A 144,179-nucleotide genomic window follows, 5' to 3' on the forward strand; every position below is an offset into this window, starting at 1 on the left:
CAATCATATTTATTTATTTATTTATTTATTTATTTATTTATTTATTTATTTATTTATTTATTTATTGTTTATTTTTTATTTTATTTTATTTTTTAAATGCAACATATAAGCCACATCCATGCAAAAGACTCCACACAGTTTCTTCCCTGAGGCAGTCTGATAACTCAACATCCCGCTGCCTCCCAACACTCACCTGGATTATTCAAACACCTAACTCAGTATGACTTGGCACATCTGCATTTTACAAATCTGCATCGGAGACGTTTTTATTTATGGAACATGTTTTGCTGCAAGTATTGCTTCCCTTTTGCTATTCTTTTATACTTATACTACTATTGCAGCTACAATGCTAAACGGTTTACAGTTTACAGGTAATGTTCTGTGTGTGTGGGTTTATTGTCCTGTATATTATTGTGTTGCACTATTGTCCTTGACAAATGCCGTCGTGTTTCATTGTGTATAAGTTATATAGAGGAATGTCAGTACAGACCCACTTGACTAGACATGACTTGATGTCATCCTGCAACAGAAGATTGAAGTTTGGTTTACATAAATTTCCATGTGCAGCTGAATGGAGGCAGCAGTTCCAAGTTAGTTCACTTTCAAGTGTTTATACTTGGTTTCACACTGTCACTTAACTTCCTGCTTTTGACTAGCAATTAGTCATCTATTTTGAATTTGGAGTGGATAATAAACACATATGTCCAGTTTTCTTTAAACGTTCTGTTTTCATTGCAGTTCCATTAATCAGACCACAGAAGGCAAACGTCAAACAAACAAAAATACATTCTGATTAACTGCCTTGAGTACTTTCCTGTGATATATTTTACTGGGTCTGAATCTGGACTGGACTCTAGTCTGCCATATGAAGACACCTGTCAGACATCACAGTCACCTTTCCAGAAACGCCCAGTAATTCATCATTCCCAATCACCATTGTTTTTTACATTTATTATTATTATTATTATTATTATTATTATTATCACTGTTTAATATCACCCAAGTTTCAGTTTGTATTTTGCAAAGTAACTGTTTAGTACTTTTGTGTGTGTGACGTTACCTGGCCATCTGGTTTGATTTAGACTTTCTGTATTTTTTATTTTAGTTTATTTTTATTTTCAGCCTTTATGCCTAGCTCATGCTGACCTGTTAGCTGATTACCTGACCTGTGCCAGTTTTGACCCAGTTTTAGCTTGGTATAAGTTTGGATATTACTCTTGCTAATATTCTCAACTGTTCCTAATACATTGACCTGCATTTGAATCAGTTTTCCAGAGTCTGTTTTCCTGAAAACACTTGTCCTAACAATAAGAATTTCCTAACGTGATGTCTGCAAAGATGAAAATTTCCTTTGTATATTGTAGCCATCGCTGAGGGGAACCCTGGCCAGTCACAGCCAAGCAGTTAGTAAGTTAAGTTGTCTTTGTTTGTCACATATACATTAATGCAAATTGAAATTCTTTCTTCACATATCCCATCACTTGGGGTCAGAGCACAGGGTCGGCCATGATGCAGCACCCCTGGAGCAGGTGGGGTTAAGGGCCTTGCTCAAGGACCCAGTGGTGGCAGCTTGGCAATGTTGGGGGCTTGAACCCCAATCTTCTGGAGCCTTTACCACTTAAGCTACCACCACTTGTAGGGGGACGGGAAGATCCTGAACCATCCCCATGATGACAGGCTCCGAATTTGAACCTGTGCAGGTGGAACAGAGTGGATCTCACCATATATGCACAAAACCGGGATCGTTCCTGCTGATTTTGCTGTCTGGGGGAGGATCGTTGGTCGAATCAGGGTAATGGTGCTTCCTGAATCCAGCAGAGAGTGGCCATTAACCTCCACCATGAGCCAGGGCGTTTTGGGCAGATTGGTGGCATGGAGGGAGCATCCGGCGAGCCACAATCTGGGAGCCCGAGATCCTGGTGCTGATTCTCTGCTGCTCTGTGACAGCACCACTGTGACCAAAATGATGCTGTAAAGAGTAAACCTGACAATTTGAAGTCTCAAAATTGGGCTAATTTTAAAACACTGGTGGAATCAAAATTGATAAATTTCAGCGCAATTAATTCTTCAGGCACACAGCCACTGAATCGTTGACATGGGGTTTTATTTTTTCTTTCGTGTAATACGCATCACAGGATACTGCCAACAGTGTGTTTGATGCCACACACAATATGCTTCATACCTTAGATATATCTGCTTGTGAGGGAGAAAAATGATAAGTGCTGAGAGAAAAATGACACCCAGGAAAAACCTGTTAGTCCGTGATGTTCCTCAGCAATACATTGCTCACACTTCCTTATCATTTGTCACATTGATCATGGAAAATGTAACAGACAGATCGCACATAAAAAAGACATCCTCTAATATTTATTAGGTGACATCAGTGAAAGCATCTCTGAGATGAATAGTACAGGTGAAGAAGACTGACGAATGAATGAAGTCACTAAAAAAGAGAGTGAGAGAGAGGTAGAGACAGAGAGAGAATGAAACGTAGCTGCTGCATTGCTATAATCCCCATCCTGAGCTGTAATTGACTACATTATCATCTCATATAGCAAAAGGCCACTAATTAGGATTTGAGTCATTAGCAGCATTTAAATGAAAGATTAGCTAGCTTATCCAATTTGACTTCATTCTCACTGTATATATCCCTCATGTTTTGTGGAACTCAACCTCAGCCCGTTGGGCATCTTCATATACTATTAACTAATCTAATTAAATTCCACACTGAGAGAGGATATTTCTCTTCAAGCCTGTTGTCAACCAGTTTAATTAGCCACTTATTACATCGAATTCCGAGGCTAGTTTGTCCCTGTCAACAAAACATAACAAAGAGAATTCATTCACACTCATATCAGATCTCTTGGGGCAAAAGTAATTTAACTCTTACTGCCGCCCAGCTTGTCTGGGACACAGTAATTACGTTATTTCTTGAACCAAGGGTGATTTGTAAACAGATATATATATATATATACACAGTTGAAATTGGAATGTCTGCTTGCTCCATGACTGCAAATGGGCTTTTTTGTGTTTATTGTGTGCAATGGAAAAGGAAGGGGGAAAAATATTTGGGGACATATTCTATAAAACCGTTATTCCGAAACAATTATAAATCGACTTGTGATACTTTGTAAAGTTCCCTATAAGCATTTTAATAGATATCGTAAAGTATCAGAAAGTTCTAATAAGTGAAGGAATAAGGATGCATACTGCATGCTCTTAATAATAAATGATTTGTGTGATTCCACATTCAGTAACAATATACAATATGCAATCTGTTGTTTACTATGCTTCACTTTAATGGAGTAAATACTGATTTCTATAAATTAGATGTTTCTATAGAAACACTAAAATATTAGAACAAGCACATAATATTAACCTGTATAAACAACTGTAAATATTTATTACATAAAATAATTAGAAACAACATTCAAAACATGTTCGTCGTGAAAAGTGAATGAAAAGTGAATGATGAGGAAAGACACTACTAACTATTATTTACACTTATTTCCAGATTAACTACAAATCTACAGGTTCACTATTAAAACTGAAACTGTAAGGTCAATTAAAAAAAAAAATCCTATAAGAAAAATGTCTTCTATCCTTAAACATCCATAAATGGAAGAGCATGCATATATAGCAGCTGAGCTTCCTGTCCCTCTGAGGTTAATTAGGAAATTCCTGTATGTGTAATGATGACATTTAAAGTGTTTGGAAAGTTTTATAACCATTATTAATTATAGATGCTTCATAATTACAAACAAGTTAGAATGCGTTATAAAGGTTGTGCAGTATGTCATAATGAATTATACTGTATAATTGTACATTGCACATCTGATGCTCTTCTTTAAAGTATTTAAATATTTCTATTCCATACATATTCTATATTCATGTTATAGCTGCTTTAATGGATTAGCACTCCAGTCCTCGCCTTGTGCTCCAATTCCCCTGAGATTCAGATCATCTGTAACCCTGTATAGGATAAACGGTACAGAAAATGGATGGAGGGATTTTCAGCTAAAGGTGCAAAATTAGATTCATTATACTCATATAATGATAATAAAGCTATTCTATTCTATTCTATTCTATTCTATTCTATTCTATTCTATTCTATTCTATTCTATTCTATTCTATTCTAGATTAGCTTGGTGCTAATAATGCCAAGATTGTGTGTTCAATCCCTGTACAGGGCTTTTTTGGGGGAGCAGTGGTGGCTCAAGTGGTTAAGGCTCTGGGTTGTTAATTGGAAGATCGCGGTTCAAGCCCCAGCACCACCAAGCTGTCACTGTTGGGCCCTTGAGCAAGGGCTCCATGGGCTCCATGGGTTCCATGGGAAGAATGGTCAAAAATTCCCATAAACACACTCCTAAACCTTGTGGACAGCCTTCCCAGAAGAGTTGAAGCTGTTATAGCTGCAAAGGGTGGACCGATGTCATATTGAACCCTATGGATTAGGAATGGGGTGTTACTTAAGTTCATATGCAAGTCAAGGCAGGTGAGCGAATACTTTTGGCAATATAGTGTATATGTGACAAATAAAGGCTACTTAACTTAAAGGTACTAGTTAAAGGAATTCTTTATGTAGGAATAACACACTTTGGGTTGTGATGTTACTATTGGTGTTATTTTATGTAGTGTATTTAGTTCTGTTGTAGGTCTATGTTGTGTACTTACTGCTGTTGTAGGTCTATGTACTGTAGTGCTTTTACTTTAATTCTGTGTTTAATGTAGCTCCATGGTCCTGGAAGAACATTGTTTCATTTTACTGTGTACTGTACCAGCTGTATATGTTTGACATGAAAAACATTTTTGACTTGACTTGAAAGTGTACAAGTTTCAAGTAACAGAAAAGTGTAAGTTGTGTTATTCCTATTATACCACATATTTAAACACCTAACCCAGTATGAAGACGGCAATTTACAAAGCTGTTTCTATTTATGGAACTTGTTTTGCTGCAAGTATTCCTTTCTTTAGCTATTCTTTTACACTTACACTACTATTCCTGCTATAATGCTAAACAGTTTACAGTGTACAGGCAATGTTCTGTATGTTTTTTTGTCCTGTGTGTCTGTCGTCCTGTATATTACTGTGTGGCACCATTGTCCTTGACAAACACCATCGTGTTACATTGTGTACAAGCTCTGTAGAGGAATTTCAGTAAATACCCACTTGACTAGTCGTGACTTAAAATTTGTACATTTAAATAATAATCACAGTTTATCACACAGTTCAATGTAGCCTATAAACATGGCTGCATTAGACTCACCTTTCCAGAAACCACCTGCACTTCCTCGTCCCCAATCTCCATCCTAATTGTTTTCATGTGTTTAATTATTTGTCTTGTGTTATTCCAATTATTCCACATTAATTCTGCCAACATTTGTAATTTATTAATGAATCAATGTTGTGGAACATCCACAAGGCAAGTTAATATTAACTTTATCGCTTATAGCAACAATAAGTAGCTAATAATATATAATATTCAATATTCTCTCACCAGCATCTCCTGTTCTCTCTCTTGAGGTTACTGAGACAAAATAATGCGTCATGACATTTTACTGAAAAACTGAAAGTGTAATTTAATGTCTGTAATACTTTTCTGTGCTGGGAAACATTACAAATCCCTGAGACTAGAGACTCCTTCCCTAAATGTTAAATAGTGGTCTTTTAGCCACAAAACTTCACCACATCAAATATTATATGTTTTTCTTTATTTTTTTATCTGTTTATTATTATGTTTAGATACGTCCAAAATGCAAATCCCTATGTAAGAACTGTTGCTCTAGAAACAAAAATGTATTAAAACTTGCTCATACACTTATCATTCTTGTTACAGATATAGCTAATACCCAAGATGTTATCTTAATTGAATACATATCATCTAATAGATCAAATTTTTAGCACATTGCTAGAGATTCATTATAAGACTTGCTACCAGTGTATCCTTATCAACTTATTAGCACTATTCTATGGATATGGGCTTCATTTAAAGTATTTGTTGACTTAAAGAAATTATATCATTCATACTTTTAATGTATAATGTTCATGCTACAAATTTTCAATGTAGGTTGAGCCATTTTATGCAGAGCTGACCGAATCAGAAACCTTATGTTAGCCAGATTTTAAAAGGATGCTTTTTCATTTTCAGTAAAATATGTCTGCCTTAATTGAATATAATGTTATACTGTATCTTCCATTTCGCTTTCTTCCACCACTGCCTCTGAAGAATAACAGTAAAAAGAGTACCACTCACCTAAAAGAATTCTTGCTTACATTTATTTATTGACTTCACTTCCACAAAAGTTAATGTCTTTTGCAGTCATATTCACTCGGGCAGCCTGCCATAAGCTAGCTTCTTTTCATCTATCAAGAAGCTCGCTACAGAGTGCATCTAAATCTCTTTATTGCCGGGTTAAACAGAATACCATTCTGAGAGCATGTTAGATGAGATTCATAATATGGGAAACATGTTACCTCATGTTTTATTTATGCACAGCATATTTTATTCAAAGGTACATTGTATGAAGACGTATTATATATAACACTATTGAAGTTGACATGCTTGCATTTGGTTCTGTTCTGGTGCCTTTACTGTTATGTTCATTGTTTTGTGCTGCATACTGAAGTACTCATGTTGTCATCACAATATATATATATATATATATATATATATACACAAAAAGAAAGAAACCGAGCCTGTGTGTTTCATGTTGCATGTACATGTTTACAATTGTAAGGCTTTGGATCTACTATAACCCTGAGCAAGATAAAACAGTTACTGTAAATGGAAGAATGATATAAAATGGACCAATTTCAATCATTAAACATCTTCTACAAGCTGGTAAATCTTCCACAGTACTCCTTTATACTCCTTTTTGTTTAATAAAAAAAATAAATGAATGAATGTCTTTTTAAATCACTTCCACAAACCTAGTGGAGTAGAAGGCACTGTCACTGAAATGCTGGTTAACTTTAATTATGTATGAACATATAATATATATAAATACTTACATTTTCTTTCATATACAGCTGGTACAGTACACAGTACATAACTGCCAGTACACAATACATACATGGTGTTACATACAACACAGAACAGAGACCTACAACAGAACTAAGTACACTACATAGACCTACAACAGAACTAAGTACACTACATAGACCTACAACAGAACTAAGTACACTATATAGACCTACACAGAACTAAGTACACTACATAGACCTACAACAGAACTAAGTACACTACATAGACCTGCAACAGAACTAAATACACTACATAGACCTACATAAGAACAAAGTACACTACATAGACCTACACAAGACTAATACAGTACATAGACCTACACAAGACTAATACAGTACATAAACCTACAACAGAACTAAATACTCTACATAGACCTACAACAGAACAAAGTACACTACATAGACCTACACAAGACTAATACAGTACATAAACCTACAACAGAACTAAATACTCTACATAGACCTACAACAGAACAAAGTACACTACATAGACCTACACAAGACTAATACAGTACATAAACCTACAACAGAACTAAATACTCTACATAGACCTACAACAGAACAAAGTACACTACATAGACCTACACAAGACTAAGTACACTACATAGACCTACACAAGACTAAGTACACTACATAGACCTACACAAGACTAAGTACACTACATAGACTTACACAGGCTTGATGCAATTATTACAAGCAAGGGATATGCAACTAAATATTAAGAGTTATAATTTTTAGGGTGGTCTGATTCAAAATGTTTTATATTTTATTCTGTTTAACTCATCAAGATGTAAATATCAGGAAATAAATGCTAAAATCCTAGTCTTCTCTCATATCCATCTTTTGTTCTTAAACCCAAATAAACTGACCTTGCCATTCCAATACATTCTGAAGGGACTGCATCTACTAATGTAAATACATAAACCCTATACGCAATATCAATTTATCATTTATCATACACAAATTGAAAATCTGAAGTTTATGACTGTTTGAAACATCTTCTCTAACTGTCATTCATTAGTTAACCTGATTTGCATCAGCACAGATGGCACATAGCCATTAAATACCTCTGGTGAAAGTGTCATAATTTGCTCATTATGCAGTGAGAGGGGGTTTGGGGTAATTCATTTTCATTTTCCCAAGACCCTTGATTAACATTTTTTTTAATATGAAAACTGAACTGAAAAGTCTATAATGGACATCAATGTCTACTAGGAATGCTAGTCTTGCAGACTTAAAATTCTAGCAGAACTACTAATACAAAGAAGAAGAAGAAAAAAAAGATGAAGAAAAAGACAACAACAACAACCTGATAAAGGAAGAAAGACTCTACATTTGCATTGAGATAAACAGTGTTCAGTACTTTTTTTTTCATATATGAGAGAAAGTTTTCCTTGAATAGCATGGAATTGGTGTATCTCACCCCTTGTAACCTTTGTTAAATTATTAACATTTAAAGGCAAAACAATATTCAGTTAAAATTCATGTTGTATTTAAAAAGTGATAACGAGGCTCTGTGTCTGTCTTTATTTCAGTGTAATGGTTCAAATAGTACAGTGATGACTTTCATTAATATTAAACAATCTCACATGAAGGTAATTGGGAAAACCTTAAAAAACACTTCATTTGTAATGGAAAGCACCATATAGAATCGCAATGGGACTTAATTTCGGGATCATATTGCCCAAAAGTATTATAACCATATACAGTATAAGTGAGTGTATTCAATTGTAAAATAAATGTTCCGTAATATTCTATGATGAATATTCCACGTCACAGCCCGGTGCCTTGAGAGACTAGTAATTCTCTCTTGCTTAAGGGTTGAACAAATGTAGATTAGAAATTCAAATACAGGTGTGAGAACAGCAGACGAATAGTCATGGGTTAAATAGGTTGCCACGCTGCCTGTATACAACAACCACTGCCTGACTTTTTAGACAGGGGAATCCATCACTATTGGCAGATGGTGTTGATCATTCAAGAAAGCATGGCAGTTTTATAAGTGCAGTATAAGTGGGCTGTCGGGCCTTTTTTAAAGCCACATCATTCAGAGAGTGTAGGAGAGTAAGGGTTGATACTGGTACTTGGCAGAAACTTTGGGTGCTTTTGTGTCTGAATTTTTCAGAGAGGTGCCAGAAGGGGAAAAAATATTATATATCCCTGTGTATAAAGATATTTGATATTATATTTTACAAATTTAAGACCTTACTAAGTCTGAAATTGTCTTAAAGTCATGGAATTGAAATTGTGTGGTCACAAAAACACAAATAATAATGATAATAAAGAACCTGACATTTCATCCCACACATCCCACACAGTATTATTCCACTTTGGTCGCTTAAGCTTGTCAGTTTTCTAATCATTTGTAGATGTTTCCAAGCCATATTTCAAGTTTCTAAGCCATATTCTGATGCCACTGTCAGTGATTTATCGTCATTTATTAGAGCCTAAATCAAATTTCATAAACAAAACAACTGGATGTTATGTGCTACTGGATCCAAACTGGTTTAGGGTCACATGAGCCATCCACATGCTTAGTACCTATTTAAGCACTTCAGAGTTTCTGTAGACCAAGTTTGTACTGTAGGTTATAGGCTTATTGGGTTTTCTTTCAGATCAGTAAATGTACAAATCATCAATTCTTATGAAAAAAAGAATTGTTTAAGTTGGTATGTGGCTGGCAGGGCCCTTTCTCCCTGTATGGAGGTTCCAGGATCTTCTTCAACAGAAAGAACAAACAATTGTTCTAAATATACAATATTGTGAATAATTAAGCAATATTGCAAAAGTCAGACTGCTCTTACACTAAATATCAGCATGGCTGTGATTCAGCAGTGGGTACAAGGAGACAGGTAATTGCAAATAATTCCAGCAAATAAATAAATAAATAAATAAATAAATAAATAAATAAATAAATAAATAAATAAATAAATAAATAAATAAATAAATAATATAGCCACAACATGGACAAATATTTCCCAAGCCACATCTGGAAAAAACTGTGTTTGTTATCATCAGAACTCAGTAACACAGTAATGCAGCTTGTCCGATTAAAGTAGTGGGCCAGAGCTGCTGTATATCGGAATATGATGATTTCTAGCATTCTTTGTTTTTAAAATATTAATGAGAAACATTTTCCTTACTATTACCATGTGATTATCTTTGAAGAGTCTGGTTATACATATTTAATTGGATACCATCATTGCATATTTGATCTTAAATTACATTTGAAATCGCATTTGAAAAATGTCATAAAAAAAATATTACAGAAAGCCCTAAGCCTCTACATTTTACCATATCATACTAATTCATTTATTTATAGTTATACATAATTTTAATTTATTTATTTATTTATTTAATAATTTTGACTAGGATGTCTGAAGGCAGAGGTTGCATTATGGAGGAGCCAGTTTAACAATATGGTGATAGAAATATTCAGTCTGTATAAAGCTGATGCTTAAATTCCTAGCTTGCTACCTAAGCTTGCTTTAATTTTCGAATAAAGAAAACTTTTTATCTTTTTGCTATTGCACAGGGTGAGTCTGTTCAAGCATCCGTGTCACTAGCATTCATAGAAAATAGCGGGTGCAGAAATAACTTGTAGTGGAAGAAAACCTTCATATTATCAAAATCGCTGGCAGTCTAAAGTCCTGGCAAGTGATTTTAAGAGACTGAAATATAAAATGCTAGAGAATTTTATTCAGAATAGTGGTAATAACCAGCCATGCCAAAGTAATCCAAAGTCCGAGTAGAAAATGAGGGAAAATGTACAAATGCATTCGACAGTTATGTGACCCAATGTGAACATTGGGTCACATTTAGAGCTGGTGGTGAAAACAGGGGGCTTGAGTCAAAGGTTTTGTCAATATTTAAGGGGGAAAAGTTTCTTGTATGGAAAAGTTACTCAGCTAGCGTGAAGGAAGCTAGCAGGAGGTAGATTAGCTCTAGATTCTAACCTCAAACATCTGGGGCTTGGGGATTAATTCCCACCTCTTCCCTGTGTATGAGGAGTTTGCATGTTCTACCCATGCATTGGGGGTTTCCTCTGGGTGCTCTAGTTTCTCCTTGTGTCTGATGTCATGCACTGTAGGGTAATTGGCCTCTCTAGATTTGGAGTGTGTGTCTGGTAGTGCCCTGCAATGGGTTGGCATGAACACCTTCATTCAGAGCACACAACAAAGAGGTTTTCTTTCAGACACAGTGGAGCTGTCATAACACACTGTGACGGAGTTGGTCAGGATGCTTTCACTGGTGCAGCGATCAAAACTTGTTAGGATCTGAGGAGACAGATGAAGTTTCTTCAGTCTCCTCAGGAAGCAAAGATGCTGTGTAATATATGTGAACGAAAAGATGGCAAGCAGTGAAATAAACATCTGATACGAGTTTAGTATATTGAAAATACACTCACTGAGCACTTTATTAAGAACACTGTAGTAATACTTGGTAGGCCCTCCTTCTGCTCATAAACCAGCCCCAGTTGTGCATGGTATGGATTCCACAAGATGATGGAAACATTCCTTTGAGATTCTAATCCATGTTTACATGCATCATTGCATCACGTAATTACTGCAGGTATTTCAGGTGCACTGTCATGCTGGGAATCTTCCATTCTACCACATCTCAAAGGTGCTCTACTGGATTTAGAGACTAGGAATCCTGAACTCATTAAAATGTTCACAGTTTGAGAAGACTTTTGCTTTGTGACATGACATGTTATTATGCTGGAAGTAGCCATTACAAGATGAGTAAAATGTTGCCATGAAGGGATGCACAAGTTCAGCAAAAATATTCAAATAGGCTGCGGCATTACACCACCCCCATCAGCCTGGACTGTTTATACGAGACAGGTTGTGTCCATGACCTCTCTCATCAACAAGGAATTTATGTATACAGAACTGCCACTCACTGGATGTTTTTTTTTTCACCATTCTGAATAAACTATAAAAAGTGTTTTGCATGGAAATCCCTGGAGATCAGCAGTTATATACTCAAACCAGACTGTCTGACACCACCAATCATGCAACAGTCAAAATCGCTGAGATCAAATGTTTCCCCATTCTGATGGCCAATATGAATATTACTTGAAGCTACTTGTCTGCATGATTTTATGAACTGCACTGCTGCTACATGATTGGCTGACTGGCTGTTAACTGCATCAGTGAGTAGGTGTGTAGGTGTGAGTAATAAAGCGTTCACTGAATGCATATTGCTGCATGAATAGGTTTTAATTAATTACTATAATCACTGCAAATTTGGTTTAACCATATTGCTTCCACCTTCATTATGCTGAAGATTATAAAATAGCACTTGATCCAACACACCCTTTATTTATTTATTTATTTATTTATTTATTTATTTATTTATTTATTTATTTATTTATTTATTTATTTATTTATTCATTCATTCATTCATTCATTTATTTATTTATTTATTTATTTATTTATTTATTTATTTATTCATTCATTCATTCATTCATTCATTCATTCATTCATTCATTCATTCATTTATTTATTTATTTATTTATTTATTTATTTATTTATTTATTCATTCATTCATTCATTCATTCATTCATTCATTTATTTATTTATTTATTTATTTATTTATTTATTTATGTGTGCTTGTATGTGTAATTGTTCAGGTAATTGTTCACCTAACCTAAATTTATCTGGGTATTAAACTTTTAACATATTTTTAACCAAAAATAAAATCTATCTTCTGTGTGGGAAACAAAAAAAAACAAAATAAAATAAAAAATACAAGTTGAATCCAGCAATGCTTACCAGCTAGTTTGCTTTTAAGAATTAAATTAATACAGGCTGCATCCAGTATTCTCATTTGTCATTATGACTATGTGGCAATATGTTTTGGATTAAGCATTGTCCCAGCAGTCATTCACAATCTTACTTATTGCATTCTCAATAACAGGTTTAATCACTGTGTATAATATTAGCAACATTCTGGAGTTCTTTAATCGTATCTGTGAGCCTGGTCTTCATGTTCATGTATTAAAAATATCTTTCTCAAAAATGTAGCCATGATACACTCAGTTGAAATCATGACATTGTAATGTACACATAATGAATGCTGTATCCTGCCAGGCATTCTAAGCACCTCAGTTCTCCTTGGAAAAAAAGAGCTTGCTCTAGACTTTCTTGTGTATCCTATATGTGGTATCTCAACTTCCTCCCTCAGAATGGAGTCTTGTTAGAAATCTACCATCAGCATCTTTCTGACTGGCTCTTATATTCTGACTTAACTTATTTTTAAATGAGTTATGATAATTCATGTCCAAGGACCAGTGCTGTCTGAGGACAAGCCTCTCAAAGATCTTTTGAGAAGAGCACTTATTTTAGAAGTGAGTTCAGTGGATCTGTGGAGCACCCTGATTGACTGATTCAATCAGGCCCTATAGCTCTGGCAGGCACACTTTCCCTGCCACCTTGTTAAATGAGACAGACTGTACTGTGAAGAAAAGAGGTGGCAACGGTGGCTGTGGTGCTCTCAGTAGTAGAATAACAGGGCAGAATTGGGGAAAGTTGTTGAAAGGTTGTTTGAAACCTCACCAAATGGCACAACAGAGCTAGAGGAAGAGGTGTGAGGGCAACGAGATACTTGAAACTGGGAGTTCACTGACCCTTATCTGTACCAGTTGTTTCGTTTTTATGTCTATAACTGCTTTAGGTTGTGTTCTAGCCTGGCCTTTATGGAGTTTCTTCATTAGTCCCTTCTGAAGCCATTTTTTCTTTCCTTATCTCTCAAATTAAGGCCTCTGTCTTCATGTTCAGAAGGTTTTTCAGGTACTTTATTATCCATGTTTTGTTACTGTAAAAGCAGCTTGCGTTTTACTATCCACTAAAGTTGATATAATCTCTAATATAGCAAATCCTATACACTTTGTTCTTACAAGTCCCTGAAGAGCTTAGTGCTTGTAGACAAATCATTTATGCACACATCATAGCCAGAATTCAAAACAGGACAATCTATGAGTGACAAGATAGCTTTATATGGAAGTCCTTGTCCTTTGTGATAGTTGTACTTTTCTGTGTACATAGTCAAATCCCCAGTGTACCCTTGCTCGAGTCATCCAGTACAAATAATCCAAAGAAAGGCTTCTCTGTGGATGATAGCAAGATATGCTGGCATGCTGAATTGTGCTGGAGAGGTTTCACTTGGGACACTCTGTCATACTATCATGTTCCTCAGCCTATGGTTTGCTTTGTGCTCATGTGGATTGCTTATGCTTCTATTATAATACAGTGCATATTACAATATGAGGTGTTAATATGCTGGTAAATATGCTGTTATCATCAGTACATAGAAGAGAGAGGAAATTATATTTGGTTTCCTTCCTGATTCATATCCAGCTCTATTAACAATTCACAATGAGAAAGGCAAGAAAATTACAGCATACAAATATCATGGTGTACAGTAGATATACAGTCGATGCAACATTATTATTTTATATGCAATAAAATAGAGCAACATATTTATATATTTTGCATCGTAGCCTTTGGAGATGATAATAGGATTCAAGATTGGTTCTACACCTCAGTAGTTTAGAGTTTGACGCAATGCTGTGCTACAACCTGGTATAACCTTTTAGTTAATAATAGCCAGTAATTAATAACCAGACTATTTAGATTACTATAACTTTGTTGCAAGCTATTTTAACTAGTTCTACTGTTGTTATCTGACATGGATTTTATTGTTTGTTAAATCACAATAAATATGGAACAGTATCTGATGTGTTACAGAGTGTAGAGGGAGGTAGATCCAAGTGATGAATTTTATTTAAACGTTAAACACAAAGTACATAAACCTATAATAAAAAATAGTATAGCAAGGTAACATCTTGGAAATAACATGTGTAGCAGAGTGCGACACAACATTTTTTCTTCTTTTGCCTGTTAGGGGTCGCCACAGTAGATCATTGATCGGCATATTTGATTCAGTACAGGTTTTATGCCGGATGCTCTTCCTGAAGTAACCCTCCTATTTTTATCCAAGCTAGGAATCACACTGAGAGCACACTGACTTGTACAGCCTGATAGGCAACAGATAAAAAACTATTCCTTAGCAGTGTGGTTCCTGACTTTACACTCCTGTAAAATCTACCTGATGGAAACAGTGTAATGAGGCTGCGTCGGTGGTGGGTTCTGTCCATGATGATATTGTGGGCTCTCCTGGTGATCCCATTGTTGTAAATGTCTTCCAGTGATTGGTAGGCTTCTACCGAGATATTTTGGGTGGTTTTAACAACTCACTGAGAAATTTTGTTTCTTGAGCAGAGCAAAATCCAAACCAGACTGTGATACTGCTGGTGAGAATGATCCCAATGGTACTCCTGTAGATGTTTCTTATAATTTTGGTTGGCATGCCAGGTACGGATGCTGCTGGGGCTTCCTTATTAGAAGCATTGGGATTCAGGACCAAGCAACATCTTTGCTGTTCACCATATCTATGTCAGTATAACTTATGTGCAGTGATGTATGCACTTCCCTCCTCTTTCATGGGGCCAAAAATCATATAGGTTTTAATGAGAAGATTTAGGAAGAGATTATTGTCCTAGGACCATGCTACCAGATCAGATACTCCCTGTCTATACACTGTCTTGTCATGCTCAGTGTCCAGGCCAAGTGCTGTAGTATCACGCGTATGTGATATATATGTAGTGCATAAGACTTAATACTTTCTTTTTTTTTTTGGTGGGGGGGGGGGGGGGGGTCTGCTTGGGTCTGCTTCATATAAGGCAAGGACCCAGTTACATAGAGTGGGCATAAGTCCAAGGTTAAGGAGGTTTTTTTGTTTGTTTGTTTGTTTGTTTGATTTGCTTGGAATTACTATATTGAACCATGTAGAAATCAATAAATATCATTATCACATAGTTGTCCTTTTCTCCATCTTACTCTCTAGATGTCAGAGAGCTGTGTGGTTTGCAGTGTGGGCATCATCATCTGTGGAACGGTTATAGCAATAAGCTAATCAGAGAGGTCTTTCATATGTTCCAATGAATATTGGACAGGGCTAGCCTTTCAAACCACTTCATCACAATTGGAGTCAACCAATGCAACCAGCTGATAATCAGTAAGGCAGGTCATTAAGGCAGGTCACTGTGTTCTTTCATTTAGAGGGGCACAATTGTGATTGTCCAGAGGCAGGTGGGTACTAAAGCTTTTGCTAGGGAAGGCATCAGTCAGCTCTGATGAGCAGGATCTAAGAATGTGCCCAAGGCTATTGTCTGGGCCAGCCACTTTGATTGGGTTTATTCTTCTGAGAAACTTGCCCACATCCATTAGTGAGATTGTGGATAGGTTCTGTGTTTTCCCAGTTTCCATAACCCTCTTCTGTCGCTGTGTTGAGATCCTAAAATTGGGCATAGAATTCATTGAGCTCAACTGGCAGTGGAGTAGTTGTGTGTTTCCCCTCTGCTTTTGTTCTGATAATCTCTGATGTGTTGCAGGCCTTGTCACAGATGTTTGTGGCACTCCAGTTTCAGTCTGTACTCTCATTTGGCCTCTTTGATGGATCTATGTAGGTCAAACCTGGCCTTTTTGTAGCCATCTGTGTTGCCTGAGATGTAGCAGGAATAGAGCAAGGACCGAATCTCACAGTTTAGCCATGACTTTTGGTTAGGGCATATCCTGATACATTTAGTGAGAATGATGATTTCAACACAGGTACAGATGTAGCTGGTTACTGCAATTTCTTTTAATAACAGCACAGCCTTGTCATGTAGCAGCACAATTCCCAGTTAGTACGCTTAAAGCAGTCCTGAAGCACATGTCCAGTTTCTTAAGTTCACACTTTAACACATTTACATGCTGGGGAGCTTGCTTAAGAATTTTTCTTTATGCTGGATATAGAAAGAGGGACATGTGGTCTGATTGCCCAAAGTAATGTGGACCAGTGCCTTTTAAGTGCCCTTACTTTGCAGTTTGCTGTAAACATGGTTGAAGCTGATCTTGTCTCTTGTTGGAAAATGTGTATTTTGATGGTTATATAGAAATTCCATTTTTTAAAATCACCACCAACAATGAACACAGAACACAGGTTTGTCAGTCTCTTGTACATTGAAAGCGTTAAGCAGTAGCCCAAGCACTGTCCTGGAGTCTGTCCTGTGTGGTGGAATGTACAGCAGTTCTGCATCAAGTGTATAGTATTTGCACACATTCTTTACATTCAAACACCACCTGTTGTTGAAAAAGATACAAATAACTGTACCTGTGTACCCCAAGACACAGTGAGTTCCCTGCAGTGGATGGAGTGTGTTTATAGCTGGATAGCTGACTCTGATGTACTGTCAGGTTTCCATGAAAAAGGGGGCACAGCAGTCTCTGAGTTGGCACAGTAATGTGATCCTGGCCCAAAGCTCATCCAGCTTGAGGGAGTGAACATCTTGTTTCAACAGGGGTACATAGAATGTTATATATACACTATATGGCTATTATATAAGTTAGTGAAGAGAAGAGTTTCTTTTCAAAACTGGTGTCACAGCATTTTGTATATATATATATATATATATATATATATATATATATATATATATATATTTATATATATATATTTATATTATAATATCCTTGAATGCTTTTGCATTACACCTTACTTTCATTTTACTTTCATTGGAACTAAGAGGCCTGAACATGTTCCAGCATGAGAATGCCCCTGTGCACAAACAAGGTTTATAAAGACATGGTTTGCCAAGGTTGGTGTGAAAGAACTTGGAGACCTGACCTCAAGCCCACCGAATACCTTTGGCATGAATTGGAATGTTGACTGCATGCCAGGTATTTTCACCCAACCTCAGTTAATTAATGTGTTAATGCACTTGTGACTGAATGGGCAAATCCCCAGAGCTACATTTCAATCTAATGGAAATCCTTCCCAGAAAATTCCAGAGAGAAATGCATTTGGAATCCTATTTAACAAGCACAGTAATTGGTCAGGTGTCACAATATTTTTGGTTTTACAGTTTATATTTTATAAAATTGAAAACCTAATATATGAATATATGTTAATGGGGTGCATGAGCAAGGACATTAATGCCTAAACTCAGCATGATATTTATTAAGGGCAGTCCAGCTCATTATCCATCAATCAGGTCAATCTGGTTCAGGTTTCTTAATCAGATGATGAATTGCATCAGGTGAATGTGGAAGATGATGGTACTTCTGGACCAGAACTGAGAAACACAGGTTTTAAGCATGGATGTTGGTGCAGTGACAGCCAGAATGCAAAGCTGTCATCATGTCTCGTGATGAGTTCTCATCCACATATGTTATCACTGTAGATTCGTGATGCATGGTGCATTTGTTTTAACAATTTCGGGAGTATATACATAAAGGGAAGAACTTCATGTGATTTATTTGTTAACATTAAAAACACAACGTTCTGGGCTATGGTTGTTGTATTATTTCCTTTACTTATGTATACATCAATAATAATAATAATAATAATAATAATAATAATAATAATAATAATAATAATAATAATAAATAATAATTAGTAGTTTGATAATTTAATATTTTGCTCTAGGTATTGTTTAACATTGAAACAATTTAAATATAATAACTTATACATGAATTTGCGTCTGTTTTTGAGTGTTTCCTGGAACTCATAATTCTCCAGTCAGTGCGTCTGTCATTGCCCACATGAAATGTGTGCAAGTTTGAGAACACATAGTGTTTTCAATTATAAAAAATGACAAGTTGGTAATTTCTCAACCATGAAAGAGCATGACAAAATACTGAAAAAAAAAATTGTGGACACAGGTTTTAATACAATTAGAAGCTATATAATAGGAAATTTTCTTTTTGCATGTCCTTGGGCATGGCTTTGTATGCATACTTAATTCTATAGAAAAAGGCCATGTTGTCTGATTGCTTCTCTGTCAAATTAACCTTAGGGATTACTGATTGCTGTCATTATATTTACAACCATAAAGGCTTTAATGTTTTCCTATTTAGAAAAACGCACAGGGTGACGCCAGGAAATCTATTTACAGATCTTGCATCCACCGTGCCTCTAAGCACCATGGTAAGTTATCCGTGACTGATTAAATATTGCAGCACATATGCACAGCCTGATTACAGGTTTGTCGGCCGGAAAGGTTAGAATAATTGCTTTGCACTTTTCAGTCTTTAGTGGACTGTAGCTGACACACAGTCTGAAGAAGAATATACATTCCATGTAGGTTTAATTAAACGAAGAACCTATGTCCAAAATGTGTTTCTTAAGAATCACAACAAAATGTACTACATGGGTTTCGACTAAGGTCCTGTTGTATAGAATAACTGATAAGCAACTAACCAAATGGTGATGGCAGCAACTTTTTAAATTGTTCATTTATGGCTGTGTATTATTTTGTAGTGGTGCTTCATGCGAGTACTTTTGTCTAGTGTAAGGTCTCTAAAGAGACAGACAAGACATCTGTTTTGAATTTGATGAGGAGAGAATAAATGCATACTTCACTGTTGAACACATTTTGTAACATTCTGTAAAAGAAAAAATAAATAAAAAAGCCAGTTTGCTTATCAGACCAGAGAAGGTAAACCAAAGAAGAATCTGTGAAAATTTTTCCCTATCTGAATAAATGTGTCTCGCCCTGTAGCTAGTCTCTGGAATGATGAGATACCTTAAGCTATATAATTTCCATAAATGTGTGGGATTTGATAAGCTGCAACTGAGTAGCTGCTCCAGAAACCAAGCTGGTTCCTGTTTATGAATCTGGAGCTGCTGAACAATGGCTTTTTATTCTTCTTACTTTAACTTGTTATGCTGCAGAATTTGCTTAAAATGTTTAGGTTGAACAAGAATAATAAGAAGAAGAAGCAGTAAAATAGTAAAAAAATAAATACATTATGTGTCCAAAAGTTTGTAGACAATAGATCATTACACCCATACACACCTTTGTATAGAATATCTTTATATGCTTTAATATTTTAATTTCCCTTCACTGAAACCAATCGTTCCAGCATTTCAATGCCTTTGTGCACAAACCTAGTCCACAATGACATGGTGTGCCATGTCCACATCATTGAGATGAACGTCAATGCTGAATGCATGCCATGCTCCTCAGCCAACATTAGTTCCTGATCTTAATAATACTTTTGTAATAGACAATTTATAGTATAAAGCCTTCCCGGAAGAGTGGAGATTCAATGAAGGATCATTTCATCTGGATACTGTATATATGTACCTGTGAATTGTTGTTATAATCATAAAGATTATTCACATGAACATTGTTTCAACACAGCACTGTCTGACTTTACAACACAGTTGCAGGGTGGTTTCACATATAGTTCTTTGTAAATTAAACATACTCAGTCCTGTTTAGATGGAGCCAAAAGGAACTACTGTAGCTGCAAATGACCTCAGTGATTCTGGCAGTGCAAGTGGACTAAAAAGAGGACTCAGTTCTCTCTCTGGAACATTTAGCATTGAGATCTCAGAATACTTGTTCTTACCATGTCTCTTTTACCAAAGTGTAATAGCTATTTAACACTGAAGTGTCTTCAGTGTCATGCCAGAAGTATTTCATGACATAAAGCTACTGACTGCTTAGCTCTTGTGATTGGTTGCCGTAGATAAAATACATGCATACAATACATACAGTATATTTATATACATACTGTATACCAATTGTATACATACTGTATACCAATACCAATGTATACCATACTGTATACCAATAAGGTTATTTGTTACATCCACAATCATACACAGTATGACATGCTGTTTTAAAAATAAATAATCATAAAATGATCAAAGTAATCAAATAAATAAATAAACAAATAAAAATTGAATTAAAATAATAATATGTATATATTTATATATATTTATATATATATATATCTTTATATATATATATATATATATATATATATATATATATATATATATATAATTTAGGAATTACAGAAATTTTTTTACATGTTCCTTCCATTATTACAAGCTGAAAAGTAATTAAAAAAGCAAACATAATTATAACTATCAGGATTACTTTTAATACTTGGATGCAAATTGTCAATGAGTGCCTAAAGTCAGGAACCCATGTACATCACCAAATGTTTCCTCCCTTGAGATTCTTTGCTAGTTACCACAGTCGCGTTCAGTTGCTGCTTGTTTGTCTGTTTTTCTGCAATCAGTTTAGTCTTCAGTAAGTAAAAATCACGCTCAGTCGGGTTGAGGTCAGGTGACTGATATGTCCATTTAAAAACATTCCATTTCTTTGCCAGCAGAAGCTCTTGGCTTGCTTCTGCGGTGTGTTTTGGGTCATTATCCATCTGTACTGTGCGGCAGTTTGACTGAATCTGAGCAGAAGGTATAGCTCTATACACTTGAGAATTCATTCTGCTACTTCTATCAGCAGTCGCTTCATCAGTAAACACCACTGACCCAGTTCCATTGGCGGCCATACATGCCCGTGCCATAAAACTGCCCCCACCATGATTGACAGACGATGTGGTGTTTTTGAATCATGAGCCCTTCCTTAATTCTCCATATTCTTCTCTTCCCATCATCCTGGTACATATTCATCTCGGTTCCCTCTGTTCACAGAATATTGTTCTGGAATTGGACAGGTTTTTAGATGTTTGCTAGCAATGTCTAATCTTTCTCTTTCTTTCGTGGTTTGCATTTTAAGGTAAACCCTCTGTATTTACATTCATGAAGGCGCCTCTTGATTGTAGACTTTGACATTGTTACTCCTACCCCCTCAAGAGTGTTATTGACTTGGCTATAAGTTGTGAAGGGTTTTATTTCTTCCCCAAGGAAAAAAATTCTGTAATCATCCACTTTTGTTGTCTTCACTGGTCCAAGCCTTTTGGTGATGCTGAGCTCACCAGGGCTTTCGTTACATAGCCGTTTGAATCAACATGATGGCTAAATTCGGTCCTGTCCTGTGGGAAATTAGTTTTTCTTAAGTATTGAGACCCATCAGCGAGTGTCGTTTTCTGATGTCCTTTTCTGACACCAGACTGAACCCAGTTATTAGCTGAGTTTCAAATACCAAACAACCAAACTTTGTCTAAATGACGTATAAAAGTACGTGTCAGTTTTTTAAGTACTTAATATTGTGTGAGCAGCTAAAGCTTCATATTACGCATTGTGCTTTTTTTGTTGTTGTTGTGATGAAACCATATACATCATAAATACACTCCTATCTCTTATATTCCTACTGAAATCACTTATTCTGTGTAAATTGGAAATAATCATTACAGACATTGTCCCACAACAGTACTTAACAGACCTGAAAAATTCTAAAAATTAAACATTTCTATGAAAAAAAGAACTATAAAGAGCAGCAAATGTTAACAAATTCAATATTTGCTCTGATAAATCTTGCTTAAGACTTTTGCACAGTACTACTTTATATCTAGAAATTATATCCAATCCAAATAGTACTTAAGAGGGATGATTCCCTCTTAAGTAATTTACCCATTTAGGGTAATTAACCATGCTAAGTGTCTCCCTCAGTCTCGGTTTCTTTGCCCAGTGTTAAGGAAAGCCAATAAATTAATTTTTTGATCAATTAAACACATGTAAGCTTAGGGGGTATGATCTATCTGTGGAAATTTGTGTATGATATAAGACATATGTTAGGACACCTGGTAATATACAGCATTAGTCACAGTTTATAAAGGTAATAAAAATGTTTTTTTCTCCTTTTGTCACTCTAATGCACATATCACAACATAACAAAGTTTGGTTACACCAACAAGCCAGGAGCTACCACTCTGATCCAGTCAGGATGCTGACCTGATGTTCATGACCTGTTTACTGATTTCACCTGCTTCCATGGTGTATTCAGCAGTTTTGTTCATTTTTCTCATTTTATTGTGAGGATTTGCTTGTTTGTTATCTGAATTTTTTTTTTCTTCTTTTTTTATGCAATGCTGGTTTTGAGGTCATTGTGTTTATTGTATACTAGCTCTGCTTACTGATATAGAATTGAATTTTTAAGAAAATAAAAAATAAAAAACAAGCCCATGTGTATTTCCAAAAGCAATTATGTGATTTATTTCCCACTAATGTGTTAAAAAAAAACAATTTGTAGAACAATTACAAATATCTAATCAATGTTGATTCATTTGAATCACTGAATCATTAGTTCATTCAACTAATTCATTTTCGGTGACATTTCAATCTTGGCCAGGGTCAAGGCAGACCAGGAGGAATTACACACACACACACACACACACACACATTTACACCAAGGGGACAAAGCCAAGCTACACTGCCATAGCTGTAAGGCAGTGAGAGAACCTGATGCACTACTATGTGGCTTAATACCATATCACATATACAATATAAATATTATTTATTTTTTTTTCTTTATTTATTGTTTAACTACCTTGCTTATTTTCTATCTATTTTTTATTGTTTTATTATTTAATCCAAATAAATTCAATTCAATTTTATTTGTACAACGCTTTCAACAATGGACATTGCCATAAAGCAGCTTTATAGAAATATATAAATGCAGGACAAAATATAAAGTTTAAATTAAAATGCATCCCTAATGATCAAGCCAGAGGTGATGGTGGCAATGAAAAACTACCTGAGGCAATATGAGGAAGAAACCATGAAAGGAAGCAGACTCTAAAGAGAATCATCTGGGTTTCAGTGAGATTATAAATCATTTCTTTTCAGTAACTGTGTACTATATGATCAAAATAAAAACATTTAGGATCGACTATATCACTGCCACAACATAGAAAGTAATCAGAAATGTGTATTTAATGTTATGTTATGTTTTATGTGTATATATTTAAAAAAAAAAAATATATATATATATATATATATATATATATATATATATATATATATATATATATGAACCATGACCACTGCAATTTGTTTCAAATAAAAGTCATCTAAAATAGTTAAAGAAGCTATATTTCAAAATAATCATTGAAGCTCCGACTATCAGAATGACCCAAATATGTGTGGATGCTACCTGTCTTCATGGGCAAAAAAACAAAATCAATCTCTCATGGAATAGGAAATGATAGGCGATAAGATAAAGGAGCATAGGTAACTAAGCTGACCCCAAGTTCCAATCCCAAGTGTATGGATGAGCTGCTTCTCTGTTGGCATGTCCCCTAGCATGAGAAGAAGATAAATAATAAGAGAAGATAAATATATGATCAATCTGAGTCAGTGACAAAAAGTAAAACAGAAAGCATCCTCCTCTTCCTAACCTTGCCCTGCTACCGACAGATAATATTGCTTTGTGCAGCTTAACACTGGTTGCTTGTAGGCATTTCTATTTTTAATTTATTATAGACTTAGGGTGAAAGATATACGGTCTATATATCTATACCACGGTATGAACACATACAGTGCTGATACCACAGATTGCCATGATATGAGCAGTCATTTACGGCATAATAGGTCATGCACAACAAGCCAGCCAATCAGAAACAACTCCTTAATTGAGTAAGGATGAAGTGTGCGTGAATGCTTTGAGGAAAATGAGTGTGGGAAATCAGCAGTAGAAATGAGTGTGTTTAGACAGCGGTGCGGATTAGATCCAGAAAAAGACTGCATCCTCTGTTAATTGGAGATATTTTGGGTTTAGGAAGGAGGATGTAGTAGGGAGAAGTGCTGTGCATGGCTTGTCTTGTCAAAACCAGAATAAAGAAACGCAGCACATCAAAACTTTTCCATCACCTTAACCCTTTATACCAGTACACTGGTATTCCATTCCACTGGCAGAATGAAAATCCACTTATCTGACATGCTCAATCAGTATAAACAAATGAATTATTTTAAATCTGCAAGTCTGATGTAAAAGTAGTCAAGACACTGCTGGCTTTCAGTGTGAGAGGATTGTTTTTACCTCTGTTCGGAAAGTAACACCTTCATAATTGTAGCTCCTTGTGAACAAGCACTTGGGACATATCACAGAGCAGAAATTGGTTTGATATAAAGAAACATTGTGTGGAGAAAAAAAAGAATGTTTTTAGAACTTTTCTATGAATATATTGCCCCAAATAGGCTAAATAAAAACAGAAATCCTTGAAAAGTCTTAAATCAATGAGTGCCTACTTTCATATGAACCATTAAGCACCACTGTGGAGTGTGACTTGATAAAGAAATTCAATGTTAAACATGGGCAAAACAAAACAGAGAGAAATTCCATTTTTGGCCTTTGATAAAGAGTTAAGCCACACCAAAACTACAAAGAATGAAGAGAGCCTTGTGATAATGCCAGACCACACATCCTGACATACTACTACTACTACTACTAATAAATAATAATAATAATATCCAAACCAAAGCAAATTATTATTTTTTTATTATAAATAAATTTAATTATATTTAAATTATTTATTTTTTTCAAATTATAAATGCATTCAGTAGCAAAATGCTGTATGACTCTAAAGGCATTTCTAAAAGGCATAAAGAAATTACAGATACTGTACCTTTCCACATCGCAAGAAAATGTTTCTTGTAGACACTAAAAGTCACAAAAGACAGCTTTCAGAAAATTCTAGATAAACCATATACAAAAAACATAATAAACGTATTTGACTCAGGTGGCCATACCGAAACTTTACAACACCGAGCTCCAACAAGAGGAATATTTTGCCACAACCACAGACACAGCTGGATGACTGAACCCTCCATGAGTTTAACAGAACATTTTATCAATAATGACTTCAAGCTGAAACCTCAATGCTTACAGACTTCTTTTTCCCTGGCAAGCACATAGGGGACAACACAGCACACAGCATGAAAGAATCATTAGCATCATCGGGCTGACCCAAGGAGCAACAAGTCTGTGTTACAACAGATAAGGCATCCAGCATGTTGAAGGCACTCACTGTGAATTAATGGACCTACCTTCAATTTTTCAGACACAGGCTACACCTGGCAATTGGTAGGTTATGTTTTGCTTTTTTGAAAAAGCTAAAGCATAAATTATGCATATAGTATAGATTTAAATTAGACTATTTTTATTTATGCAAACTAGGGTGTACTTTATGGCATATAATTACACTCTTTTTGTCTTTGTATAGGCCTAAGTAATTACCCCTACAACCCTGAAGCTGTTTTACCATTTGTACGATATACCAAAGACTGTGCTAACATTTGTGCTAAAATGAAAAATTTAGTGTAAATTATATATGATTATTTGTAGGTATAGTTATGACTTTTGTTTTCAATATTTTGTATATGTTTATTGTAGAATTTGCCAAATTCCACAAATGTAAATGTTAAATTGTAAAACGGTGATATTAGCATCATTAATGCCATATGTCTTTGAAAGAAACTGGTGGGCTAAAACAAAAATCAACCTAAAGGTACATGCACTTATATCAAAATGCCAAACAAGATGGTGAGCCACAGAAAAGATGATTGACAGGATACTAGAGCAGGTTCTCTCTGAAGACAGAAAAGCAAGGTATTTGATTCCAGCATGGCAAGACCCAGATGATCTAGGTTGGAATCTATTAACAAGGCACTAAAACCACTGCTGGAGTTCACTCATGCCCTCTGAGGATGCTGACAGAGCACTATGTCAGTCTGTAGTCCCTGAACCCAGTTCTCCTGATGAGCACAGCCCTATAATTGATAAATGAGTCCAGCTGTACAAAGTCCTTGAAAAATGAGACTACATGAACAAAAAGTATTAAGATGCAGACACTCAAGAGCTATTGGATGTGGCATCATTTATAGATCCAAGGTTTAAAATATGTCTCGATCAGTGAAGACATGCCCACTATCAAAGTCATGTCAAAGATGGAGATAATGGCTAAAAAACAGGTAGAAATAAACCAGTAAATATTCAGGATCCCGTTTAATTGCAGGATTATGACTTCCATATGTTATACAATGAAGTGAAATGCCCCTACTAAGAGCAATAGTGATGAACAGGATACATATCCAACCCCAAGAACATAAATCTGCAATGGTCAGCTTATTTAAAAGTGCCACTGTCACTACAAGATGATCTGATCCCAGTGTTCAACCAAAAGCTGCTATAGAAGCTGAACTTAACACAGATTTCCTTTCAGCTAGAACAGACAATATAGAAGATCCACATCTTTGGTCTAAAGTGCAGTATGTAAGTTTTAAAAAGCTCAGCAAAATGTCATATAAACATCTGTGCACACCAGTCACCAGCATCCCTTCAGAGAGCAGCATAAGGGGCAACATTGCAACATGTCAGCGTGTATGACTAAAAACATCTACTGGTCAAAAACCTGTAGAAACTTTGCATTAACAACAGCATGAGAGAAGTTGTCATTAGTTGCCTAACAAACTGCATACTTATTCACTGTCGTATGGCATTTTTCACACAGAAAATTCTAACAAGAAGAAGTGCACTTCTTCCTGGATACCTGGATGATGAACTTATTCAACTGAAAATACAAACCGTGAAATGTTAGACGCTTCATGCAGTCCACGCTCGCAGCTTTGCTTACGTAGTGGAAGAGGGGCGGAGCTACCAGGCACTGAGGCGGGATGAGTAAAACAGTGTTGTTGACGACATGACAGTGGACATCTTACAAATGAAATTTGCTTATGTTGTGTGATATATTTTTAACATTTTCAAAGTTTAATATATTCTGATGTGCATTTGACACCATTTCCATCAACTGAGAAATAGATAATACTTCTGTCACTGTCATTTGGGACGTTTGTCCATTCTCATTGTTGTCATTTTGTTTTAGATGTGCTAAAGGCTTTTTTCATTCCAAATTTGAACAGAAATTATAATATATTAAAAAATATAAAATATTAATATTTTTTATTTATTTTAATTTAGACTATTTATAGTCTTAATAAAATAAAACCTTAATAAAATAACTTTAGGGAAGTCCTAAGAGGCTATGCATTATTATTATTATTATTATTATTATTATTATTATTATTATTATTATTATTATTTTATTTCTTGTTTTCTTATCATGACTTAATTTTGAACCAAAAACAGTTCTCTTACAACATAATTGTATCGTGGGAAATCTTGCGCTTTGTGAATGTTGTATATCATGAGGAATGTTCCTGTCGGACACTTATGTGGAAATTGTCAATCACTGACAGATGTAGAGCTATTTCAGTTTGAGTAAATCACTGATCAGAATCTATAGAGCATGTTCTTATGGAAGCCATGGATTGTTAAAATTTTTCTTTCTTCTTTTCACATGATCTCGACATTTACTTAATTTTTATGTGTATTTGTACAGGCAGCAAAAGCACAGTAATGCAGCATCACTGATGATCACATTCACTTTTATTTTGATCAGTGATTCACTTAAACTGAAATAGCACTATGTCTGTCAGTGATTGATGACTTCCAAATAATTTGTCAATTTTCAATATAATTTTCAATTCTATTTATTAGTATAGCGCTTTTAACAATGGTCATTGTCTCAAAGCAGCTTTACAGAAGTATAGAAGCTTTTAAAAAATGTAAGTTTAAAGTTAAGTTACTATTTATCCCTAACATAAGAGTCTAACACTTAAGAAGGAGGCACATACACCAAGATCAAGATCAAGAGAAAATTAAGACATGATCATGAGAAAACAAAAATGAAAAACATATAATAATGCATGGCCCCTTAGGACTTCTTTTTTTCAAACTGTTTTGTTCTGTAATAACAGAAAATAATTCTGCTGTGTTTATCCATCACTTCATACATCAAGTATGAATCCAAAGTCATATATATTGTATTCAGGGTATTTGGTATAAATATTTAAATACACATTTTTATCTCTATTGCACCATGTAATAGATTGCACCAGTCTAGTAAGATATCCACACACACACAGACTTAACATGCAGACTTAAATGCCGATAGTCAGCTGCATTTTAATGACTGATAATAGTTTTTTAAATATTTTAAGTGCATAACATTCTACCAGGTTCATGTTTTCTTTCATCTGAATACCTAAAATGAAAAACAGAAAATCTGAATCTCTTTTACAATTTTGATGTCAAGTGGCAAGGACAAATTTCTTGAGATGACACAAGGAAGAAACCTTGAGAGCAAGCGGACTCAAACAGGAGCTTCTGCTTGTGGATGAAACTGAATATTGAGATTATAAATCATTGTATTATGTAGGTATAGAAGAGTTAAGTCAAACAGTGAGTGTGTTAAAAGGATGTAGTTTAAGAGCAGATTATGAATAAGAGTACTGGGATGAGCACAGTCTTTATGATTACAGCAGCAGTTCTTAGGTACAAGTCTTCATTATCCATGTGAGATTGTCTGCTGAAGTGAAGGGTGAGAACTAGGGTTATACTGTTTATATAGTTTTTTTTTTTTGGACATACCATAACCTGTTCCATCTCTCTCTCTCTCTCTCTGATGGTTATTATCATTCTTCTATCCATCCATGTTCTCTTGTACATACCGGTTTGCACAGGACTCTTTAATAAACTCAGATTTGCACAGGACTCATTGTAAACACACATACCTGGTTTTTGCACATTACCTTATTATCTCTTATACCTTTACATTTCTTGTATTTAGTATTTTTTGTCATATTTTATTTGTTATATTTTTTGTTGCCTTGATGCCCGATGACGCCTGAGATAGGCACAGGGTCCCCGTGACCCGAGGATAGATCAATACTAGTATTTAGTATTTTTGTTTGTTTGTTTGTTTGTTTATTTATTTATTTATTTATTTATTTATTTATTTATTTATTTATTTATTTATTTATATTACTCTTTTTTTTTTTTCATTATTACCTATGCTTGAGGATCCTGCTGGAAGTTGTAAATTTCACATTGGGATGAATCTATCTATCTATCTATCTATCTATCTATCTATCTATCTATCTATCTATCTATCTATCTATCTATCTATCTATCTATCTATCCATCCATCCATCCATCCATCCATCCATCCATCCATCCATCTATCCACCCCAGGGTCAAAGGAAGCCTGGAATCTCAGGAGACCCAGTGCACAAGGTGAGGGACACAATCAAATACACACACACTCACACTCCCATTTACACACTACAGACAATTTAAACATGTCAAACAGCCTATAATGCATGTCGTAAGAAACCCCTGTAGAAGATGCAAACTACACTAACACACAGGATAGAGGTGGGAATCAACCCCCAACCAAGGAGATTTGAGGCAAATACTCATGCGATCCAATAACCACCATTAATGAAGTATTATGTTGTGGCTATGAGATGCTTAGTTTCCGGTCTAAGAAATATTGTGGACACAATATATTAAATTTATGGCTACATCTTATTAAAAAAATCCCACCATGTCACCTCAGTGGCACTGTAGTTATATTTTTCAAAATGACTTCCACCCACCTGCAGGATATGCTTTAGGTGAACTTGTCTACTGCCATTTTTTTGCCATGGGTACTTTTGTGATAAAACAGTATTGTATGAAAACAAGTTCCACTGTATTGCTTTTTACTTTCTTTTTTTTTTCTGAAAACAGTGAACTAGACATCAATCACAGTCTACATTTTTAGGTGTTTGTTTGTTTTGTTTTTTTCCTCTTTCCATTTCCTCTTTTCTTGTCTTGCAAATGAAATGACAATACCCCTGAAAGCAGCTCAGCCAGGATCTGTGGAAACAATAATAATCAATGCATAGCTGAATACAGTCTTTTATTTATTTTATTTATTTATTTTGGTGGATGATGATATATTTATTAAGATGTTTGTTTTCACTGTCATCCATCTTGTTCTTATATACAAGCATTTTATTATTTCTTTACATTTGAGTGCATTTGTGTAATTCCCATTACTGCTGCTTCACAAATCTGGGACTATAAGATGGATGTGCATAATAAATTAATGTTGCAGTAAATGTGCAGTGCACTAGGTGTTTTGACCTTCTGAAAATAAAATGTTCCATGTGATCTGAAATCCGTCCATGAGACAAGCTATTCTAAAAATAACAAGAATATCCATCCATCCGTCCGTCCATCCGTCCATCCATTTCCTGTACCAATTTTCCTTCAAAGGGTCACAGGCACAAGGTGGAGGACACCCTGGACAGGTTGTCAACCCAATGCAAGGCCCAATCACACACTTACACACCCATTCACACACTACGGACAATTTATAGATGCCAATCAGCCTACAAAGCATGTCTTTGGACTGAGGGAGAAAACCTGAGTACACGGAGAAAACCCCTGGAACACTGATCATGTCAAGAAGTCATCATTAACACTTGGAAGAAGAATGCAAATGCTGAGGATTTGCTTGATGATGTGCTTATAAACAGCGCTAAATCAATGACATAATTAAACAAAGATGAACACAATTAGAATGATGGTGGCTGTGAGCATGGAGTGCAGGTGATTGCAGTGAGTGAGAGTCCATGGCGGCCATGTTTGTAAGCCATGCTGAAGCAGAGTTCATGGTATGATATTTACGTTAAGAAAATATATTTTATTTAATGTAAGTTAATTAATTAACTGTTTTTTTTTTCATTACATACATCGATATGAGCACATAGAGTAACACCTTGTGATATATACAGTATGTTTGCTCTGTAATATGCTCTACAGTATATATAGTAAAAAAAAAGTGAATATAAAAATCCAACCAATTAAGGGAAAAAGTGAAAGAATGGGAGAGGGTAAACAAACAAAAAATAATGTGACTGTTAGAGGAAAATGGATTCAGAAGTGATTTTTTTTTTTCTGGCTAAATATGTAAGGTGGTACTTGAATCTCTAATTTAATGGGAAACTGGTACATTTCAGTACATTTCATTGTGGCATTTGTATCATTGTCTATTACTGAAGTTCTTTAGCTAGGGATTTCATGATAAACAGCTACTTTAAAGTGTGTTTTTTTTTTTGTTTGTTTGTTTCTCAGCAGAGAGTGAATCAACTTGTGTATGTTTATTGCTTTGTTTTAGGTAGGATCTAGCTAAACTTATCCCCTTTATGTGTAACATTTTTGACAGATTGGTGAACAAATGACACAAATTACATATTAAAAGTAACAATGCAAAAAATAAAATAAAATAAACATATGTGGTAAAAATATGTTGTAAAAATATTACATATAGTTTACATTAAATATTAAGCTTTTTAACAAAACACGATTTCTTTGCATATAAGAAACTTAATTTAAGATTAAATGATGTAAAGTGAGTGTGATCAATTCAGGTAATAAGTAGTAGTGTCTGGGTCTGCTTTCAGCATTATTGCTAAGTCTATAATGAACTCAGAAACTACACTGACCTATTATTTCCTCAAACGTTCTTGGTTGCTTTTGTAGAAAGTACATTCTCAACATTTACATTATTTATTGTCCAATGTCGCCCAAATGAGGATGGGTTCCTTTCTAAGCCTGGTTCCTCTCAAGGTTTCTTCCTCCTATCATCTCTGGGAGTTGTTTCTTGCCAACGTCTCCTCAGGTTTGCTCATTAGGAATAAATGTTAGGGATAAATAGTATCTTAACTTTAAACTGTATAATTTATTTTCTATGTTCTGATACCTCTGTAAAGGTGCTTTGAGACAATGTCCATTGTTAAAAGCGCTATACAAACAAATTGTATTGAATAGTAATTGAAATGAACATACATCAGTTACATCATGAAATCTCACAAGGATACTTTATCTGATGTGAACTATAAATACAGTTACATTTAAGTGATTAAACCACATATTGTAGAATAGTGCAGTGGTAATGTATCTGTTACAAAACAAAAGTTGTGGGTTTGATTCTCATCTCAGGTGTGAGCTTGGTATTTTTTATTCAAGACTTTGAAAATATGTGATGTTGGATGCATGAAAGCTAAGTTTGTTATTGTTATTGTATTCAATCACATGGAACCAATGTAGGGATTCGAATTAAGCAAATCCAGTAAGGTTTTCTTTATATACTGTGTTTTAGGTGGCTAGCTAAAGTTAGTGGGTTAGTTTTTGTAGTAAAGGAGTCAGTATCAATATCAGAAATCCAAGCACTTGAGGTATACACAAACTCAGGGAAGAGGAGCTAGACATTTCTAACATATCCAAATATCAGAATGTCATTTTTGTGCAACAGAAAAGTTCGATCAATATCTGACAAAGTTGCATTCACAGATTGAGATGTGAATTTGGAGAGTTGTGTGATTTACTTATAGTTACGGCAACTCGTTGTCTTTCAGGTGAGCACAAAGCAACATGCATCTTCAAAACATGACTTCCTTTGTAAATCCGAGCTGCAATGTTCCAAAAAAGCAAGCTTGGTCATGAACCAGAAGATATATGAGCCTATAGACATCACTACACAACATTTCACTCCACACAGATGGAATGAATAGATGGCAACCAAATATAGCCACATTGCAAACCAATACTGATATGCTTGAACCCCAGAGAGCCAAACAGAGCCATCAAACATGAACACTTTTAGTTGTTTAGTTGTCTGAGTGTTTAGAAGAATGATAATTCAGAATGCTGGATACAATTTCTGTTTACTGGCAGGTGGAGCTACAGAAAACATCTTCTCTGCACATTCAGTGTACCAGAAGGACAATGCATGATTTCTTCATCTGCTACTGGGCATTCTTTCAAAACCAGAGATATATTACAACACTAGAAGGATGCTGTTTAAACAGCATTTGGGGTGTATGATGAATGACGTGCAAAATAACACAAACACGGCTCTAGACTCAGACAAGTGTTGGAAGTGTGCAAAAAAATTGTCAGCGTGAAACTAAATAAGGAGACGTTTAATGTCAAGGTAACTGACAGTTGTTTCGGAATCTATGATTAAGCTAAAGAATAAGGATGATTGTGATGGTCCATACCTTGGAAAGTTAAAGAACTGTCTGCAAAAATAGCTTTACTTTGATGTCTCCTTGAACAACTACAAAAATAAAATAGTGCACATGGTCCAAAAAAAAAAAAAAACACTCATCAATGACACGGTACTGAGGTCTTATGACCTGACCAAGAGTGCTAGGGTTTCATTAGATGCTTCCTAAAGTGGCCAGAGAGAAGGAATGAAGAGGCTATTGTAACATTGACAGCAGACATACTCTCACAGAAGGCATATGTTCACTGGAGCTTCACTTCTAGTGCAGATAGAGAGCCATTTTTGGAGCAAATTCTCTTCCGGCAAGTGACCGAGTATGATGATGAATGACATGTTTTTCTTTCAGGTTCTAAAGAAATACTGAATTGCATTTTAAGTTGTATTATTCTCACAGCTTTCTTTTATAATAGCACAATATCTTTTACAATAATACTCCCTTAGATTTGTATTGTCCTAACAGCAATTTTAAGAGTGAAACCCACAATTTGTCCTAATTTGTGCTATTATTATACACAAAGTTAATAAATTGTGTGTTTTATTAAAGTGCTACACCAGCCCATCAGTTTGCAAGTAGAATTTAGTTTCTTTAATTCCCAGTAATTCATAAAGCTCACAAAGTGTACATGGGTTATATTATGTACCATGAATAATCTCTATCAAGACCTCAAACTGGGACATAACACAAAACCTGAAGAGATTGTTGGTTGAAAAGGTCTCCTGCTATGGACACGTACTCTAGCCCTAGGTAAGACTTGGGTTCACGGCACCGAAGACTTGTTTTGTAAATCAGGCAAATGATTGAAATTGCTCCAGCACCAGTCACCAATTTGTCTGTATTCTCAGGGTCGGGTCTCAGCCACTGCCTGCAGGTGTTGGGGAGCTTTTGCTTAAAAAGCTGATCATCTTCCTCCAATGTCAGCTCCTGTAAATGCCAGCAATGTCCTTCAGGGGTCAAGCCAACTCATTCCAGCATGGCTCTGTTCAATGCCAGGTAGTCTAATTGGACCACGGTAGCAACAGGGCCTCTAAGTTTGGCAGAGCTTGGATTGTACACTCTTGGGTGATTTACATAGTGATGCAATACCCTCAAACATCTCTAGGTGTGTATAGATATTAACCTGGAATGTTGTCCTTTGTCCTCTCTTATGTGAAAGTAGTTAGCAATTAAAACCTCTTTTTATGCCAGACTATGTTCACCACCATTGTAATTAAACCGACTCCTTATTTGCACTACATAATGTGACAGTTGCAAAGAAATGTTAAAAAAAAATCCATATAATTTTGGTAGAATGTATGATGTAGACAGAAAACATACAAACATTTTCATTTTTGTCCGTTTGCCAGAATTTAGTGACTGTGACCTCCAGCATGTTTTCCTAGAGGACAAGCAAAAACTGTGTAGGAATACATGATGACTATCAAGACAAGTGAAATCAAAATCCTGACCAATGAACATCAGAACATTCCTGAACATCCAATCATTCCTAAGTACATAAACCTTAGCCAGCAATTCACCAGCTTCTTAGCATGACAGATAAATCTGTGCACCATGATATCAAGAGGTTCTTAAAAGCAAGGTGAATTGGAAGAATAATTAAAGCTTTAATCATGTATGCCACCAGGGTCACCAGATAACCAGTGAAAGCAATAAGTTGTCTAAGCTGTTGATATCCGACAATATTTCAAAGGTTTAATTTAGACTGGAATGTCATGGTTGGATAATGGTAAAAAAAAAAAAGAAAATGAGAATTTTTCCCATCACATTTGAACTGTACAGCCGACTGCAATAATAAAATAGTTTGCCATGGTTTGGCATACTTCTTCTGTAAAGTCAGCAGCACAAATGTTATTGACTTTGCATGATTTATCAAGCTGTTGAAGCTTGTGTTTGATGGAAAAGAACCCGGTATTTGTATTGTTTTCCTTGTAGAAAGTCATTCTTACATCCAGACTCAGGTTCTTGTAGTGTAGATCTAGAGGAACTGAAGAGTAATGCAAAATTGAATCGGGCAAGTGATGCATAAACCAAGTTACAGGCTAAAGCAATCTGGTTGGCAGTTGGGCCAGAGAATGATTTGAGTAGTCTGGTGGAAGATTCCAAGATCAGACCAGCCAACTGACAGTAACGCTAAAATAAACAGCCATGGATTTTGCCATACTTCTGCTGTAAAGCCAATAATGCAAAAGTTATTGGCTGCAAATCAAACATGCATGATGTGGCTAGCTGTGTTGCTTTTGTGAGCATTATAGAAAGATGAAGATAGATGAAGTTCTTTTAGTATTAGTATTGTTCACAGTAGACAGAAATCCAAACGCAAACTCTTGCAGTGTAGACCTAGAGCTATTTGGTAAGTGATACATAACCCAGGTTATAAGCCATAAGATCTAGTTTGGAGTTGGCAGGAATGACCTGACTGGCCTGGTTCAACTGATTATAAATTTTCAAAGAGGCAAGGTTTATCAGATCTGTGGGTGGTACTATCAGGCTTTGAGTTATGGTGCATTAAGAATTGCTTTGGCCTGTAAAATTGTTTGGCTTGGCATAATAGGTGCAGAATATCTTATTGTACTGAACAGTGTTGTGAAGTGTGCTGCAGACCTGGAAAGGAGAAGATCCCTCAGACATTTCTGTGGGAGGCAAAATGACAGGGGTGGCATAAATGCACTAAGGGTCACCTACGATATATAACAAATCATAAAAGAAGCCACTTTCAATAGTGTGGATCACAAAATGGTTGGAATGTGCTATCATAAGGTCTGGCTAGAGACTGCTATACAGGTAACAAGGCTAGAGTCAGCTGGAGGGTGAAGTGTGGGAGGGGTGGGGGGGAGAAAAATAATAGTCCAGCATGAAAATGGGAGTTCTTGGTCTTCTTAGTGTCATTCAAATTTGTCTTAGTAATGCACAGAAAAGCAGGATGCCATTCAATCACACAACTCATTCAGTCCATGTCAGAAATTGCTCCTCTCAGCACACACTCTAGTTCACAATTATTTACAGTGATAGTTCACCAAGTGCTTCACTTCATGCTTTACCATGTGTTTTTATTTTATTTTATTATTTGTGTGTGTGTGTGTGTGTGTGTGTGATCCTATCTCTGCCCCTGTGATATCATTTGTCTGTTACTCCTGTTTTACATTGTTCTCTAATAGGTTTTTCATTTTTTATACATGTTAATTTTGTCTATGTAGTTTTGTGTGTGTATGTGTGTATAGTCTTTTTGATGTGGAATACTTAATTTTTATCAGTCCCTCAAGGAGATTTTTTTTCAGCCAATAATTCTTGATTTTGCTGTACCTTTTATTCAAAAGTTTTCTATGCAATACGCAAGCATATTTCTTGTGTTCATAATCTTTGATGATGTCACATGGCACGTATTGTTCCAAATCTGTGAGAAATCAGCTGGGAAAAAAAAAGAAAGAAAGAAAATGCTCAAGAGCTTTGAAGAAACATAAATATTTCTATTTTTTTTTAACACCATGTTTGTCTTTGTCATTCCAGTAAGCTAGTACTTGAGTGATCACATTTGTTTTAAATAATTACTTTGCCATGATGAGTATATGCACTCAGCATGCGAATCAGATTCGCTCTTGTTGTGTTGCCATCCTTAGTATCGCTTCATATTCATTTTAACTGCATATTTAAATTGGGTCTAGTCCAAGTAAACAAAAATCAAGGCTTATTTGTAAGTAATATGTGCCATTTACTTTCCCTTGATTACTTTATTTAAAATAAATAGAAATGAGACAACATGCTGGTAGGCTTCTAGTGTAAGAAAATCCCCCAAAGTCACAGATGATCCGTGAAGCTGCCAATTTCAAAAGAGTACACTGGGAATCATACTGAATCAGACTGTGTGCTAATTTTGCTTTACTAGCATGCCAAAGAAAGTAAAAGCATGAACTTTGTAATGGATTCTGACAAGAATCTGATCACCTGCCTCGGAGAAATAGACGGAAGAGGATCGCTGCATTAAAAATACTCACTTGAACAGATTTATTTTCGCCTACTTTGACTTTGATTTCCTCTCTCATTGATTCAAGTTTCACCTTTAATTTCTGTTCCACTGCCAACAGATTCTTCCATCAATAATAATTGGACTGCCCCTGGTGTCTTCAGATGCCAAGATGCCTGATTTAATCACATAGTTCAAGAGAGACAATCGGCTAAAACTAAATGAGCGAAGCAGCTGAAGAGAGCTAACATGCCTGTTCCACTGACACCAAGGCATTCACGTCAAAATAAACATATCTATTCCCTCTTTGGTGGTAAAAGTATTCAGAAGACAGAGCATCTGGGTTTGTGTTAATTAATTTGGCATTATCCACGTTTGGTTTTGTTTAGCACTGGCTCATGGGCCTGTTTTAGAACTGTTAATTTATGCCTGAGGAACATGGGAATGCCGGTCCTTGATTCGAGCAGAATTAATGCCAGTCTTTCCCTTGTGACACAGCCTCTCTCCTGAAATTTCACAGTAATTTAACTGTGCTGCCAGTCAGAGTTTCCTTCTTATTCCCATATGCTGTTGCAGGAACATGAACTGAGAGAGAGAGAGTGAGAGAGAGAGAGAGAGAGAAAAGAGAGAAGAGGGAGCAAATAATGGTCACTGAATATATTTGCCAAAGATTTCTCAAATGCAAACAACAAATTAAATCAAGAATTGTGAACGCTGGAAAGAAGCCATGTAGTATTCACTTATTATTTTCTAAAATTTGAAGAAAGAACCATCTCTGTTTTCCTGTTAAACGTCTGCAGTATATATGCAATTACATTGCCTGGAAGTCGCCCCAAACCTAGGACACACTGAGAGACTGGAAAATAAGCCAACTTTTACCACATTTGTTTCCTTTGTTTTTGCTCTAAGACTTCCATCCAATTATAAAATGTATATAGCTATAAGTTATCTAGCTGTTTTAGGTGATTTTGATTAATTGAGTATAGGAAGTAGTGGAATTATCAATTATTATTATTTTGTAAATAAATAAATAATTAAATAAATCAATAAATCAATAAATAAATGTTAGATAAATAATAATAATAATAATAATAATAATAATAATAATAATAATAATAATAATAATTTTAAGAAGCTAACACCCAAAAAAGCTAGCAAAGTAAAACATTTACAGAATACGGATGTAAAATTGTTAATATATAGAATATGAATATATAAAAGGGTGGACTTTTTTTTCTTTTTATGCCAGTTGGCTTGAAATTCATAAAAGAAAAATATATTTTTATTTATAGAGCTGTCACTTCATATCCGTGTTTAACGAATATACATGATATTATTAGGTGGCTATTTTTGTGCACTATACATTAACAATTTCCTGATTTTAGACAAAAATCTCTATTTAAAAGATTTCTGTTTATGTGCTTCTCTCAGACATCTCTAACCCTTGCCACAAGGACTCTGGTTAAGACCAATTATAAACTTGAGTGTTGCTAGTGAATAAAAACTTACTTTCTATTTTCATTCCAGCAGCCCTGATTTATTTTTTCTTGTATTTCCATAGTGGTAGAGTTTTTATTTAATTAGAGGGAAAAAACAACCCAAAAAATCCCTTCTGATATAATCCTTGTCCAATGGTCTGATGTTTCGTACCAAACAGACACAGCTACAGATTACGGCATTGCGTTTCACCCTTATTACAGAGATAACCATCCATGTTTCCTGTTTTATTGTTGTACCATTATGCACACATTTTTTTCTTTTTTTAAGATTGCACTTTTCAGATGCTTGAGGGCTCAAGCTTATTAGCTATTAGTTTTTTATGTTCTAGCATTTGGGATATGACCTGAAATTCCTAATAATCCAGCAATAACACTTCCTGACAACACTCCCAGGATTTGACATATACCCAGAGTCAATGTGATAATCTTCTTGATCAGGCTTTTATAAGGTCATCTTTTAAAATTCAGTTCTGACGGCCAATGCTGCTGTATAGTTTCAACAGCCAAAGGGCAGTACAGAGGCAGTGATAAGGTTAATAATGACTATAGTGCTCTGAAATGACTGTCCAGCACATCTCCAGAAGGGAGGATAGCAGCCCTCATATTGCCTCGAATCGGAGGTGTGTCTGAAACTGGCTGGAGATTGAATTTTAATGGAACGATATAATATGCTGACTCATGAGCTTTTTTTTTTTCCCACCAGCTCTTCCAGCACTGACACCAAGCCGTCAGACTTATGACCCTGAATTATCCATGTAATCCTGCAGCTCATGGATTTATCAGATCAGACACAGACGTTGCATTTTTTTTCTCTCACATTCAGATAGGCAAATAAATATTCATGTTGTAAGAGATTTGTCCAGTAATAAAGGGGGCACATGCAGTGTTTTGTGTTTCTTATTGCAGAAAGATCAGAGCTACATCTTAGAACTGGAGAGCTTCTGTATTCAGTCCCTCCAGGATTTTGTAATTGCAGAAATTAACACCGAATCAAGCAAACTCTTTGATATCCGGAGGAGCTTGTAATTATTCAAAATTCCCACAGATTTTCTGCAGATTTGGGTCAAGACACATTATGTGACGTCATCACAGCTTTCACAGAGCCAAAGCCCTTTACAATTGCATGTGTTTCAAACATATGAGTACAGCTATAGTAGAAAGTATATACATGCAGTATGTGTCTTCAGTGGTAAGAGTTTAAAATCTACTATTTGGCTTAATAAATACTATATATATATATAGATATATATATATATATATATATATATATATATATATATATATATATATATATATATATATATATATATACACTATATTGCCAAAAGTATTCGCTCACCTGCCTTGACTCGCATATGAACTTAAGTGACATCCCATTCCTAATCCATAGGGTTCAATATGACGTCGGTCCACCCTTTGCAGCTATAACAGCTTCAACTCTTCTGGGAAGGCTGTCCACAAGGTTTAGGAGTGTGTTTATGGGAATTTTTGACCATTCTTCCAGAAGCGCATTTGTGAGGTCACACACTGATGTTGGACGAGAAGGCCTGGCTCTCAGTCTCCGCTCTAATTCATCCCAAAGGTATTCTATCGGGTTGAGGTCAGGACTCTGTGCAGGCCAGTCAAGTTCATCCACACCAGACTCTGTCATCCATGTCTTTATGGACCTTGCTTTGTGCACTGGTGCACAGTCATGTTGGAAGAGGAAGGGGCCAGCTCCAAACTGTTCCCACAAAGTTGGGAGCATGGAATTGTCCAAAATGTCTTGGTATGCTTAAGCATTCAGAGTTCCTTTCACTGGAACTAAGGGGCCAAGCCCAGCTCCTGAAAAACAACCCCACACCATAACCCCCCCTCCACCAAACTTTACACTTGGCACAATGCAGTCAGACAAGTACCGTTCTCCTGGCAACCGCCAAACCCAGACTCGTCCATCAGATTGCCAGATGGAGAAGCGCGATTTGTCACTCCAGAGAACGCGTCTCCACTGCTCTAGAGTCCAGTGCATTTACACCATGCATCCGACGCTTTACATTGCACTTGGTGATGTATGGCTTGGATGCAGCTGCTCGGCCATGGAAACCCATTCCATGAAGCTCTCTGCGCACTGTTCTTGAGCTAATCTGAAGGCCACATGAAGTTTGGAGGTCTGTAGCGATTGACTCTGCAGAAAGTTGGCGACCTCTTCGCACTATGCGCCTCAGCATCCGCTGACCCCGCTCCGTCAGTTTACGTGGCCTACCACTTCGTGGCTGAGTTGCTGTCGTTCCCAAACACTTCCACGTTCTTATAATACAGCTGACAGTTGACTGTGGAATATTTAGGAGCGAGGAAATTTCACGACTGGATTTGTTGCACAGGTGGCATCCTATCACAGTTCCACGCTGGAATTCACTGAGCTCCTGAGAGCGACCCATTCTTTCACAAATGTTTGTAAAAACAGTCTGCATGCCTAGGTGCTTGATTTTATACACCTGTGGCCATGGAAGTGATTGGAACACCTGATTCTGATTACTTGGATGGGTGAGCGAATACTTTTGGCAATATAGTGTATATATATATATATAATATATAATATAATATTATAATAAATACTATTCTATAAATAAATAAATAAATAAATAAATAAATAAATAAATAAATAAATAAATAAATAAGTAAGTAAGTTAATAAATAAGTCCTGCACAAAATGCATAGCAAATTTAAAAAAAAAAACACTTTTGGTCACAACAACCACAAAAAAAATAAAATAAAAATAAAAAGCAACTATGAAAATCCTGGAGGGACTATATGCAATACTTTTTTTGGAGCAAAAAGAAAATCTTCATTGCTAGTTGAAATTCTCATCAGTTTGTACATACATGATCATGCTTCCCAAGCAACTGGAGGCAGATATTTTGTTGCAAGTTTATCTGACTTGGAATATGAAAATTAACTTTGGGCAATGCATTATTAATATAGCAACCTTCACCAAACATGCACATTATCACAAAAAAAGAAAAAAAAAAAGCAACAAGCAAAACACCTTCAGCATGTAATGCTGGTGGCAAACATCATTTGAATATTTATTTATTTATTTATTTATTTATTTATTTATTTATTTATTTATTTATTTATTTAAAATTACTCGCAAAACAATTAAACAACTAAATTATTCCTCCAATAAATCATATAGTTCCCAACTTAAAACTAATTCTCAGTTATGAGACACTAAGAACATAAAAAAAAAAGAAATAAAAAGTGCTGGTATCTTGGATAAATGTACATATCTAGTACTATTAACTATAGACAGTGCGGAATGCTAGACTACTACAAATTGCTTCTCACTTGCTGATGTGAACATAAGGTCTTGATTTCTTTGTTTTCATTTTGTTTTTGTTGAAACGATCATTTATATTCACACACAAAGCCACGTCGATTAAATTCTTATTAAATTTCTCTTCTAAAAGGTTTATTATTCAGTATATTATGTATTTTACTACAGTGGTGAAGCTAACACTACAGCTGCTGTATAAGTACTGTCTAATATCTAATCACTAAATATAATCTTTGCAAATGAGACAGAATGGAAGAATCACAATGCTAATACACAGCACTGACTTTTTAAAATTATATATGAGTGAATCGCTAATGAAAAGTGCTTTTAAAACGATGAGAACAGAAGAAGGCTTTTATTTAGGTGAACAGCAAAACTGCCAAGAGGACTATTATAAAAGCTGTTAAATATTTTTAATGAGTCATTAGCTTACTTCAGTCTAGTAAAAAAAAAAAAAGAAACACCCTCTTGTGGGGTCTGTTTCTTTTTCTCATTACAGGGTAAAACACTTGTGAAGCTTCATAGTGTCCTATTTATAAAAATACAATTACTTTAGACAAAATGGACAAGCTTCATTTTTTTTTACTCCCATTGAGAAATATGAAGTAAAACGATTATGCAAAATTCAATAGGTTTGATTCAGCCAGTAAGCCCTTGGCCCTTTGGATGTAAGGCGCTTCTTATTAGCAAAAATGTGTTTTATCATACTTACAGGGTAAAAGTCATCTTCCAAATAGGAAGAAACGATTTGATGGTTTTCATTTCTGAGAATCCAGTGAAATTAGCTCCAAGGAGTTGAGTACACCATCTGCCTGTGTCCAAAAGCATATTTTAATGTTTAATTAAACATTGGCATTGTCAGGCAAGCATATGAAAAAGAATTCAACAGTACCAATCACTGGGATTATGCCTGAGATGAGGAAATTAGATGTGGAGATATGGATGTTTAAAGAAAAGAAATCTTCACAAAAGTACTTTGGGTAATCTGTATCCTAAATTTGATGTTTGTTAAGCTAAGCGGAGTTAATACATTAGATGAATCCACTTATGGAAACACTTTAGACCAGGTTCAACGCTTCTAAACTGCCAGGAACTGTCATAATTCTCAATATTTCAAATGATGATAGCTCAACGGTGACAATACTTGACTGACTAGAGATCGAAAGTTATAAACAGGACTTTCTGAATAAAGTTAACAAGGGCTAAGGGCAAAAGTTTATAAGCATTTAACGACCGTCCTGTTAAATGATTCATTCTGCCAGGTTTTTCTATAACTGCAGCCTTGACAATAGACTTCTCTCTTTTTTTGTTTTGTTTCTTTTTAATGATTTCAATTTATGTGTCATTCTTGAGATGGTGAGTTTTCAGCAAGGAGACATTTATTTTGTATTAACTTGAAGTTTTCTGACATGGGAAAGTCTTTAGGCTTTGCAGATTCTCTCCATTTTCAAGAAAGTGATAAAAAGGTGAAGTGAAGGAGCAACTGTTTACAGGTATTCTTATTTTAACTAGATGTTTTTTTAATTGTGTGTCATTAAAAGGGACTATAAACAGATAGATACACAATATGACATTAATTAATGACAAGATAAGAGGAACAGCACACTTTGGAAGATGCTGTTACCTTAGGTTAGTAACAGTAACTCTGCCTCAAATAGTCATTGATAATTTTGGATAATATATAATTATATATATATATATATATATATATATATATATATATATATATATATATATATATATATATATATATATATATATAATTAATTATAATTACCTATAATAGCACAACCGTTCTGTAATTTATTTCTCAAACAAATGAACTTCTAAACTGGGCTATACAAAAAGAAATGAAAGACAAAAGTCTATTTGTATTGTTTATCTACTAAACAATGACAAAATGTTGTTATGTGTAAAAGCAGTTAATAGTCTGGTACTTGACAGGATGTTGCCAGCCAATAGATGGTTTGTTAAGTGTGTGTAGAGTGTGTTCCAAATATTGTTAGTGTTAACCTTTAACAGTAGTTCATTTGGATAATATATATATATATATATATATATATATATATATATATATATATATATATATATATATATATATATATATCCAATAAGGGCTATAGAATGATGCAGAAGATAGAGCTTCTGCCACACAGTGCCAGAGTCCCTGGTTCAATCAATCTTGAGCTCGGGTTATTGTCTCTGTGGAGTTCCTGTGCATGTTCTTCCTGTATTTATGTGGGGTTCCTATGCTCTCTGATGTCCCATCCAGTGTGTATTCTTACCTTGCAACCAGTGTTCCTGACCTGGACTCCAGGTCTGCTGCAACCTTAACCTGGATAAACAATAAAACCACTGGACATGAATAATACTGTGGTTACACTGGTACACCGGCACTTGTTAATGGATGGAATATATTAGGGAGCAGATTTTCTGTATTTTTGGTATGCAGTGGTCAGTAACTATCATGTGGATGGTCATGTGTGTGTGTGTGTGTGTGTGTGTGTGTTGTTAACCTGGGGAAGAAATGCCACCAGGTTGCCCAATGAGAAGAAGATAAGCCATATAATGATTTGGCTATGCTTTGCTGGGATGCCTTTGGTGCTGGAATTCATGTGGCTGTTAATTTGACATGTTCCACCTATTTATACCTTGTACCAAGTACACCTTTCATGGCAAAAGTACTGGCTAATGGCAATAGCCTCTTTCAGCAAGATAATCCACCCTGCCACACTGCAAAAATTGTTCAAGAATTGTTTGAGGAGCATGACAAAGGGGTTGACTGGGCTTCCAGATTCCACAGATCTGAAGCCAATTGAGCTTTTGAGAGATGTGCTGGACAAACAAATCTGATCTTTGCAACTAACAGGACTTAAAGGATCTGCTGCTAACAGCTTAGTGCCGGATACCACAGAACACCTTCAGAGGTCTTGGGGGTCTATGCCTTAACTGATCAGAACAGTTTTGGCAGCAAAAGTAGGACCTACACAATATTAAAGAGATTATTAGACAAGCGTGATGTATATTCAATAACACATGACCTTATTACATAAATAGAAGAATTTAATGCAAAGAGGATATTCTTATTGGCTGTAGAAGGATGACCTAATGCCTTAGATTTTTCTTTATGAAATAGATACTAACGTCCTTGATGGTGATTTTCTGCAATGTGATAAACCTAGAAATTTAGAGTCAGGGAACTTATTTCAATGGATCTAAATTCATTTTATCTGCTAATAGAACGGGGGTTATCTGAATCAGTCATCTTTTATATTCACTAGGGGATTTTGAGGAAAGGCAAGCTCTGAAAGAGATAACCTCAAGTACCTTGTGTGCTCAGAAGTACAGAGTTTTCCAGACATCAATAGGAAATAATTAAATTATATGTAAAATAGTAAGTCGATGGGGCACTGTGGCTTAGTGGTTATCAAGATTGCCTTGCACCTCCAGGGTTGGGGGTTCATTTCCTTCATCAGCCCTGTGTGTGTTAAGTTTGCATGTTCTCCTTATGTTTCAGGGGTTTCCTCAAGGTACTCCGGTTTCCTCCCCAGATCAAAGGCATGCGTTGGAAGCTGATTGGCATCCTAAGTTGTCTGTAGTCTGTGAATGGGTGTGTGAGTGTGTGTAATTGTGCCTTGAGATGTGTTGGCGTTTTGTATTCACTTAGTCATCATGCTCAACGAGATGTTCACACTGCATAGGTATTGTGCAAAGTAAAGTCAAGACCCTTACATCATCACCGTACATCATCATCTTGAATGCCTTGAATTTTTATCTTGGGATAAAAATCAATAGTGAGAACAAAATCTCATAAATCTGCTAATTCAATCTGGAATATGAAAACATGACAAAAAACATGACAGATAGTTAAACCGAAATGAGTCATGTATAGTAATATAATCAGGATGGGTGTGTGTTATTGATTTCATCACGATGGACAGCTCAGACACAGAGATGTGTCACTGTGGCATTTGCACAGCACAGATCAGTGTTACAGCAAATCAAGAAAAGACAAAGAGCCAGATACAGAGGCGTGCATGTGTGCCCATGGTTGAAGTATGACTGCAGTGTTCATTCAGTACAATGCCAAGTGGTACTTATATAGTCAGAAAAGGGCTTACACTGTCTAAAATTGCATCAGGTACATGTAGGATGATAGCAGCAGTGAATGATGCACATTTCCTGTATTGTTCTTAAACATGATTCTTCTTTATAAAAAAATGGACCTGTGCATCAGTAAGATTTGTACGACCTGCCTCTGCAGTCTGACTCACTCTTGAAGCACAGATGGGGGCTAGGGTCTAGAGGGAGAAGTGTCATACCCACACACACCAAGGGACAGTTCTGAATGCCAGCTGTGATATGAGGCAAATATAGATCTGCAGGTTATGTTTATCTCAAGCAAATACTGCATGGGTTCATTGATATAATGGCAAAAATTCTGCAGAAATTGGCAAATAAAATCTCGCTGTCTTAATTAGTCTTTTTATACTAAGATGTTGACGAGTCAGTCGATATATGCACGTATTTTGAAGGGCATTGCACGTGTCGTATTTCGTCATTATTATTATCTTTTTTCTTTTTTTTTACATTTTCAAATGAGATTTTGTGACATGAATAATTCATTTTCATCTGCTCACACATTCCCTCATTCATTCGTATTCGGTAAACACTTTATCCTAGGCAGTATAGCAGTGGATCCAGAGCCTATTGTGTTAACACAGGGTGTGAGGTGGGAATCCAAGGGATCCGTCTATCGTAGGACACCAAACATACAGACATTCACACACTCATCACACCTAGGGGAAATATAACACCACCAATTGATCTGGCGTGTTTTTGGAAAGGGGGAAGGAAACTGGAGAACCCTGGGAAAACCCAGCCAGAGGCCATACAGAACTCTCAAGAGGGGAACCTGAAGCTGTAAGGTGGAAATGTTTGAAATATTCGGATGAAATATATCACTTTTATATTTTGTTATATAAATAAATAAATTAAGTAATTAATTGATAAATCAATCAATCAATCAATCAATAAATAAATAAATAAAGTTATCCGCATATGTAGCAGTATATACGACTATGTGGGATTTTGTGGCCATTTGAAGCCCAGCATTGCCGGTTCTCAAATAAAAAGGAGCTTTAGCTCTCAAAGTCTTTATCATTCCTTCCTCGTCAACGGTCTTGCCGGTCTTCATTCGCCAGAAATCCGTTACAGAGAACTACTTGTGCTTTAAACATGTGACCAAGCGTGAGAGGGGGCGACGAAAGACCTCGCACCCGCGTCTACCGGCGACTATCCGCTCAGATGCACCTCTCTCTCTCTCTCTCTCTCTCTCTCTCTCTCTCACACACACACACACACACATACACACACACACCCGCGCGCGCGCGATGCCGGAGTAGTAGGGTCAGGGGAAAGAAGCGCTTTTGCTGACTTTCTAACGGAATATCTAATACACAAGCGTTTACGCACAAACCTCCATCGCTTTCTTTAGCGCGAACCGTGTCTCTTTTTGACCGTTTTTAAAGGATACCCCTTTTTTCGTTTAATGAAAGGTTGTTGGCTACCAGGCACATCCAAGTCGCGATCACTACGCGCAGCATCATGGATGCGGTTCCTTACCGAAGTTGGCCAGCGTGCGAGAGCGCGAGCGCGGACTGAAAAGCGCAATCGGGTTTGGCTCTGTTGCGAACTCATTACTGTGCGTGTCATTATTCCTAAATCCAAATACACGCATGAAGGATCTCGTTAAACTGGAAATGGCTGATGAGCAAATTTGGAGCACGAATGGGACGCGCTCAGATGAACTTTGAATGGGGCTCTTTGTCGGGGTGAGTTCAGGCAATTTCTTTTCTATCCTGTTAGCCTGGATATAAATGTATTAGCAAAATGGACTTTAATACTTTATGCTGCGTAATGCTGCATTTTCATAAAAATGTATAAGATGCTCATATGAAAAGGTATCCTAAAAAATCACCAGAAACCACATGGTGATTTTTTTTAATTAGGTTATGCTCGAAATTCAAGCTGGTCTGGTATAACATCTGGGAAGCCGGTCCAGCTGTTAACTAATCATGATCCCAACTGATATTACTGTGAAACTGGTCTACCACGAATCAGTTAAAACATCCAGATACCATTAGCAATGATCCCGTGCATGCCTTTATTTAATTCCAGTGGAGCCTATAGCGCATGAATAACAGGAGAGACAGGATAATATTACTATTACACATCGAACTGAGCTCCTGAGCAGTAACTCTAATCACTTGAAGAATGTTCATGTCCATGTGATATGTGATCTGTGCTGTATATTCTCTTCTATTCTCACTCTTTAACCCTTTCTCCCAGTCTTGCTTTCACAATTCACTTGAGTGCACTGTGGTTTTATTGGCATGACTGTATAGATTATAATACTGTCAAATTATTAGGAAATAATGAGAGCATTAACAATAAAACTAGCAATATTTTTAGGAATAACTACAAACAAGAGTGCCAACAAAACTGCTAATGATAATACTATAATAATAATATTAATATTAACAACAACAACAGGTATATTAGCATTAACAGTGGGGTAGAAGCTGAGAACAGGAGGTCAGTGTTACCTACTGTGTTTCTCTCTCTCTCTCTCTCTCTCTCTCTCTCTCTCTCTCTCTCTGTTTTTCTCCTCTATTACTTATTATGCGTTCCATTTTCTCTTTCCCTGACTCTTGCTCTCTCTCTCTCTCTCTCTCTCTCTCTCTCTCTCTCTCTTTCTCTCTCACACACACACACGCACTCTCTCTCTCTCTCTCTCTCTCTCTCTCTCACACACACACACACACACACACACACACGCAAACACAGACTTTGTTGATATTCCTCCAGACGTCCAAATACCCAACAGGGAAGAGCTGACTTGTGTCAAGTGTTAGTGATGCATGAAGTACAAGCTTCAAACTTTCCAAACAGCATATGTCCAGTGACTGATTTATTTAAATATACTCTTTTAAGTCTCACTGAATAGGGGGACAGATAAACAGACATTTTGATAACCTAGGAAACTCGTATGAATAAATGCTCAAGTCAGCCTAGAATAAAATAAAGCTTTATAGGCACTGCACAGAGACAACCATATGAAACACAATAATAGTGTGTAATATATAAATGATCTAGATGCTTGAATGCAAATACGTAAATTGGATAAGAATTCCTGCTGACAGTAAAAGATAACAATATATTATTTTCATCAAGAAGGAATGAGCAGTTGAATCATAAATCACATGCTGTGTATTTATTGGCAGCTCTGTAGAAGGGTGTGTAATGTAGGGATTTGGCAAGATATTGTGCAGTACATCAACTTGGGTTGTCACAGATGGAGCAAATGCATTGCAGCAAACTGTGTGTGATTTTTCTATAGCCATTGGAAAGAGCGTAGCAGCCAATGCCCGGTGAGGATTTTAGCTGAGTGCTGTTATGTGCCTGTTTATTACACACAGTAGGCTCACTCTTCAACTTTCTAAAGATTCAGTCTAAAAGCCTGCACAATTCACGGCTTAGGTTGTACTGGGAATGCTCACCTTTTATTTTCTTTCCGGAGATTTTGTTAAAAGCAATAAAAGATGCCATTAAACAACTGGTTTTGGCCTGTGTTGAATATTAGGTGAATGCAATGCATCAATAACATTAGCAAGAAAATCAATCAGAGCGCACTTGGACAGAACAGTTTTATTAGATCTTGGCAGAGACTTGACCAAGAGACTCAGGGGCGAGCCGGCACAATTGTAAGCTTTTATTTTTTATTTTATTTTAAGCACGCAACAATTATTTAGCCTATATACTTCCTATCTATTATCATGCATTCACAGTTGTTCCTTTTATTAAGTGCAAGCTTATCCATATCAGACTGCTGTACGTTTTTTAAGAAACCAGGTGTTCCTGTACTCCTGACAAATCAACACAGTTGTAACATCACATGCCTAAGATCAGGTGTAACACTCAGAAATCACCGAAATGCCGAAGACATGCAATTACATAAAAATCTGAAGTTAAAGCACAATATAGTACATTAATTACTTGACACGGTATACATTTAAAAATATTGGAAGTCTATAATTCATATATGTAGAAGTTCACACAGAACAATTGCCTGTTAGATGCTGTGATAAACAACTGAAAGGCAATACATAACAGATACTGTAGTGTGCTAAATGTGGCAGCGCTGAGATAGAAAAGACATGCACCCTCTAATTACCGGCCTCATAAATATGTATTCGATTCAATTGACAATGTAGAGATAATAAAGGCGTTATAATATTTTTGTTTGTTTCATTATTTTGTTTTATTTCATTTTTTATGTTACCAGTCATGGAAAAATCAGACTACCAAATTGCAACCCAACTGTTACACCCATGCTTTCTCACCATCCTGCAAACTGAAGTAGCCTGTAAGGGAAGATATCACAAATGTCTCCAAAGTGCACCCAAATTCCCGCTGAACACAATACAGTAATGAAGTCACAGGTGCATGCATGCATTTACAGAAAACATGTGTGGGAACGGTAATTGTGCAATTGTGCCGGCTCTCCCCTATTGTATTTTGCATGTTCTGTCTGCGAGATATATATTTCATTGTTCATAGTTCTCTATGCAGAAAAGCCACCAGCACAACTGCAGTAAGAGTCTGGATAATTCATATTCTTTACTGTGGGCACATATAACTGTGTCTGTGCTCAGCAGAGATAATAGTCTCAACAGGATCACTGCTATCCCTTTTTTTTAGGTTTTAAGAGGTAGAAAAGACTTTTGCAGCATACAGGATAAACACAAATGGTAGCTAACATGGCCCACTTTTCCTCAAGGGCTCATTTAGCCCATTCAAATGGTTGCAGGAAGAGATCAGAAGCCATGAGAGCTGGACAAATGCCCTTCTTAGCCAAGTGAATGTGTCACACCGAGCCTTGCTGAAGCCCTTTTCTTCAAATGGTTATCTACAGGTAAAGTGTCTCTCTAACAAGCCCTCAGATTAATGAATGACTCGTGCGTGAAGGCTCCACTGCGGCTATTGTAAGAGATCACAAATCCCAGGGTGAGCGAGTGATTGGCTGAACATGAAGCAGGCAGTCAGGCCTGAGCAGAAGAGAGGCTTTGTGCTGAGCAGCCATAGCCCATTATTTTATGATAATGAGCAAAACTGGCAGATCACTGAATTTGTCCTGACTTTGGGCTTTATGCGAGACATATGAGACCAAAGAAGGGCTTAGGAAGATTGGCTTGCTGATTAGAGCCTTAAAACAATGACTTCCTGGAACTGTAATGAAGAATGCCCTTAGACTGCAGGCTTTTATGAGTTTACGGTAGAAATAATGAGCATGAAAGTATGAAAAAATGGAATTAATAGTTAACACTTTTTATGCATTATATACATATCGGCCATAACAATTAAACCATTGACAGGTGAAATAAATAACGTTGGTTATGATACTTTTCATAAATTTGGATGTATTAGGCAGCATGTGAACAGTCAGTTCTCAAAGTTGATGTGTTGGAAGCAGGAAAAATGACAGTCAGCAAGTCAGCAGATGTAGTTAGATTCTCTAGGAAATTTTGGGTCCATCCTGACTTGGCCCCCAGATCTCAATCTGATCAAGTATATGTGGGATGTGCTGGACAAACAAGTCAGATCCATGCAGACCCCACCTAGCATCTTAGAGGACTTCAAGGATGGGTTTTAAATGTCTTGGTACCAGCACACCTTCAGAGGTTTGGTCGAGACCTAATGGTTTAGAGGTGTTTTGGCAGTGTTATGGTTTTAATGTTATGGTTGATCAGTGCTTATTTTAAATCCAGATTTGAATATGTCAGCTAGTAGAACTCATTGCCAGTGGTGTCATTTGGAATACCTCTTCCACCAATAAGTCTAATCCTTCTTGTTACTAATTTGTATGCATGAAATCCATAGAAAATATAATTTTAACTGCTACTGGAAAAAACTTGTTTGGTTCAATTCCAGTATTTAATCAGTTCACGGCTGGTCACAATGACCAAGCTTACAAACATTTGACCACTAGATTTTAGATAAATTGTGTTAAGAAGGTACCTGGGGCAGATGTGCAGATAAATGGGACAACCAGAAAACAGAAATCCTCCAGGGCTAGGAGGACATCTAAAAAGATATATCATATCTTAATAGATATATTATATCATAAATTTATAGTGAATTCTGTAAATAATGTGATCTAACTCAGTTATATAATGGTTTGTTTGACAAAGCTAATAATGTTTGCTACAGTTAATTTTATTATTTTAATGTAAAAACCATAGAGAGAAATGCCCAACATGTATTCTTCCTGGTACTGTCAGCCCTATTAGGCTGAAAGGAGCAGCAAGACTTAATAAAGTAATAAAATTCAGGATAAAAGTAACCCTGGAGTGATCTGGAGGTGATCTATCTAATATTTTTTATAATATCAATCTTAAATTAAAGAACAGCCTTCATGAGTAAAAAAGACTAAAAGCAACTGGCTGATTTGGGGAAAAAAAATCCTTCTTAAGGAGTAAAAGGATTTTTTTTTGTGACAAATTCACAATGCATTGTAGCTCTAAAAGCAGTTGTTAAACCTGTAAAAAGCTTCGGGGTGATTCAGAGGACTTCCATGTCACTGAAAAATAATCAAAAACAACCCTAAATGGCTGGCTAGGATTTAATGGCACAATTGAGTTAATGTGTTTGAAATATTTCATGCCAACAAGCTTTTAAATGCTATTGTCTCAATTGCTGGAGGAATGCAGTTATTGTGGAGTTAGAGAGACAAGCAGTCACCTTGTTTATATGAGAAGTAATTGAGTACCAGAAGAGAGCAAGGCTTTGACGTCTCTCTTCTACTTGCCCAAGGCTTAAATAATACTTCTATAAACAATAAAATTTTTAGTGACCCCAAAAAGAAAAAAAAAATCTGATCTTTTTCCCAAAAAGTAAGACAACATTCAGAAAGCAGATGTGGGATAAAGAAATACAACATATCATTCAATAAAACTGACCATTTTTGGCAAGAATAACATGAAGTAAATGATTTCTGTAGGTTTTTAGCAGTCTTTTACATTGTTTTGGATTAAGTCTGGCCTGCTCTTCTTTACAACATTGCTTCAGGTCATTGATGTTTCAGGACGTTTGTTTATGCACAGCTCTTTTAAGATCTCCCTCCAGAGCATCTCATCTGGGTTGAGATCTAGACCTTGACTTTAGCATACCATGCATACCATTCTTGATTTGTTGCTTTTTTAGCCATTCAGACATTGATTAGCTGGTGGATCATTGTCCTGAATATACTGGGACATACTCTGCTGGGAAGATTGGCAACCTTTTGAGTGTAGAATGATGAAGTTTATATTGTTTGGAGGTGACCTTATAACCTTTCCCAGATTGATGAGTAACTGTTGCTTCTCTGTGGTCTTATCTGATGTCCTTTCTTTCTTTCTTTCTTTCTTTCTTTCTTTCTTTCTTTCTTTCTCATTTTATATAAAGGTAGTCACATTCCTTGATAATTAACTAACCGTTAATTTCTTTATTTTTTAGAAAGATGATGGTTCTGAATGTTGGTTTGCTCACATTTGTTCAAATGAGCATGTAGATTTTTGTTTTCCTTTAGAAAATCACTTTCAATTTATTATTTTTATGCAATGTTATTGTAGCATGATGTACATTATGAACTCCATCCATAAGTATAGTGCTCAGGGCTGTTTCTCAAAGAATTCTTATCTAGGACAGAGCATGTCCAACGTAATGCCTCTTCTGTTATTTACTAATGAGCTTCATGCAAGTATGATGTTTTTGGGGATACCCAACCCAAAAGATCAGCCTCATCAGCCGTTTTTGAAATACTTAATAACAAATCCCACACTTCCTCTAAGCTTAAGAATTGACTGTTGACTGTTTCAAAGACAGGCTTTAAAAAATCAGAGTAAGAAGATAGCATTACTGGGCTGGAGTATGTATGACCAAAGTTTGTGTGACTACTTTATTTATAGTACTTGAGTAGTAATTTTCAAAAGTAATCAACTGATCATGTTTTGCGTAATTAAAGCAAAAAGGATTCAGGGCATAATAGGTAAATGCTGATGAACAGCAAATAACACGTCAAACTGCTCTTCTATTAACAGCTATAGACTTCCACTGGTGTGGATGATGTACGTGGATCAGCTGAATTTATTGATTTATGGAAGTATGGAAGAACGTGTCCTTCCACAGGTTACTCCAAACTAATAATGACCCAGGGCTTGAAAAGCCATGTTCAACTCCAGCCTTGGTAACACCATAAGCACTCTAATCTATCTGAGTGGGATTACATAGCAATGTCCATGCAGTGCTGGTCTTGACGGAATTGGCTACACCAGAGTGTAAGAATTTTATTTGCAATTTATGTAGCTTTATAGGACAACAACAATAACTGCAGGAGCAGGCAGGATTAGTTAGAATTCCTTCAGGGAGAGGTGAGATAAACAGAACAGCCCTGCTCACACATCCATGTGATATGAAATAAATTGATTATGAAATTATAATTAGATATATACAAAGTTATTTAAGATGCTTTTTTAATGTTTGATTGCATTTCCTGTATACTGTATGATAATCGACATCCTTACAGCAGCAGGTAATGAAGGTATTACTCAACTAGCCTATGCAGTCTCTAGTATATATATATATTTGTAAAGAGTACTCCATCCTGTTGCCGTACTTCTGGTTGGAGTTCTCAGAGGAGAACTCAGAGGCCACTTGATGCTGATAAGGATGGCTTCACATGGGTAGCTTGCAGATACATAGGATTGCTCTAGATACACTTACAGTAGAAACCATGGAGAATGCTTTGGGCTGGTATTGCCACAAAACATTTTAGCTCTCACTTTCAATGCACCTTTACAGAATGTTTAGAAACATAGAAAAACATTATAAAGTTTAAGGTTAAGTTACTATTTATCGCAAACATTTTTCCCTAATGAGCAAGCCTGAGGTGATGGTGGTGAGGAAAAACTCACTGAGTTGATATGAGGAAGAAATCTTGAGAAGAACCAAGCTCAGAAGGGAACCCATCCTCATTTAGGTGACACTGGACAGTAAATAATGTCCTTTCTTTAACAGTCTCAAGTCTCCATCAATGAACAGCTGATAACTTTAACAAGATAGATTATTTCTTATCACATATCCCTTTTGAGTCTGGTTCTTCTTAAAATGTCTTCCTAATGTGATCTCAGGGAGTTTTGTTCTTGCTAACATCACCTCTGGCTTTCTCATTAGGAATAAATTTAACATTTATTTTTTATGTAAAGCTGCTTTGTGACAATATCCATTTTAAAACCGCCATACAAATGAAATTGAACTGAACTGAATTTCTAACACAATTTGGGGCATAATGTTTAAGTTCTGAAATCTTAGCTTCACATTCGCACTCCAGGCTTTAAAACCTGTATGGTTTAAGTGCCACAAATGAACCATAATAATCATTGCACTCAAGGGCACTGTAGGCGTCTTGCACCATTTGCACCAGGTCTTCTTGGTCATGTATTTTTAAGAGATACCTATATGCACTTTCGCCAAGTTTTATAGGTGCTTTTCTCTTGTGCTGCTGCAAGACACACAATGATATGCAGCTAAATAAAAATGCAAAATGAAGAACTTTACGAGCAAAAGTGCAATAATTAAAACCATCTCTTTTTCATTATCACCACAACCACCAGCTAAACGGTTTGTTTTATTGGAGGAACAATCAGGACTTTGTCATGTTACAAACATTTTTTATTTCAGTGAACTCTTACATTTAATAAGAATGGGTAATTGATTAAATTCATGTGAATATACATCATTTTTATACCAGAAGCCATAAAGAGAAATTTATAACACACCTCAGATGATGCAATTCATTGCCCAGATGATCCTATAAGGCACTGTCTTGCAAAAGAGAGAGAGAGAGAGAGAGAGAGTACTGAATATCACTTCAAAATCCAGTTAAGTGTTTATTTTCATTTTTAATTTAAAATTATGAATAAATCCTGTAAAGTATAAGGCCCACTAGACACTCAAGGGATATTTTCCCCCCAAATTCATTATTAATGATTGTTAAGAACGCTTGCATTTATTGTACACTTCGGCAAGCTTTTCATCTGGGGTCTCATGTGTATTTATTTATTTTATTTTTTTATTTATTTATCTCACAAGCTATCTGTTCCCCCTTTCTCAAAGCGGCAGCCAGATTAGACAGCATATCTGATGCAATATTTATTGACCAATACGATGGCCATGTAATATCTATGTTTCATTTACTTTGTTTTATTGCCTTTCGTTTGATCCACTTTGATCCAATTCATCCGTGTTTAAGCACATCTTTAGGTGTGTGTTTATCCCCTTTTTGTCTCAATTAAGACTTTTTAGTCCTGAACTGAATTTTATTGTGCAAAGTTCACCACATACCCCTCTACCCAGACAATAATGATGAAGAAAAAGGTTGGGTTACTGTACTTGTATAACTGAGTCCATCAACTCGGTGGCAAAGCATCTTCTTTTTTTTTATTATCAACTCGGTGGCAAAGCATCTTCTTTTTTTATTATATATATATATGTATGTATAAAATATATAAATATTTTTTTTTTTATATGAGATACTGGAACAGACGGTCAGAGTCAAAAGCAGCCCACACACTTGTGTTCTTGTTTTATCCTCTAAATATCATTCAATTAAACACCTTCGAGAACTCTCAAGCTTCTTTAAGGCCATTTAGAAAGAACGAAAGGGAAAATAAAAGTTCAGTGTCGTTTATTTGGCACTGGCATGAATCTCCTGTGCAGAGTCGAGCTAACCTGTGTGGGTAGCTGCTGATGGCTGGTGTCGATGGGCCAGAAGTGATTTCTGAGTCAAAGAAAGAAGAGCTCAAGAGAACACCATCTTTTTTCTGTTATGTATATATACAGTATACAGTCTTAAAATGTTGCATAAAAATTGTTTATGGTAAGGGGCATCTGGTATAAATGTGCAAACAGGGATAAGTTTCCATATGCAGAAAAACATCAATGTAAGTTTTCATTTTTGGCATCTACATCAGATTTTTTTGCTGGTAAAAATGTCTTAAGGCAGATTACTTTCCACTTTTACGGAGAAGTGCAACGGCTCAACCAATAGTATGGTATGTACAGTATAAGCGAACCTGGGGCTGATTACTTTCTAACCCAGACTGTAGATTCATGCAGCCTCATGTCAGGCAATTAAACAGAGACATGAAACACACCCTAGTTTTTGTGTGTATTAGTGTTAAATTATTTAATCCCACATCCATAACACTTTCAGCTGTGATTGAGAAGGCATGTGTGATTGGGAATAGAGTCATGAGTGTAATAAATGCAAATGAGCTGAATTATTTACTCATACACTCACTGTCCACTTTAATAGGAACAATTGCTTGTTTCTGATAGGAAATCAGAAAATTACACAGATACAGAACATCAGAATGAAATAGCATTTTGAAATGGTTGTTGGTTTGGGAGAGACTGCTGATCTCCTGGGAATTTCACGCACAAGTTTTTAGATTTTGCAAAGAATGGTGCACAAAACAAAAACATTTGGTGTGTGGAGAATGTGCAGAATGAAACATCTGGAGTGAAGACTTGTCTGAACTGACAGGAAGTCTACAGTAACTATATTAGCACTCTTTACAGGTTTGGTGAGCAGAAAAGTGCCTCAGAATGCACAAACACATCAAAACTTTTTCACAGACTTCAACTGTCCAGTTTTGTTGAGTGTGTGCCCATGATAGCCTCAGATTCCTGTTCTTGGCTGACCGGAGTGAAACCTGATGCATTCTTTTGCTCTTGTAGTCTCTCCACCTCACGGAGAGTGCTTGTTGAGATGCTTTTCTGCTCACCATGTTTGCAGAGAATGCTTAAATAAGTTATTAGGCCTTATCTATGATGACAGTTACTCTGACATCTCCTATCATCAGGGACAGACACTCATTTAATTTCACACCATTTTGTGTAAATGCTAAAAACTAGAGACTTACAGTATGTGTGAAAATCCCAGGAGATCAACCGTTTTCTTAAACACTCAAACCAGCACATGGCACCAACAAACATGCCAAGTCGCAAAGACCATATTTTTATCATTCAGATGAACAGTAACTCAAACTCTTGACATGTTTTTGCATGATTGTATGCATTGTGCTGCTGAAACATGATTACCTGGTTGGATAACCAGATAATCAGAAATAAGCAAGTGTACAGGTGTTCCTAATAAACTGAAGTGGACAGTGTGTACTTCAGTTTATTAGGTGTGCTTATTTCCTTAACGTGTCTTTGGGGGTTGGAAGTAGATAGAATAAGCACACATTGTCCAAACAAAGTACAAGAAAGGACCAGAAGTAAAAACTTCACAGAGGGCCAGATGACCAGATTTTATTTGAGCAAAAAATCGACAGCTTTTCTGTTTACCGTGTTTAATATTTAAAGGGAACCAACAGCACAGACCCAGTAGAGCATTAAAAACTTGAAACACAAAACGAACAGCAAAACTAGAAATTCTGAATTCAGCTGCATTGTCTTCTGTCTTTACGTGTGTGTAAGACTTTCTGTGCAGCATTCTGATTTTGCCATGGTTAACACTTATAATGCATAAGATAATTTCACATAAGATTTAAATTGTCCTTTTTTAATATGACAGACAGCTTCAAGTCAAAGTCAGAGAAGCTTTATTGTCACTTCAACCATATACAGTATAGCTTATGCAGTACACAGTGAAATGAAACAACGTTCCTCCTGGACCAGAGGTGCTACACAGAACAAAAACAAAGTACAGGTGACGTGGACAAACATAGAGCTAAACTATTACTACAAGGTGCATAACTTAAAAACTAAACATACAGCATAAGTGCACAGGATGACAAGACAAGACAGTGCAGACAAACAAGACACATAACGCAGACTATGTTCAAAAGGACAGTGTTATACAGTGAGTGCAAAGAAGGATAGAAACAGGTTTAGGGACAGTGAATATAGCAGCAGAATATTTTTGTTATAACAGATAGAGATATTTAAAGTGACGTGTGCATGTAAACAAGATCAATTTAGTGTGTGTCCGTCTGTGTCCAGCTCAGTTCAGTTCTCTGTTGGGAATAGTTCACTGTTGTGTGTGTGTGTGTATGATAGAGGGTTGTGCTGGAGGGTTGTGCTGATGGCATCGTCCGTGGAGTGATTTGGACGATACGCAAACTGCATAGGGTCTAGTGAAGGTGGCAGCAGGTTCTTGATGTGCCTCATGACGAGCCTCTCGAAGCACTTCATGATGATGGGTGTGAGTGCAACAGGACAGTAGTCATTGAGACAGGAAACTGGAGACTTCTTCGGCACAGGGATGATGGTGGTGGACTTTAGGCATGTTGGGACGACGAAGCTGCTCAGGGAGATGTTGAAGATGTTGCTGAAGACATCCGCTAGCTGTTCTGCACACTCCCTGAGCACTCTGCCAGGAATGTTGTCTGGTCCAGCAGCTTTCCATTTCTTTAGCTTGAGTTAAAAAGGAAAGCCATGGCATGAGTTAAAGTATCAAAACTATCCACTGTATTCACTATTCAGAATAACATAAAGCCAGTTTTTTTGTAATTACTATGGATTGCTCTGAAAATAGAATGAAACTAATAGAAAAGCAGTGCAATTATAAGAGCAAATGTATCGAGTTTAAGCGGATAATATAATACATAAAAAATATTCCATTTTACCACAGAGGCTTGTAAAATTTACAATTATTTTTATATTCACCCAGATAGAGTTCCTTAATTATTTATAACGCAACAGGCTTATTCTTTGTGGACAGAATGAAGCATATTTTGTAAAGAGAAATAGGAACAGTCCCATAAGGCTCTGACCCATTTCAATACTTATACAATAGGGATAGGCCTAAATTCATAATATATTATTATTATTATGATTGTTATTATACATGTGCCATTTTGAAGGTGTTATTTATGCATGCTTAACTTGCTATTACCAGCACGTCATAATCATTTGTCATCGTTTTTAATATTAGGTGTCTTATTAAGAGCTGTTAACTTCATTTTGTTGTTTTGTAGCACTGTGAACACACAATGACAATAAAGAAGTTCATTTCAGTTCAGGTCAGTTCAATAGAATTCCTTCAAACTCTGCTGAAGATTTGGCATTTTTTATTTTTGCAAGAGTTGGTATGCTATATATTTGTGTATACCCATTTTATCAGTAAAAAAATATATACTCTAATGTGCTTGTCCTTTTCATTTTCACTTCATGTTCAAATTGTCCTACAATATTGTATTCCTAGTAATTCCTCTCTCTCTCTCTCTCTCTCTCTCTCTCTCTCTCACACACACACACACACACACACACTCTCATGCTCTTTCTCCTTCTTCTCCATCTCTTTTTTCCCTTCCTTTTTTCCACGTCAGTGCCATTAACGTAAAATGTCTTACAGTGCAAATTACTGAACACATCTAGTCATTATGCTCACCAAACAAAATGGCATTCTGTTAAATACAAATTGCCTTTTGGCCAATCGGACAGCCATTTCTATGAAATGTTTTCTTTCTATTACTAGAAATAACTGGTGTTTTTTTCCCCCAGAAATCGAATCGAACTTTGTAATCATTTCATGACGCAGCGCAGCGTATTTTATAGGCATTAAACTGAAAGCATGCAAAACATGCAGCGCAGTGTACCTGTGCAAAAAACTGTGAAATGTTTATATCTGGAATAAAACAATTTGATGTGTGCTGTTATAGAAAAAGAGTTACTTTCACCAGCACAGAGGATAAGTAATTTTAGTATAACAGCATGCTCAGTGTTTCTTTCCCTATACCCCAGTAATTTACCAACAATTTAAATGTTTTGTTAAATTAATTATAACATTTATATTTTATTCTTTATTATATATATAGAATTACAAGAAATCCAAATGCATTTCACTTTCAGGTTTTAGCAGCACAAAATGGTTAGTGATGGCTTGTCTTTTTTGGCCAACAATACTAATATTTAAAGGTCTAAGTATGATGAGCTTAGGATAGTTGCTGGGAATCATTAAGTCTTTGTAAATGGATGAAATGGCTAAATCATTGGCAGCTGCTTGGGCCAGCTTATGGTGAAGTTATCATAATCAGTGCTTCAAAGGTGGATAACTGTTGTCGTGTGGATTCAGTAATTGCCCATTCACTTATGCAAACATCCTAATCACATTTCCTATGCTTCCTATGCAGAGAATGCAGAGAAGCAAATGTAAAGTCTGACATGGGAGTATATACACCAATATGTTATGATTATAGAGGTTGTGTCTCAATCAGTTTCAAGTTTTCAAGTTGTTACTCAGAATATCATGTATTCATGTATTCATATATATATATATATATATTACTATATATAATATACTGTATATATTAATCTGACTGCTTCAGATTAAAATAAATAAATATAAATGGAAAATAACTGGAACAATCTATATATACAAATGTATTAAAAAAAAAATTAGGGACAAATTTGGGATAAATACAAATAAATTTAAGTATTTCTAATTCTAAGTCTAATATTAATCTTGTACTTTTTTGCCTAATATTTAGCTTGTCCACTGTTAAAAGTGCTATACAAATAAAATTGAAATTGAAATGAAATACTTAAAAGTTAACTTATAATATATAATAATTAATTTAATTAATTTAATATATAAAGTTAATTAAAGTTAATTAAAGTTAATATATAAACTTACAGTATACACCTCTATAGATAGCCGACTCCCTGATCAGTGCTACTGAACTAGAAGCTGATTGAGATGCACCCGAAATTATGTTCCTAAACCATTTTTAAATATAAAGCTGTTAAATGAAATGACTAGCTCATGCTAACTGTGTCACAAGAGAAGCTAACAAATAACATATACAAAAAATTAGCAATATACTGCATAGTTCAAATATTGAACACACACAGTATGCATTTTATTCATAAAGTCAAACTACATCCATCATATATATTCATCATTTTTGTATTCATTTTTCCTCTGTTCTGTACAGCAAATTCCATTTTCCAATTTTATTTTATTTTATTTTATTTTATTTGCCTTTTCACTACTTTTAATAATACAGTCATAAGCAGCATTCGGCTGCATGCTGTACTGTGTATGATTGTGTATGACTAATAAAACTTTAATTTCAATTGATCCAGTGACTTACCTTGTTATGTACCCTTACATTCTTGATATATTTACACCAGAGATGTAGTGGAACCTTGTTGTATTTTGGATGCTTCACTTATTTTTTTTTTAGCAGAAACTGGGAATATAATTGCTCTGGCAATGCATTTTTATTCTGTATTCTGTGTGACAAAGCTGGGGCAAGTCAAGGGCTGGGTAAAATGTATTCAGCATGATTCACTGCTAAGAAGAAGCTGACACTGTATGTGTATTGCTGAGTGAATTAGTTAGCTAGGTGGTTAGTTAGTTATTTAGCAAATGGCTGTTTTATTAATTTGAGTATTTAGGACATGCAGCATTTAAATGTTTGTTAATCCCTGAAAGATTGGCTCACTAAGGACGCTCTTCATCCACTTTAACACATTCTACTGTACAATCCTGGATTAATATTTCATATAAGTTGAAATAAAATGTAAGCTACAGATTCCGGGGTTGCTAGTGGGTATTCATCAGGCTTTGCAGCATTTGAAGTGTTTCGCTGTGCTTTTGGAAATCGATACACTTTAATTTCTGGAAGGAAAATTGTTCCTGGCCTGAGGGAACATCCAACAACAAAGCCCTGATTTTAATTTGGACATCCTTTCATTAAATCAAGATACCAATCACATAAAGGAGAGGCAAACAGAGGATGGTTCTTCACTAGTAATTAGAATCATGCTTACTGTCAACTGGCTGTGTTCACGTCCTATGCTCATGATTATTCGTATGAAATGATTTAAAGGTGAATCTAGAGCTTAATGCAGGTTATATAAACACATGCATCTTCCTTCCTTCCTTCCTTCCATCCATCCTTCCTTCCTTCCTTCCTTCCTTCCTTCCTTCCTTCCTTCCTTCTTTCCTGCTATCCTTCCTTCAAACAGGACTGTTCTGTATATCAGAGATTCTCCAGAGAATTAGCAAGACATTCAACAAATAAAAAGAACATATAAATTTATGAATTCATAAAGACGTACTGCTACTACTACTACTACTACTAATAATAATAATAGTAATAATACAGTATTCCTCAAATGCTACAGCAGTGTTGAACTCTTGGGCACAACACATAAACAGTGATTTGCCAAAAAGCACAGAGGGACAAGAAACAGAGACAAAACAGGGAAACAGCAAGTCAGAACAAGTGGCTATTGAGAATGAAAGGTATGTCTCAGTTGAAGCCCCTCTTTCCATGGCTTGCCAGAATGTTGAAGAGCACTGCGTTCTGGGATGCTAGCTGAGTGGCTGTTGGGTTCCACTGGAGGTGCTTCATCATTATGCATGGAAGAGCACAAATGTCGACGCTGAAGAATTAGATGTCATGCTGTAAAAAGGGCAGCTTTTAAAATGTGCTGTAATCACACGAGCAGCATTGTAGCCCATATTGGAGAGTGTTCCTTCTGTCAGCCTGGTCTGCATCTGCTTATCTGGCCATTACATTGTGCCTTTTTTTTTCCGGAATCAACTGACGTCCAGATATTTCCAGAACAGCTCAAATTTTTTGTTGGACATTTTGATAGGATCTGTCATCCTTGCAAACCATTATTGATGTATATAGCGACTTTAAAGCACTTTTGTACCAAATGCCATAAATGTAAAAGGTTTTACACAATACAGTATTATTACCATGTGATACAAGACATATACAGCCAAATTGTGTGCACAGAAATGTAGGACTAACGGCTTTAACGCAAAAACCGAACCAGTCACATACTTTGTCCTATTGTTCCATTGCTAATATTTTCTAGTACTTTGCTATACTTAGAAGTCGTATAATAAGGAATCTTCCAAAGATAAGTGAATGCTTCTCTATTCCACCAGACAAAATGCTAAACTAAACCCTTCGATGAATAATAGGCATACTGAAATGCTGAAATAGTGTTTTCTCATTTATTCAGTAAAAATAGAAGAAGTCTTTATTTGTCACTTATGCATTACAGCAAAGAATTTGTTTTCCACAGATTCCAGCTTGTTAGGAGACTGGAGTCAGAGTACAGGGTCAGCCATAAAAAAAATCATCCCTAGAGTAGAGAGGGTTGAAGTTCTTGCTTAAGGATCCAACAGTGGCAGCTTGGCAGTAGTAAGGCTTGAACCCCTGACCCTCTGATCAGTAACACAGAGCCTTAACTGTTGAGCTACTACTGCCCCATGAGACTTGGCTGAGACCAGGCTGAAATCTCTGAATCAAACCAAATAATCCCAATAGCTCAAATGACCTGCGACTTAATAAGTGTAAGTTAAATAAAAAAATATGAAATAAATTGTCCCAGAGAATATGTGATTTAATACAGATGACACTGGGCATTTTCTCATTCCTAAAATACTGATATGGAATGTTTGGATACAGGAATCAGGATCCATCTACACATCCCAGATTTCAGCAGGGCCTACAGACTATAGAAGGCAGCTAAGAACTATAGAACCCAAACTCTCTCACGTTCACTTTCACACTCACCAGATTACTGATTACACACACCTGGACTCAATCATCTTCACAGCACTGTGAACACACACACACACACACACACACCGAAGCATTTCAAGTATGCACTCTGTGTTTCTTTGTACCAGTTTATACCAGGCTGTTTAATTCACTGATAGTCTCTCTGGTTTGACCTCGTTTTGATATTCACGTTTTTGATCTTGCTTTGTCTGCTCTTGTTTATGCTGTTTGCTCATTGCCTGACCCTTGCCTGTTGTTTTTTGATTACATCCTTGTCTTGTTTGCCTCGATAATAAAGATCACTGAGTACCTGCACTTCAATCCTCAGCTGCATCCTGATAAGCCCATTGTGTTTTTGTATTTTTTTTTTGTTGTTAAAGCCTGCTAGGATTTAAGAAGTCATGCTTTGTAACTGAAGCACTTGACTTGGAAAAAAAAAGCAGGAAAAATGCAAAGCAAAAATGATGACACAAATATCACACACATGCCAAATATAATACAGAGAATACAGTATAAAAATAATATAAACAATCCTAATAAAAAAAATAAAAAAAATAATTTTATTTATTTATTTATTTATTTATTTATTTATTTATTTATTTATTTATCAAATCAAATTCCAAACCTTCAAAGAGATTTTGTTGAATTTGTTCTTTTTATTTCTTCTTCATTATCGTGGGTTGGTGCTTCACTACTGGGTTGGTGTCGTCTGTAGTTTTTTAACACTGTCAGATATGAAAAGATGAAATTAAATCCCCCTACTGTTTCTTAGACATTTGCTGCCTTTTGGGTGATAGAGATGCAGGTTTTTTCCTGTGAAATTTAAGATCTTGTGCTACTTAATGAACACCTGTCCATCAGTGAAGAACATTCCTTCTGTTAAGATTTGTTGCAAATTATGATTTAAATGAATGCAGTGTGTATTAATCTGCATCTCATTACTGAAGTTTAGAAGGAAATACTACATATACACACTGGTCAGCCATGTTACTTTTACAAGTACCACCTATCTAAACATTGTTGCAGACCAAGTCCAGCTGCCATAGTATTCCCTAATAGCACTGGCCTCTTTCAGCAGGATAACGCACCCTGCCAAACTGCAAAAACTGGTAATGTGCTGGACAAACAATTCAGATCCATGGAGGTCTCACAGCCTAACTTACAGGATGTAAAGGATCTACTGCTAATGTCTAGGAGCCTTATAATGTCTAGGTGCCTTATAGATAACGACATTCCTATCTCTATATACAATATGTAAAGAGAGAGAGAGAGAGAACCATACTTGATTGGAAAAAAAAAAAAAAAAACTTAATTAAGCATTTGAATTAAGTCTCCTGGTGGTCTGCAGGATCCTGTGCTTTCTTTGCTGTAACCTGGGTTCAGTTCCCAAGCAGGGAGCTAACCCAGCCTCCGAGGGATTAACTCTCAGTGGCTGGTCCCAAGTCTGGATATAAGGTGTGAGGGTTTCGTCAGAAAGGGCATCCAGAGTAAAACCTGTGCCAAAATCTAATATGTGGTCCAGATGATCTGCAGTAATGACCATGAACTGGGAGCAGCCAAAACAACAAGAAGAGTTAGAGTTATCAAGGTTGTTTTTGAGTATTTATTTGATTATCTAAGTCTTTAATTTTTAGTCATAAAATACTTAGATAATTAAAGATCTCCCTTATACCAGTGGCAAAAAATAAATAAAAATCAAGAGCAAGCTCTCTCCAGCACAGCATGTAGACCTGTAGACCTAGATCTTCAGTGAAGCAAAGAATTAAGATCAATATTTAAGCTGAGAAGATTCAAATGCTTAAAAATAAATCCACTGCATGGCCAGTTCATCCAGAGCCTCACCAGAATACCTGCTGATAAAAGTGCTAGTGTAGAATGGCTGAGCAGCTCTGGGTTGAAAGGAAAGACTGAAAGCCTTATTATAGCAGCTCAGGATCAGGCAATTAACATCAGGTAACATCAACGAACATCTTCAAGCAGCAGGCCAACAGCAAAGGCAGGATATGCGATAACCATCACATCTTGGTTGTGCAAAGATGGCTCATACTGAGGACATGAACCAGAACAAAGTTGCTGGTATAAAATGGAATAAACCCTCATCTGGAGCACCACCATTGACATGGCGGTTCAGACACCTTCCTGATTTGCTATTCCACCACCAGAATAAGAAGAAGCAATGCCTGCTGATCGATGCAGCGATCCCAGATGATGACAACATCATTTTTAAAGAAGGCGAAAAGCTGAGCAAATATAATTAAGAATAATATAATAGATCTGGATATTGTGCTCTGCAGGATAATGGGAGCCAAGAACAAAAGTGTGATAGCCAGGGCTATTGGAACTATCGAGGACAGATTCATCAAAAACCTGCAGCAGCAACCCAGAAAACATACCGCACACATCCTATGCAAAGTGCTGGAACCTCAGCAGCTAACCTCATCAGCTAATTGCAGGAAATAAAATAAATAAAAAAAATAAATAAAAAAATAAATAAAAAAATAAATAAATAAATAATGATGATAATAATAATAATAATTATAATTATTATTATTATTATTATTATCATTGGTGTTGTTGTCGTTGTGATTGTTGTTGTTATTGCTATAGATTCTATTTTATTTTATGTGCATTCTCTTCACTTACATTCACTGTCATTCCAGCAATTTTACTTTTTGCATATTGAAAAAGTCTAACGCATTTATTTTTCACCTTCTCATATACCACTAGCAGTGAGAGTTATGAGAGCCGTGCACACATCTGGTCACATGCCAGACATCAGCTCCTAGACTGTTGTCATAATGCAGTAATGAGATCTTTTTTTCCAACATCTGCTTCAGTCATGGCTTTAGGAAAAAAGACTGACAGCAGCGAAAAAATAAGGACATAATGCCAAGAGCAAAATAATTAGTAAAATAGATACCGGCTGGATATCATGGATGGTGGTGTTGCACTGATTTATAGCATCAATATTTGAAGCTATGGATTATAACTTTTCATGGACAGGCTCATTTTTCATAATTTAATATAAACTGTCATTTTAGCAGACAGAATTTGAATGTGATGTAATGATGTAATCCTAGAAGCACAAGAGGTAAACTCTGAGAGGTTGTCATTGCTTCATATTTTTGTTGTTAATCAGTCCTCAATTTGTCCCTAAGGAAGAAGCAAACACTTATGAGCTTACTGAAAGCATCTGAAGTGCATCCTTATTCTTCTCATTTTCAGACAATTAGCAGACTCGTCTTTCTTCTCTCTATAATCGCAAGATCTCTTGAAGTGATTTTCATTCCCTTAAGGATGCAGGAGAACTTTTGGCTAATTGCCCATGTGTGTGTGTGTGTGCGCGTGTGTGTGTGTACATAATTGCAGGTGTTAATTCTGTTCTTTCTTCCTAGGAGATGGGAGGCCATGTTGATATCCAGTGCTGAGCGTTGGAGCCAGTGAATCCTCTCTCATGGCTTTATGGGAGTTGTTGCTATCTCTCAGCCTTCACTGCTGGCTGGCTTCATGTGCCAGTTTAACTGAGGAAGGCCCTGCTGGACCCCTAGACTGGCTCCTCTCCGACAAGGGCCCCTTCCATCACTCTCAGGAGTACACTGACTTTGTGGAGAGGAACCGCCAAGGCTTTTCTACTCGCTACAAGATATACAGGTGAGTAGAGGATACATCAAGTGAAGTCAATGCTATTTTTTGTAGGTAGGATTATCCATGACAGGTTGGTGTCAATTACTGGATTATTACAAGTACAATTTCTAATACATTTTAACCCTTATTGCTGCATTTAATATCTATGAGCCAAGTTCCTGTTATCACATACGTTATATCAGCTAGAAACTCTTGTCCCGTCATCAGCCTCTGTTTGTTTCAAAAATAAAGCTTGTCATGTTTCTAAAAAAAGATCAGATCTGTCATGAAGACTTCCCCAATAATTCTCCTTACCAGAATCTTCACCACATCATCTTCTATTTGATTAATAACATATTTTCTTATTTTATTTATGTCTTTTTTATATTAGGCTAAGATTCTGACATATAGATCATCCACCATACCAGTAAAGGATACTATAATAGATAGAGGTAAAAGTCACTTGTGGCATTTAAACAAAGGTTCCTCATTGTCACTGACTGATCACTGTTCATGCTAACACTAGGAGGTTAACTGCTGATTAATGCACTCAGTTCTGTTTGGTCCGAGAAATTTATTCTTATTTAGGGCATGCAAAAACATTCAGTGTAATTTATAAAATATATTCACTCTCATTGATAGAGACATATCATTTGATCTAATATCGGAGCTTGTGTTACAGAAAATTGAACACCTTTTGATTTAAGAAATTAAGAAGTCAGTCATGTGTCTAATATAACACAGTGCCAATGTTCATAACTATGGTTGTCTCTCTAAAGATAATTATTTGTTCCTTCTCTCCAATGTGTAACAAAACTGAAATTTCTTGACCTGAAATATACCCCTATTTGAAATGGATTGAATTTACTTGTGGTCTTGAGATAATTTCCTGTTTTACAGAATGTACTGTTTATTTCTGCTCATATTGGCTTTTTTTTTTTTTTTTTTACATTTCATCCTCTGAGACAGGTTGAATTATCCATTAACTCAGCTCTCATATGATATTTTTAGATGTTATGGATATTTTTTTTTTATATTGGAATAGCCTTTTTTGTCACATATACATAACAGCATAGTTCCTTCTTCACATATCCCAGCCTTAGAGGTTGGGGTCAGAGTGCAGGGTCAGCCATGATACAGCGCCCCTGGACTTGAACCCCTGATCTTCCGGTCAACAACCCAGAGCCTTAACCACTTGAGCCACAACCGCCCCTCTATATATATATCTAGAGGGGCGGTTGTGGCATATATATATGTATATGACCCTACTGCAGATAGTGAACACTTCCAGTATCGTGAAATGAAAATGGATGTTTCTCATATATTTGGTGATTATTGTTTTATTGTATTATTGTATTAAATTATTGCTGGAAATTTGGTTCACCATAAAGTAAAAGTATCAGAGTCTCTTCTGTACTCCAGTCATTTTGGGAATGGGGTGTGATCATATGACCATGTGACACAAACATCTGGGTTGATAGACAAGCAAACCTGCTAGAATTACACTGCTTATCTGCTCATTTTATCACTGCCATTTTATTTATTTATTTATTTATTATTATTATTATTATTATTATTATTATTATTATTATTATTATTATTATTATTATTTTTTTTTTTTTTTTTTAGCATTCTGACATAGCACTGATGAACTAATCTCAATAATGTTTATGTTTCTCTTGTGTATGAATCTCAACCACACAGCTCAAGTTTTTCTTTTAAATTTCATTTTTTGACTATTTTTATTTTGACTCTATTTTTCTAACATGAATATTTGTAAAAGGTTTTTCACTCCATGTCACACTGTGTATGTGACAAATAACATTTAATTTGATTTAATCCCCCAAATAGTAAGTGTAGTTAAGGTCTCTATTTTCACAATAATCAGCCATAACGTTGAAGGGGTGGGATATATCAGGCAGCGAGTGAACAGTTCTTGAAGTTGGTGTGTTGAGAGCTGGAAAAATGTGCAAGTGTAAGGATCTAAGTGACTTTGGCAAGGGCCAGATTGTGATAGCTAGACCACCAGTCACATTTTGAGCCACCACCACCCCCATTATGATTTTTTGTGACCAAGTGTGCTTTTGTATTTAAAAAAAAACAAAAAAAAAACATTGCTTGAGTACTAGACTTACACTTATTATGAATGACATAGAGTGTCATCATCCAAAGCATACTGGAGTTCATCATTTTATGGGTGGCTTCATGTTTGCGCCAAAGATGTGGGTTGAAACGAAGCAGCATGTTTGACAGCTGTTTTGCATATAATTGCTAAGACCCCTGAGAAGTAATGTTTATCTAAGCCAGATGTGATCAAGACATGATCCACAAGAACTTTTTTTTTTTTTATTTTTCTATCCCCATGTGTACTCCTCAGGCTTAATTTGAGAGTCTCATGTGCTCAGCACTGTAGATTAACTCTTGTCTCTCTGAGTGTGTTGCATTTGCATTTCATTTACAATATTTAATGTGTCATGTCAGCAAATCTGCTGTTTGGATATTGAAGGAAAGTTTAATGCGTTTAGTTTTTGCTTTCTCAAAAAAAAAAAAAAATCTGAAGGGATAAGGGGTGGGGGGTTTAATGGGTACATTTCCAACATGCCTCGACTAAATCAACAATTATAAACAAGCTCAGATTGGAAAATGCGAGGGGGAAAAAAACACATATTGTGACATTTTTAAAATAAGTCACGGTGTGTATAATGTGGAATATAAAATGAAACATGGAATGCGAAACATTCTGCTGATCTTGCATATATATACTGTGTTGCTAACTACATTTGTAATCTCCAGAGCCTAAACAGAAAAGTTTTAGGATATGAATATTTATAATGACTTACAGGCTTGTAACTAAATATGAATACATTATTTGAAGGAATAGATAATGTCTATTCGTTGATAGATACTTCTAAAGTACTACTGTATCTGGATAAGGGCTTGTCCCAAATGTTCTAAGTGTGACTGTAAATCCATCTATCTATCTATCTATCTATCTATCTATCTATCTATCTATCTATCTATCTATCTATCTATCTATCTATCTATCTATCTACACTATATTGCCAAAAGTATTCGCTCACCTGCCTTGACTCGCATATGAACTTAAGTGACATCCCAACAAAACTCACAAGATCAGGAGGATTTTACTTTAAATATTCTATGTGTGATTCATTTACAAGGTTTATTAATTCATCTTTAGTAATTCCCTGGTCAGGATCTCTGTGATTAGGCTTAAATTAGGCTATAGTTTGTTTATATTCTAGGAAATAGAACCAATTATATAGTAACACTTTATTTATCTTTATTATATAACAAAAGTGTGTGAAGGAGGATTTAAAAAGAAACAATCTCTAATTGAGATCAGTTATCAGTTATCCAGTGGTGTGTGTGTGTTTGTGTGTGAGTGTGTGTGTGTGTGTGTAATAGAAACGATAACCGCAATCCAGCCCAATCTTCCCCAAACATACGCAATACGTGGCAGCATCGCCACAGTTCTTGTACACCTATCAATACATTTAGGAAACAAAGATCAATAAAAACACAAGGTTTCTAATGGAATGACAATAAAAATAACAGACACCACAGTACTCAACTGCTTTCAATATATTTCTATAATATTCAGCAAAGTGCCCCACATTTAACCCTGAGTCAATCGCGGAAAGAAATCTCATTTGAATCGGCTATTAAAAAGAAGCTGTAGACTTTCCACCCTTCAGAATAATACTCTTGGCTACAGCCATGGTAAACATTAAAGACAATTGGAAAGGACAGTGCAGCAATGGGGCAGCCAAGAAGAACAAATTTAATATTAATAGCAAAATGCAATGAATAGAAATAAAAATAAACAGTTTTAAATTAAAGATCAAAGTTGGGGAGAAAAAAAGCTTTACGATATTGAATGCACAAAAAAGAAAAAGCTAAAAACAAAAGCTTTGGAAAGGCTGTTAGGCTTTAGCAATAAATAGAAATAAAACAGATCTGAAAAATTACAGAATGCTTACTATATATAAAACACAGTGTGATAGTAATACATCTGGCAGGTTGCTACCCTGAACAACTGGCTAGATTGTGTATAGCAGGAACTGTTACTGCCTATGACCTATAGTGGCTCATTTCCACAAATTTATTTTCTGTTAGAATTAAACAATACACAAATGGCATAATTGATTTGTGTAAGAATCTTTACTCGAGTTTCTATCTAGCTTCTACCTGACTGAAGCAGAATAAAAAATATATATTATATTAGAATTATCTTTAGGATATATATTATATTATATTATATTATATTATATTATATTATATTATATTATATTATATTATATTATATTATATTATATTATATTATATTATATTATATTATATTAGAATTATCTTTAGGGTAGGAATTAGAGTTTTCTAATACTAGAACTGCAAAAATTACTTTACACATTACAAAAACATTACAAAATAATTTTGCCAACAAACTCCATTATGAAGTATTCCTTCACTCAATAATGAAATCTTTAATATATGTTTAATATATGGTTCATTTTTAATGTTTTAAGAATTCTCTTCCTTAGCATACGCAAATGAAATATTTTGAATATAATCCTTGCTCTTTGCCCAGTCATCGAGTCAGTGTCCTGCTTTCACTTCACATCAGTAATGAAATAAGAGTATAAAAGCACTAAGAGAAATAAGATCTAATATAAGAGAAATAAGAAAAACATATCAAATAAAAACATGTCCAAAATAATAAAATAATAATCGAATAATTATTTTTTAATGAATCAATTATCAAAAATAAAAAAAAATATTGTTGTTATAGTTGCAGCTCTAATTAGTTTTTTCATTTTGTTTTAAATATATGTATATATATATATATATAATCACTCTATTTATTTTAATAGACTTTTTTACTTTATTATTTTTTTCAGTGAACATCTATTATGTAACACTGTGCCAAATTGCCCAGTTTGTCCATTACTAAGTGCATACTCTGATTTATTCTCAGGTAGTAATTTTGCCCAAAACCAAGGTCACATTTTCACATGGTGTCCTTTAAGATTCTACACATTAAACTTCATCTTACTTTGCTTATTATTTTTTACAGTATGTTTATTACTTTCATCACTTTCAAAATCAGATTTGGTTTTATTTAACAATATGGCTTCCACCTTGTTGAGCAGCTTCTAAAATAGCATTTGATCAAGCACATGCTATTATTTTCTAGATATTTTATTTTGTATATTATTTGCACTCAAAATAATGAATTGAACAGACATAAAATCAGGATTTATGGCAAATTATTTCCCCAGAAATAACAAAATATCAAGGCCATTATAAGTAGTCAGAATTAATTAAATTAAATTACCACTTTTATTTATTTATTTATTTATTTTTTTTTTATTCATAGAAAGAAAGAAAGAAAGGAATGATACCCATTTTATTTATTTAATTTATTTATTATTTATTCATATGCACACTTTAACAAGGAGTGGACAGGTTGCTCTAACAAGGAGGCTAAAGACTGCAGCCTCTAGCATCAGTCTGCGTCTTGAGATCAGGGGAGTTAGGTTTACCTGTACAGCACCTACTGCTGGCCTGTTACACTCACCCTTACACAAATTACATTTTTAAATTGCCCACAGTTTGAAGAATAAGCTGACCAAGCATTCATCTTGTCACAGATTTTCAGAGGCACTGGATGCAAGTGTGGACTTTTAGTTTACTTTTATATAACAGCAAATACAAACATAAATAGCAAAGCACCAGGACTATAGAGGCTAGAGAGTTAGAGGTTATGGAGGCAGAGCAACAAAGAAAACACAACATTAACAGGAGCATGATAATTGTACACCAAAGAATCAGAACTTACATACAGTAATGGTGCCAATGCTGGGAAACGCAGAGGAGGTATGAGTGTTCAGTTGGACATGTGACACGCAGTGTCATGTGATAAGCAGGATTTGATGAGTAGTGTAGTCAAGTGCAGATTTTGGCATAACCATGACACATCTGCTATGCTTACAACTGATGATTATAATTAAAAAAAAAAGGCCCTCAAGGCAGATGATGTCTCTGAATACAATAGCGTTGTATTATGCCGTAAATATTGGCCTCAAATGACATTTTGTAGATTTTTATAAGTGTATGTACAGCCCAGAGCATTCATTACAGAGTGACATTTTGTGGGTTCATGCAACTATTAGACAAATCTGATAAAACATTAAACATAAAAATTCTGCTCCTCAGTATTAACTTCTCACTATATAAGTGTAGGTATTCAAGTGTGAATACAAGTGTAACACATTAAAATATAATTGCAGTAAGTACTTAAGCTAATATCTATGCTTCTCATTAGAGGATAAAGAAATCACTTTTTTATTCATAGTCATTAAATATTGGCGTTATTGCTACCTCTGATCAGGTGTAGCGGACATACAGAGAGGCTACTTTGCTGTGAGACTGGACTGGAAAACCAAGCATCGAAATCAGCGAATAACATTAAATAACACCTGAGACATACAAGACATAAAGGCATTGAGACACTGAGATACACACACACAAACACACTGAGACACAGACACACACACACAAATATATTTTATTGTAAGTAACATATAACAACCTTTAATAACCTTTTAAATTTAAGTAGGAAAATGTTTTACAGTCACTGGGTAGCATATTCATATTTATGAGCATAACTTCATCCCGTCAAATACGATGAATCAATTTAGTATATGTTTTTTAGCATATTTTATTATAAATTACCATTGTCATAATGTTTTTCACATTTATTCATCATTCATATCTGCGCTTTGCAGTAACATGCACATTCTGCTAAGTGGACATGGATTTGTTGACTTCTGCATGGTGCAAATGGATGATTTGTTAGGACATGTGCGCGTACTTCGGCACTTAAATTATTAAAATTATTGCAGTGCGCCATAAATCTTGTCCCTCATCAGAGGACGAATATTGAATGTTCCTCCAGTCCCAGCGTCTACACTTGACATCTATGGATTTGTGGCATGTACTTTATAGCTCCTGTGATTGGCTCACCATTAAAAGATTTCCTGAATTTATTTTTTGCCTTTGGCAGCCGTTCGACATCAGTATTTCATTGCATACTTTGCGAGATTAATAGTCTTATCATGCGTCCAAGTGATTAGTGGGTTCTTAATACTTATTACACTGCATTATCGGGATACTCTTGAGAGGCGACTGTTAGCAGCAAGGTTGTGTTGGAGACAGGGGAGATTACAATCGGCATGCAGGAAGTCCAGCACCAGGTTTTTATCCACGAAAAGTCGAATTCTTGAGTGACGATCAGTTTCCATGCTGGGCGGTCAGGACACTGTTTACCGGATGCTAAAGGAAATATAGGTATATACAGTTATAATCCACAGAGTAAACAAATAGTGTTATGAACTCTGTTTGCACTTGAGAATTGTATTATTGGAATATTTCCATATCAGACGCCTTATGTGCTGACATCTGATCCCTTACCGCAAGTGCAGATTCTTTTCTAGAAATATTTCTAGAATATATCACTCTTTCTGAAAACAGTTGAATCTGATGTGCATCCGATCTGTAAATATTGAAACGGACAATATTATTTTCTGAGCCGACGCTTCCTTCGAGTATAGCGTTGCTGTTCTGGCAAAATTCAATAATCTGAAATAAGGCATTGAAGATGACTTGCACTGCCAGGTTATTTTTACAACTCAGTTGATAGGTTCAGTCAGTTGGGTCATGTAGATTTGACCCAAATTGGGTTGATAATGGACGACCCAGCATGCCAGACTGGGGAGGCAGACCTGGAATGAAATTGTCCTTGTACGTTATGTTCATTTCATTTCGAAATGGGGGACAAAGTAGATATATATGTAAATTATATGCAAATGAGATATTCACGGCAATTGTGGCTTTAAAATAATTAATATTACAGAACACTCATATTTCTATAGGGATTGTGTTTTTCTTCATTTAAGATTCATTTTGGGATAATTAAACGATCCTGAATGACCTAGATGTGTGGCAGCAATCACAGGCTGATAGCTAGTTACAGAAATTAAAGATTAAAGCTTGACTTTAGTGCCAGATGTACTGCTAATTTTGATAACAACCTGCTTTTTAGAAATTGCAAGAGCAAGAGAGTGACTGCATGAAGATTTATTTCTTCATGTGTTATGATTATTTTCAAAAATTGACATTTTAGCATGTGAAAAGATCATGCTTGCAGTATAAGCGTTAAAGGACCTGTATTGAATAGGAAGTATTGTAGTACTGTCCTATTATAAGATACAATAAACCACAGAATATATGATTATGAAAGCTACTGTATTTCTAGACACTTTGATTCATTCCAAGTTTGAAATAATTCCACGGCCAGATGTTTCATTTATTTATAGACAGAAGCAGAGTTCTCTGTTAATACAGTAAGACAATTTAAAGCATGACAAGTGTTCATTTATTCATTTTATGTGTTAACTGTTAATTTATAATGAGCTCATAATAAGAAATATTTTGATATCTTACCATAACAGAGTTCAGAGGTCCGGTGCTGGTTAGAGTTTCCTCTGGTGCTTCTGAAAAGTCATATGCAGCAATTTTAATGGGTTTTTATGAGAATGTTATCCAAGTCTAACTTCTCCCTTGACAAGGAGTTGGGTGTATTAGTCCTGCTGTGTGTGATTCTTTCCTGCTTCACTTTGGCTACATGTGCACTTGCTATAGTGTTGAGTTTTGAGCTGATCTTTTCTCCTCCACCCCACCGGGGATAAAATCCCTGTATCACAAAGCATTAAGTAGCTTATTACAATTATAAAATGGGAGCAATATGGTAGAATCTAGTGTCCAAATACTATTTGAAGGTATTATTAATAGTATTCACAAGAAGTATTCGGGTTGTGGTAGCTTGGTGCTTAAGGTGTTGGGCTATTGATTGGAAGGTTATGAGTTTGTGTCCCAGGTCCACCAAGCTGCCACCACTGGGCCCCTGAGCAAGACCCTTAACCCTCAACTGTATAAAATGAGCTCAAAAATGTAAGTTGCTCTGGATGCACATATTTTGTCTGTGTAGGTTGTTAATAGTAAGAAAAAAAAGCTGTTCTTTACTCTTTGCACTCAATTAAAAATCTTGTATGGTAGCATTACTTGTATTGTCCTCCACTTGGTATATTGCGTTGCTCCTGTTTCCTCATTAGTAAGTTTCTGTGGATAAAAGTGTCTACAAACACATGTAAATGTAAGTAATAGAAAAAGATCATAACATTTATAATGGCTTTATGATTCAAACTGCTGGTTTAAAACCTAGTGCATTAATACAGAATTCAATTCTTGTGATTTAGTCACAATTATGCCAAGATTTTACCTGAGGCTTGGTAAAGTATTATATATCAGGCTGTTAAGGATACAATTCATTTACATATATAAACTTCACATACAAAATAGAAGTTACTAAAATAGATAAATATTGTATAGTGCTTATTACACTGAATAGCTTATATAGTGCTTATTACATTGTATATGTAACAAAGGCCACTCACTCCCCTGATCTCAAGAGGCGCACTGGTGACTGATGATAGTGGCTGCAGTCTTTAGCCTCCTTGTTAGAGTACCCGTCTCCCATGCTGGAGACCCGCTTGGAGCGGTGGCGAGTAGGACCCGGGGAGTTACACTGGTGCCGTGACCTGGATGGGAGTGAGGTTTAGGGGGGTGAGTGTAACGGAGGCCAGCGGTAGGTGCTGTGCAGGTAAACCTCACTCCCCTGATCTCAAAAGGCGAACTAGCGACTGACTCTAGAGGTTGCAGTCTTTAGCCTCCTTGTTAGAGCAACCTGTCCACTCCTTGTTAGAGTGTGCATATGAATAAATAATAAATAAATTAATTAATTAATTGCAGATAAGAAGTCCAAAAGCATGAGGTAAAAGTATAATACAAAAAACAGGGGGTCAGAGGACCCAAGGGGGAAATGCATGATAAATAGAATATTGATGTGAAATTGTTACATAGTAGTAACAGTAAAAAGTGAAGTATGCATTGGAGTGTGTGTGTCTCTGTGTGTGTATGTGTGTGTGGGGAGTCACAAAGTCTTATTGGACTCTTAAGAGACCTGTATATATGAAGTATATATTTAACCCATTTATAGCAGCCAGTCCTGCTGAAGATGTTGCCATAGACACATAGACACTTAGTGCTGAGGATTTAAAAGCGGGTCTGAACCTAAAAGGTCAAGTCTTTTAAAAGCTGGGTTGTTTATTGACAGTTCCATTCATACAAAAGACTTTTGTACCATTCTCCTTTGAAAAAGTTCTGTTACAACTTTAGGTCCACAGGGCAAGCTGTACATAGATAAGGATGTTCAGTGCTTGACGTGGCTGCAGTCTGCACTCACTATGCATCTGAAATCAATGTTCAATTTATTAAGGCTATAGATGATCATGAAAACAGCACCAGGTGTGTATTCAAGGCACAGGGTTTAACGAAATGATGGAAATGGTCAATTCCAGATCTCTAAGAAAGCACAGAAATGAATTGAAAATGCAGGTTCAGCCAGGAAATCTAACATTTGTTAATAAATAAAAGTTCTTTATACATGAATGAGGCTTGTGTCAGGACAGGCAGACAGCATCACAGGGCGTTGATATGGCTGATAAGAAGCTATATTCCCAAGGTAATTGGTTTTACCCCAGAGAAAAGGCCGCTGCATATTGAATACGATATTTCCTATAAAAGTGTGCAAATAAACCACATTTCCAAATACAGCTCTTATAACATTTGGAAAATTGGAAACGTCACCAAGGTCCCAAGGTCATACAATTGACTATTAGAGATAGGTCAGGAAAATCTATGAGAATACTGAGAAAACCAAATCATTTACACATATGCATTCATAGAGTGATGTGCAAAATGACTGCTTTTGATCTAATGCACAGATTTTCAACCTTGGTTCTGGAGAAACTCCTGTCCTGAACATTTTGTAGGGCAGAATTTGTTAATAAAGATCAAGGTTGGGAAAACATTAAATAATAATTGTCACACGGACCCAGGAACAGAGACAGGAGAGCTGATGGTGAGTCAAGTGACAGTGACTTTATTGAGAATCCAAAACAGTGCAAACTGGCGATGAACTGAAAAGATCATGGGAGAGGGGAGATCAGGGGAAACGTCCACACGGGGAGAGACGAGGCAGGAGCAGCAGCTAGTAATCCACATAGAAGGCAGCCTGGACGAAAATCACGTAACGATAATACTAGCCGCTGCTCGTGTGAAGGAAAGGGTGTTAAATAGTGTGTCTGTTAATGAGTGTCAGGTGTGGTGTCAGTATTCAGGTGATTGAGGGTGTGGTCACGAGGCTGAGGTGGGAGTCTCTGTGACTAATAAATTACAAATAAAAAGAAGTATGTTTGATTTTTTTTCCAAACAAACAATAGAATGTGAATAATAGCTCTGTATTTTACTGTATAAATACGGTAATACACTTGTATTTATTTATTTATTTGGTATGCTATAATATATATATATATCTATATATATATATATATATATATATATATATATATATATATATATATACTGGATGTGAAGCCAGTCCAATGCAGAGTGTAATTATACAATGGTATAAGATAAAATAACTGAGACCTTTGGGAAAACCCATTCTGAAAGAGAGAGACCATGCAAAACACCTGAGTTCAGAAATGAGGTCTAATGATCTTGTATTATTACAAAAATTATTATAAATGATGATAATATACAAGGATGTTAAAAAGCCGGATTCAAATATACAAATGCATTCAAACACCAATATACAGAGCAAAAGTTAATGATCTACCATTTGCCAAAAATTGTAAAAAATCAACTCAATCCATAGCCTGAGAAGTCTGCAACAAAATTACGCACCTGGCAACAATGCTGTATAGCTCCAAGCAACATACTAATTTACGCCTCATTTTGGGCATTGGAGGAAATGATCTGCCAAACTAGCTGTCACTAATTGACCAGAACCCTTTAATTGCACTGAATTACGACATTTTGTGCATGTCTTCCTTAAATGCATATGTATGAGGAAGAAAAGCAGACTTTAGCTGTTACTATATTCACGGTACATAAATTAAGCATTAAGGCCTGTAAGCCAGTTTTGTACATAACAAGCTACTTTTAGTCCAGGTAGAAAATATGCTAATTGCACTTGAAATCGAGGGAAAAGAGTATAGTATATCTGGCCTACATTTCTTTATTTCTTTATTTCTTTATTTCGGTGGGGGTAATGTTTTTGTGTGATATTATAAATCCGGCAAATAGCCTGAGAGATGTGCATTACAGTGCTTTTATCATGGGCAAGGGTGTGCTTAGGAATAACACTAACCAGAGTACCGAACTCCCCCCCTTCCTATCCCTTGCCTCAACGGTGATAAAATCACCATATCACAAAGCATCAAGTAGCTTATGGCAATTATAAAATGGGAACAGAAAACAATATGGTACAATCCATAGTTCAATTTATTGCTAATATTATTCACAAGAATTATTTGGCATGTGGTAGTTTGGTGCTTAAGTTGTTGGACTACTGATTAAAAGGGTGCGAGTTTGAATCCCAGGTCCACCAAGCAAGCAAGGCCCTTAACCCTCAATTGTATAACATGAGAGAAAAAAAATGTAAGTTGCTCTGGATCTGCCAAATGCAAATATTACTTCTATGTAGGTTGTTAATAGTAAAAAAAAAAACACTACACCTACTCTATCTTTACTCTTTGCACTCAATTAAAAATCGCATATGGTAGCACTACTTGTATTGTCCTCTGCTTGGTACATTTCTTCGCTCCTGTTTCCTCATTAGTAAGTTTCTGTGTATAAAGGCATCTACTACTGTCTAAGAATACATGTAAATGTAAGTAATAGAAAAAGATCATAACATTCCTAATGGCTTAATGATTCAAACTGCTGGTTTAAAACCTAGTGCATTAACACAGAATTCAATTATTGTGATGCAGTCATAGTTATTGCCTATATCAAAGATTTTTACAGTAGCTTTAAATGAACTGCAACCAGATTTCATCAGAACTGGTCAAATAAAGAAAGAAATATACCTATCTATTCACCTATCTGTCTATCATATAAGCCTTAGCTGTTCCTTGTATTTGACAGGGTTTGAAGATGAGAATTCAGATAATGAGCAAATCAGGTTGTTCCCTGAAATCTCCATGAAGTGCTTCAGAGAGTGGCCAACACCCTGCTGGGGTTCGAATGACAAGACCTAATAAGGGGCTTAAGATAAAACAAGGCAGGCTTATCACGCTCGCTAGTAACTCAGGAATAAAATGACAGAGCAGATTTTCTCCCTCTGTTGCACAGAACCTTTGAACTGCTGAGGGCACTAACAGCTCCCGCACCAGATCTGCCAGATAAGCCATATAAGGCTTACCACTGTGTCACATAAAATTGAGATAAAGCATCAAATTTTACAATGCCAGAAGGCCCAGTTGTGGCTGATGTAACACCTTATGCCAGGTATATTGACTCTTTCACTGCAGTTAAAATTACACTTTATAATATACCTGAAAATTGCATTTGACTTCCTTCCAAATAAACAGCTTGCACCCTACTGTAGTGCACTTGATTCTTAATATAATTTAATATGAAATCCTGTTTGGCCGCCTTATGAATTGCAAAAACGGTAGGTGAAATTAAGTTCATTTTCTGGAAAGAATCAATCAAGCATCTGGTCAGGAGGTCGCTGTCATTACTTCTGATTTAACATGATGTATCTCCTTTCAAAGGGCCTTACTAACCCTATCCATCACCTGAGGATGAGGTTGCCCGTTGTTTCTCACATGACTAAAGGCAAGATAGAACATGCTGCCATTAAACAGCTCTGTTTCTGAGTGAGATTCATAATGCAGTGATATAATCACCGAAGACCTCTGTGGTTGTGTGCTTGTGTGTTTTTTGTTTTTTTTTTCTCTTTTACTTTCTTTCTTTTATTTATGCTTGATTGCTTCGAAAGCAACATGATGAAGAGATATGACAGAGAGAAATAATGAGTAAAACAAAGCGAGGGGACGACAGAAGGGCTCGCTTATTTAATTGCCATAGCCTGAATGCAAATCCTATCTTTATGCAAACAATATGATGAAGGCTTTATTAAGACAAAGCAGTCCTGGAGTTATTTATGACCCTGACACAAGGCTAGCAAAGCCATCTTTGTTCATGGGGTAGTTAGTTTGAGCAATTAATTACATACTTTTTTATGATAAATATAGATAATTGCCTCTTTGATGTTCATTCATAACCATTTAGAACTGGTATATCGGCAATCCCAAAGAAATTAAGATCCATTTTGTTGAAACAAAATTCACCAAATTCATGTATATACTTCTTCTTCTTTCGGCTTTTCCCTTCAGGGGTCGCCACAGTGAATCATCTCTCTCCACCTATCCCTATCTTCTGCATCCTCAACACTTACACCCACTAGCTTCATATCCTCATTTATTACATCCATATACCTCCTCTTTGGCCTTCCTCTTTTCCTCCTGCCTGGCAGCTCCATGTCCAACATTCTCCTACCAGTATAGTCACTCTCCCTCCTCTGGTCCAAACCATCTTAACCTGGCCTCCCTAACTTTGTCCCCCAAACATCCAACATGAGCTGTCCCTCTGATGTACTCGTTCCTAATCCTGTCCAACTTTGTCACTCCCAAAGAGAACCTCAACATCTTCAGCTCTGCTACCTCCAGCTCTGACTCCTGTCTCTTCCTCAGTGGCACTGTCTCTAAACCATACAGCATGGCCGGTCTCACCACTGCCCTGTACACCTTCCAAATTCATGTATATACAATCCATTGATATACAGTTTGAAAGTTAATATGATGCATAACTAGTGTTTGTAATGCATTATATCACCAATAACAAGGAAAAATAGTGTATATATATATATCTTTGGAAATACAAATGCTACTTATGCATCATGTTAACTTAAATATGTCTATGAACAGCAATGTATTTTAACAAACAATTATTATAATATCGTATATACTGCCTCATGAAGGCATTATAACAAGATATGGATGTGTTCTTAGTTTATTATGATAAGAATGACCTTCATAGTAAATGTAAACTACATTCTCTATGTAGATGGAAAAATATAAGATGAGACACTGCAGCCTGAATGTTATTTTACTTCCCGAACCCTTGGATTTTCTAACATATTGTTCTTATTTTTAAGCTTATGAATGCATGTGATGTCAGAACTGGTTAGGTTTCTGTGGACCTTCATGTCAGGGCTGATTTCTGTTCTGATGTGTTTATTACAAATAGCACCTGTCAGCTGCAGGTTCTGAGCTGATTTCTTCTCCATGTGAAAGCTTTCAGGTTTTAGTCTCAAAATTAATGTTTTCTAAAATTGAAAACTAACGGTCTAGCACGGGTTATGTCCTCTTCCTTTTCCTCCGGAGGAGTACATGTGTGTTAATTAAAACCAATTATTCAAGATTAGCTTGTTTAATGTGTCATTGATTATTTTGCAGGGAGTTCGGACGCTGGAAAGTGAACAACCTGGCTGTGGAGAGGAGGGATTTCCTGGACTCCCCTTTACCCCTCACGCCCGAGTTCGTCCGCAACATCCGACTCCTTGGACGCAGACCCTCTGTGAAGCTAATTAGCGACAACCTTATTAAAAAATATGGGACACATTTCCTCCTGTCGGCCACGCTGGGAGGTAGAGATATCTTACATCCTGCTGAATGTCAGAAAGCACACACTAGTGTAAACGAGGGGAAGAAAATGATATGTCAGGCAAAAAGACATTTGCCTAGACAGTGCCTACTCCATATGGGAGTTAGTGTTACAAGACAAGAAAAGCTGGCTTGTAACAGACAGTCCTAGATCAAGCAAACAAAACTCAAGCATATTGCTGCTATTCTGAAACAAGGAAAGTGACTGTTGACAAGTGCCGATTCCTTGTGCCCTATATTTACTGTGGTGTAGAGCGGGACGTGGGAAGCAGGTGCAGCTAGATGACTTCAATGTAACAGTGACATGATTATTTTGGTAACAAAGCCAGGGATCATGTCTGAAATTGGATTCCTCTGTGAAAACCACACTTGTCGATTACTCCTCCGGCACTCAGACTACCAAAGGTTGCACTTACAAGTAGCTCCATATAATGCAAAACTCTTCGAGGCATGTGACCTCCATCTCTCTGGTAAACAAGCAATACTGTGTACTGGGAGAAAGTGGAAATAGAGTGCCAGGCCTGTGACTTATGCTACAAATGTTTCTTAACTTCAAATTGAAGTCTAGATCGTAGCATTTGGCCTTTGTGAGGTAAAAAAGAAAAACATAATGATTGATGTGAGAAATGGAGTCAGTATGACCTACTGATATCAAATTGAATAAATCAGAAGCTGTAATAGTAAATGGAAAGAATAGGAACATAATGTGCACAATATAAAAGCAATTTTGATTTAAAATGACTGTCAATTTATTCGGATCAAGTGCGAACTGATGTGTGCATACAGCATTTCAGTGGAGCTCAGTGTATAGATATGTTGTAAAACTGAGTAATATTACAGGGAGAAATATTAATGTTGTTTCATAAAAGCACTTAGTATAAAAGTGTCCTGTGATCTCAAGCTCAAATCCTAAAAAATCAGACAGATATCCATGTTCAAGAGGTGGGAGGAAAAAATAGCAACCCTGGCCAACCTTGGGTGTCTGGGATGTGATGCATGTGGTAGGGGGTGGACAGTGCTTTCCTCTATGTGTGTTACACCATCCCGTGACACAGCTTGAGCAGCAATTTTAAAAAAAGATGCAGTTGGCTGGCTTCACGTGTTTCACTGAAAGCACATGATTGCCTTCACCGTCCCAGTCACATAGCTGCCATGTGATGGGGGGTGGGAATGGGCCAAGATGAAATAAAGAACTAAATCGGTAATGAATGAATGAATGAATGAATGAATGAATAAAAAGGTATTGATTGTTTTTCTTTCCCAGAAGCCCTAACAGAAGTGTAGCTGCATATCACAGGTTTATATAATACCACTCATTCAAATATGTTATTTTTTTCCTAAGGTAAAACCCATTTGCATTTATTGACATGAATCTTTTTTTTTTAAGAGGAGGTTTATTTAACATTTATTCACTTCAGTGTCAACACAGGGAAGTCTTCCAGACTTCCACGTGTTTTATAGATTAAACATAACTACAAAGTGAACTATAAACTACAAAGAGAATGTGTGTGATCAGTTGCAGATTACTGAGAGAATGATAAAAAAATCTGCTTTTAGTAATCAACACCACATTGCTGTTGGATATTTTACTATGAAGTAAGCTAATGCTATGCATTACATAAAAATATAATTCAAATATAATATGTAATGCAGTTTCATATGAAATAGAATACATTACGATCAAATAGAATAGAATCAACCTTTAACAAATAATTCAATTAAATATGAAATAAATAAATGAAATAAAATAAGTAAAGTAATAAATAATTATACACAAAAACGCATTTGTAATTATTATTGATATGCATTTGAGAGAGAGAGAGAGAGAGAGAGAGAGAGATTTTTTCTTAATTATCAGCATTGCAATATAACCGGAACTCAAGCGTGATGGAGGAGGTGTGATTCTTGTTCCACTGGCTGGACCTTTCTACAAAACCACTACGTACAACAAATCAAGTTGCTTTATTTTACACACTGCCTATAAACTTGCCAGCTATAGTATTTTGGTCTTGACATTTATTTCCATCAAGGCTAATGCAAATATCTTCACTTACCCCAAATCCTCTAAGCTCACTAATTAAAAACGTCTCGCTGGCCTTCTTATAAATGGTTACTGAATGGTTGGTTTGCCATTAAAAATGCTGCTAGATACTTCGAAAAATGTGTAATGGATGCGCACTGAAAGAGAGAGCGAGAGAGACAGAGAAAGCGAGAGAGACAGAGAGGCGGGAGGGTTGTTAAGGGCTGATCGTTAAATTCTGTTGGTGAAAAGAAAACTTCATCTGATTTAAAGAATAGAAATCTAATGAAAGCCTATTACCTTGTAATTAGAGCAGAGAGCAACTAGAGTCACGTAATTATTTTTATATGTGTATGTGAAAGACATAATTTTTTTCTGAAACTACTGGAATGGCAAGGCCAATTCTTTTGTTTTCTATACACTAAATACATTTGGTTTTGAGAACAAAAGATGAATGAAACGTTGGATAAAAAATTTAGATTTAATTTCTTGATGTTTACTTCTAGATATGTTAAACAACATGGCACCTTGGGTGGCAATTCACTCAATTATTGTATGAGCAAAAATATTGACATATTGAACAAGATCCCCTGTATGTCTTGCTTGTAATCACTAAACTAGCATTCTTTTTTTATGATGCTTTTCAACACTTTCTCTTAGTAGTTTATTTTAATTTGGTTGTTTGTTTTGGGTGTTTCACCATTTAGTCTCCTCTTCAGGAGGTGAAATGCTGCTCCAGAATATGAACACTAATTCCTGGGATGCCACTTTCTTATAACATATTCCTGTTAGAGAATCTATAACCAGTCTGTGGTTTGTTAAAAGCATGCTGATTCAGTAAACATTACATTAATTCCCCCCAATATGCCTAGCAGTCTGTATTAAAATCTGAGCTGAAGGTGATAAGTAAAATCTGCACTGGACTAGGTCTTTTTGTGAAGAAAGTATAAACAAAGAGGAAATATGCCTTCAGTAATCCTAAACAATAAACCCAAACACATAATGGATATTTCTGAAAGTTCACAAATAAAATCATACTTCACCCAAAGAGTAGTATCAAGATTATGATTCAGATGATTTTTTAAACCTTTTTTTTTTTTGTTTTAGGTGAAGAGGCTCTAACTATATTTGTAGACAAGAGGAAGCTTAGCAAGAAAGCAGAAGTGAGTGACTACACAAGCAACAGTACAGCTGTGACTCTGGAAGCACTCCACCAGCTGGCTGCCTCCTACTTTATAGACAGAGAGAGCACACTGCGCAAACTGCACCACCTCCAGATCGCCTCCACTGCCATCAAGGTGGGTCATTAGTCATGTCTAGTCTGACTGTTATGTTTCTCAAAAGCACTCAAACCAAACCATCACTCGTAGTAACACAGCATAATGGCATAATGTGATATTCATAACTTTTTTTTAACACAATGTGTGCGTGTCTTTGGGGTCTCATGATGTGATGTAGGTTATGGCAATATTTTGGATTAGTTAGCTTTCCACACATTATGTGAACAGGACTGCATTAAATAAGTTCAATAAAATGCTCTCATTTTTAAAGAAAGTTTTACTTAATTGTGTATTAGTTTTATCTTTTCTACTCCTCAGCCTTAGCATGATGCATGACAGCTACGTTACTTTGCTTGGAACTATAACACAAAGTTAGCAGGATATTTGTATCTCCAGCTGAACACACAACTCTCTATCTCTGTTTGGCTGTCACTTGATCAATTTTCTCTATAAACCCTGGATTCTCATAAAGATTACTTCTATTAAATCCTAAAGCCAGGGTTCATTCATTTATTATTACCCTACAAGGCTATTCTTTATAAGACCAGACGAAATGCTATCACGAAAAATTCAGATCAGAGCACAGACCAGGAGAAATGCTATCACGAAAAATTCAGATCAGAGCACAGACCAGGAGAAATGCTATCACGAAAAATTCAGATCAGAGCACAGACCAGAAGAAATGCTATCACGAAAAATTCAGATCAGAGCACAGACCAGGAGAAATGCTATCACGAAAAATTCAGATCAGAGCACAGACCAGAAGAAATGCTATCACGAAAAATTCAGATCAGAGCACAGACCAGAAGAAATGCTATCACGAAAAATTCAGATCAGAGCACAGACCAGAAGAAATCCTGTTGGTTAATTGAGGTTAATTGTTTTGTTGTTAAATAAAATTCATTCCTAATGGAATTAATATGTGTAGTGGCCTGAGAAACCCCTTCAGACTGTGAAGTTTTGACATCCCCTATACGTACACAGCTCTGAAAACTACAAGCTTTTCCAAAGAGCAATATGTTTTTTTTCTTCTATAGTATCTATCTCAACCTGAAGTAACGTAATTGCATTTTAAAGTCGATTTACCCCAAAAAGTGTAAAAGGACAAAACTGCATTGAAAAATCTCATTAAGACTGCAGCGCAGGAGCATCACAAATGTTTTGACAGCCGGTATCTGATTACAAACTGAATTGATTAGGCCTATATCTGTTTCACTCTGCCACACATAGCTTTCCAACAGCTTGAGGTAAACATTTATCAATCTGGAGACAAATAAATTTATTGTTAAATCATTTAAAGGAGCATTTACACAAGCAATGTGACATTCCTGAAAGACCAGTTGGTTTAGAAAATTGTTCGAATTCCACAAGAGTGCCTAAGATTGTGTAAATTTACATACTATAAGAAGCTTTACTAATGTGAACCTTGACTGATCAGCTGCAAATCATACAACTGGTGATGAGTTCTTTCAAATATATAAATGGATTAGGCTGTAAGGTTCAATATTTTCAAATTGTACACACAAATTTAATAAAAATTGAAGGAATTCAAACAAATGAAGGTAAATTAAGACCACATATTCAATCCAGACAAAAGACATATAAAAGGCACCCGATGAAAAGAGGAAGAATTAGTCAGTGTCTATGGTAACTGGTGTACTGTAATTGCTGGTATATTTAGCACACATCCACATTCTGTAAGGTTTGGCTTTAATGGTGTTTAAATACAAATCATCTGTGTTGTGACCGCTTGTGGTCATTTCTGGATGATTGGCATTGATCAACATATGTGAAAAAAGATCTGTCTTGCCAAAACGTTTACTGAACATGTGTAAGGTTTATTAAAAGATTGATAAATATGACCCAATATCTACATTTTTCTCTGATGATACATTCCATCTCTGATGATGTTTAATGAATTGACCAGGAAAAGGCCAGTAATTCCTCCAAAGAGCTACTTTTACTTTTTTGAGGGAACTTGTATGTAGGAGTGTGGTGATGCTCCTATTCTGGGCCACCCCTTCATTATGCCTCCATAATTTATTACTTGAAGAAGTGCCTTGCCTCGACAACCTACAATTGTTGCACATAGGCATTTTCGTTGCAGTTGGGAGAGCAGGATCCCGCATGGAGGAGGTTTTTGCCTCTGTCACTTGCTTACAGTTGCTCTTGCTCTTATTGAGGCGTGTGTTTGTGCACAGAAAGCTGAGATGTTCCTTGAGTGATGGGAGCAGTGAGTGTGACAGTGTAGTGCAACTCTATCAGCACAGGAGAATGATTCAGGGACCTTTGACATGTGCATCATATCTACTGAATTTTGACCCATGCCTGAATTTCACATGACAGTCAGAAATAAGTGTTCTGGTGTGTGAATTCTAAATTAAATGGGACTCGGGTGAGGAATATGGCTCCTGGCTCTCCCCCATTGGGTTATTTGAAAGAGAAATTTAGCAACTCATTTTGCAGCAAATCCTTTTAGTGCACTGGTGGGTGTAACAGAGCCTTTACTAAGTCATGATGTATCGCTCCAGCATGGTTCTGCACAGCTTGCTTCCTAATGTGGAACGACTCAAGCTGCTTTGTGACTGGCTGGCAACATTTTGTTCGTAAGTTGACCGTTTTCCAAATCTAGCATGACAACTTGCAAATCTGCCCATTAAAGTATAATCTCAGCATCTAGAAGATGTTTATTTATTATTTTACCTGTTCACTCACATGTACATGTAGGTCTTCTGTGAATGTTATGTTGATTATTCTGAATATCTTCTCATTGAAGTTAAAAACAAAAATCCATCAGTAATCACTTCTTCTTGGAAGCTACAGAGCTAAAACGTGTGAAAATTCTTACCTGACAGTACTAAGGTGACTGAAAGGTGATGACAACAGTTATTACCTCATGGCTATGAATAAGACACATCAATGCTTGTCACTAGCCATCTTCTTTTTAAAAAAAAATATTTTTTGGTTCTGCTCTTTACGTATTGTCTGAGTGCTCACTTTGATCCACTGAAATACTCGATGCCACGGTCCACTGGTTGACCACCCTAATCTACAGCACTCCCTTCTTTCCTGACACCACTAATCTCCCTCTAATCCTACCTTTATACTCTCTTTCTGTCATTTATAATTCTCACTTTTAATTTCTTCTTTTCTCTGGTATTATATTTAACTTATAACACCCCCCACCCACCCCCCACCCCAATTCTTCAGGCCTTTTCTTGAGTTTAGCTTAACTATGTGATATGATATCAATTACCACTTGAGCCTGACCCTGAGATTCCAGAGTATAGAGCTGGATGAATAAATGATGTTGAAGCTGAAGCAGTTTGTTGCTTGGCACAGTGGAGTAGGTACAATGCCACCAGCGCAACACTTTGGTGGATGCGGTCCAGCTGGCAGAGGCCACATGTCTAGGTTTCCAACGCCAGGGAATACGAGCCCTATCATTCTCACTTCCGGGTCTTCACCCATTCTGGCACCATAAAAAGAGAAGCCTTTGAAGACAGTAGGCGGGGGTGCTGGTAGTGGTGATAGGGGCTTTGGGTTGTTCAGCAAGCACCAGCTGGCCAGACTCCTGAGGGAGCAAGGATGAATCTCTGTGTGTCATGGGAACACACTCAGCCCCTCACACAGCCAAAACTTCCCATCATATCTTATAATCAGTCTCTTTCTTTTTCTTTCTTTTCTAGTGTGCCACCACAGTGAAGCTTTCTTAAACTTTTTATGTAACAACCCGAAAACAGAAAGCCCTCACCACCTAGTGGCAGGAGAATTCTGTTTCGAGTTGGCTCTGAGTTTGTGCATCCATCTGTTCTTCCGTTCATGATTCTGTTATTGCAAGAAAGAGAGGCTGAATTCTTCCAGTATTTATTTTTTTGTGTCTTTTTATTGTGACCAGCAAATTACTCAGTTGATTAGATTTTGTAATTGATCTGAACAAGGTCATGGTCATAGCAAGGTCAAATGTGTTCACTATTATTATTATTATTATTATTATTATTATTATTATTATTTTTTTTTTTTTTTTTTTTTTAATATCCTCCTTCAGGTATACCAAATAATAACAAGATGAATCCTCTGGATATTGCTGCTATGTGCAGTCATTCATTCATCTCATATTCACTAATTGAGACTTTGTCTTTATACTATTTGTAATCTATTCACTTCATCTGCCATCTTAATTTGGCCCAACTGCCCTGTTCAAGGCTTGTTAATCTATTATCTCATGACCAATCTCAGCCTAGCAGTGAGTGGGCACTTGTTAGAGCCACTAATGATCTCCCGCTCTCTCATGATTCCACAGTCTTTAATACTGCTAACTGTAATGCAGTCTTCAACACAGTGCCATTCTTCCCTCCTGCCTTTCTCCAGCTTGAATTTCTGATTCTGCTTTTTAAAGATCTATTAATGAGCAAGTTCTTGGTTCCTTATTCCTAAATTCCTTTCTAAATGAGTGTTATATTAAAGACAGGTTCACATTGAGTGTTGAACAATTAAATATAATTGGGAATCCAATCCAGTCCAGTTGGCTAGTTTGTGTGATCCTGTACCATTTGTAGCCCCAGGATTCAGTTCTTGGATGAAATGAGTGGAACCTGGTGTGGTCTGTGGCTATTGTAGCCAATGTGCATCAAGACTTGGTGTTTTGGGATGCGTTTCTGCTCACTATGGTTGTAAAAAATGATTACTTGAATTTCTGTACACTTGATGTCCCTTACACTCGGACATCCAACTCTGGACCGGTATCAGATTGATTTTGTGCATTGCACTGATGCCACATGGTTTGGCTTACTGCATGACTGCATGAATGAGTGCACAGGTGTACAGGCATTTCTATTAAAGTGATAAATGCTGCTTATAAAACATGAGCTATATAATATACTACTTTCATGTCTCCATAACAAATTAAGTTTGGCTCATAAGCAGGCAACATAACTGTAACATCTGCAACTATTTATAAAGTTGCTTTAATAGAATTACAGATTTAATTGCTTTAATGCCCACGTTTGGAAATCTAAACCGAAGCCAACTGTATTATGTGAGGTACAGGCTGTTAATGCCACATGTTATGGGAAAACAACAGGCACAGGCTCAAGCAATACATAATCTGCCATTAGGCATTTTTCAACAAAGTTTGAACAGCTGTATTACAAGTATCTACAAGTATTACCTAACACTGTGCTTTTCTTTGACATATTATGAATATTTTTCTTATTAGATTTTTCTTCTTTTTTTTTGTCTCCCACAATTCTTTCATCAGTTTTGCTAGGTGTGCATTTTATGCCTGGAAATGGATCACTAACACTTTTTACGAAGCCGCTATACATAAATCATTATTATCGTTAACTTTAATACTTTGCAAGTTAGGTAATGTAACTTCATAAACATTTTTTTGCAAATTTGTTAGTAATAAAACAAACTATCCTTTTAATTATTCATTAGAAATGTTGTACAATACACCACATGGCGTTATGTCATGTCACTGCCGGAATCAACAAGGAACTCCTCAACACCTCAAAAGACAAACATGGCCACATTGAACGCCAGTTCCCAACCCACCTTACAGTCTACACACATAGCTGCCTAGAACGCCACTTCCCCACCCACCCACACACACACACTCAGTGTCAGGTTGATAGTCTACCAAGTACTGATTACACACATCCACTATACAATCACTATTCAACCCTTACCTCTATATATACACTCACAAAACATTCAGTCTGAAGTACCATTCAGTGTGTTTGTTCCTTCTGGTTATTCTGACTTTCATATCATCATTCCATATAAGATTTTTATTTTCCTAGTCTGTTCTCTTTGGTGATCACCTGTCCTTTGTCCTTTAATTCTTGACCATTCTTTTGGATTATTTGTTTTAATAAAATCATAAATTTGCAGCTACTTCTCCTGCATGCCACCTTATAATAAATACTGATCTTTACATTACACAATGTTTATAAATTACTAAGCAATCATGAGACTTTATTAGAATTTATAAAATGCTAAGAATTAACTTAGAATTATAACTGCAACCAAATGATCCTTTATTATTCTCTATGTAAAGTATGTAACTATAGCTATACTATATGCATGCATGCAAGGTGGAAAAGTGTCATAACAGAACACCAATGTTGGAAGTGAGCCTGTGTTACTACCACTGCAATCCGTCTGTGAGATTATGATTGAGTGGCAGCAGCAAGCCATGTCTTACCTTGTCTTCCTGTCAGCCTGGAAATGTCAGGATCTGACAGGCTAAATGAAAACTAAACTGATACTATTCTAAGAAAAATGGAAATCAGTTACATGTATGTCTGCTTACTTAAAATAGCAGGATGTCATCTTTCTTTAAGCACTAAGACCTTTCCGGAAATGTCCATTTTGAAGGTCCACCATTTATTAGCAGTGTTCAGTGTCATATTAATGATATATATAGGGCACTAGTCAAGACTGCAATTGACAAATCCAAGACAAGTCTAAGACCAGGGCTTGCAGAGACTACGTTTGCTTCACCTAGTTAGCTTCATTTTGCATTGAACTAATATTTTGTGGAAGAAGGAATTAGTGAACATGAATATTATTTTAAAAAGCCTCAGTCAAGACCAAGACCATATTAAGCCAATGCCCCTGACAAGTCCAAGTGCCAGGGACAAAAGTCAGGGACAAAATCCAAGTCAATACACAAAACAGCTTGAGACTGCACTTGAGTACAAGATTCCCAACATTTCCAGTGAGTAATCCAGTGTAGTAGTAGTAGAAGTGAAAGACAATTTAACTGGTGTGAATGACTGTAGACCTGTTATCTTAACAGGATTCATAAAATGCTTTCAAATACTGGATCGATCTCATCTTAAGTCCATCACCGATCCTCTCCTTCATTCTGTACATTTCACAAGGCCTGGTTCTACACTTCACTCCTCAATCTTCTGGAAACTCCAGGCTCCAATGCCAGAGGTCATGTTTGTAGACAGCCTTTAAAAAGTTGTGTCAGAATGGCTCCATAGCAAACTGCTACAACAAAGTTTGGACCCCTTCCTCGGCCAGTGGATTGTTGACTTCCTATCAGACAATAAGCAGTTTGTATGGATGGAACCCTCCCAGTTATATCACCAATCTATTTCCACGGGAGCTCCACGAGGCTGTGTACTTTTGCTTCTCCTCTATGCCTTGTACACCAACAAGTGCGTGTCTAGCAACCCTTCCATAAAGCTGATAAAATTTGCAAATGACACAACTATAATAGGCCTCATTAGCAACACTGATGAGTCTGCCTACAAGAGAGAAGTAGCCCATCTGGCTTTGTGCTGTACTGAAAACATCCTGGAGATCAACACTCATGCACACATACACATACACAGTTGAAAAATAAGATATTTTTCCAAGATCCCACCCCCTTTTCCACCTTGAAATAAAAAAAAAAGTGAATAAGATAAAGTCAAATTCCTAGAAATTCTCCAAAGTTCTCGAATGGAAAATAAACGCAACAATTCTACATGAAAACAACCATAATGAAAAAGCACCATCAGCTTTTTTTTTTTCTTTCTTTTTTTTAATGGGAGTGGCAGAAACTCAACATCTGTCAGCCAGCTGTCTCTCAGCTCTACAGAACCATCATGGAGAGCATCTGAACCTCATCAATAAGTGCTTGGTTCAGCTCAGCTTCCTCCTGTTTAAAGTCAAGACTGCAGTGATTTGTGTGCACAGCAGAAAAGGCTGACTCTTCAGGAGCAGCTGTCAGTTCAGGAGCTGCAGGACATCAGGGCCAAGAAGTAAGCTGAGAATTTCAAAACGGACCCCACATACTGAGGGAACTATCTGTTTCTAAATCTCTCTCCAGATAAGCAATACTGCTCCATCAGAAGCAGTACACATGACATCAAGACTTTTGTTTTCCCAACAGCAGACACTCACAAGGACATCTATAACAAATAAGAAGATCTGACCTTCCCTTTAACAAATAGTGTTGCAGGTGGACTTTGTACTGTATATGGTGCATATACACTCACTATCCACTATTCTTTTATAGGAACACCTGCACCTTACTTAATGTTAACATCAAACATCATAATGGGGAAAAATGTGATCTCACTTTAACCGTGCATGTTTGGCAGTGCCAGGTGCACTGGTTTGAGTATTAAAAAACTGAATTTTTAATCCAATTCAAATCAGTTTTATTTGTGTAGCTTGTATTTCTTTTAACATTGTCTCAAATCAGCTTTACAGAAAATAAGAAATATAGAACATCTTCATATGGGTGATGCCTAAGAGTGTGAATTACAATAGACACTGGAGAGTGTGATTATGAATACTGTCCTTTCTACAGTCATATACAGTCAGACAAGTGTTTGACATTTCACACAACAGTCACTACAGTTTAAGGCACTGACAAAGGCATTGGTCTAGGAAGGTCATGAATTCAAATCCCAGCCCTACTAAGCTTCCCCTGCTGGGTCCATAACCCTCAGCTGCTCACTTGTATAAATGTAATGCCTTTCATTTCTGTAAATCTGCCAAATGCCATAAACGTAATGTTGATCTACAAGGTGAGGAGTGTGACGGTGTTTATGGTGGTATTAGCATGAACAAAGAAGCTGATCCGTTTGAGCAAAATGCACAGAGATAGAGCTACTGCACTGCACTCTTTAAGTAAAGATGAAGTAAAGGCTAATTCCCACTGCACCGCTATCAGCTTGCAGTTAATGTGGGAAACCATGAACCAAAGCGAAAATAGATGTGCCTATGAAATAAATTTAAACTAATCCATAATCCATAATCACACATCTGAAATTGTTATGCAGCAAGAAAAGATAATTAGACAATTTCTTAGGTATGTCAAAGAACGCCACACAAGAATGTTCCTTCATTCCTTGAGGGTGAAGAAGAGATGATGAAATCATTCGCAGTATGTAAGAATCCCCTCCAGCAATAATTCAATAAAGTAGTTGATTACGTTTCAAAGGACTGTTATGCGAGAATATGTGAGCTTCACAACATGGGAAATATTTTATTTATGCAAGAGAATTTCTTAGCACAAATCTAAGAAAATAAAACACTGGATTAAGAGGAAAACTGTTGAAGGCTCAGTAAAGCATAGAACAATGACAAGACTTGGATGTACAGCAGATTGCTAAAGTGTCCCAACTGGGAATAGGTGTTAGTGGTCTGTGTATGAATCTTTGGTGCCACAACACACTGAATATCTCAACTTAAAAAGTATATTTTATTCGACTTCTTTCACAGCAAATACATTTGGCATAATTTACAAATGCTGAATGGAGTCTATGATACTGTACCTGTCTTTCTCATTTATCTCTTTCATTGTAATTTCATGATCTTTTTATTGTACAGGTAACTGAAACAAGGACTGGCCCTCTTGGATGCAGTAACTATGACAACCTTGATTCTGTCAGTTCGGTTTTAGTTCAGAGTCCAGAAAACAAGGTCCACTTACAAGGTAATAATCTGTTCTGAATCATCTTTGTTATTGTGTGTTCAGAAACTCATGTCAAAGTAGTTCATGCACCATTCATTCATTCATCTTTAGAAACTGCTTTATTCCAGTCTGGGTCATGGTACATCTATGATCTAAACCCATGAACAATGAGTATGAGACAGAAATACACCCTGGATGGGATTACCAGCGCTATCTGCTTATATAAGCAGGTCAGCCCTCTTGGATCTGAAATCTAAACACAGTCGCAAACCACCATCATTCATCCAAATGAGGATGTACTGTGTGTTGATGAAATATGTATGGGCCTACATGTTTTTTGTCACATGTGTGTCACAAGTTTATTAGCGCATTAAATCTAATGGGATCTGATACTTACAGTACAAGGCTTTATGCCCTGAAAAGGTCAGGGGTGGTTGGCCGAACTGAATTTTTATTCCTGCTGAACTGATATGGTTGCGATTTTTTTTTGTTGTGGATCTTCTTGGTTTGTGAAGCATCCACTTGGTTGCGCCCTATCCCTAATGTTTGGGCTGCATTGGAACTTAGTAGGTAGTGGTGGGAAGGGTGCTGATTATTGCTCGATCCACAAGGGCCAAATAGATTTCTTTGAACAAGAAATAACACATAACTCATTTTTAGCTACTAAAGGTTGACCAAGTTTTTTAACGTTTTATTTTTTCTAGCTGTGAATGCTGACAGAAGCAGAACCACAGCAGTAAACAGTCTACAATCTGTCTTTGGACTCCTCCCTTTTATTTTATGACTGCTTGGTTTGAACTGAACCAAATAATCTGACACAAATTCTGCCATATGGAATCTGTCTGCTTGCTGCTTGTGGAGCATTTACAAAACACTGTGACTTCCAGTTTATTTTTATATCTTGTGGAGGTATAAAAACTGATAAAAAATGATAGATAGATAGATAGATAGATAGATAGATAGATAGATAGATAGATAGATAGATAGATAGATAGATAGATAGATAGATAGTGCAACAAATATGACTACATAGAAAATGAATAACGAATATATATATATATATATATACACTACCAGTCAAAAGTTTGGTCACACCTTTTAATTTAATGTTTTTTGTTTAGGGATTTATTTTCTACATTCTAGAACAATACTGGAGATTTCAAAACTATGAAATAACACACATGGACTTAAGTAATCCATATGTAATGACAACAAAAAACAGTCAGTTGTTATTTTAAGACACGAAGGTCAGGTGTTCTGGAATAGTTCTTGCAAGAACAGTATTGTCAAGTGCATTTGCAAAACCCATCAACCACCATGATGAAACTGGCTCACATGAAGACCATCCCAGTAAAGCAAGACCAAAACTTAACTCTGCTGCAGAGGAGAAGTTCATTTAGAGTTAGCAGCCTCAGAAATCACCAATTAACAGCACCTCAGATTAGAGACGTTATGAAGGCTTTACAGAGCATCAGTAGCAGACATATCTCAATATCAACTGTTCAAAGGACATTATTGTGTATTTCGGCCGCCTTCAGCATTGTTTTACAATGTAGAAAGAAATAAACATCAGGAAAGACCATGGAATTAGAAGGTGTGTCCAAACTTTTGACTGGTAGTGTATATATAACAATACAGGTAACTGTATTGTTACTTATGTTCTAATGTTAACAGGATTTATTTAATTTTTTAATGAAAGGTTTGCAGGTAATTCTGCCAGACTACCTCAGACATACCTTTGTCCAGGCGGCTCTTGGTTACATTGCCTGCAATGGAGAAGGTGACTTTGTGTGTCGGGACAGTGACTGCTGGTGCAAGTGTGACCCAAAGTTCCCAGAATGTAATTGTCCCTACATGGACATTCAAGCCATGCAAGAGAGCCTTCTTCGAATAGCTGAATCATGGGAACTCCTTTACAAAGAATTCAAGGAATCGGGTATGTATGTGTATGGATATAGTTCAATGCACTAAAGAAATTTATAAGGATTTAATTTTTTTCATTTCTAAATCATCTTTGAGTGCAGTTATTTTTACATATTTGTAAAAATAGAAAGCGAGGGAACAAGACAAGTTGTTTTATGTCATAAATGTGTCCTTCTTTGAAAGATATCAAAGACATTCAATGTTACGCTCTGTTCATAAAAAGAAATGTCAGGAGTGTCTCTATAGAAAAGGTGTTGGAATCTTATTTCACCACACTGTACCTACTGTGGAGAAGTCTTATTTATTTATATTTTTATATACCTTTGCAGATGAGTTCAAGGCATTCCTGATGAGGTTGCCTCAGAACTTCTACCTCAACGCCTCTGCAATCCACCATTTATGGCTGCTAGATGGCATGTTTCAACGGCGCTATGAGCTCCTAGAGAGCAGCATGAAGGGTCTGTACAGGAGGGCCCAGCGAGTTGTATACAAACTCTTCAGTCTGAGCAAGAGGTGTCAAAAGCAGCCTGTTATCAACTTACCACGTGAAAGGTGAGCTCATCAAGGCATTGCAGAGTTAGCTAACAGCTAATTTAGGAATGTATTAAGTATATAAGAAACTAAACATTAACTTAAATGCACTGCAACCTAGGTTCCATAAATAGGATGTACATTGTGTTTTATTTTATAGATAGAAATGTTTTATAGATTTACATGTTTCTTGATTAATGCTGCCCATTAATCAAAGCCAAAAATCTAAAATGGAGTAATACAACATTTTTCAACAATGCAAATGACCTGAAAAAATAAAATAAATGAATAAAAAAATAGAAACAAACAAACAAAAGTCAGCATGATGAGTTAATTGGTAACAACACATGGAAACAACCAATACTACAGCAAATGCTAACTAGAAGATAAAAACAAATCTTTCTTTAGATTAAAGTGCTTTATTTTAAAGGGGAAGAAAACCTGTTCCTATCCATCCAACCCTACTTGATTCAAGGTAACTAATGTAGCTAGCAATGTTTTTCATTTTATTATAATGAGCCAGCTAATTTTATAAATAGCGAGTCTAGTAGTGTATGCACACGGACAAACACGTTTTTTTTAAACAGGGCAGACATAAACAAATCTGTGTAAATAATTTTCATGATTGATACATTTTCTTTTGAGTGTCAGTAAAAGTATCAACGAGTACCAAAAACATCAATCCAGACAACCAAAAAAATTTATATAAATAATAATAATTAATAAATGCATCACTAGTTCCAACAATGATCCAACTCTTTAAAATGCCTCAAATATATAAAAGAATAGTTTTAAAACTAACCTAATCTTTAGTATTACCTAATACAAGAATAGCAAATCAATATCTACATATGGTTTAGCAATGTAAAGGAAATGACCTACTGTCTATTCTATAGCACAATTGTGCAAACTAATCATCTCATTAACATATTTACATTTCTAAGTCATTTTTTAACATTACTTTTAATCCATTAGCACAAAGGAAGAGACATATGCTAAGAAAAATGTTAAGCATGTTAAGCTGGTATAAATGAGAAAAGTACAGCTTTCTATCTTCCAGATTAGTGGTCATGAACTAGAGGGTGCATGGGAAGACTCTTCTCTCAGTCATACCTTTATTAGTACAGGGAGTTCCCTGCACAATTTGAACTGAAATTATTGCTGCTTTCCCAAGTGGCCCATATTTCAGCCTGAAATCTCAATAGACTGAGTAGAGAAATGTGGTATGTTTGCCTGGGAATCATGAGGAGCAGATGAATTATTTCATCTCAGGAATGAGCTGTACATGCTGAATTTTTGGTTAATTTTTTGTTGCTTTCTGTGCCAAGTATAAATATCTCAAATACTGTATGCACAAAGTAAATGCCAGTGATAAAAAGATGTATGTGCTCAGCCCTAATAGTTTTGACTTTTTTTTTCCACTTAAGTACAAGCATTATTTTTTGTCACAATAAGGTGCTGATGCTAAAGTCTTAATTAACAGCAAATTATGTGCTCTGGTGCTTGTCTGATTTTTCTCCCCAAGGTGATTTTGTGATTATTAAACATAGTATTATAACTAGCTCAGGCATTAAGCCACACGTATGGTCTAGAATTCTACTTTCAGCACATTACTGATTTCTCACTCTGTCTAATTCCAATGTAGGGCACGGTCATACTGGCTGAACTACTTCCAGTCATTACTCTACTGCTCGGAGAACAACCAGCTGGGCTTTTTCTCAGAGGAGCTGCACACCTGCATTTGTGCATATGACCAATTCTCATGCCAGGCACCCACTCCATGTTCTGTAGGAGAGGGTCCAGCTTGTGCATCCTGTGCCAGTGACAACTACACTCGCTGTGGTAGCTGCAACGCCGGCTACATGCTAAGTCAAGGAAACTGTCGGCCTATGGTGGCCGATTCCACTGACAACTACCTGGGCTTTGAGACTGACTTGCAGGACCTAGAGCTGAGGTACCTACTGCAAAGGGCAGACCGTCGCCTAGAGGTCCATGCTATCTTCATTAGCAATGACATGCGCCTCAACAGCTGGTTCGACCCTTCATGGAGGAAGAGAATGCTGCTCACACTAAAGAGCAACAAATACAAATCCAATCTGGTGCACATGCTACTGGGGATCTCCCTCCAGATTTGCCTTACAAAGAACAGCACCCTGGAACCTGCCCTTACTCTTTTCATCAACCCTTTTGGTGGGAGCCACTCAGAGAGTTGGTTGATACCTGTAAATGAGAACAAATTCCCTGATTGGCAATCCACTAAGCTGGACCTTCCACTTGAGTGTTTTAACTGGACCCTGACTCTGGGCAACAAGTGGAAGACATTCTTTGAGACAATTCACATTTATCTGAGGAGCCACATTAAAACATCAGGTCCTACTGCCAATGAGAGTGTTTACTTGGAACCTTTGGCAGACCCTTCCAGAAACTTGGGGTACATGAAAATCAACAGCATACAAGTTTTTGGTTACAGTATGCATTTCAACCCGGAGGCAATCCGGGACTTGATCCTGCAGCTGGACTATCCGTACACACAGGGCTCACAAGATTCGGCCCTGATGCAGCTGCTAGAGATCCGAGACCGTGTTAACCGGCTGTCTCCACCAGGCCAGCAGCCTCTGGACCTGTTCTCCTGCTTACTGCGCCATCGTCTCAAACTCACAGTCAATGAAGTGGCGCGAATCCATGCTTCTCTCCAGGCTTTCAGCGCCCGACTCCCAAACCCTCTTGATTATGAGACAACCAAACTTTGTAGCTAACAACTAAAAGGTCAGACATCTAGAATATGTTTACACACAGAGAGGAGACTGTGCATGAATAAAAGAAATCACTTAATTATTGACTACAATATTGTATATCTTTCCACATTCACTTCTAAACAAGTGTACTCAAATCAACCAAGTCAGTTTTCTTGTATGGAGCAACACTTAAAACATTTGGTGGGACCTTTGCTATATATGACTGCAAATTTTCTATGTTTTTTTTTTTTTTTGCTTTAGTGGCAGTGCACTTTCCTTAATCAGAATACAGTGATGTCAGTATGTTTTGTAGATAAATTGTTATTAAAACTTAACGTAATATTAATTATTTACTAGTCTTCTTTTTTGTTTAGCTGTTCAGCAGTTAACATACTGGGAAATTATGTCCACCTTTTTCTATGGCATAATGATAATGTAAACGAGATTAAACATGACATAAGTGCTTAATTAAATAGTAATATAACAGACTTGTTAACACAATTACATTATGGCTTGTTGCGATAAGCTTTCTCCTTCTGTCTGAAAGAATCAGATTTTTTTTTTTCAAAGAAATTACATTTGATTAACATTACAGATCATGTGTTTTTTTGACAAATTATCAGTGCTCACTGCCATGGTGAAGCTGTGTTACACTTTCTCAGATGTCTTGATATCACTTTATAAAGATGGGCCTTACATTGCATACACACACACACACACACACTCACACAAACCAAATAATGGTGTTGTATTTATTAATTGTTGCTATTGTTACTATTAATATTGTTTTCACATTGCCCTAATTTTCTGTATCGGTATTACCTAATTTGTGTATCTTTTTTTGTCCATTTCCCCTATCTTTCTCATTTTCTGTGTTGTTAATGTTTGTTTTATATCTGCTTTACTTCTTGGTGTCACAGTCTGTTTTTGGGACCATGTTAAAGCATCTAATAAGATGAAGAATGGTGGTGGGTCCAAACAGATTTTGTCATTTGTCTATTCTCATTTGCATATATTATTATTATTATTATTATTATTATTATTATTATTATTATTATTTATGTGTTCCTTTTCTGTGTGTGGTGTGTAACTGTACTAGTTATAAGCAAAAGTTTGTGGACACTTGTCCATTACACCCATTTGTTCCTTCCTCAAGATGTTGCAACAAAATTGAAAGCACATACTTCTATAATACATCTTTCTTTGCTGTAGAATTACAGTTTTTGTTCAGTAGAACTAAGGCAACCCAAACCTGTTTCATTTGTACACATAGTGAGCTATTTTGAATGCATGTTTTGCCAAGGTTGGAGTGGAAAAACTCGAGAATCCTGCACAAAGCCCTGACCTCAACCCTGCTCAACACCTTTGGGATGAACTAGAATGCTGATTACGCCCCAGGCCTCTGCGCCCTATATCAGTGCCTGACCTCACTAATGCTCTTGTGGCTGAAAGGACAAAACCCCCTAGCCATGCTCTAAAATCTAGTGGAGAGCCTTTTCGAAAAGAGAGGAGGTTATTATAACAGTAAAGGGGGACTAAGTCTGGAATGGGATGTTCAACAAGCACATATGGGTGTGATGGTCAGGTGTCCACAAATTTAGCTTCAACAGTGTGAAAAGAGGCTATAATTACAAAGGGAGCCTTAAACTGAATGTTAAACTGAAGTGGTAACTTAGTGCCTTTGTAAACGTGTGCTAGAAAGTTTCATAACTCCTCCAGGCAGTGCTGTTTCTTTTAGATAAAATCATGCTTTTGTTTTAATTCAGTTATTTGATTCACATTTTGCTGTGGTGAACAGGTCAGGAGGTTTGCATATACCCTTCAATTTCACCATCATTCTATACATCTACAGGTGATTTGTTTCAGGCTGCTAATGTCAATATCCTGGGAAATTATATAGATTATATAACGTATAAGGCAAACTAGTGTGAAGTGAAAAGAGAAGTGAAAATTGCAGGAAGGTATGATGAGTGACACAGAGAATATAGATTATAGAATATATAATATTTCTACCAGATCTTATTACTGTAGCTGTGGTTTCTTCTTCAATTCATGCTGACCAGGGCTGCCAGTGTAACATTTTACATAGGAAACATCGCTCACTGGCACAATGACATAGTGCAAACAAATGAGCAAGAATGAGCATGGGCATAATTAGTGCTAAAATGCATCTACTAATAACCAGCCTGCTACCTAGAGAGAAATTAGTGGGAAATTAGTGCTTGTCAGTAATGCCAAAATGAGTTAACATGTTGTTTTCATAATGGCAAATAGGAAAGTACAAAATGGCTATTACAAAGGTAATCAGTCTTTCTCCCAGCCTGGAAAAAAAGAAGCAACAGAGAAATGCACATGAAATATACAATGGTTCGGTTCACACAGTACAGCTGTGGCTTTGCAAAGACACTAATTTTGGAATTACATGGATGGTGGTCTGGAAAAACATCAGGTATAGCTATTGCTTAATTCTGGAAAGCAGCCAATCATTTACTAATATACATATAATTAATTATAATTTCGATGTGTGGTTGGAACCCAACATTGCTTATCATCTTGAGAACATTATCCCCACAGTGAAGCATGATGGTGGCAGCATCACATTTTTTGCATGTACTTAGAAAGTGGTAAGATGGATGAAGCAACCATTTTTTTTTGTATTTAACCTGTGTGCCAATAAAAAAGCATTTCAAATTATTTTGCATATATATAAATATAATATTTATCAAGTGATGAAAACCCAATTCCATCCATTCAGTGATCCAGTTCCTAGTTCCTACAGTACAAAATGTAAAACAGATCAGTGTAAGGTACTGTACACTAGGTAGAAAAGTAGAGCTAAGCATGCTGTTTTTCCTTTGATAGAATAAAAAAGTCGAACACGTCAGAATTTGACCACGAGAAGGGTTTTTCCAGGCCACCACACATATTATCTACTTTGTCATTGATTGGTCAATGAATAACTTTGATTTATTTCAGTTATTTAAATGATCAAATATGTGAATGTTGCTTGCTTTCTGCATATTTTCTGCAGTATTTTGGTAGATTTTATACTGGTATTGTTGTGATTAAAAACTGAAACAGTTTTTTGTGCTGTACCACACAACAGCAACCTGTACATTTTTTATTTGCTGTCTACCATTTCCTTTCCGTTGGCAAAAAAAGGAGACATAGACAAAAGTCCAAATCTATAACTACAGATCATACATCTGTGAATGATTTTTGGAAATACCCTGTGACAATGGGCAAAGGGTAATCAATATCATAAACCCCATCTCCAGTGTTCCAGTACAAGTATTTACAGATGATGCCTCAGGAACAAAGGCCATGTGAACAGAGAAGGAAGCAAAAGGTAACTGTCTACTGCCAATAAATCAGTGTTCAGCTTTATTACCTAGAAGCAAAGGTTCTGCAGGAAGATCAATGCAGTCAGACAAACTGATGGTATTTTGATGCTGACACCAGACCTGCATCAACATCAATTTATTAACTGGTTTGTGTTTTCCACTTCGTAGGCTTTCTACAGGTCCAAATCAATCCTCACTGTTATGGTCCATTAAAATCTATGATTATAATACATCAGTGCATTCAGCAGCTGAAGGTTTCTGAGTCTGTTGGCATGGAATACAGACAAAGTGGAAAAGAAGATACTGTTCTAATTCCCTAATAATTCCTAATGAATGGCATTATAATGAATGGATGTTATATGAGGCAGCAAATTACCTGCAAGTTTATTGTCAGTGACATTTTACTGTTCTCATGAAAGTAAACTATCTTTAAAATCTAGTGGGAACAATGGGGCTGTAAAAGTAGCTCAGCTTTTTGATGAATTGTATCAAATCTTTTATAACCTTCAATCCCAGAAGCACCGTATTTGAAATAAACAAGGTTACTATGGGAGGACAGCACTTAAAGGAAATATTCAAGCTGAAAATCTTTATGATGTACTTTCTGTAATTTGTTGAGGACAAAACGATGTGACAATGGTCAGTGGAAATCATCAGCCCACTGAGGGTTGTATTCAAAATCACATTGAAAATCAACGTATAAATGTGAAATTATAGCATGATCCAACTCAAATAAATTTCAACACAGCAACTCATAATGTAAGTCAGTAGTGCATATGGCCCCCATGTGCCTGTATCTCACGTTGATGTCTGAGCATGAGCATGCTTGATGAGATGGTGGGTGGGGTTCCGGGGTTATCTCATCCCAGACCTGGTTTAGGGCATCAGTAAGTTCCTGTACAGCCAATAGTGCTACTTGGTGGCTTCAGATCCTCCAATAGATAACATCCTAGAGATTCTTCATTGGATTCAGGTCTGGAAAACAAAGGGCCAGTCGATGGCATCAATTCCTTTGCCATCTAGAAATAGACTACACCTTCAGAACGAACCCAGGGCCCACTGCATCAGCATGGTCTGACAATGGCTCTGAAGATTTCATCCTGGTACCTAACAAGAGTAAGAGTACTGTTGGCTAGCATGTGAAGGTCTGTGCAACCCTCCAAGTATGTTCCTCTTCAGACTATCACTGATTTACCGCCAAACCATTCATGCTGGATGATGTTGCAGGGAGCATAATGTTTCCCATGGCATCTCCAGACTCTTTCATGCCGGGCACATGTGCTCAGTGTGAACCTGATCTCATCCTTAAAGAGAACGCTTACCAATGGTGGACATGCCAATTCTAGTTATTGTTCTTTGGCAAATGTCAGTCAAGCTGCATGATGGTAGGCTGTGAGCACAGGTAATAGTGGTGGGCTGTCAAGCCCTCATGCCACTCTCATGAAGTCTATTTCTGACAGTTTTGTCACAAACATGCACACCAGTAGCCTGCTGTAGGTCATTTTGTTGGGCTCTGAAAATGCTCTTTCTGTTCCTCCCCACACAAAGGAGCAGATTCGGGCCCTTAGCACTCCTTGTGTAACAGCTCATCCCCTGGTATATCCACCATGCTCTTGAAACTCTGTTGGAAAACACACACCTAACCTCCTTGTGATGGCATGTATGGATGTGCCATCCTGGAGGAGCTGGACTACCTGTGCAACCTGACTGGGTTGCAGGTACAAGTAGTGACAAGAACCCTAACAAAAACAAAACAAATTAGTCACAAAGGATAAGGAGAGAGCAATTGTCTGTGACCACCACTTGTAGAAACATTCCCTTTTTGGGTGTTGTCTTGCTTTTTCCACTCCACTGTTAATTTAAATTTGCACCAAAACACATTAATCTGATTCACAATCACTTATGCTTCCTAACTGGACAGCTTGATATCTCTGAAGTTTAATTGACTTTATGTTTTACTGTGATGAAATGTTCCCTTAATTTTTTGAGCAGTATATATATATCTTCATTTGCAAACTAAATGTATTACTTTTTATTATTTTTTAGACACTGAGGCATTGGGTGCAACAAATAATACTTGCTTTTAAAAGAACACAATGTACACTCACTGTCCAATTCATTAGAAATGGCTGTACAGTTGCACAACCATGCACTGCAATGCTCCTCATGTAGGTTAATACCTTCAGTTCTTGTTCACATCAAACACCTGAGTTTGGAAAATGTGATCTCATTGACTGTGACCACTGCAAAAAATAAATATAAATGAATAATCGAATAAATAATTGAATAAATAATCTAATAAATAAATAAATAAATAAATAAATAAATAAATAAATAAATAAAGTTAAACATTTGGAAGGCAGATAAAATAGAACAGGTTCCATTCCTTTTAGTCAGGAATTGCAGTCCAAAGCTACACTGGATGCATGTTAACTAAAACTGGACACTCGACTGGGATCAGATCAGGTTTATCATTAATAAAACATCCCACATTCCTGGTGGATGTATACAGAAGCATTAAGTTGAGTATAGACTAGCCGATTTTTGCTGATGGTATGCCACCAACCAAATGATTGGTGACTAATTGCTGTCTGTGTGAGCAACTCAAATTGCCCAATCTGTGAACACTCACAAATCCATTGACATTTTCCATTTTTAAGTTATTGGCATTGAGTTTTGTAGTGTAAGCACATCTAGCAAATACAGCAATGAGTGTGTGGGGAGAAACAGCAACATTTCAGTCAGGACAACTCTCAGAATGAAGTTAACAGCTTTTATTAATGGAATTGCAGTGTAGGTGGGTTTGTTCTTGGCAGAGTAGAGCTCTGGAGCTTCTACTGCTGGAGAATATGAAGACTTGCTCTGTTAGACATGCTTGGATATGGAGATAATTGAACTGTGCTGCTAAAGAGAAAGGTACAGTGGGACGACTGGTTCATGTGAGTTATTTGGGGATACAAGGGGTTGCATAGATAGGGAATCGAAGCCAATAGGAAGGGTCATAGGTGTTGAAGGGACCATTAGAATTTAATGGCTGAACTGGGTAAGACTTGTGAAGGCCACTCTGCTTTCCACTTTCTTGGAAATAGACAGAGCTCACTGATAAAATGATGAACACTAAGCATGAAGAAATATTTATTTAAAAAGGTGGTTATTACATATTGATTGATGGATTGATGGATGGATGGATGGATGGATGAGTGGGTGGATGGATGGATTGTCTGAATGACTGATCGAGTGATGGATTGAGTGATTGATCTTTCTTTCATTCATCTTCAGTGCTACCTGCTTCAACATCATTCATGCCGTTCTTTTTTATTAGTTTGCTCATTCCTTCAATACCCCTAACATCAGTCTCAATTTGAACGCTTCCACTATTTAGGCTTTAATTACTTTGCTAATCTCAGTGGCCTTAGACTCAATTTAACAAGGACACATTCCTGTTCATCTGGCTCTGTGCAGACTTTACAAAAGCTGTTTTACCTGCATGGTTTATTCACTGCCTGGTGAAACAGACATATATAATCCACACCGTTACATTTCACACAGTGTCCCTTCAGACCCTAAAAGCTCACAAAACATCCTAACTGTTTCTGGAACCAGCTGTTTAAGATTAAACCCAAGTGCCTCATGAACAGTGCCACATATGGCAAATAATAATAATAAAAAAGATTAAGATTACCCCCAACTCTTTCCTGGACAACTTTAAAGCACTTTATTCACATCATTGAGTTCAACCTTTCATGCAGACGCTCCAACGCACCAGCCTAGGACTTCGAGTCGATAAACACTTGACACTTTATGCTTCAATAACAGCTCAAGTTGTTCCTGAGAAAAAAAGGCAAATAAAAAAGAAGAACGAGTCTGTACCAACACCTATGCAATGTATTTGCATTTGATGTCAACCAAGGAAAAATCTAGTATTTATGATTTAATGAGTGATGGTATTTTACTACATTTAAATTAAACTCTAGCCAGAAGAAATATTCTAATACTTTTAGATGCATCCAAAAGTCCTGAAACACAAAGAAACACAAGACTATATGCTGATCTTTGTACATGCAGGTTCAACGCCATAGCACTTCACTTCCCATCACACCACAGGGGGCAGGTCCACTTGATATGCAACACTTTTTACTAGAGATGGCATGTTTATGATTCAATATTGTGCTCTTCCAACTTTAAATGAAATCTTTTAAAAATAATATCAGCTGCCTTAACCAATAACTCAGCTAGTCTATTTATGGAACACTGTAGATCCAGAGGCACAAATATAAAACTGTATTAGAGATCCAGCTCATTACTTTTACAAGCCTCAGCATGCATCACTGTGCATGCAGAAAATTGTCTCATATCCCCTCTCTGATGTGCCAATCATTTCAGGCAGAAGAAACACCTTCCTTCTAGCCAGATCGTTAATAAAACGACACACTTTAACAAACTAAATTTGATTTCCTGTGTACAATATTCAGTATAATATCATCGATCTGGGTAAATACGAAGGATCGACATATATAAAAAGTAAGAATTGTCCAATCAAAGAAAAGATGAAGCCCTGTGATGACACATATCTGACAAAACTGTGACGGGTTTAGGATTTTATCACTGACATCCACATTTCCATAAAGAGTGGATCAAAGTGTCCAGAACACCCAATCATGAAGGAAGTACACTAACAGTTTGTTAGTGTGTTTGTTACCAATCTAACACTTTTGGCATTACACTTCTTTTTTCCAAGCTTGACATTCAGCCACCAATTGCTCAGGTTTGCAACAATACAAACAAACACAAGTGTTTCCAGAACAAATATTTTGTGTACCTACTACTTTAGCTGTCCAGTGAAATTTCCCAAGGGTGTTACGAGTTTAAACGGCTTGACACTTTATCACCAACCGGTGACTGCTCAGGTTGCACTGGTGACTAAAAAGCAATTTTGTGCGTCAACACAAATTTGTCAGCCAACATAGCTGCTACAGCTCAAGAGATAACTCTGTTTATCTAAACATACAAGATTTTCAGGTGAATCATGTTTTTCTAGAATTCTATATTCTCTAAAAATGGCACATGGCATTTTCCCCATACATTCCAAACATTTTAAATTTATAAATTTGTCCCTAATGAGCAAGCGAGAGGTGATGGTGGCATGGAAAAACTCCCTGAGATGACATGAAGAAGAAACCTTGAGAGGAAACACACTTAAAAGTGAACCCATCCTCAACTGGGTGACACTGGAGAGTGTGATTTTAAAATAATTTCCCTTCTATACCTGTTTAATATATGGTTAAAAAGTGAAGTTGTGAAACCAGGAGATTAATTGTTAACTTTTGGAGACTTGAGTGCTAAACTTCATGTAAATTGCAGTCCAAAGCCATCTTCGTGGTTTCTAATTAGTACTATCCACAGCCCTCCTATGCACCTCTAGGCTGTCCATGGGGGCCATCCTCAGCATCAGAGAGCAGCCTCCAGGTGATTGGAAGTAGGGCATCAGGATGTTACCAATTCATATGTAACTAATGCAAGTAAAAATTATAATGTCTTAATCCAGGCAGCATGGCAGTGCAGTTAAGTACTTTACTGCCTAATAGTGTTTGTCTGGATTTTTGTACAGTCTCTTTGTGTCACTGTGGGTTTCCTCTGGTTGGAGTACTCTGGTTTCCTCCCACCTCTCTAATGGCCAGAAGGGATATTGTGGACTCTAAATTGACAAATAGTGTCAAATAGTGTGTGTATCGTTCCATGTGATGTACTTCCTGTCTTACTCCCAGTATTCCCATGATATTGGCTCCAGACCTACAACAACTCTTGCTGTGATGAATCAATATTTCTTAAGCTTCATCGCACAATTATAGGTTTAGTGTTGCAAAATAAAGGAATATCTTTGCTTCTTTTAAAATTGATTCTCCAAACCAGTTAACTAACATCAAATTCTGGGGAACCTGGTTGCAAATGTATTAAGAACAAATAATTAGAAGAGATGAATACCAAGAACAGGACTAAAGAAACAAGGAACACAACCTTCATTTTGCCAGCATCCTTTAAAAAAATCTAATTAGCTTTGGTCTTGCAGTTGTACTGCCAACATACGAGGTTTCTAAGGAACACTGTTTCTCAAGTACAATGTTTTCTCTCGGTTTGTTTAATACTCGATTCTGATTGGTCGATTAATATTCTGTAGAAGCAGCTCCTGCAATAGCACCGGCTGTAATTTAAAATAACAGGTTTATGTGAATGTGCTTATTTGTATAAAAACAGCTCATTCACAGGGACCTGCATGAAGGATGCTCAATATAACCTCGGGTTAATAATAAATGGGTTAAACTTGTATTGTTATTTAACAAAGAAAAAAATATAGGAGTGCTGGTTTGGTGAGCACAGCATTTATTTATTTATTTATTTATTTATTTATTTATTTATTTATTTTTCCATGGAGTAAAGTTTCCGCTGAGCAAATGACTGTTTATAGCAGATAACTTAATCTCATTTAATGTAAGTTATAAGAATAAATAACTTGTCTTATGGACGTTCTACAACACTAAGTGTAACTATAAATGGATATTTTATATACACATATTGTGGCAAATTGCCATGGTAAAAACTGAAAAAAACCTTTGGGGATGTGATGTTGATTGTTTTTCAATAGCCACGCCCTGTTTTGTGTTTCTTTTTTAAGCAAAAGTGTAATGCATTTTATTCTTACCATTAAAGTTATTACTAAAACCGGAAGAATAAAACTTTACATTTTGAAGAAACATTGCATATTGTATGACTGTCCATGCAGATGTTGTGCTATTGATGTATAGGTGAGAAACATCTGTTTTTCAGTCATCTGTTTAGCCTACTACATAATGAGACAGATTTAAGAAGACACCTGCATTATCTGTTTATTTTAAAAGTAAAAACTGTCAAAAAAAAGTTTTAGAGCCACAGTGCCTAGGAAAATGTAAGTAAAAATTGTTAAAAACATGAATTTATTATGCCTTTCAAAGTGAAAGAAAAGCAAGAGGATTGTGATAAACCTATAATGTTGAGCTGAGTGAAATTCAGCACAAAGCTCAGGTTCTTGATAATGAGTTAAACCAGGCCCAACAAACACACATCCAGCCCAATCAATCCCAGCTCCCACAGTACCATTTTATGCTGCAGTGCAAATTACCGATGAATTGCTTTGGGATCTTCTGTCTGGCTTCTAAATGCAGCTCTTATTAAACAATCCTCAGGTACAGCATGTACCTATCAGAGGATTTAACTTACCTCAGGAGTCATTTATGATACATCAGGATTCATGGCACATTTTTGACACGTCCTTCATCAGTGCCACAAATAGGGGTGTTCTGCCAATACGTGGGTGGAAAGAAACATGTTTGAAAATTAATATCTCACCATTCATTACCATATAGACGGGAATAGGCAGTATATGCCAGTATGAGGTCTATTTGGCTGGACAGAAATCTTATGAGAATCTGTCATATGAGAGATTTAAAATCAACTCATTGTGTTCAATCATGTTCACACATTTGCATTTATATTTATAGCATTTTGATCAATGTTCTTATGCAGAACCTTACCAGAAACTTACAAGACTGCTTTAAATTTCCATCAAAAACTTATTCTCATGTTTGCAGTTTTCAACATGGGAAGGTTTTCAGGATGGATGCTTTGTGGATTTTTTTGATATAGCCTTGTTTATTCATAAATATATATATTTGAAAGAAATTCTACCAACTTGCTACGGTATATTTTTTGGAAAATGTAGAACTTTTTGTAAGCTGCGACAATAACTCTGCTTTGTGCTGCTGATTATTTTATAATAGCAGAAGGCCATGTTGTGATTTATTCCTTAATTAAGCAAGAAGTAATCTATATTTTTTCTCAAATAATGCTATTGCTAGCAGTGGAAGAAAAATAACTACACATTTGCATTTCTTATGATCATATGAGCCAGGGTTTATGAATACCATAAACCTAAACGTCTATTAGTTAGTGCACGAGTACCATGGGTGCATGATGGTACAAAAGCCAGGCAAGCGCTCCTGGAGCAAATACCGTTACAATGCTGAAAAAAAGGAGCCACTTCAGCACCAAGGACAGCGCCAGTTTCACGGCTGCAAGGAGGAGTCAGGGCAGCGCCAGCAGCAACCAATCAGAAGCGCCGCTGTCTCTACTCACCCTGGGGAAGAATAATGGAAGTTGGCTAATAGCCGGTCTAATGTGGTTGTGTTGCGTTTCTCTCTTACAATAATCCCATGGAACGCTGGGCCGACGCCGAGGACGCATCACACGCATATCTGGTGATACCTTTGAGTAAGTTGGTGTAGCCAATCCACCAGCTGCCATCTTTTTAAGAGGTAGAGAGAAACCAGAGAATACTGAGAAAATGCAAACAGAAATGGGGATTTTAATCAGTTTCATTTTATTTGTTTAAATCATTAATATATTTATTCATTCACTTATCTTAAGTAACCTGGTCAGGGTCAGGGAATATCTCAGTTACATTGCTCAATAGTAGCTTCTGATCAGAAGGTCATGAGGTCAAACCCCTGCTATAAATGAGATAAATGTAAGCTGCTCTCGATAAGGGCGCCTGCCAAATGCCATAAATGTAAATGTGTATCTAGAACCAATTCCAGGAGTGCTGGGCATCAGCTGGGAATCACTTTGGATGGGATGCCATGCACACATTCGCATATCCATTTACACCTTGGTGTCGGAGGACAGAGGCAGGCTGCATGGGCACAAGTGTTTTATTAAATGTGAGGCTAAGAGCAGGTCAAAAAACAGGTTGTGGTCAAATAAGGTGCGGACATACTTTCAAGGGCTAGGCAAAGACAAAGTCAAAAAAAAAAAAAAAGGGATGTGATGAAGAGAACTGAACCATGCATATAGTTCACACTGAAGACAACACATGTGCCCAGATTATATATGTATAGAGATCAGGATGTAAGCTGAAATAAGGAGTGATTCTTCATGGCACATAAACAGGGAAATAAACAGGGACAAAGTTTGGGTGGTGGAGACAAGACATGGACCAAAACAAAACACATGGGGTAACATGGGGCAACGGCTTGTCTCACAGTGCTCGGTACGAGGGGGATATTTATAGCACTAGGGACCTGTTAGAGACAAAAGTTCACCTGATCTCATGTTTCTGGGAGTTGGGAGTAAAATGGTGATTTTATTTTATTTGTCTAACTGCAGTGTCAGTGCTCCTCTAAAGCTTTAGTGAAGATGTCTATCTTCAGTTGTTGTTTAAAGCCAGTGATTCAGCCTTTCAGACAGTCAGGGGAAGTCCATTCCACCAGTACAGAATAAAAAAGTTTTTATGCATGTTTTCCTTGTATCTTGAGGGATAGCAGGTGAAGTCAAGCAATGCTTGTGGTCCATAGAGAATACAGTAATATAGTGAGTGGGGTTATAAATGTCTTAGGGTAGGTGGGGGCTGGTCCATTTTTGGTTTGCAGGAAAACGCGAGTATGTTACATCTCGTGTGGGCAGCTTCAGGAAGTCAGTGGAGGAAACACAGCCATGCCATGATGTGGGAGTATTTGGCATCTATATATGTATATATTCTGAGTCATAAGACTAGATTAGTTTGTACATATTTAAAGAAACCTTTAAATCATAGATTCCTTGTTCAAGAAAGTTTTGGCATTTGTGAATAATTGTTTTAATCTGTTTATTTAAACTTTTTTTTTTAAAGATGCGCTTACTTAAGGTCACAGACATTCATTCATAATTCATAATTTTTTTATACTGTATTTTTTCAATTAATAAATTAATTTATACTTAATATTTCATCCAGTTTGAATGCACAATGCAGTATTACTCTTATATAAATGTTATACATTTATACAGTCCAGAATTAATGCAAACTTGAGCTTTAAAAAAAAATGCACAATAATTTATTGCTTTTGGATACAAGTACATGCTGCCATGGCAGGGATGGCAGAATTCCAGTGCTGCTTTAGTCAAATACCTTATTGATTGAGGAAAGAGCAGAAATTAATGATCCATGTGTCCCAGTTTGCAGAATCAATTTCAATTAATATTAGCTTCACAGTGCACCTGTTTTGTAACAGATTCAACTATGTTTGGCTGCTCACATTAGAGCTCACATATGCACCTCTCTGGCATCAAGAGTAATATTCTAATGATCCTCATGGATCAGTTAGACGTGGATGTGATATGTAAGGAATCAAACACGACAGGGCATACAGTTAATGGAAAATGATCTGAAAAAAAATGTTGTCATGTTAGCAATAAAACATCTCTGTCTCTCCATTGTTGGAAAACTTATTGACCGTTACAAAGTGCTGTCACAGAAAAATGATGCTTTCTTCTAGAAAGTGTCAAAATAACGACAGTTTGATATTTTTCTTTGTTAAATTGTCTGTCTAACACCAAGTTTCTGTGACTTAAAGCAAGCGTGTTAATAAAGACACACCATTTGAATTATAGCTGGAGCTGCCGATGATGTTTGAGCAAATTAATTAAACCTGAATGAATAGATAAGAGAATTCAACAGTTCTGTATAAGTGTTATGAGAATCCTTCAGTCATGAAGCAATTATATTCAAAACATGTCAATAGATATCCAGGTAGAGTTAGTAATATTTAGATTTGTGCTACAAAGATGCTTTTGTGAATGGTTTGCTTTTGCACAATGCTTCATAGCTATTATCGTCACACCCTCAAAGTTGCCATGTTATACTTGCATATGGCTCCCAATTCAATTACATCTAGACCAATCACATTTAAAAAAAAGTCTATATTGTTTGCAAAGTGTTTTAAATTAAATTAGATTAAATACAAAAGCACATAAATAAAGAAGACTGCAAACATTTACATGTACCGTATATTTTTATTATAATATAATTACAAAATAACCCTAGATTATACCCTCCCTCTGGAGCATACCTGAAGTGTACAACCCCGACAACACAATATCAGACAGGGAACAAGTCAATGGATCTTCTTGGCTGAGGACAGAAATTTGCCATCCATTCTGATTGCATTTAAAAAGATCTACCAGGAAGGAAAAAATACATTTTCCAAAAAGCTTGTAAAGACCTGCTCGGGAAGACCCAAAGCCGTAATTGCTGCTACCTGTGATTCAGTACAAAGTGTTGAATAAAGGGTTGGAATACTAATGGAAATATGATATTTCAATTTCTAAGCTAGAAAGGTGTAAGGAAAGTAGTTACAGACTTTGGGCTGCTGATCCGAAAGTTGTGTGTTTAAATCCCACCTAAGCTGCTACTCTTGGGCCCTTGAGCAAGGTCCTTAACCCTCAAGGACTCAGTAGAACAAATGAGATGTATGTAAGTCGCTTTGGATAAGGGTTTCTGCCAAATGCTGTAAATGAGATTTGTTTTGGGTTGTTGCATGTACACTGAAGGAAGGAAGGAAGGAATGATTCAACCCCAAAACTAACATAATACAGTGTGCAAAAAACAAAGGAGTTTGAATAATTTCTAAACATACTGTAGATATTTTTTCAACTACAGCACACACATTTCCCAAAATATCAAGTGCAATATTTTATTGTATTCTAAATATTATAAATTAGCCATATTTCACTATCACTGTGGTCTTCCCATTCTGAGCCCTGGCTTTGCACCCATTCTTTGCAGAAAATGGAAATGTGGTACTGAGGCAAAGGGCTCAATGAATCAATTTGCCCCCGAAAACAATGTGCAGACATTCATCACCTAGACCTCCATATTAGATGCTCTTGTGAGTGTGTATCCAAGTACATAATACATTCAGTCTCTCTTGCGAGCCCAATTGCTGTGTTGAATTAGAATGGGTGACATGGTCTGAATGCCCATGGGCTTCGCTATTGTGACATTTCAATATGTATTAAGATATACTGAGTGTTTAGCTCATAAATTTGAGCAACACCCCAAGCAATATGTGTCGGGCTGCATATAAATGACACAAAAGTGAATGTTTACTAAAGGCGTATATTTTTTTACTCTGTGTGTCAGGATGAACAACTGATATGTGAACAAACGACAAGAGGAAAGCTGAAGACAAAATAAAATGCGAAATTTTGCCTGTTGTTTTTATTAATGTCTGTCCCTGCAGTCTATAATACTATGTACTATGAGTTCTACTATGTGGATGATAAAATAACAATATATGATATGATGAAATCTGTTTAAAAAAAAAAAAACCTCATAGAACATTAAGGGCAACAGATTTATTTATTTATTTATTTATACATGCATTATTCTTCTTCTTCTTCTTCTTCTTCTTCTTCTTCTTCTTCTTATTATTATTATTATTATTATCATTATTATTATTATTATTATTATTATTATTATTATTATTATTATGCTTGCTTGTCTGTTGTTTTTTTTTCAAGTGCATTTATTTATTTATTTATTCTATTATTATTATTTTTTTATTACAGCTGTCTTTCACTTTGTTTACTTCACTGTGTTAACATAAGTAAAGCTAACTACTAACTTATTAATACTTAGTTATTAATTGCTTAGAATTAAGCAATTAATGTTAATTAAGCCAAGGAACGGCTAGATAATTTCAACTCACTTGTATTTTAATTTTTCTTACATCCTTTTTCTTACATCCTCAAGCTTTGCAGCAATGAAAACAGAAGAAAAGCCAACAAAAAAAATGAAAGAAAGAAAGAAAGAAAGAAAGCTTGCATAAATTAAGACAAATTAAGTCAATCAATTAATTAATAATTGTTGCTCTATAAACAGAGGATGAACTCAGGTGATGTTTAATGCCACATTCACACACACACACACACACACACACACACATTGATTACCAGCGACAACGCTGCAGAGTCCTTTAATTTCCATTGAAAGCCAAAGACTTCCGATGGCGACTAGATGTGGGCGTGTCCAACGAGGTGACAAACTTGGTGCAGCGACTACCGATGGGAGTGTGTGTGATCCATGGCAAAGAGCACACGCCTTCATTTTGTATGATACGATGCATATATACTCTGGTGAATTTTGTATACAAATACCAAATCTCCCTGCAGAATGTTTCATTTAAGCGGCAGGAGAATGGATTTTGAATGCTAGTTGCACCACCCACTGACGGACTTTATTACTATGGCAACCAGTATAGTGCAGATAAAATCGCTGTATGTGTGAATGCAGCATAAGTCAGTGTGGTTTTCCATGGCATTTCTTTAATGCTGTTAAACCATTCATTCAAGCCAGTGCTGTGACTGATGTGCCATATACTCCCTAGTGTTCCATATGCCATGATCGTGCTTACTGTGACACTTCTGCTTTCCATATACTGCATCAGGGAGAGCACACTCGCACATTTTGACCAAGACACTTTGCTAAAAAAGTTGCTCCATGGCAACATGTATGTAATTTAGTTACTTTATTTATTTATTTTAATTTTTTTTTATTAGCATTTTTTTCTTAGAATTCCTTAAACATTCCCATTAATTATTGTTACTCTAACAGGGAATACATAATAATTACAGTAGCCCTAGAGGAGAAAGTCCATTAAGTAACCAGATGTTAAAAGCTGTTCTTTTTATCATATTACATTTTTTTTTTTTGTTGCATTTTTTCTCTCTTATTCCACTACTCTGCATTCACAGGTTCAGTATTCATGTATTATATATTTCCTATTTTCTATATTTTTTTCTACCTGTATAGGTGAATTCTCTTTTTAATTGTAATTTCATTCTGTCTATTTTTATTCTGTTTTATTATATTTGTATGACAAAACCATCTCACTGCATCTTGTACTGTGTATGCTTGTATATATGACAGATAAAATTTCAATTTGAATATTACGTATAACAATAATGCACAATGCTTATTATTGTTATTTTTAGTTGATTAATTATCAGGAATAATCTCCTAGCAAAATATTCCTTTTTGAAGCTCTAATATTTACCCTATGCTTATTCAGTGTATTGATTTGGGCCTCATCAAAAACTGTCCTGCAATGAGTGAAGACTACATTAGGAAGGGTGCAAATATAGGAACTCAATAATTGTTGATCACTAATTATTGTTGTCCCATTATTACAACTCATGATTTGTGAGTCTGTTTTCTACTGTGTGGTCTTTGTGCAATGTTTTTGTGCAGGTCTAATCCCCAGCCAGAGTTTCTGGCCTGCCCTGATCCTGCCTCGACCTCGATGACATCATCATTAATGCCGCTATTTAAGCAAGATGAAAAGTAGCACGGAGGAGGGTAATAGAAGTGGTGTGTTTGGAGTGTGGTAGTAGATTGGTGGTACTTGTGATTTTTGTTCTCTTTTCTTCTCTTGTTCTGGTTTTGATTTGTGTCTGTATTTCCCTGACTTGAGCTTGGTTTCCCCTTTGAACCTGTTAGCTGTGTGTTCACTCTCTGTATATATTGTTCGCTGCAAATTCTGTTCACTTATTTCACTGGCAGTAGGGGTGTGGCTGCCATTTTTCCATTGAAATAATACAAACACTTCAATAAGAGGAAGAAGTTTTGCTGTGATCGATTAATTGATACTGTTTTTGAATTTGCTGTATTTTTTGTCTAAAATATAATAATAGTAATAAAGTAAAAATAGTAATAAATTACCCACAAACAATTATATAACTTGGATTTAAAGAGCTCCATTTGGGTTCTTTTCAAAGAGCCCATCAAAATAGTTTTAAATAAAGAAATAAAGAAAGATTTTCAGGTTCCATATATGAAGCAATTAACAGAACCATTTAGTATGTAGAACTGTTTAAGAGTGAACTAAAAAGAAAGAATTAATCCACATGAAAAGAAGCATTAATAAATAAAACTATAAAGCCAGGTTTTGAAGGATTTACATCAGATGTGTAACACTTTTGACACAAGGTACAAGAAGTAATTTCTCGCATCACTGGATCGATCACATCAAAACAGAGGTACTTGAGTGTGAGAGACACATTTTTTCCACTCGTATACCGACCAGTGCCAATGATGCAGTGGGTTTTGGTAATCCTTTACTACAAATGAATTATCAGCATATTGCTGGTAAATAATAAATAAATAGAGATGGATGTTCTTGGGTGTCTACGGATGTGCACAGGACAGTCGTTATGATTACGGCAGCAGTTCTTATGCAAATTTCTACAGAATGCTGGTAAGATTACCAACTGAGGTAAAATAAAAAATACACTGTTTCTGAGAAGTGCAACTATTACGAGTATCCGTGTGAGTCACAAGTACAGAAAGCTCTAAGCAAAAGTAGCGAGCCTGCAAGATGAAATAGTTGTGAAAGTAATAGAAAAAATGCAAAAAAAAAAAAAAAAAAGGGAACCAGATTGATTGTTTGCCAATGTTTTAAGCTTATTTGAACCCCGGAACCAGAATTTTCCTCTTGGCAATGCTGTGCCATTTCTGAGATATGCATTATTCTATGTGCAAAAAAAAAAAAAAAAAGAGCTTTTCATTCCCTTTCATATTCAATGGAGAGCACAGAATAAATGCATGAGGGATTTTAATATAGCAAGCAGTGAGAATTTTAAGCCTGGTTAATGCTTCTGAGAAACAAACTTCAAAAAGCCTGGAAGTGTTTTGTTTTTAGAAGGTAAAAAAAATCCTACTTTGACTGAAATACACTTTCACTGTTGTACTTTTGACCATAAAACATCCATAATTTCTTTTTTGTGAAAGGCCAGTTCCAGGTCAGATAGGAAAACCTGGCTGTAGGACATACAATCACTGAGGCATCTTTTTTTCTTTGATTTTCTCCCCCCTTTAAACAACACTTGTATTCACTATCACACACCAGGCATGAACAGCGTGCCTTTTCTATCTTTTTTCCCCAATATATTGACCAGTTAAAGGAATATTTCACTTTTGCAATGAGTGGTCTATGTACAGAATATTGTTTTTCTTTTGTTTTTTTCCTTCTGGCATGTTTCCTCCATGTAGCTTCCCAATAAACAAAAGACACAATTTGTAAATCAATTACTACACTATCCTAAATAAAAATAAAACAGTTTCATAAGCAATTTATTTGAAGCTTGTGGATAATCTGAAGTATGAACATATAGGTGATTGACATTTTAGGCACCTGAGTGCTGCGTATCTTTAAAGTCAACATTCCATTGTTATAGCTAGATGTAAGAAGCTAGCAACTTAATGTGTATTAGCCTAAGACATACTTTTCTAGATAATTGCTATTCTCCATTTTAATTACATTAGGTTGTAGCAAGAAAATGATATAGTATAATAATATAGAGTCTGATTAATTCAAATTATTTAGTATTATTTTTTGTATTGGTATGGTATAGTGTGCTTTTATTTTCATATCTATTTTAATAATCATAGGCCTCACTAAGCTCTCTCTTATAGTGTTTATAGCAAGATATCGTTTTAAAGAGGATGTTATTATTATTATTTTTTTTTATTACAGAAGGTTGTTTCCCTTGTAACATTAGCAGTAATGTTCCAGTGACTAATCTAGATTATCTTGAATATAGGAATTCATGGATTTTGGAATATGTGTTCTTTTTTTTTCTCTCAGTTTTTTTCTAGTGACAGAAATGTGATTCAGGGATTGGTTTGCCCACATTAGCAGTTCCTCTTAACTTCAGGGCAGGAAAGCTGTGAGAGCTTTTTGTGCTCTAAGATGTAAATGTTAAATTACTGAGTAGATTTTAAGGTGCATGCACGAATCTCCTATTGCTACAAGTTCAATCCAATTCAACTCAATTTGATTTATAAAACATGTTTAACAATGGACTTTCTGACAAAGCAGCTATAAATAAATCTAGATATAAAATTAAAATTTACATTTAAAATTTATAGGAAGGTAAAATAGATTCTAAATAATCTTTCTTCTATAATGACATAGCCACAGCCATGTTTAGTGAATCTATGTGGTAGCATCTCTAGTAAACCAATCATGATGATCTTCAGGCTATCCATTTTGGGCCATCCTCAGCAGCAGAGAGTGATTTTCCATGTACCAAAGATCCAAGCAGAATTGGGGCATCGGGATGGATCAGGCAGATCCGGATAGCAGAAAGAGGCAGGATCACTGGTAACTATGGAGAGAGAGAGAGAGAGAGAGAGAGAGAGAGCAGACAGCAATTCCAATGAGAGTTTTAAGTGATGATGGTAGTAAAAGAAAAAAAAAAAGACAGTGCTTGTGCAGTGACATGTAATATGACTCAGACAGCATTGGAAAGTGAATTGTGAATTATGATTGTCTTTACTGTCTAATCTACCTGCCCCAAATGTTATGGGGTAATTTAAACACAGAGCAGCATACTGATTAGCATTTGACATGAAGTTTTCATGGTGCATTTCAGTGATGCCCTGAGCCATCATGCACCTTTCTATCAGAACCAGCATTAACATCTTCAGCAATATGAGCAACAGTAGCTCGTCTGTTAGATCGGATCACACGGGCCAGCCTTCACTCCCCACATGCATCAGTGAGCCTTGGCCACCCATGACCCTGTCACCGGTTCACCGCTGTTCCTTCCTTGGACCACTTTTGACAGATACTGACCACTGAAGACCGGGAACACCCCACAAGAGCTGCAGTTTTGGAGATGCTCTGATCCAGTCGTCTAGCCATCAGAGTTTGACCCTTGTCAAACTCGCGCTTGCCCATTTTTTCTGTTTCTAACACATCAACTTTGAGGACAAAATGTTCACTTGCTGCCTAATATATCCCACCCACTAACAGGTGCCATGATGAGGAGATAATTGGTGTTATTCACTTCACCTTTCAGTGGTTATAATGTTATGCCTGATCAGTGTATACTTTAGTATAATGTATATAGGCATATATAGAAGTGGTCTAAGAGGATCCCCATGTACAGTCTATTGAAAGTGACCAGAAATCGTCTTCTGTACTTTATCGATTGCATTATCACAGGCAGCTTAAGCTTTAAGTTTGACAGGTCGCTTCTCTGTACAAGTGTTTGGCTATCAGAAGCTCTTACACAGCAGGGTGATGGACATGACATTTCCTAAGTGAGTTGAGAAAAAAAAAATCCCATTAAAAGGCATGAATCACTGAATTGCTATCAACACATAATACAGAGACAGACTTTTTTTTTCTTTCTTATGATCAAAAGCATGCACACTAACGGTGCTTTAATTACCACCATTCACAATACTCATTAATTCATTCAGTGTCCTTATACTGTTCCATCACATTGTAAAACCTTTCAGAATATCAGGTTGGAGGAGCCATAAAATATTCAACCCTTCAATACTCCACACAAGAAGTTTTTATTAGAATAAATGTTTCCCTTCAAGGTTACGCTAAACAAATTAATTGCTGGATTTGATGAGGTTTGAATTTTAAGCGGCCAAGCTGTAGAGGGAGAGAGAGAATGTTAATGGTGCAGGCTTCCTGTGGAGAGAATGTGTCTGGCTGAGTTTTCTAACTCATTAGCATCATGCCACGATAGAGCCTAATGCCCTCTCTCTGCAAAGGGGATGAGGTGGGAAAAGGCGGCATAGAAGATCATATCCGATGTGCTCGTGTGCATTTCTGATTCATTCTTATTATCTGTAGTTCCTCAATCCCACAAGGCACCTAATTAAATAGCTTATTTGTAGCAAATTGCACAATTTTGGTATTATTTGAATACAGTAAAGTAAGTAAGTGAATAAATGAATAAGTAAATAAATAAATAGTACAGTGAAATTCTTTCTTGCGGTATCCCAGATTGTTAAGAAGCTCTGGTCAGAGCAGAGGGTCAGCCATGATATAGCACTCTTGGAGCAAATACGGTTAAAAGCCTAGCTCAAGAACCCCACAGTGACAGCTTGGCAGTGCTGGAGCTTGAACCCTTCTTTTTCTAATCAGTAACCCAGACCCTCAAACACTGAGCCATTGCTGCCCTGGTGGTGGCTCAATGTAAAAGACAGATCAGCAGGAAGTGATGCCACCTCACAGCTCCTGGCTTACCGTTAGTCCATGTGCTGAGCTTTTTTCATGTTCTCTCATGTCTGTATGAGTTTCCTTCAGGTTATCTGGTTTGTTTGCACCTCCAAAAAACATTCCATTAGATGGATTGTCTGCACTCAGTTGCCTCTAGGTGTGAATCTGTGTCTGCACGTTCCAGGTTAAAATAATTAACAAATAAATAACTACTTACTATAAACTTCTACAGCTAGTTTTCTCAGCTACTTCTTTACTTTTTTTAGCCATTAACGTAAAATCAGTGACCATGTTAAAACAATTCAAAGTCTGCCCTATAAAATGACTCCAAGAGTCTTGGATGGACTGTGAAAGTGCCAGAGGTAATGGACTGCTCCAGCAGAGGACAGTCTTTACTGGAATGTAGATCAGTTCATTAGTGTTGAGGTTGAGTTTCGAATGTTGGGTCTTCATCCAGAAAGACGTGTCTGAATGGCCACCGAGTTCGTTTGAGAAGCTTGAAAGGTGGTGTTAAAAAACTAAACTAAACTAAAGCTATGTTTCGTGGGCATAGCCATGTGTTGTAGGAAAAAACATGTGATCTGCAAACTGACCAAGCCCAGTGATTTTAATGTCAAGGAATAACAATGAGTGGACCAAGATCTGGTCCTGGAGGGAATGGAGGTACACATGATAATTCCATGTGTCTTTGTATAAGTTTCCATTCTAATTTCCCCTTCTGTAACAGCCTGCACATTTCTGGGAGAGCTTTCAACTAGATTTTGGAGCATGGCTGTGGGAACTTCTGATGATTCAGCAAAAAGAGCATTAGAGAGGACAGGCACTTAATGTCAGATGAGATGTTAGAGTGCACAGTCAGCATTTTGGTCCATCAAAAAGGTGTTCATTGGGGATGAGGTCAGGATGAGTTCTTCCACTCCATCTTGATCAAACCATGTCTTCATTGAGCTCACTTTGTGCACAGGGACATTGTTATGCTGGACCAGGTTTGGAAAGGGAAATTGTGATACTACAGCATTCCAAGGCATTCAAGACAATTGTGTGCTTTCATCTTTGTGATACCTGTTTAGGGAAGACACACATAGGGGTGTCAATCAGATGTTCACCTAGGTTTGTCTACATAGTGTAAGGAACTTAACTGCATATAGGTGATGAACCTGAACTGAACATTGATCCTGTAATTATTATAAGAACCTGGTCGGAAAACAGCTTCTAGTTCAATAAATTGACAAAAAATAGGCAACAGGCAGGTCACGAAGAATGAGTAGAGGTGAAATAATGTTTCTTCTGTTTTTTCTCACATCAAGTGCTTAATGATTTATAATATATCTCAGACTATATATCTCACCATTCCCAATACTGGACCTCTTTTTATAATATCTAACAAGCCTGGAGACAAACTGAAAGGAGATGAGTCATGGACCATACTTCCATGGGGAAAACACTGGCACAACATCTCTTTATAATATATGACTTTCAGTGTAAAAAAGGAGGATGTCTTCACAATGATGCTTTATTATTGATGCTTTATTATTATTATTTTTGAATAATAAGCCAATTCAGCTCAAATTCTTATGTCTTTCCTGATGTGATTAATAGTGAGTAATACATGACTTACTACATTCATCAACTATGGACCTAAATATTCCAAATTTTCTAAAGCTATAGAACTGAGACACAATTTGTGCATATTGTGCTGATATTAGCTAGATGAATGTGTGCTATCATGGCTGTCAAGCTCATTTGTATACTTAGATTATTTTCACATTTTTTAGACTGTTGTCTTCATCCAGACCCCAGGTTTCCAATAGAGTTCACATGCAGAGGCCACTGCAAACCAGATTCACCCCCCCCTTACTTTCCATTTTCATTTGAGTCCCTTATCCTGGTGCAAGATCCATCTGTGGCCAGGTCTTAACCTTCTGGCAGAGTTAAAATGGTTTTGGCCTAAACTGTCCTGGTAATGATGAGAGAAATAATGATGCTATCAATCTTCACAAGAGCCTCTGGACCATCAAGCACAAACCAGCTCCAAAGCATTAATGATAGATCCTGTATTTTATAGTGGGGTTAGAGGCTTTTCCTTGCATGCAGCCCCCATTTTTCACCAAACATATGGTCATAGTGAAGGAGAATTAACTGAAGGTGGCATGTAATATATATTTTTTGCTCTCTTTATGCATTTATTCATTCGTCTTCAGTAAGCACTTTATCCTGGTCATGGTCATGGTGGATCTGGAGCTTATCCTGGAACACTGTGCATAATGCAAGAAGCCTGGATGCCATGGGAGTCCAATGCAAGGCAATATGCAGACATATAAACTTTAAGCCAAAAGTATATGTGGACCTGATGTTCATACCACATACTTTACAGCCTGTGAGAATACAAATTGCCACAATGTTGGAAGCAAAAACACAATGTTCCATAATGTTGGAAGCACACAAATGTCTGAAATGTCTGTATGTTGTGGTATTAAGATTTCCTTTTACTGGAACTAAGAGGCCTAAACCTGTTCCAGCATGACAGTGCCCCTGTGTACAAATCAAGCTCCATGAAGACATGCTTTGTCAAGGTTGGAGTGGATAAAATACAGTGGATTCCACAGAGCTTTGACCTCAACCCCACAGAACACCTTTGGGAAATATCAGTATGCTAACTGCACCAAGCTTCCTCACCCATTATCAGTGCCTGACCTCACTAATGCTCTTGTTGCTGACTAGGCAAATCCACACAGGCATGGTACAGAGACCAGTGGAATTCCTTCTAAGAAAGTATCGACTGCTGTAACAGCAAAGGTGTTCACCTCTGGAATTGGATGTTCAACAAGCACATTGTCATGACTCTCCCCTTTTTTGCTGCAGTGTGCACAGCAGCCCAGAGCACTACAGCTTTCAATTGTACTCCTGATTTTTTTCTGTGTTTTCATTTAGTTTACATATCCATGTGCTTTTGTCCTCTCTCCAACCCTGTTTTGGTATTGTTCTTTCCCTCATTTGCCTTGATTAATCACACCTGTTCCCAGTTTAGTTCCCAATGTATTTTAGTATTTAAACCTTTATTTAAACCTTTGTCATTGTTGGGAAGTATACAATCTTGTTCCTTGGATCCTCTTATTCTCCGTGTGAGGAAAACCTAATTTTGACTTGACCACGACTTGACCACAGCAAGTGTTTTGCTCTGTTTTTGCCTCGTGTGACCAAGCCTAACTGTCTGAGCCACTATGCCACAAAAGTGATTCTTTAGAGATTTATCTTTAGACAAAAAAAAGCTTCTTCCTGTGCATTCCATGTCTGACAAGTCTTTAGGGAAAGACAGTCAATATCAACTTATGCAAAAAAAAAAGAAAAAAGAATAAAACACAGCTAATGAGTATTATGAGGATTATTTCCATCATTACTGTATGTAACAGTTAAACTTTCTCTGAAATGTGCTTCGCATGTCAGCAATAACAGCTACGAAGTGGCGCTAATTAGTATTGATATGCTACATTAAGTCAAACCAGAAAGCAGTGAACAGCAGGCAAACAGGATGACTCGTTGACACACTCTGACTTTCATCCTCAAAGCGACCTAATTATGTAGCCCTTAGAGATTAATGAGGTCATGACTACATGGAGAGTGTTTGAGTTACTATTAAGTGATGTAGACCTGTTTGTAAGAGATGCAGACCACAATGTCTGTGCAGCACATTCAGAGACAGAGACTTTTCATCGTCAGATATTTCATTGACCTCTGCTAAGATTACCTTGACATGTGGTGTGTAGAGCTCAGAAAGCTAATTAATCCCTTCTGACCTGAATTTTCCCTGGGATTGATCAAAAATGAACCGTCAGGCTCTTCACAGAATATCCCTATCCAATTTAGCACTTGTCTGGAGAAGTTTTGTATACATTATATAACAAAACTTGCACATTTGAAGTAACCTATAAAGTAGACAGGTTCATAGGCCATACGCTTTATATGCGCTATATATTTATATATTATGTTGGTGGGTAACATTTAAGAGATTATAAAGTACTGACATTTCATGACATTTGTATTATTGTCAACCCTGGGTAATCATGTTTATTTCATTTAATATTTCATCTCATACTTTACCTGGAGTTAGTAATTAATGCTGGCTGTTAATACTGAACTTATTTGCATAAATAATTGGTTAAATACAGCATGTGGCTGCTCTGCTTTAAATCATGGTTTGTCTCACACCAGTATTTTACATCCATAAGAAAAAAATGGCATTCTATACCAAAGCAGGTAATCAAATCACAGCTTTTTAATCTTTTTTGGACTTTTTAAGTCTGTAATGTAGTTGACCAGGTTTTTGTTGATGTCCAGCTTCCGTAAATTTGTCAGTGTCATGGATTTCTCCTTCACTATGGTGCACACTTGTGTGATGTTTGGCATTTTGCCGTCTGGTGCTACTGAGCCGGTTTTGTTAAGTGTTGCTACATCCTGGTTTTCATGTGATATAAGGCACATGCTATTTCTGGCTGGTTGTCTGATTGTAGTCATAACTGTGTCATTTCACACTGTCAACGTTTCGAACCACAATGTGCAGTTATCACTGCTAAATTGCTGTTAACTCTGCTTCAGAGCAGAGTTTCATAAGTGTGAAAACATTCCTCTCCCTGTGTTAAAATCAGGGTTTACAATGATGATAAGCCAGGGTTGAGAACAGTGTGTATTTGTCTCTGTTTCTGTCCTCTCTACTACATATTTAGGATAGTCATTGGCAGATTGGGAATAACCTCATCCTTTAAAAGAACAAAAAAATGATGATTATATGCAACCATGTTGGTTTCTCTTGAGGCCATCACATTATTTAACAATCAATACCAACTTTGTATCTATCTCAGCTCAATTCTAGCTTATTTTAACTTCTCAGCTTCTCAGCTTTGTGCTAGCTTTTGAATGGGATAATAAAGACAGAACACTACATTTACATGTCTGGCATTTTTGTCCAAAGCTGCTTACATTTTAGCTCATATTATACAACTGATGGTTAAGGACCTTGCTCAGGGGCGCCACAATGGCAGCTTGGTGGACCTGGGTTTGGAACCTTTTGATCAATAGACCAACACCTTAACCACTAAACTACCATATCCCCATATCTCTAGGGTTTTGTGCTCGTTTCTAAGCTATATTCTAATTTGTTCTTTTTTTTCTATTTATGAGATTTAAGCTTAGTGATTTGTGCATTTAAGCTTTTCTGTACATATATAAATATTTTCTAGATGATTGTGTTATGATTAAGATAACAATTGGTTTATAAAGCACAGTTTATTTTGTTTTGTTTGTTATTCTGCTGTTACTCACACTGACCCTTTTCTCAGGCAGCAAGCGCCTTTCTTTCTGTGTTTCAGTATGTTTGCATCACAGTGACTAATCCTGTCTCTGATGTCTTTGTGCTTTGACCTTTGCTATCCTGAACAAGCCTTTAAAAAACTTGTTTTCCTTACTTAAAGGGTTGTAACAATTTAAGTGAAGAGACATTTTGAGATCTGGGGACATAAAACTTTTACATTTCAGCTAGCAAAGATCCTAACATACCTTAATCAACAATACATTTACATCTTTTAATTTAATGTTTTCTGTTTAGGGATTTATTTTCTACATTCTAGAACAATACTGGAGATTTCAAAACTATGACATAACACACATGGACTTAAGTATCACTAGGTTTTCTAGATGATATAGTTTATTATGCATATTGTATTTAGTTAACTAATGTCAGTAATATCTAATGCTAATGCTATCTCTTCTTAGCTAATATTACTTAAAAATAGCTAAATGTTGTATTAATGTGCCGGATACCAAACAAGTAGATACCTAAGATCAAGACTTTTGTCTCCACACTTAATTAATAGTTCATAATCTATTGATTACCATTCACATCCTAGCAAAACATCTATAATTAAAAGTTTCCTTCTGTCTCCAGCTAATTGTTCTGTCTCTTGCTCTATTCTTTTAAATGTGCAAATAAAACGTAAATGTTTGATGATGATTAGCTGGCAAATTCACAAACTTATAAAAAATCAAGCCTAATTATGAGTTTGGAGACAAATCATTTTGTTTGTTTATTTAATATTGCAGCTGCAGAAATGAAAAGCATCAGCACATCGCTCACTAATAAAAATTTATATGATTAATATGACAAGGCTTTCATTTTGACTTTAATTTCATTACTTGGAATACATGGATTTTAGGAAAGTGAGACAGACTAAAAGCATGTAGGGTTCTAATTCAAGGGTCCTGTTGTGTGTTACACGGTATGAACGAACAAATTTCCGTTCTCAAGCACAATATCATAACTGCTAAACTACAGCTGCCCTGACTCAGAACATCTGCCCTTAACACCATTTTACAATGTCACATTATCCCTTAAAAGTCGTTTAAAGTCTCAGAGCTGCCTTTGAGTTTTCTTTTCTGGCATCTGTATTTATTAGAGAGATGCTGCTGATATTTTTTAATCCTCCATAGGGAATGAGGTTATCCCCGTAGTGATATATTTACTATAGGTTTCTGAAAGTATTTGTGTAATTTATTGCTCTATTTTAGGGCAGGTGAAGACCGCCTTGGGCAAAATGCGTTTTTATCACAGTCACATTTGTGGACTATTCAATAGGGACCAAAGCTTTTTTTTTTCCTTCTTTTTTTTCACAGGCTGGAAAGAAATGTCAGGAAAATCAAGTAGATATGGTCTATAAAGGTAATTTTTCAAAGATTCATTTTTTTTTTTTAAAGATGAATGAAGCATTTGCGGTCGAAATAAAGCTCAGTGAGTTCAGTGAGTACAAGGACAGTGCAAAGGACAGATCTGCTTCACAATGTTACATTCTACTAATACATTTCATTAATAGGATGATCCTGAACTATAATATTTATCAAGAAATATTAAGTATAGGTCTTAGTAATACTCACTAATCCCTGTTGCTTGAATTGACCAAATAAGTATTCTATTTCTAGGTAGCTGACATAATACAATAATTCACAGGAAGTTTATTAGCTAGTTCATTCAGGGAAATTACTTTTATATTATATTATATTATATTATATTATATTATATTATATTATATTATATTATATTATATTATATTATATTATATTATATTATATTATATTATATTCAACTAGATTGTTATTGTGCAAAGTACATGTACAACGCCAGTGAAATACAGTTAGCATCTAACCAGAAGCGCATAGTAGTATATTTATAATAAATTACAAATGATATATAGCTATGGGGGTGATATACTGTATACAGGGGATGTGGAAGATTTATGTACAAGGAACCAAGTTATATACATATTATATCTTTATGTTTGCTGCCTGGTGGTCAAGCGGCAGGATCCCATACTCTCATTGCCGCGGCCCGGGTTCAATTCCTGGGCAGGGCGCTTACCCAGCCACTGAAGAGTTAACTCTCAGTACTGGTCCCAAGCCAAGATTAAATGGGAGGGTTACATCAGGAAGGGCATCCAGCATAAATCCTGTGCCAAATCAAAACTTGCGGACCAAAGAACAACAACAACAACATTATATATTTACATTTCTGTCATTTGACCTTATGCAGAGCAACTAACATTTAATGCAACTGAGCAATTGAGGGTCAAGGGCCTTGCTCAAGGACCCAACAGTGGCAGCTTCAATCAATAGTCCAACACCTTAACTACTAAGCTACCAAATCACCCATATACATACAAGATATCTGAACACATATGTTGAACAGGAAGTTTGTATTGTATTGTAATATAAGTTTTGTGTTGAGCACAGTAGATACAGTGTGTTCAAAAGTAAGTAAATAAACAGATGCAATGTGATGCGCTGTTTGGTGTGGAAACAGCTGTAGAGAAGAGAGTCTGTTCCTGGTGGGAGGAGGGTAAATAGTCTATGATTAGAATGAGAGCTGTCTTTAATAATGCATACATAATTTAATTAGTATCCTCTTTTAACAAAGACGTTCTTGACTATAAGTCACTGGCAAACATTCAGACTATGAACTGTGGAGTTCTATCCTTAGAACATACAATATGTTAAAGATATTTTAGCCTTGCTAGCATCTTGAATTCCTCTCCATATGTTTAACCATGTGGTGATGGTTACTTACAGCAGGAGAGCTATGTATATGATAGCTTTGCATTTGAAAAAGATTATCGATTATCCATGCATGCTAATGAGTCTACAGTTTAAAAAAAAAAAAAACTGACTTCACTGTCTTCTACAACCAGATTTTACATTGACTGATGTACAGGATGTTGTGCATAAGGTGGTGGGATTGGGAATGTACAGTAACATTTTATACACTTTAAAATTGATTTTTTTGTCCCTCATCACCATCGTTTATTGTCATGCCATGTACATAGAGTGCTTAAGTATTTATTAGCTACATTTGTACACTTCTAGGCAGACATAGTGCAAAAAATGATCATCAAATGTCATAAAGTGTCAGAATTAGAGACACTGCACATATTCCCTACTATAAATTATTAATATATTATGAAATGTAATGTACATACAGTACAAGGATAATCAGAGAGGGAGTCTGAAATGAGTACAGCACAGCAAGTGATAATAACAAAGGGAAATTAAAAGCACTTTTCATTTCAGGCATCAAGGTTTCTTTGGTGAAAATGGTCACATTTTAATATGAGTAAAAGTCAGTGGAGAAAATCCAGACTCAAAACTACATCATATTCCACTTTTAAGCAAAGCTATTGTGGCTACACAGAGGCTAATGAATGGCCTCAAGATCTGACTGCATCCTGATATGCTTTTCAGCTCACCATGGTTGTAAAGAGTGACTGAGTGAGCTTAGCCTTTCTGTCAGCTCAACCTACAGCTCACTGGATCACAAAATCAAATTTAAGTGAAATTATTCTTTGTAAAGTCTAGAGAGTGCTTTGAGGAGATCATACAGTGCATCCAGAAAGTACTCATAGTGCTACATACTTTTTCCACATTTTGTTATGTTACAGCCTTATTCCAAAATGGATTGAATTCATTATTTTCCTTAAAATTCTACAAACAATACCCCATAATGACAATGTGAAAGAAGTTTGTTTGAAATCTTTGCAAATTTATTAAAAATAAAAAATGAAAAAATCACATGTACATTCACAGTATTCACAGCCTTTGCTCAACACTTTCTTGAAGCACCTTTGGCACCAATTACATCCTCAAGTCTTTTTGAGTATGATGCTACAAGCTTGACACACCTTTTTTTGGGCAGTTTCTCCCATTCTTCTTTGCAGGACCTCTCAAGCTCCACCAGGTTGGATGGGGAGCGTCGGTGCACAGCCATTTTCAGATCTCTCCAGAGATGTTCAATCAGGTTCAAGTCTGGGCTCTGGCTGGGTCACTCAAGGACATTCACAGAGTTGTTCTGTAGCCACTCCTTTGTTATCTTGGCTGTGTGCTTAGACCTGTATAAGGAGGTGAAGAGGTCGTTGACATGCAGTGTAATTTCATTAATACGTATAGGAACATAGATTTAATGCTTTATAAATGCTTATCATAAACATGATATGAATGTATTCATAGTTTATTATAAATAAAAAAGTTAGTGTGTAAGCAAAGCAAAGCTATAAATTATTAAACACAATATTAAGTGTTCTTTGATTGAATTTTAAATGGACACAGAATTTTGTAAAATGTTACTGATAATCAAAATAAGAGGCTTCAAGGCTGCATGCGATTTATTTGCATCTATTTGACCACTGAGCATACAATAAATCTAAACACAAGGTGGAATAGAAAGAGATGCAGTGTGTATTGTTGCCAGCTCATAGTGTTGATCCTGAGCTCAGGTTCCTGTCTGTGTCATGATTGACATGTTGTCTGGGGGATTTAGGTGGATTGGCATCTATAAATTGCCCCTAGATGTGTAAGACAAAGTGTATGACAATGCATATTTACTTCTATGTGTACTGAATTCAGTTAAACTCTAATACAGCCCTATAGCAATAAATTCAAATACAGGTTTAACACTGATTTAAACACAAACAAAAAAAGTTATAGTTTTACTGCAAAAGAAGTTTTATTCTCTGTGACTAACCTGAGTTGTGGATCATTTTAATTTCCCAGTGACACTAAAGGTCATCAGGAGCACTTTTTACCTAATGGGTTGCATGTGGAACAATGTCTAATCTAGTCACCTTTAAATGCAATTATTTCAAAGTGTAGGTCACTGTTAGAAAAAAAGGCCATACTTAGCTTCCTGTGCATTTCATAATTCTTTGAATGTCATGATAATCACAGCAGACCGAAACTGACGCACTGCAGGCGGGGTGAGTTTTGCCAGATCAGCACATAATTAGTCCACCCTGTCCTCATTAAAAAAAAGTGTTAACAGGAGAGATGATTAACATGTGCTGTTTGCCCTTTAAACCAAATATTAGGAGAAAAAAAAATCCATAATGTTTTGTCCAGTTACTTTTGAAAACTTTGTGAGACAAAGGCTTGGGCTACATCCATCCATTAATAAATGATGTGACTTTTGCATCAGAATTAATTGAGACCTAAGTAACTGGATGAAACATTATTTATTTGTTTGTTTGTTTGTTTGTTTAAATAATTGACACATGAACAAAAGAATAAAAGATAAGTGTAGCTATTATGGAATTTATTACACCTCTTAAAATTAGGAGCAGCAAGGCCTTGATTCAAGTAAACCCTTGGATATTAATAGATATTTTGAATAATTATAAACAACTTAATTAGTTTATTGTTGCAGATCTGATCTAAAATTTGTCAGTACACTGTTGGCTTTCAGTGTGATGTGTTTGAACCTCTGTTGGGATAACCTTAAACATAATTTTAGTGATCGAAGGTAATGGATTCAAATTTTAGATTCTCATGAAGCACTTGGAGCATTTCAGTGTACTTTGAAGATAGAAACATTTGTGGGCAAAAAAAAAAACAAAACAACATTTTTGGTTTATCTATGAATTTATTCATATTGTTAATTGAGTTAATGAATTAATATTCATTAATTTATTGCCCCTGGGGGGGGGCAGATATATTCAAGAAAAATATACAGTTAATAATTCACTATATACTTTGAAGATATACCATTTACACTTCTGTCCTTTTTTTATACATCTATTTTTTTTTTTTTTTTGATTTTATGAAAAAATTATGAATGTATTGCCCCTAGTAGGCAAGGTAAAAATATGACTGCATATGAAACGATACAAATTCTTAAAGCCCTTTCATATGAGCCATTAAACACCAATGTGAAGTGTGAAAAGGACATGAAAAGGAAATTCATGGGCACCAGCTATGTTTTTGGCCTCTGGAAATTTAACCAGCCTGAGATCCTAAATCCATTAACTGGTCCACTTGACAACTAAAAGCTCCAATGTGCTGCCTGTTTTGATTTCGTGGAATTTGTTGAAAGTAGTAGCAAAATTTCAGAGGCACAAGCTATATCTAGAGAGGCACAAGCTATATGAAATAGATATAGAAATATATCTAGAGATCTGAATCTGTGCATGGACATTTTTTGGTGTCCTTCCAGATGCAACTGTTCTGTTGAGGTAGAAACTGGCTGTGTTACTTTTAGTACTTTTCTACTTTTCTTTGTTCACTGGATTGCAGATCTGCTTCACTATCTTCAATTAGAAAGAATAAAATATAAGACATTTCATAAGTTGTGGGACTCCTGGAAGTCTAGTCTGGCTAGTGTATATAATATACAAAGACATATCAAAGTTGTCTGTTGGTCCTTAGTTGGTTATAGTCACAAAGTCTATTTTGCTCCTGCGTGTTTCAGCTGTCTTTTGTTTTGTATTGGTTTCCTTTTTTTCCCCAATTTAGAAAAGATCAGAAAAGATAATCTGTCCTCCGTGCATGCTAATTAGTCTGCCTTGACTGAAAAATGTTCAGTGAATTGGCTTAATTCAAATGTGTCCATTGGTTCCATGTGATTGAACTGAGTTACATTAACTTAGTGTATTTTCTTCCTTTGATTAAATGTAAAGTGGAACCTCTGCATACAAATTTAATCCGTTCTGGTGGTGGGTTCTTAAGTCAAAAAACAAAACAGATTTTCCCCTAAGAAATAATGTAAATGCAGATAATCCATTCCAGCCACCCAAAAATATTACCAATATTACCAATGCAAAGCGTATGTAAACTGTATGGCTGCTTACAAATAGATTACTGCTTATTGATAGATCTTAGGTGATGTAGAATTCTTTGGTTCAAAATATCCAGAAAAAAAAAGAAAGCCTCTTCAGTGTAAAATGATATATAATGGCTGTTCTACAACTGAAATGATGCTGTCTCAATGAAACCATGATTCCTGCTCAAAGTGACCAATTATGGTAACTACAGCTAAAAAGAAAGCCACAAAAAGCTTGCCGAGCTGCTGACTTTCCATATGCAATATATACATTTTAATGTGCAATACAAACATCTCAAATACAATTCAGTAATCAAGGCATTACACTTATGTGCAATCTTATATATTCTATATTTTCTGCATATCTTCTATCAATATATATATATATATATATATATATATATATATATATATATATATATATATATATATATATATATATATATATATATATATATATATTATGGTCTTGGTTCTATTTATTCTTAATTTATTTTTAACTTCATTTAAAATTTTATAATCAAAGCTTTTGTTAATGAATTCCTTTTAAAAGTGTTATGTCCTCATTGCTATTTGAGAGTCGGCAAATTTCACTGTATTGTATACAATGACAATAAAGTATCTGACCTTAATTTTGATGGATGAGTGCTATAAGCAGAACCCCTAGAACATAACCAAGCACACTCTGACCAATAAGAGGACAGTTTCTCACATGTGACTCATATAAACACATTTTGGTATGCTTTGAAATGTCGCTGTGTGAAAGCTGAGATGAAAATGCAACAGCATAACAGTTTAAGTCCCATGTTTTGGAACAAAGCACAGATTTACAGATCTGTTTTCTTTTTGTACATCCAACATGATTTGATAATGTATTTTCAAAGCCCTGGCTCAATCTGAACTCTGCAGATGTCATCTACATTTTTACAGCACTATTCTTTTTACTTATTGACTAAATCTAAATAAAAAGTAAATAGGTGAACATGAATTCCGCCTGTGCTGCTGATTTGTTCAGTTCTGCAGCCCATTTGCTTCCTCTCTGCCTATGACCTGTGCATCCATTTACATTACATAACTGTTGCTTCCTGCTCTGTGAACTTTAATCTTGCCATTTGTCTGTGACATTCCTGCACCCAAATCAGCAATGTGTAATGACTGATAAATAATTGAGAAAAGATTTTCAATCACCCTTACATTATTGCATGTCACCAGCCTGAAGTGATTATAATATTATGACCATGGTTGAGATGTGTTTTCAAAATAGACCTCTGTTAGTGATTCAGACCTTTGGAGCTGGCTAGTGTATTAAGCAATTACTTGCTGGAATATTTTTATACAGTCAGTAGGTAGTGCAGCTGCGGTACAGCTCTAAGCTCTCTGGTTTGATCTTGAGCTCTGGATTCTGTTTGTGTGGAGTTCTCCCCATGTCTGTCTGGGGTTTCTAAAGGGTTTTTCAGATACCTCCTTACTTCCAAAAACATGCGGTTTGTGACTCTAAATTGACTGTAGGTGTGAATAAATGTGTGAATTGGTGTGTGTGTAAGTTTCCTGTCTTTCTCCCACTGGTTCAAAGTTCCAGGGCAGCAACTGGATATGATATCACATGCCAAGACGTGTCTTTATTTTAGTACTTTCTCCATCTTGGCTTTTTTTTTTTTTTTAAAGAAGAAGAAGAAGTCACGCCTTGATGTGTCAATCTTTTATCTTCACACATCTTCACAGGATATGAATTCGCAGTATCATCGAAGTTCACTTCAACTTTGGAACCAAATGAAATGTAAAACTTCTTTAGGTTGAGCTGGTGTTTCCAGTTTTCAGCATTCACATGAGTATGAATGGAAGTCAACGAAACTGGGTAGGGTAATAGTGTGACTGCAGCTCAAGGTACAGCAATTTACCAACTATTTCTATTTGTTTGTTTGTTTGTGAAAGAACATCATACTACTTTATTCATTTATAGTTAGATTGAAGCTAGTGAAATATCCATGAAATAAATATAGGATCATGTTCATGATAGTCGTTCCATCACCTGCTTTGTTCTTTCTTGAATTTAAATCTTGTGAAAATAAAAATCTTGTAAAACCTAAAACTTTGACTGAATCAAATCATTGACATTGTAAACTCCTAGATGAGGAGATTGACTCCCTAGAGACAGACAGGCAGTCAGACAGACAGACAGGCAGACAGACAGATAGATAGATAGATAGATAGATAGATAGATAGATAGATAGATAGATAGATAGATAGATAGATAGATAGATAGATAGATAGATAGATAGATAGATAGATATTTTATTCATCCCAATAGGAAAATTTACAACTGCCAACAGTATCCAGAAACATAGGTAATAAGGTAATAAATAAAAAATAAAAATAGGAATATTAAAAAAAAATACTAAATGCTAGAATTTAAGGATGCAAAATATATCAAATAATATAATAAATAAACTATGATGAAATAAAATATAACAAAAAATACTAAATACGAGAAATTTAAAGGTATAAGAGATAAGTAATGTGCAAAAACAAGAATTTGAAGGTACAAGAGTTTTGGCTTGTGAAAATCCATATCCATAGGATAGATAATCAGATGCACACACAAAAAAGAAAAGCATGAGAAACACAAAAAAAAAATTAGCAAGGCATACACAGAGCTGCTGGAAAGGCTACTACTCGCAGTGGTACCGGAAGTTGCTAGTCCTTTCTTTAATACTAATATAACATGATTTTTTTTTTAAATGTGTTAATATAAACCATATAAACTGCTGTATTAGTTATTATTACTGAAGCAATAATCTACAGTATTAGAGCCAGTGCATTGTATTCTATACTGTTCAAGCAAATCAGCTGTTTATGACTAAGCCGAGTTGTATAAATTCCCTTAGTTCACACCCCAATTGTTGATTATAGAAGTTTAAATGGAAAAAAAAATCATTTGAATTAAAAATCAAAATGAATTAAAAAAATTAAAAAAATGAATCACAAATACGACACTTTATAATGGTGACCTTTTTATTTATTTATTTATTTATTTATTTATTTATTTATTTAGCAGATTGTATGCTGACATGCAATAAAAAAAAAAAAAAATAATATATTGAGTAGGGCTTAATATATTGCAAAGAAAATAGCCGTTTCAGCATATTTTCTCAATCCACCCCGATTTAATGGGTGAGCCGATTCATTTACATTATATTATCAAAACACCATTCCCCCCCCCATTCTTTCATTCATGCATGAAACAGATAATATGAGCCTACACGCTATGATAAGAGAATGTGATGTGAAAACATTTCTGGTCACTTGAAAGGGCAGAACAAGATTAATGCAGTAGAATTAATAACACATTTCAGAGTCAGAGCAATATTAGGACCTAAATGTTTGTGTGTGCAAAACCGCATGGAAACTTGAGCACATCCTGTGAAGAAAAAAAAAAAAAAAACTCTGGAAAACTGATTAACTAACAGAGCCTTTGGAGGACTGCATCTTTTTCTGTGTAAAATATTTATTTATTTTTTTGTTTTTTTGCCTTAATGCACACGCGATTTGGGGCATTTCTGCTTTCCGGTGCAAAATACAAGCTAGTGTTTATGCAAACTGATTAATTTTGGACCCACAATGCAATATACTAATCCTGCCTTCAGGTAGGTGGGAGTCCATTTTTGGCTTTGTAGGCGAGAGTTAGTGAGTGTTTTAAATCCGATGCCAGCAGCTCCAGGAAGGAGCCAGTGGAAGGAACACAGCAATCTGGTGATGTGGGAGAACTCGGCGTGATTGAAAACAAGTCATGCAGCTGCATTCCGGATCAGGCGCAGGTGTCGAATGGCATGCAGAGGAAGACCTGCAATGGGCGAGTCGCACTAGTCCAGACTTAATATAATAGCGAACTATCACCAGTATCGGATCTGTAGGAAAATATATGGCTAGGTTCTCTTAAAGTTGTAAAGAGAAACTTGCATATCTGAGTCACATCAGCATTATGAGAAGACTAATCGAATACAGTTTGTTGTTTTCCTTGTTCAGAAACGCATATTTCCACTCACGTTTATTAGGTGTCTGTGAGCAAGAAATGATCGGTCTGTACAGGATTCTAAGCTGATTCTCCTCTGCTTTAAAGAGCACTGAGAGACAGTGTGTAGGATGACGCCCTAGGCCTTGAACTGCATTAGAGAAACGATACGATCGTATAATGAAGATTAATTTCATTTGATTAGCTATGATGGAGTCTCCATTAGTCCAACATTCACCTGGGCTTTATCAAAGATCCACTTTAAAAGTCAATATGCATTGAACACAGGATTGAATAGCTTTTTTAGGGCACTGCAGAAATGCACTGGTGCAATCCTTCAGTAATTACGCATGGTGACAGTTTACAAATGCCAAGGCTGAATATTTTAGGTGGACTATCAGGAGGTCAAGCTTCACAAGACAAGAATGTTAAATTACAGCTCAATCAGTTTGATGAATCGCACAACAATTGGATGCAGCACAGCAGAACACCATGTTTGTAGATCTCCAGAATACTGCAATGCATTTATACAGCAAAAGTCTGAGCCAGAAACCTCAGGAGCTGATTTTATCATTATTTATTTCTAAACTGTAAAACTTTATCATCTCTGTACAATTATTCATATTAAAATATAAGATTAGCCGACACAAACCATCCATCACTGGAGGAAAACTGAAACAGGAGAAAATGTTTTGGTCTGTTGTAGCATGATAAAATATTTGCATAAGAAGTATTCACACCAGCGGTTACTGGTGCAGAAATTGGTGTTGAGCTACATCATCAGCTCCAGCATGTCACATGACCATGTCAGATATCACTGATCACTCATATGATTTATGTTCTGGTTTCTGTCAAGTTCTTGTCATTTTGGTCACCATGACGGTTGCTATTGCCGTGTTTAACATGTGTGCCATGTTTGTTCATTTTTTGGTTGTTTGTTTGCACTTCTTTGCTATTGTTTATTAGAATTTATTTCAGAAATGAAAAGCCTAAAAATAGTGATTTCCAGAATCAGTTTTGCTAAACCAATGGAGTAGGTGACTATTGCTCATGCTAGTGGCATAAGCCCCAGATCCACAGCCATCCGGAGTGGAAAAAAGTGGTTACTGAAGATGAATCATGCAAAAGTTGCTTGTTCAGAGAAACAGAGCAAGTTGCGGAAGTGCTTTGTAGTCTCAATCGAAAAAATGTTCTTCTTTTCCAAGGGCAAAGCCATTTATAATGTTATTGCTCATGGGATAGACCACTGATTGTTGTTCTCTACAAAAAATTAGTTGCAAAATGTTGCATGCATTCTGTTTTATTATTATTTTTACAGAAATAGATTTTTCAAGAACTTCATATATGCTGAATGACATCTCATTACTCATTACGAAATCTGATTCGTTTTACCATAATGGAATAAACAAGGTAAAATATCCTAAACATATCAGCCAAAACTATGACAGCAGCTTTTTATTCCAAGACCTGCTGTTTGTAGATATCTTTATTATCTTTATCATCACCCAAATTTTATCAGGAATTGATCAAAGTTTTCACTCACAGTACCAGAGCGAGGACCCACTGTGCTCTTTTTATAGTGTTTCTGTTTAAGAAGAGGAAATATGGGTGAAAACACTCAATGGAGGAAAAAGTCATTTTAGTACAGTTCAGGGAATTCTTGAATAGAGGCACAGCAATCATATAGGCAGGAATGATATTGCCCACCAGAGCCAAATAACAATACCACACAGGTGCCCTCCATCGCTCAACTTCCCACCAAAGGATTTTACTCGATGAATGTGGCGGAGTCTGTGAAAGTCAACAGGAATGCTGGAGGAGAGTCTGATAAGTGCTTTTCCTCTGAGGCTCCGCAAACTGCAATACACAGATTAATAAAGTTTCTGGCACTATTTAATATATATATATATATATATATATATATATATATATATATATATATATATACATATATATATTAGGCAGCAAGTGAACATTTTGTCCTCAAAGTTGATGTGTTAGAAGCAGGAAAAATGGACAAGCATAAGGATTTGAGCGAGTTTGAGAAATTGTGATGCTAGACCACTGGATCAGAGCATCTCTAAAACTGCAGCTCTTGTGGGGTGTTCCCGGTCTGCAGTGGTCAGTATCTATCAAAAGTGGTCCAAGGAAGGAACAGTGGTAAACCAGCAACAGGGTCATGGATGGCCAAGGCTCATTGATTCATTATTTTATTATTATTATTATTATTATTATTATTATTATTATTATTATTAATAATAATAATAATAATAATAATAATAATAATAATAATAATAAGGAGAAGAAGAAGAAGAAGAAGAAGAAGTAGAAAAATGCAATTACCCTGAAATATACCACCAAAATTCCTAGCATCATTTTGAACATTTTAGCAAACAAGCAAATAAATGAAAAAAGAGAAAATAAACAAGAGATAAAAAAAATCACCCTGTTGTAAAGTTGTAAAACTTGTTGCTGCATTTACATTTTTGTGTCCCCCAAGTTAAGGATTGCGTTGCAGTTGAGATGATAGAGCAAAACTTATTAAAACACTGTAATACATTATTAATCATATTAATGAAGCATGCATAGGCTCTGTGCCTGTTCTGTTCAGTCTAATTATTTACAAGCAGCTGCCTACACTTTAGCTCGAGCCAAATGCAGCTGAACTGGAATAGATGTTCATTCACCCTTAATCACACGGTGAACAGATGAAATCATGGATGACCTTGAAGTTCATTTGCATTAAGCCGCAGAATTCTTAAAAAAATAAGGCCATTATAAGACAATGAGAATAATTCTCACCAAGCACAGTACTCAGAAAAGCATTGTTTGAGTCAGTTGCACATCATTGTAGGTAATGAATCGAGATACAAATGCACTTCTATTTAACGTGTTTACCAATACATTTTCAATGACATTTGTTTCATTGCTACCATTTGTATTAAGTGGTGATTACAGAACAATGAACTGATTCAACATTTGGTTCATTTTATTTTAATGTTTCCGGAACCCTTCCAGAAGGATTGAGTAATAATAAGTGGGTTACTCATTGTGGTATCTGCATCATTATCAGTGCCATTTTAAAACAAGTTAAGATGGACAGCCTGTACAGAATGTATACTGTATATACATACATATATTTCTTTCTCAAAACAATTGACCCTTGTAGAAACTTGATAGTCCACCTATAAAGCAATTTCTACATCTATATGTCCAAATGTTTGTGGACCCATGAGCATCACACCGACATATGGTTCTTCCACAATCTATTGCTACAAAGCTGTATTGAACAGGAGTGTCCAACATTATCCACAAAGGACTGGTGTCAAGCCAAGATCAGTTGATTAAACAGGTGGAATCAGGTGTGGC

At 36.1% G+C, this 144,179-nt stretch overlaps 1 protein-coding gene across 1 annotated transcript; it reads left to right on the top strand.

Annotated features, from left to right (window-relative positions):
* The first annotated feature begins 47,805 nt into the window (after positions 1-47,805).
* Positions 47,806-105,485, top strand: brinp3a.2 (bone morphogenetic protein/retinoic acid inducible neural-specific 3a, tandem duplicate 2). The gene is made up of 8 exons (XM_058402206.1): positions 47,806-48,393; positions 68,598-68,853; positions 84,336-84,526; positions 87,670-87,860; positions 97,188-97,293; positions 98,972-99,208; positions 99,525-99,747; positions 101,372-105,485. Exons 2-8 carry the CDS (start codon positions 68,657-68,659, stop codon positions 102,480-102,482), a joined length of 2,256 nt encoding a protein of 751 aa, XP_058258189.1. The 5' UTR covers positions 47,806-48,393; positions 68,598-68,656; the 3' UTR covers positions 102,483-105,485.
* Positions 105,486-144,179: the final 38,694 nt, after the last annotated feature.

Source organism: Hemibagrus wyckioides, linkage group LG11, assembly GCF_019097595.1.
Source record: "Hemibagrus wyckioides isolate EC202008001 linkage group LG11, SWU_Hwy_1.0, whole genome shotgun sequence".
Taxonomy (NCBI): domain Eukaryota; kingdom Metazoa; phylum Chordata; class Actinopteri; order Siluriformes; family Bagridae; genus Hemibagrus; species Hemibagrus wyckioides.

What these genes read in the sequence shown, in the direction of transcription:
- brinp3a.2 (XM_058402206.1), top strand. Translation starts at nt 68,657, where the DNA reads ATGGCTTTATGGGAGTTGTTGCTATCTCTCAGCCTTCACTGCTGGCTG. An exon ending in CCTGTCGGCCACGCTGGGAG is followed by an intron (nt 84,527 to 87,669) that starts GTAGAGATATCT and finishes TTTTTGTTTTAG; the next exon opens with GTGAAGAGGCTCTAACTATA. An exon ending in ATCAACTTACCACGTGAAAG is followed by an intron (nt 99,748 to 101,371) that starts GTGAGCTCATCA and finishes ATTCCAATGTAG; the next exon opens with GGCACGGTCATACTGGCTGA.